The 121,896-nt window shown below is 45.0% G+C and overlaps 2 protein-coding genes across 9 annotated transcripts; one reads left to right on the top strand and one right to left on the bottom strand.

The window, feature by feature from the left end:
* Positions 1-8,375: 8,375 nt before the first annotated feature.
* SPOP (speckle type BTB/POZ protein) lies at positions 8,376-69,785 on the top strand. Of its 7 annotated transcripts, XM_070560643.1 has the most exons (13): positions 8,433-8,609; positions 15,635-16,030; positions 40,053-40,103; positions 40,245-40,278; positions 50,004-50,147; positions 50,795-50,916; positions 52,864-53,015; positions 53,145-53,272; positions 59,524-59,701; positions 62,408-62,463; positions 63,407-63,529; positions 67,092-67,234; positions 68,519-69,785. In XM_070560643.1, the coding sequence occupies exons 5-13, from the start codon at positions 50,070-50,072 to the stop codon at positions 68,661-68,663; spliced, it is 1,125 nt and encodes a 374-aa protein (XP_070416744.1). In that variant the 5' UTR covers positions 8,433-8,609; positions 15,635-16,030; positions 40,053-40,103; positions 40,245-40,278; positions 50,004-50,069; the 3' UTR covers positions 68,664-69,785. The 7 variants fall into 7 exon arrangements, with proteins under 7 accessions (XP_008518583.1, XP_008518582.1, XP_008518585.1 ...); XM_008520360.2 differs by lacking the exon at positions 15,635-16,030 and having other exon boundaries at positions 8,378-8,609; XM_070560641.1 differs by lacking the exon at positions 40,245-40,278.
* Positions 69,786-85,436: 15,651 nt separating this feature from the next.
* NXPH3 (neurexophilin 3) lies at positions 85,437-91,664 on the bottom strand. Of its 2 annotated transcripts, none has more exons than XM_070560639.1 (2): positions 90,881-91,664; positions 85,437-87,230 (listed from the first exon to the last, which is right to left on the bottom strand). In XM_070560639.1, exons 1-2 carry the CDS (start codon positions 91,004-91,006, stop codon positions 86,526-86,528), a joined length of 831 nt encoding a protein of 276 aa, XP_070416740.1. In that variant the 5' UTR covers positions 91,007-91,664; the 3' UTR covers positions 85,437-86,525. The 2 variants fall into 2 exon arrangements, with proteins under 2 accessions (XP_070416740.1, XP_070416741.1); XM_070560640.1 differs by lacking the exon at positions 90,881-91,664 and adding an exon at positions 89,595-90,073.
* Between the last annotated feature and the right edge of the window lie 30,232 nt (positions 91,665-121,896).

Below are 121,896 nucleotides of genomic sequence, written 5' to 3'. Positions count from 1 at the left end.
AGATGCTTGGCAACCCATTCTGTGTTCGGCTCTGAGAACCCCAGTAGAGTTAAGAGAATCTTAGGGAAGAGGACACCATTTCATAGACAATTAAGGACTGCAGGATCTAGTTTTAACAAACATGGGATCAAAAGCTTTTTAGAGTCAGCCAGTCCTTAAAAACAAGGGCCCAGGGATGGGAAGGAACAGAAGCCCTTGCCACAGAAAACAAACCTGTGACTCAAAGGCATCACGTAGATGCTTCCTTGCTCATCCACGTTCCTGAGTTTAATGTCTTTGGCTTGGGAATTAACTTTGAGACTTTTCCAACAAAGATAAAAATAGAGCTCATAAATGCCATCACAGGCACTTTCCGATAAGGTGGCCTTTTAAGGGAAGGCTGGGCTCCCAGAAAAGAGTGTGAGTCAAGGAGCAGTGTTCAGGGTTCTCACAGGCTGCTGACCAGCCTGTGGCCAAACAGTGGATGCAGGAAGAGAAGCTGCTGGAAGCTTCTGTGCCTGAAACTACAGGAACCACATCCCTGAGAGGAATGTTTATTTCACTCATTCATTCATTTATGCATCACACAAGCATTAATCTGAATGCCTATTATATACTAGGAATGCTGGTTGGTGCTGGAAACATGATAGAAAGAAAAAGGGAATCCCTGCCCCTAAGGAGCTTACAGACCCAGAGAGGGAATCAGGCAACCATGAGACTGGGGGATAGTGCAGTGGAAGGAGAATATGGGAGACGTAGCTCAGGGTTAGGCAACACACACAGCTTCCTGGAGGAACAGATGGATAAATGGAAGCCTACAGAATCAGCAGAGAATTAACCAGGGGAAGATGGGGGTGGGGGTGGGGAAAGGTGTGGAGAAGACTGTTCTGGGAAGAGGTAACAGCAGGCACAAAAAGAGAGAACTTGGTTTATTCAGGGAATTGAAAGTAGTTCTGCCTGTGACTGGAACCATATTGCTCAGTGGAATGAGAAGCATAAAAGAGCCCCAGAGACAAAGGCACAGGTCACTGGTAAAGAGCATTTTACCCCTATTAAGGAGCATGGGCTTTATCTTGAGGGCAATGAGGAGCCATTGAAGGGTTCTATACAAAGAAGTGACTTGATCAGATTGACATTTGGGAAAGTTCACTCTGGCTGCAGAGTGGAGAAGGAACTGGAAGAGGGAAGACCAGAGGCTGGAGACCAGTGAGGAGGCTGCTGTGATCCAGGGAAGAATTGGGGAAGTGTCAGTGAAGATGGAAGGAAGTAGGCAGAACTGGGAGAAAACTGAAGTTGGAATTGTCAGAACTTGGTGTTGAATTAGATATGGGCTTGAGGAGTCCAGGATACTTCCCAGTTGTCAGCTTGAGCTAATTGGTGAGACAGAGAACACCGGAGAAGAAGCAAGTTTTAAATCTGCTGGTGCCTATGGGACATTCAACCAAAGATATCAGGTTGGTAGTTGGGTATTTAAATCTGGAGCTCAAGAGAAAGACCTGGCTCAAGATAGATTTGGAATATTCTTTAGCAGATGGATGGCAGTGGAGCCGTGAGAGTGAATGAGCCATCTCAAGGCAAGTGAGGACAGTGTGAAGAGGAGAGGAACTGAACAAAATCCAAGGAAAGGCGATATTCAAAGGATGGCTAAAGGAAGAGCCCATACAGGAGACTGAGAAGGAGCAGCCAGAGTGGTAGAAGGAAAGCCAGGAGTAGGGGTCTTCTGTTGTTGGCCTCAAGCATTTGTTTCTCCCTTCTCCTGCCAAGAGCGCACTGAGTTTCCTTCGGGGAATTCGCTCCTCCCCTGTTCTCAATCTTTTGGTTTTGATCCTAGGGGGGAGATGCTGGCTGGCTCTGCCTAACCCTCCTGACCCACCTCCCACAGCTCTCCCACTTGCTCTCTGGACTCCAGCCACATTAATTTTCCTTGAGTGTCTCAAAAACTCCATGCTCTCTCTGGCCTTAGGATCTTTATCTTACTGGAATGCTTTCTTCCCTCATTCCCCTTCTCCACAGCCTTTTGCCTACTAACCTTCTAACTATGCTTCCAACCTCTGCTTAAGCCTTCTCTTACATTCCAGACAAGACCAGGGCTTTCCGTTTTACATTCATTCATTCATTCATTCATTCATTTATGCAGTATGTTCTAAGCACCTTCTGTCCATGTGTCAGCTCTGTGCTGAATGCTGGGACATTATGGAGAGCAAAACAGACAGGTCCCTTTGAAGCTGACAATTGAGTAGAGGAGACCAACAATAAACAAGTAAATATTCAAAACAATTACAAATTGGGGCTGGCCCCGTGGCCGAGTGGTTAAGTTCGCGTGCTCTGCTGCAGGCGGCCCAGTGTTTCGTTAGTTCGAATCCTGGGTGCGGACATGGCACTGCTCATCAAACCACGCTGAGGCAGCGTCCCACATGCCACAACTAGAAGGACCCACAACGAAGAATACACAACTATGTACCGGGGGGCTTTGGGGAGAAAAAGGAAAAAATAAAATCTTTAAAAAAAAAAAAAACAATTACAAATTGTTGTTAGCGTTGTAAACGAAGTAAACAGAGTACCATGATACCAAGAAGTTCCTTATTTTGGATAGGGTGGGTGGTCAGAGAAGGTTCTTTGAGGATGTGAAAATTAAAGTGAGCCCTGAAAGAAGAGGCAGAACCAGCCATGTGAAGAGCTCATAGGTGGCCAGTGTGGCTGAAGCGAAGACAGAAAAACAACGCCACATGAGATGCCGTTGAATGCGAGACTTTTCCAGGCAGTTGCACAAAGTTTGCATTTTATTCTTGGTACAATGGGACACCATTCAAAGGTTTTAAGCAGGGTTGCAGCATGATCTGACTTAAATTTTAACTAGATTGCCCTGGTTTCTGAGTGAAGAATGAATTAAGGGCCAAGCAAAGAATTAGGAAGACTAATTAGGACCCTCTGGCCATGGTGCAAGCAAAAGAGGATGTTGGCTAGAACTTCAATGGGACTGAGGAGATGGAGAGAAGTGGACAAATTCAAGGGATACTGTGAAACTGGAACATACAGGAATTCTTGATGGATTAGATATGAGGTATCAGGGGAAAAAGAGTCAAGGATGATGCCTAATTTCTGGCCCGAAAGGGTGGAAAGAGAACCATGCTGGCTTGGCTTGGCCTGCCCCAGCGGAATTTGCTACCCCCCCCCCATCCTTTCCTTGGAGCCCCGGGGGGCCCGGGAATCTTCAGAAGCCCAGAGCTTGCAAAGCAAGCATCATTTGAAAACCACTGGGTTGGAGAATCTTTACGGTCCCTTCCAGTTTTGAAATTCTTTTGTTCTAAACTGAAAACTCTTTGTGAATAGGGACAATATTTCTATGTATTTTGACTTCTCCTGGAGTTACCTTGGTCAAGCTCTGTATCTGGGGAGCGTTCAGTAAGTGCTAGTTGACTGTTCACTTTGGCACACACCTTCCATAATTGAATTTTAGATTAAATTTCTTTTTTAAAATAGGATTCTAACGTAGAGTAAACTTTCGATTGAAATCAGTTCACCTTGATAAAGTAGAGCCACGGATAGGATAATCTAAAATTGTAATATCTGAAGTAATTTCTATTTGAGTCGAGGTAGAGAAAAATGTGTTTTTGCTAAACCAATTATCTACGTTTAGGTAAATATTATTTTAGGGTAAATACCAACAGGTGGTGGATCAATCTCATTCAGAATAGGACCAAAAAGCCACTGAAAGTAATTCATAATAGTGAATATAATCTATATTTGGTAACACACTCTTCATTGAAAACAAATATTAACTCTCTCAAACTTCTTTTGAAGCAATGACTTCTGGCAATTTTTAGACCCGTTTTAAAGATGAATGAGATGAAGATGGAGTTGTGTGGCCAGTCCAAGACAAAAATCAAAATAAAGCTAGCACTCAAACTTGCCATTTCCTCTCCTCTCTTTTCCACCGCTGCTTCTTTCCCTGGCACTGCACCCTTCAGATATCGTGTTTCCCAGCCCTCTTTCCAGGTTAAAAACTCAGAACTTCAATACCTATAAGCACATCGATCAAAGCCTCAGATAAGTACACCATTCCAAGCCTTTGGTTTTATTAAAGAGGGAAGTAAAGTAACAGAATGCCTTTTATGTGCCAAGCACTTTAGAACAAATACCATGTCGTTCCATGCTGCTTATTACTCTATGATGAATACCCCATTTCATGGATGAGACAGGAGGGTTGGCCTTCCAGCATCTGATCTGCTTCCTGTTTGGGATGAGTCCCCTGCTGTGGATGGCGTCAGTGAGAAGGAGTGCCGAACATTACACTGTGGACATCATGGCAGTCAGACCTTTCTTCATTGCCCCCCAATCGTGGTCCGGGCCCAGGATACGGCCTAGGATTGGCCAACAGGGTGCTGCTATTTGGGCTTTGGGTTTGCAGCATGAGGCACAAAAATGGAAGGAAGGTTAGACATCCTTTGCAGTGACAGCAGTAGTGGCCGTGTGTCTGGTGGTGTCACTTTGTGGCACTACCCAGCAACTGGACCTCCTGGCCAGAATGTCTTGCTAAAGAAGGTTGGTCTTCCTCCACTGACCCTTGGTTTCCAGTCAGATTTCCAAGTCTGATTCTTCAGCTCTTTGTCAGTTCTGAGAGCCAGAGATATTTCTTCAGTAAATTCCAATTTGGGTTGATATAGCCAGAGTTGGTGTAGTTCCTGCAACCAGAAACCCTGAGTGATCTGAAGAAACAGATTCTGAGGTCAGTGAGCTTGTTCAAGAGCAGTGTTCTGGCTGAGAAGCCTGTGCTGTTTCCTTGATTCCATACTTCCCGAAGAATTCTAAAGGGCATAGAGAAAAGGAGCATGGAACGCAGTTCAGAGTGGGGCTTGAAGACCGCTAGGCATATGAACACTTACTCCAAAAATCTACCTTCAGTAACACATCTGTAAACAAGTAGGTTCTACTCTATGCTGGGGACTGTGCTATGTTCAAATATTATTTCAGTTATTCTCACAACAATATGATATGGTGGGCATTATTTTCTCCATCATTTGGATGGAAAAACAGGCTCAGAGAGATTTGTCCAAGTTTAGTGTTAGTGCCGGGTTTGAACTTGAATCTCCAGACAAGGAGGCTGGTGCTCTTTCATTAAGCCACAGCTGCTTCACTATGAAATTTAATCAGTCAAAAAAAAATTTCTCCACTGCCAATTTTCTATTAACCCCATTGTGGCCCCAGTACAACCTCATCAATGTGTTCTTGTTGGCATGCTTCGTGTATATCGTCTTACATCTGGGTCCCAGGGTGTGTCATCTGTCTCTCTTCCTTTAACTGCTGCGCCATTTTTTTTTTTTTTTTTGAGGAAGATTAACCCTGAGCTAACATCCGCCACCAATCCTCCTCTTTTTGCTGAGGAAGACTGGCCCTGAGCTAACATCCATGCCCATCTTCCTCTACTTTATATGTGGGACGCCTACCACAGCATGGCGTGCCAAGCGGTGCCATGTCTGCACCTGGGATCTGAACCAGCAAACCCCAGGCCGCTGAAGCAGAACGTGTGCACTCAACCACTGCGCCACTAGGCCAGTCCCTCTCTCTTCCTTTAGACTGAGGACGTCCAGAGCACAAGACCATGCCCCCACTAAGGATCTTCCTTTCCTGCATATCCATCTCCCATGTTCACACAAGGCTCTACCATGGCAGGCCACTGGGCCAGGGGGTTTTACAGGCCACCTGAGTAACTACAGAGGGGAGAGAAGGACTTCATTTTTATACAATGCTAACAACCAAAATTGGAGCTTATACTTATCTTCTATTCATTCATTCCTGCCTGCTTCCACCTCCCATACAGCTTCAAGGGGAACCATGCGTTTGCTCACTGGACTGTAAAATGGAGCCGAAGATCCTTGTTAGCAGAAGAAATAGTAGATGTCTTGAGGTCTTTTGGGACAGAGCCCTTGCCCAGACCTGGCTCATGATGGCCAATGAACACTTTGTTGTTTGTGTTTCAGATTAAGAAAATGAGTTGTGCATGTTTCCTACCATCACAAGGAGCAGTGAATTGAATTGGTGCCATTGTAAACTTGATTGTTGTCACAGAGATAAAAGCCTCATTAAGTCCCTCAGGAAGAGAGAATTTTACTTTGAGCATAGAGGACTGAGGGGGGCTTCTTGCTTGTCGTGGTTACAACAAGAAAACAGTAAATGGAAGAAATAATTAAATAATTGCACTTCCCCCACCCCCAAACCTCGTCAAGAGGCTGGGTGAGTTTTTAATTAGTGGTGCATTTTCAATAAATCCGTATTTGTACGTGATGCCGATTCTTTCCTGGATAAGGGATAGATAATAATGAGAATCCTATTTTTCAGTCCCACACTAAAGGGATGCCTAGTATATTTAATCATGCTGTAGAAATCCTGGCAGCTTTCTCTGAGCCCAGCCTCTGCTCTAATTACATTTCTAGATTTTAGTAAATTGAAAGGGAAAATGTAGGAACAAAATAATTAAAACCGAAGAGGAAGTGCATATTAAAAAGGAGAAGCTGTTTAAAATTCTTCCACGCAGTGCTTCCAAGGACATCTCCAGTTGTTTAATCAGATCCACACCAAATCAAAGTCCTTTGTACAGAGGCTGGTGGCATCCCATCTCAGGTGGGCAGTATGGTCCCCACAGCAGAGTGGGAGCCTCATCGTGCTAGGCTACAGATGGAGATAGGACGCTTATATCCTTCCAGATCTCTGGGGATTCAGGGCCAGCCTGGACAAGCAGCTGGCACAGACTCACTAGCCCCGAGGAGTCCCCTCCCAGGTCCCAGGTGGAATCTGACTAAACTGTAACGATTAGCTCCAATTGTGAGGTAGCTAAATTATGTTGTCCAAGCCTGCAGTTTCCTCTTTCTGCACCCCTTCCCCACCACCATGCTCCTCCCTGCAAGGACTATCCTTTTTCTCTCTTCCCTGCTGTCCTGTGAAATCTGACGTCAAGAGAACAGGAAGTGAACAGTCTCAGTGACACCAGGAGTCAGTTACTTGTAACTGGGTTTACCTGTGGGGCACTCCGAATTTTCACAAGGACTGAAAACCTTGCTGGCTTCAGCCAAAAGAATGAATGTTTGTTAATGATGATGATGAGTGAAAACTAATTGGAAAGTTTCAAGCATCCATCTACCAGGTGACAAAAGCTCTTTTTAAGTGGGGCAGGCACAGTAACCACATCATTGTGGCATTTAAGATCTCCGTTTCTTGATCATTTGGGCTGAAATTTGGGTTGGGCAAACTAGGAGTTTAGAGTGTTTTGTCTGTGATTCCTAGGACATTTTAAGCTGTAGGATTGTAGGGTCTGCTTGTGTATTTGAAAGTGGAAGACAGCCTGGCACTGTCAGGGGTTTCTTTCCAAACTCCTGTGGCTTTGTTCATGGGCTCCCAGTCTTCCCTGCTGAACAGACTCACCAGCTACCTGCCGCCAGGACACATGTGGCAAGAGACAGTGAGCACCGTCTCCTGGAGACAGTCCCACGGCAGCAGGACTTTGGGAAGCTGTTCCCAAGGCAAGGCGCACACTTTGTCACCCCATGACCCACAGGTTCATCTGGTTGTTCTTTTGGGTCCAATGCCTCCTCAGGCATTTGTGTGTGTACGCCTGCATAATGATACTATCTCAGTATGGCAAAGAGACAATGCTGCTCCAGATTATTTGCCTTGATTCAGTAAGAATAATTTTTTAAAGTTTAAGCTAAAAGAATCGTAGCAATAATAAGTATCCCAACAGTGACATTATCGCTCCAACGTGGAGATGACTCTTTTCTCCCAGGGCCAACATGCTCTGAGACTTTTCTTTTTCTCAACTCAGGAATCACTGATGGCCCTTGGAAGCTAGGATGTGAGGCTGACTGGGGACCCAGGTGTCCAAGACAACAAATTGTTACTGAATCAGCTTCCTTTCAGTTAAGCTACCTACTTGCCCGCCTTCCCCCCAAGGAATGGTCCTTCTTATTTTTGTTTCCAAACGCTAAATTTTAAAAGTTATCTAAGAGTCTCTAGCATTATCATAAAGTCCAGAAAATATTTTACTGTCAGAAAAAAAGCAGGTAATGCACTTAAAAGTCGTTGGTAACCCATAAACTGCTTGCAAATATAAGGTACAACTGCTAAATGCCTTTATTGTTATGCTGCCCACCCGGACTCCAACTTGGTGCGTCTCTTTTTGGTCCTCGCACCTCGGCGCAGCCCGCCGCGCCCTGCACGCGACCCCCACCTCCCTCCGAGTTCCCGCCTCTTTCTCCTCAGGCCCCGCCTCCCCTCAAATTTTCGGACCCTGCTGAGACCCTGGGACGCAGGCGCACTAGGGGTGGTGGGTGGTGTCTTGAGGAAGAGGGAGGAGAGGCAGGAGAACCCAGGGAGGGGAGGGGAGGAAAGGGGAGGGGAGGGGCGCGGAGGGGGCGGAGGCCGCGCGGGGTGGGGCCCGGCGGGTACGCGCTCGCTGCGTCGACGTGCTGACGCCATGACGCCCCGGCCGGTGTGTGTCGGTGTGTGTGTGTGTGAGTGTGCGCACTGCGAGTGTGTGTGTATTTGTGTATCGGCGGTCTCGCAGGTCCCGGATGTTGCGGACAGTATGAGGCGAGCGCAGGGGGACGGGGACCAGCAGCTGTCGCCACCGCTCTCAGGTGAGTGGGGGGAGGAGAGTCGAGGGAGAGGGTTGTCCTGTCGGAGTGTGGGGGGCGCCTCCCCTAAGAGGTGACTGACCCCCACACCCCCCGCCCCCCCCCGCCACACATGTACTCTTCTCTGTCCCATTTCCTACATCCCGGGTTACGTGGCCTGTGACTGCCAGAGCCTAATCACCCGTTCCTTCTCCCAATCCCAAGCATTCAGGAGACACAAACGCGCCCCCTGCCTTCAGCCCCCCCCATCATTTTCCCAGCCCCATCCCCCTTGCCAAATAGTGAGCTGTCGCCTGCGGCGAGATGGGTGACTGCGCATGCGCGAGTGTGAACGCGCTAGGGGTGCTTGTTCGCTGCCCTGGGGGCGCATGCGCATCGCTGTGTTGCAGGGACCTGCGGGATAAAGAGCCCCTTGACCACGCGCCCGCCTTCTTCCCAGGCAGTGGGCTACACTTGCTGCCGGATAGTGACCCTCTGTAGCTCCGATCCAAAAGGGAGAATTTAAATTATTTGAGGGGTTTATTGATAAAGCACTGCTGGCGTCTGGTGTTGCCTTAGAGACTCCCAGGCTACAAACGCCTCCCACAGCCAGCGTGCCCCAAGCTGACCTTTCTTTTGAAACTGTCACTGCAACTTCTAGTTCTCGCAATACTTTTCTTCCCTATACTCCCATCGTCATGCTGTACCTTTAACGCAAACCTCCCCTAAATTTAGGAGTAGGTGCCCCAACCCATTCATTTATTCTGGCAGGGGATTTTGGTATCCTTTCTGAAGAGGACTAAGGGTCATAAAAAAGAAAGTAGGGGGGGTTTCCTTTTAGTAAAATTATCTTCGCGGAACTAGATAAGGTGGAGATCAGGAGCACACAGTATAGGCGTTAGAGTACTAACTAAATCAAGACATCGAGATTCTCATCTCTAGCCCTCCTACTTGGTGTGACCTATTTGCCTCTTTTTTTGAAAAAGATCTTTCTTAGCGCTTTCGTTTTAGCTGTACATTATTGATGCTCTGTCAACATCACCTGAAAACAAAAGCAATCTGAAACCACTGGTGGACGATAACTTACCCCGTGGAGGTTTTAACTTTGAGTAATGAAGTGAAGTTTCTTTCACATTTACCAGTAACAGAGAGCGATTTGAAATAAGGAACTTTAAAAGTACGGTAATATTTCAGTGATCTAGGACCTGAGTTCTCAGTTGGCAGGTTATACATGGTCCTTTAATTTGCTCCTGTATTATCATTCTTTTGGAAACTTTGAGGCTGCTTAGCTCTGCCATCAGAACAGGATGAGGAGATGATAAGCTTACAAACAGAAGGTTTGCTGAATAGCATTGAAATGAATAGCTAAATTGGCGGGGTGGGGGGTGGGCGGTGGGGGAAGCGTTTTCTGTGTTTTTCAGTTGTCTTTGCCAACGCTGTCTCCTATCTGGATATCTGGGAATGGGATATATTAGTAAGCCTTATTTTTTATTCTCTTTCCATTGTATTCTTTCTTTGCTGTTCTCTCAAGGCTTTTTTGGCTGCCGTTCTTAATTGTAGGACCTTATGTTCTTGGACCTTAAAGTATGTATATGTTTTTCACTTCCCCATTTAATCCTGGCCTTTGCATGGTTCAGCTGTCTTTTGTGCTATTTTCTGTTGCCATGGTTACAGTTGGAGCCAAGAGATGACACAGGAAGCACAGGAGTTTGGGGGGCATATATCATCCTGTGTCCTGGGAAAGAGCTGGAGACTCATCTTTTTTTTCCCTTGCGTGAAGACTAAGGAGTATGTTATTGCGACAACCTCCCATCTAGGGTGGGGGTGGTTGGTGTCCATTTGGTACTTCGGTGACTTCTTTTAGAGCTCTTCACAGTGGTTAGTTTGGTACTTGGAAATGTTTAATGTTGCCTGTGTCCAGACTTCCATCAGGTTTTGGTAAAATCTTGAGGTAAAACTATTGAGGTAGTGTCCATTTCTCTTCTCAGTAGGCTTCTGTTATCCAGGACGATTTGTTTTGATCTGGACACATTTCATCTGGTTGAATTTATTGAAGGCTCATTTAAAATTTTTATGGTATGAAGGCATGAAATGCTTTTAGGATTAAGATGAGTATCATTAAATAATTCGTATTGGTGCAGAGCCATGCTAAAAAAACTCTTTAAAATGGGTAACACATGTACATACATATGAAACAAAATTCGAAAGATACGCAGGGAGAGTGAAGAATCTTTCTTCTAATGTCCTCCTTTCATCCATCTGTTTACCTCCCCAAAGGAGACTGTTGTTCCCTGTATCTTGTTTACCCTTCTAGAGACAGTCAATTCTTTTACAAGCATATACAACTATATGTTCTTCGGTGTTTAGTTTTTATTTTACAGAAATGGTAAGACACTATACCCATTCTGCACTTTGCTTTTTTCACTTGATGTATCTTGGCCATTATTCCATACAGTGTGTAAAGTACCTCTTCCTTTTTGAAAGATGACAAATATTCCATTGTGTAGATGTACCATCATTCAGCCAGCTCTTATTATTGGATACTTAAGTTGTTTGCAGTGCTACAATCAATTCCTTGTGTGTGTCTTTTATGTACCTGGGTGTCTGTTGGATAAATTCCTAGTGGAAGTGCTGGATCAGAGGATATATGCATTTTTGATGTTGTTAGATATTGCTAAATTGCTTTCCATCAAGGTTCTACAAATTTATATTCTTGCCCGCAGTGTATGAGTCTGCCTCTTTCCTCACCGACACTGTGTTATCAAATTTTTCATCTTTGTGCAGTCTTTTATCTAGGATTTTAAAGTTTATAGTGTAGCTTGTTAAGCTTCATTACACCCAGGAGTTGTGGATAAATACCGTTGCTGTTTTGCAGATGGGGATGGTGGTGGAAGATATTGTTTGACTGGAGAATAATGTCCTGAGAATAAAGTCGTATGCCTGGATAATACAGCCAATCCATGACAATGTTAGGAAGACCTGTAAAACCTATATTCTGATTTCTTCCTTTAACTCTTAGTTGCTAGTTTCTCTCTGTGAAATTCTGTAAGCCCATAAGTGATGTTTTATGATCTCCTTTTGAGAGCTGTGACTCAAAATTGTTTATACATGTAAACTGCCATTCTCTTGAGGAATCGAAAAGCTAACCCAGTTAAGGTGCATTACTGAGTGTCTACACAGAATACTGCTACTAGTGCTTTTTAAAAGTCTGCTGATTGCAGTATACTTCACTATGAACTGTGAGGAAATAGAAAAGAATTAAAAGATATCCATGCCTGAAGGAGCTTACAATCTTTTTGGAAAACCAAATCTACTGAATATATGAAATAATAAGAGTACAGTTAGGAAACAGAACCTGGGGATGATGCACCACAAGACAACATTTTGGCCAACGATGGACCGAGTATATGACAGTGGTCTCACAGGATTAGTACCATATAGCCTAGGTGTGTAGTAGGCTAGACCATTTAAGTTTGTGTTAAGTATACTCTGTGATGTTCACACGACGACAAAATTGTCTAGTGGTACATTTCTCAGAGCATATCTCTGTTGTTAAATGACACATGAGTGTATTTGCTCCATCTAAATATGTGCATATGTGTTTATATATATAATATATAAATGTTTATGTTGCAGACGTCATGGCACCTATTAAGGTGCATCTTCTTAATATAAAAACGTTTTGCTTAATTGTTCTTACAATACATTGTCACAGTTGAGGCAATTAACATTAATTTCCTAATACCATCTAATACCCAGTTCATATTCAGATTTTCCCAGTTGTCTTGAAAATGACACTTTTTAGCTATTGGCACTTTTTTCTTCAAACATGTCTTTTAGTCCCTTTTTAAATCTAGAACGCTTTATTTAGAAGCCACACAGTATTACCTTTTGAAGAGACCAGGTTGTTTGTCTTGTAGAATATATCACTTCTGGAATTTTCTGCTTGTTTTCTCACAATTTCATTTAATTTGTTGCTTTATCCCTGTATTTCCTATAAACTAACACTGCAGTCTCAAGGCTTGATTAGATTCAGGTTAAAGATTTTTGGTAAGAATACTTCTTAAGTGTTGCTCTGTACCTCGTATTGCATCACCGTGAGAGAAACAATGACGTATGATGTCCCACTATTAATGATGCTGAGTTTAAGATAAATACCAGATCTCTCCACTGTAAAAGCGTTTTTTTCTCTTCGTAATTAGTAAGTAATCTGTAGAGTGGTGACACTTGGGCATCGTACTCTTAGCCTTCTCCAGCAGCCTTTCACCTAGTGCTGATGATCCTTGTCTGGATCAGTTATTTCTTTGGGTGTTGCAAAATGGCTATTTTCTAATTTTCCCATTCCTTTTTCATTGATTAACTTTCACTCTTCTGTAAAGATTTCTCTCCTCAGTCAGGAATAAGTTATAAGTTCTACCAAAAAGTTCAGGTAAATTCTTAATTTTCCCTTTAATAATTTTCTGAATAAAGAGAGAGTATAATAATTGCCTCTAGCAAATGAATGGTTTCTTTTTGTCACTGTTTTAGTATCATTATAAGCTCATGAATTTTAGTTAATTCTGTGTTTTACCAATAATTATAGACATTTTTTTTGATGCTCAAAATGTTCCATATTTGGCCTCTGGGAGCCCTTTAAGCTTGGTATGTGAGTGCTTCCTTGCCCTCTCGCACAAGAAGTTCCTGGCTCACTTTGTATTTTTCCTGTCCTAGATGTGGAACCCTCACCTCTGTATGTTTAAGTATGTGTGATATATATATCTATCACATTTTCTTCCCTTTTCATAAATTATGTTCATCTCCCTGTGGAGCTTCTGGAACCAAATTCTAAAAAACTAAAGATGCCTTTATTTTAACACAACACTAGGGTTTGACTCACTTCTGTGCCACTGGCGTTGCTGGATGCTAGACCTCACAGATTGCTTGTCTTGAATACTCTTTGTGAAAGACAGGTGGTACTCTGAAGAGAGCGTTGCTTCCCCCCACTTCCTTAATATAAGGTTAGCTGTAGAGGAGACTGGGGAATGTCTTCTCTCATAAGCAACCTTGGTTTTTTTCTGAGATGAAAGTTACACAAAATGAAATTTAGAGACTGCAATTGTGTTTATAAGCTTTCTTGGAGATGTGAGGTTTTGACGGTTATATAAAAACATCTTTGTGTGTATACGCACAAGGATGTGTTTGTCTTGTCTCCCCTTTCCTCATTTACATGCGTTTCTCCACACAGTTGGAGTGTTATGTAAGATTATGCTGTAATAGCATATTTTTTTCATTATTACTAGATTTTCATCATAAAAAAGGAGTGAGCCAAATTTGTTCTTAATTAGGGAAAAATTTCAGATAGGCCATGAACTCGTCTATCTAGCTGTTTTAACACAGGGTCTGAAACAGTGCTGAATCTTGTGGATTTTTATCGTGTCCTGTAGACTCAGGAGAACTGTTGCTGCATCCACAGTGTTTTCTCAAAATCCACCACACTAATGAAGGTTAATGCAAATGAAAGATACGGTGGAACTGCATTCTAAAGCTGGTTTTAGGGGCTGGAGTAATTCCTGCCTTAGCAGAAAACGTTTTGTTAGACTCGTCATGTAGTGGTATTTTGAGTAATCTTACTGATTTCAAGTTACTCAAAACTTGACGATAAAGATATTCTGATGTTTATCTGAAATTTTTTTTTTATCATCTTGTCGTATTTACTTCGGACTTTATAAGGTTATTTTCACCCTGGTTTCATAACAATACTGGCCCCATGTTAAATTCTGGTGGTGTATTCAGGGAAGCACACCTGTTTCTTGTAAACGTTTTCAGGCATGGTGAATCACTCCGAAAGGCTGTCCTGACACATTTGCTACGAGATCTGGTAGCTTCTTTTACTTTTGTTTTTGACCAGTTCTCATTATAGGAAAGAAGATTCTAAAGTATGGCCTCTTTAGAGACGCTTGGGCCGTCAGTCTTACAGCTCTGGTCACGTCTAATAGAACTGGCAGGAGTTGCCCAGCTGCTCTGTGTGGCAGAGCTGGTCGTGCGGCTTTGGGAGAACTGGTGCAAACTTCAGAATGGGAGCCTTTCCTTGACCATGAAGTCGTGTGTTCTTGACTGTTTCTTTCTAAGAAGCCAATGGCATAAATCATCTTGCTGTGGCACCAGCTACGTCAAAGAAGGGCTTGCAGTAGTTCTCCGAAAGCCTCTAATTCCGCCTGTCTATTTATTTGTAAGAAAAAATGTATATGTAATCATTTATCTCCTTAATTTGAGATTTACATAATCCTTTTCTTGGTATTTAGAAACAGGTAGTACTTTCTGTTTCTGTGATTTTTTGACTACTTTAGATACTTGGTCTGAGTGGAATTATGTGGTACAGACACTCCTCAACTTAAGATGGTTCAACTTAATTTTTCAACTAGACAGTGGTGCGACAGTGATCTGCATTCAGTAGAAACCATACTTTGAATTTTGAATTTTAGTCTTTTCCGGGCCAGCAGTATGATAGTCTCTCGGGATGCCGGGCAATGGCAGCAAGCTGAAGCTCCCAGTCAGCCACTGGGTCACCAGGGTAAACAACCGGTACACTTAGAACTGTTCTGTACCCGTACCGCCCTTCTGCTTTTCACTTTCAGTAGAGTGTTCAATAAATTACATGAGATAGTATCTTAAATAATAATTTATTATTAGATATTATTTATTATAAAATAGTCTTTGTGTTAGATGATTTTGCCCAATGGTAGGCTAACATACATGTCGTGAGCATGTGTAAGGTAGGCTAAGCTAAGCTGTCTTGGGTAGGGTGGGTGTATTAAATGTATTTTTGATTTACCATGTTTTCAACTTACAATGGGTTTATCGGGATGTAACCCCATTGTTAGTCAAGGAAGATCTGTATTTGTCCTTTTGTATCTGGCTTATTTCACTTAGCATGATATCCTCAAGGTTCATCCATGTTGTAGCATGTGTCAGACTTTCCTTCCTTTTTAATATTTTTTTTTTAAAGATTTTATTTTTTTTCTTTTTCTCCCCAAAGCCCCCGGTACATAGTTGTATACTCTTCGTTGCAGGTCCCTCTAGCTGTGGCATGTGGGACACTGCCTCAGCGTGGCCTGATGAGCAGTGCCATGTCCGCGCCCAGGATTCGAACCAACGAAACACTGGGCCGCCTGCAGCGGAGCACGCGAACTTAACCACTCGGCCACGGGGCCAGCCCCTTTCCTTCCTTTTTAAGGCTGAATAATAGTCCATTGTATGTATATAGTAGTCCTCCCTTGTCCGTGGTTCTGGTTTCCCGCTTTCAGTTACCCACGGTCAACCGCGGTCCGGAAGCAGATGCTCCTCCTCCTGATGTATCGTCAGGAGGTCAGTGGTAGCCAGTGCTGCGTCACGATGCCTATGTCGTTCACCTCAGTTCATCTCATCCCGTAGGCTTTTTGTTATCTCACATCATTACGAGAAGAAAGGTGAGTACTGTACAATAAGACATTTTGAGAGAGACCAGTCACATAACTTTTATTACAGAATATTGTTATAATTGTTCTGTTTTATTGTTAGTTGTTATTGTTAATTTCTTACTGTGCCTAATTTATAAATTAAACTTTATCACAGGTATGTGTGTATATGAAAAAATATATAATATATATAGGATTTGGTGCTATCCACGGTTTCAGGCATCCACTGGGGGTCTTGGAACATACCCCTTACAGATAAGGAGGGAACTGCTGTATACCACGTTTTGTTTATACAATCATCTGTTGATGGACACTTGGGTAGCTTCCACCTTCTGGCTATTGTGAATAATGCTACTGTGAACATGGGTGTACAAATAGCTGTTTGAGATCCTGCTTTCAGTTCTTTTGGATATATACGCAGAAGTGGAATTGCTGAATCACATGGTAATTCTATTTTTAATTTTTTTGAGGAACTGCCATACTGTTTAATATAGTGGCCGCACCAGTTTACATTCCTACCAATAGTGCACAAGGGTTCTAATTTCTCTACATCCTTGCCAACAGTTGTTATTTTCTGGGTTTTTTTTTTATAGTGGCCATCTTAATGGATGTGTTTTAATTTTTTTTAACTTTATTTTATCTTTTATTGAAACTAAGTTTTAAACTTTGAGTCAGATTTATTATGGTTTTCCTTTATGGTATGTGTTTTTTGTGTCCCCTATATTGAGGTAATAGTTAGATCCTATATTCTAAAAATTTTAAAGTTTTGCTTTTCACTTTTAGGTCTCTAATCCACCTAGAACTTATTTTGATGTTTGGTGTGAAGTAGGGATCTAATTTTTTTTCCATAAGGATAATCCTGAAGTAGGGATTTAATTTTCTTTCCATAAGGATAACCCAGCATCATTGAATAGTCATGTCTGCTACTTTATAATACCACTTTTATGTTTCCAAATATATGAGGGTTTATATCTGTATTCTCTATTTCATACCATTGGTCTGTTTGTATATCTTGTGCTGGTACTACACTGCCTTAATTATCATAGCTTTGTAGTAATTGTTCATATCTGGTAGGGCAAGCTCACTACCTAGTTCTTTTTCTGTTCATCAACCTCCCTGAAAAACCCTGTCAGATTGGTATATTTTAATGAAGCCGTTTGCTGCCTAGAGTATATTGGCATGGTATATAGAGGCCTTTTCTAAAAAAGAAAAAAAATCAAGCCTCGCTTATCTAGTAGCTGATCGTTAAGTGTGTCTCTTTTTCTGAATGAGCCTACAATTTCCATTCAATTTTTAGTTTTGTTGGAGTGATTTTCATTTTTATATAGGTATATGATCTTCAAATGGAGGGGAACCTTGTTATAATTTGGTGTCTCAGATAAGGACACCAAGTAAAACACTTTAAGTAAAGGCATTGAGATTCTATGGCATTTTCTTCATCATAAGAAAAAGAAACGTGTTTAAAACTAGCTCATATAAAAGGAGATTTGTCAAAGGAAATAGCTGTCATAGAATCCAAGGAAAAGCTGAACAGTCAGGCCTCAGAAAGGGCTGGAACCAGAACAGTTCCAAGGACTTCAGCAATAAGAGTTAATGGACTCTAGTGTTCTGCCATAAATGGACCTCAGTGTCCACGAGGTTCAGTTCAGATCCCTGAGCGAGATCTGATTGGTCAGTCCAAGGCTTGACTTCCTCTGGGCCAGATATCTGCCCCAGGTCCAGCTCTGGTGAGGATAGGGGAGAGGAGATTTGGTACAAACAGAGCAGTTTTGGGGGTGGCTGGAATCAGAGGCAGATTCTCTTAGAGCAGTGGTTCTCATACTTTTTGGTCTCAGGGCTCTCTACACTCCTAAAAATTATTGAGGACCCCAAAGAGCTTTTGTTTATATGGTTTATTGATATTTACCAAATCAGAAATTAAAACAAATACTTTTCTAAGTATTAATTATTAGAAAAATAAACCTATCATGTTAACATAAATAATATATCTTTATGAAAAGGAACTTTTCAAAAAATTAGAACAGTGACAATGTTTACATGTTTGGAAGTCTCTTAAATATCTGGCTTTTTAAATAAAAGACAGCTAGATTCTCATATCAGCCTCTATGTTCAATCTGATATGATAAATTGTTTTAGTTAAAGTATATAAAGAAAATATGGCCTCAAAGGACATGTAGTTAGAAAAGGGAGGAGTATTCTCAAGTAATTGTGCTGCTACACCAAAACTTGCTAATTGGTAGTTTCTTACAAGTTAAGTTACAGTGTGGAATCTGAAATCATATTGATATTTCTGTTCCATTAAAATCCAATGGCTGTCTTGCGCTTTGAATGGATCTTTTACCCATACATGATTTTATAATGTCATTCGTTGGTTGGTTGGGAAATACTGGTTCATTGAGTTAGGCAAGTCTTCCAAATGATACATTTCATACTGCAATATCAAAAAAAGTACATTAGTTCATATCACCACCCATCTCATCAGAAGATCTCTAAGTACTGGGAATCTGTCAAGCAGCTATAAGATTTCCAAAATTCTAATTTTTGATTAAAAGCTTGGGCGTCCAGCCCTGTGGTGTAGTGATTGAGTTTGGTATGCTCCACTTTGGTAGGCCAGATTTGCATCTCAGGTGCGGACCTACACCATTCATCAGCCAGTGCTATGGCAGCGACCCACATACAAAATGGAGGAAGGTTGGCACAGATGTTAGCTCAAGGCTGATCTTCCTCAAGGAAAATAAAAAGGAGGATTGGCAACAGTGTTAGCTGCTCAGGGCTAATCTTCCTCAGCAGAAAAAAAAAAGCTTGGATTTTATCTTTAGCGACAAATAGTGTCAGTTGTTTTCCTTGGAGTGATAGATTCACTTCATTTTCAAGAAAATGTATACTAAATATTCATGTCTCAATAACCAGTTTGTCCTTTGTTCCAAGTAAAAGTAGTGTTTGATGAAATAAACAGTTCAGCTCACAACTCAAATAGTCACAAGTGGTTTTCCTGGAGACAGCTATTGTACTTGAGAATCCTGCAGAAGTGCTTTTTGCATACTTCTCATTTCATCACACAGAATGTTTGAAAGACCTGTACTCAAGGGTTCAGATTGAATAAAATCAACGATTTTTATTGCCTCATCAAGAACATTAAGTGAAACTTTTTTTTTACTCACCAATACATGATGGTGAAAGACGCATGATTTCTAGTACAGTTTGATCCCATTACCTTGACTTAGGCTAAGACAGCAACAGTTTTACCCATTATTTCTTTCATACCACCATGCAAACGTCAACCAAATGAAAAAGGCAAACAATTTCTTAGTATTATAAAAATAGTTTCAACTTCACAGAGCGCTTGAAAGGGACCTCCAGGGATCCGTGGACTACACTTTGGGAACCACAGCGTTGTGAGAGGGTGTGGGTAGGGAAACCAAGGCCTGTTACTTGAGGTACAACAGCTGTTTCACGGTGGAGTTTCACTGGATTGCCGGTGCTGTTTCCTAACGTCACTTACTAGGATGTAGAAATGAATGGGACATTTTAAAGATCATAAAAAGTTTCAGATTTCTTGTTGAACAGAAATGTTTCCCTAGTAATTATTGTTTTCAAACAGCAGAGTTTAAGGTATTCAGATTTTCAGCCAGATATTCCTTCAAGTATGTGATAATCCTAGGGTAACACATTTTAATATAGCTTATGGAATTTATGTCATCATAGTAGCACATACAGTTTAACATTTTTTTCAAGCAGTTGAATACATTAAAAAATTTGAGCTCTAAAAATTGTATTTGGGAACATCTTGCCTTTTCAGAAGAGGAAAAGAAGGGAAGGTAAAGGCTGGGAATATTTGATCATTAAAGGGTTTTGCTAGAGAGAGCCTGCCCCCCAAATGTAAATATGTTTTATGACAAAGTGGTATTAACTAACTTCAACAAATATCTATTGACTATAAACAAAGGTTTTGTAAAAGGTGAAGGAGGGGTATGTTCTGAAATGAGTGAGAAATTAAACCAATATTATATATTTTGGTGTTTAGAAGAGGAAGAGATCATTCATTTGGGGAAGTTGGGGGGGGAATCAGGCCTGTCTTCATGAAAATTACATTTAAACTTGGTGTTGAAGGTGTTTTGAAGGCTAGAATTTTGACTGGCAGAGATGGAAAGGGAATTCAGGCAGAAGGAATGTCAGGACCAAAAATGTGGAGGTGGGGAAACACAGTGTTTGTTAGTATAGGGTGTGTACTGGAAATAATGAACAGTGTAGTGTAGCTGAAGCAAAAGACTCATGGGATAGTGGGAGATAAGACAGGAAAGTAAATTGGCCCAGAACGTGGAAGGTCTTCTACCAAGGCCAGGCGGTTGGGGTTTAATGTGCTAAGTGACGGAGAGACTTTGAAAGTTTTTGATTGAAAAAAATAACATGATCAGAGTGTGTTTTCAGAAAATACATTTGACCTCTTTCATTTGTTAATTCATTTATCAACTATTTTTTAATTAGTTACTCTGCTACTTAAGCATGAGGAACAGTATACAGTGGTGAACCAAACAAAATCCCTATTCTCATGGAATTTATAGTCTAGGAAAGGAGCTTCAGCAAATAAACACAAATATAACTACAACTTAGTGTAAATGTTATGAAGGAAAGGAATGTTACTATTAGGGGAATTATGGGGAAGTTAAATTTAGTTAGAGGAAGCTGGGAAGGCCTTGGTGAGGAGTTAAATATTAATTGACTACCCACGTTGTGCTCGGTGCTGTTCTCAGTGCTGGGTCAGAAGCCCTGCTCTCATGAGGTGCATATTCAGGCAGTGAACAAGATAGGTGTATGGTATGTGAGAAGGTGGGAAGTCCCAAGGAGAAAAATAAAGCTGGAGAAAGAGAGAGGGAGTATTGGGGTGGGGGCAGGTGTTGCAATTTTAGATAGAATGGCTGGGAAACGGCTCACTAAATCACTACAAAGGTGATAGTTGAGTAAATACCTGCATAAGGTGAAGGAGTGAGCCAGAACTCCAGAGAGAGGGAATAGCAAGGACAAAAGCCATGAGGAATATTTGTGTCTGGCATGTTTAAGGAACCAGGCCAGTGTGGCTGGATTTAAGTGAGCAAGGGAGAAAGTAGCAATGAGGTCAGAGAGATTGGTGGGCGGCCAGACCCTGCAGAGCAGCGGTTCTCACCCTTAGCTGCGTGTTCGAGTCCCCTGGGGAGCTTTTAAAACTCCCCATGCCTGGGCTGCACCTCACACCACTTAAGTAAGAGTCCTTGCAGGTGGGACTCAGTGGTAGAGGCGATAGAGAGAAGTAGATGGATTTGAGAAGTATGTTAAAGAATCCACTTAATTATAGATGGAATGTGGGGGTTGAGGGAAAAGAAAGTGTCAAGGCTGACTCCCAGGTTTCTGGCTGAAGCAATTGGATGGATAGAGGTGCCACTTACTGAGATGGGAGTGGGGGAGAGAGAGGAATGGGAGGAGTAGGTGTGGAATTTGGAGGGAAGATCAGAAATCAGGAGTTCAGTTTTAGACATGTTAAATTTGAGATGGGAGTGAGGCTAAGTATAAATATGTTAAGTAGGCAGATATAGGAGTGGAGCTTGAAGTGAAGTCAGAACTTGAGGTAATAAATTTATGCATCAGCTGCTTATTGGTTGTCTTAAAAGTATCTAGATGACATATAGGATAAATTTGATGGGGAAAGAACTGGAGGTGTGGAAACTGGTTAGCCTGTTCCACTAATGTGAACAAGAACTGGTGCTAGAGTGAAATAGGATAGTGGCAGTGGGAGTAGAAAAGAAAGAGTAGGTTGGAGATTTGAGGACCTTTGGAGCCCGTGTGTAGTAGGGGTGGACAATAGGCAAGGAATGAAAGACAGCTTTGCCATATCAAGCCTGGGTGAATGATCCGTCTGTTAGCAGATATAAAATGGTCAGGAGGAGCTGGTTTGGGAAAAAAAGATAGTGTTTGGCTTTGCATGTGTTGACATTTAGGAGAGGCTGCCCAGCGGGCAGGCAGTCGAATCTCTTGCACTGGGTTTTAAAAGAGCAGATGAGGTTTGAAACATAAATTTATGTTTCATTTATGTAAAACTGATTCACAATGGGAGCGGCAACATTTCTGAAAATAACAACGTGCAGAGTCTTCATCGTGCCTGTTCGGCCCTCTGTGATATGGTCCCTGCCTGTTTCTTGTACAGTCTTTTCCTTTGTGTCTCATGTTCAAGCTGCACTGGCTTGCTTTCTATTCTTCCAGTATACCCAGCTAGGTCCTCCTTCAGAGCTTTCGTACTTTTGTTTTCTCATCTTAACTCTTTCCTTCCTCTTGGTAGAGGGAATAGGAGTTCAGAGAGAAAAACTTAGAAGTCGATATCTGAGAAGTAGAGAAAATTCCAAAAGATCCTTGCTAAGGTATGAGAGTATGGATGAGCACCTGAAATGGAATGGCTCTGGGAGCCATTGAAGTTGAAATCCCGTCAACACAAAGACAGAGTTCCATGTTAGCCTTAGCTACTTCAGTACTCAAATCTGTTGATTGGAGTTGCTAAATCAGTGGTAGTTCCCCTTCAGTCGGTAATCTGATGATGGGGCGCGGTGGGTAATGGTGATGGTTGACCTTTGGAATATAACTTGACTCAATTCATTGCTGTCCTGTCAGCACCTAAGGAAACGTCCTCTGCATAGGTAAGAAACTTCCTTCAGTGTAAGTTATTGGTAAATTATCTCAGAAACTTCTGGCTTGAAGAAACAACATAAATACAGCAGGGAAGTTAATTATGCCTCGACTTGGATACATTGTTAGGGACTTCTCTTTATGAGCTAGTGTGTCACTCCTTTAGGGGTGGTGATAGTAGTAAATGTGAGTAATGCACTGTATGCACATATCCTTAAAAAGGCTTGTGTGTAATTTCAAAATCTATGCTGTATTTTTTCAGAATAAAAAGATTTTCTGATTATAAAATAATGGAAAAATAGAAACATAGAAAAAATAAAAACCTAAAAAATTTCATGTCACTAAAAAATAATCTTTTAAAGTAACTACATAGAATTCTGTTGTATGGATGTATCATATTTTATTTGGCCGATTCCTTACTAATGAGCTTCCTTTTTCTTCAGTGTCTGCTTGTAAATTATGTTGTGATGAACACTCTTGTACATGAATGTTTTATACACTGATCAGATTGATTCCTTAGCATGGGTTCCTAAAGTGGAAGTGGCAGTGGAATTGCTGTGCTGAGGGATAGGCAGTGTTCCATTTTTCTAATTATTCTTTAAATATTTTTATAGTTGAAAAGATATTTAAACAGCATTAAAGGACATTTTAATAATGGAAAAAATCAATTTTATTCTTGTACCAGCTGTTTTCCTCTTCCCATCTGATAAGTTATTTTGTTTTGTTTTTAAGTACCTATTCCGTTTCACTAGACTTACCGAAAGAGAATTTGGAGGTAGGGAAAGACACATACACATTGCAGTTCTGGGCATCCGCTGTTAGTTATGAGGTAAGGGATTCTAAGTAACGTTTGTTAACTGCCAAGAAAGTGACAATAAGTGTGATAGGAATCCAGAGTGAACTGGGGTGTTTAGGAAATGCTTCAAGGCAAGGTGGAACTTGACCTGGATCCAGAAGGGTAATATTCAGGTAGGAGGTAGGAGAGCATTCCTGGCTTTCAGAAGGATGTGAACAGATTTGAGGAAGGCACATGATTGTGTGAGCTGACAAATGGGCTAGAGTCTAGCCGCTAGACTGACTGGAGAGAAAGGCTCGTGTTGTGGTGCAGTGGGACTTCACTTATGGGAGTTAAGTTATATCCCAGGGGACCAATTTTACTTTTAGTAAATCTGAAATTGGACAGTATGGAACTATAAGATAAAGCAGATATATAGGGGCTGGCCCCGTGGCCAAGTGGTTAAGTTCGCGCCCTTTGCTTCGGTGGCCCAGGGTTTTGCCAGTTTGGGTCCTGAGCTTGGACATGGCACCACTCTTTAGGCCATGCTGAGGCGGCGTCCCACATAGCACAACCAGAGGCACTCACAACTAGAATATACAACTATGTACGGGGGCTTTGGGGAGAAGAATTTAAAAAAAAAAAAAGAAGAAGATTGGCAACAGTTGTTAGCTCAGGTGCCAATCTTTAAAAAAAAAAAGCAGATATATAGATGCGGCCCAATTTAAGCAAACTGAATACATTAAAGTCTCTTTCTACAAGAAATATAGAAGAAATTCATTTATATAAGTGAATTACTTAAATAATGAACTTCCTGTCTATCTTAAAAGCTCTCATCACAGAAAAAATTTTTTTTGTAACTGTGTGGTGATGTTAACTAAACTTATTGTGGTAATCATTTTGCAGTGTATACGTATATCAAATCATTATGTTGTACACCTAAAACGAATACAATGTTACATGTCAATTGAAAATATTTTTTGAAAAATGAACTTCCCAATACTTAGATGTTTATTTTATCTTGTAGTTTGACAGACATGTTGCAGTTTTTGTGGATCTCAGTTTCTTCTATAAAATCAAAGGGTTTAGACAAGCTGGTTGCTCAAGTCCTTTCTGGCACTGAGATTGTTACATAACTTTTCAGGAATACCTTGATTTTGTAGAATAAATTGACCTGCTTTAGGCTGATACCACTTCTAGCTCCTCAGGCACAGTAATGCACCCCCACGTCTGTGGGAGCAAAAATCCACAATTGGATGATTCTTTCATGGCTTCCAGGTCTAGATTGATTCACCTTTGGAAACTCAGTTGTTCTCATCTTTTAGTTCTAAATGATATTTGGAGATGTTCATTTGAAAGAATTTTATGGCTAAGATTGAGCTTCAAGAGGATGCTGTGAGGTTGAGAGGAATTATATATTAATAGTCAGTTTTAAATTATCCTTGTGTAAATTATCCATAGGAATTTATCTCATGCTGGCATCCTTCTTTTGTTTGGAATTCACTCCCATGATGTCGGTAATGTATGACCAGGCTATGTAAATATGTTTTATTATTAGTTCAGCCCAGATAAAATTTTGGGTATAAATCTGTAGGAAAAATTACATAATACATTCCAAAGTAAAATGTTAAGTATATCTTTTTTACTATCTCTTTTGAATTATTTATACCACTTTTTACCTCCTTTATTATGAATAATCGAGAACTGACTAGTACTTTTTTAAACTCAGAGACTTTCTCTTTAAAATATACAATCATGTTCAAAGCTAATTAGCGGCATTCTTTAAGTCTCTCCCTCCTAGCATCACATTCTTTTCACTAAATTGTACTATCTTTGACCAAAATGTTGCCTTTTAGAGAGAACCAAGGTGAGGTGTCATAAGGTGACCGACTAGCTCTTCTGACAAGCCCTCTCAGGATGCTGTTAACTTGATGGAATCTTTAAGATTCAGGAAGCATTCCTCAATTTTGCGTGTAAACTCTGTTTCTTCAGTGTCACCAGAGTTGTTGCTTGGTTTTAGGGAAAAAATGGCTAACCAAACTCAAAAGGGGCTGACAGATAAGCTAGAATGCCATTTTATTAATGAATATTGAGGGGTAGTCTTTCCCATGAGCTACCCAGCATGTGTCTTCTCAGTCCATTCCCCTCCTCGTGTTAGGATATTATTAAAAAACTGATAATAGTGACTCCTGATTGCTGAGCACATAGTATGTGTGTGTCAGGCACTGCTCTAAGCATTTTTCATGTGTTCAACTCACTAAGTCTTCACGATAACCTTACAAGGGAGATGTTCTTGTCTGTATTTTATAGTTGAGGAGCCCATGGCACAGAGAGGTTTTTTTAGTAACTTGCCTGGAAATCATACAACTAGTAACGACTGTGTTGTGCTGGCAAAAGATGACTTGGTAAGTATAGAATCTTCATAAAGGGAAGTAAAAATCCTTGAGGCCATTTAATTTGGATCATGATATATTCACTCATTCCTTTTTCAAACATGTATTAAGCACCTAGTATTTGCTGGGCACTGCCTAGACACCAGGCTTACCAAGGTGGATATAACCCTCAGTTAAGTGCCCTCCTGGGATTCTCAGTCTAGTGGGAAAGACAAATAATTACAACAGCAAGAGATCTACATATAGAGGAGGAGGAAGCATTTAATTCTACTTGGAGAGATTAGAGTAGATGTTTACAAAGATGAAGGAAAGGCATTCTGGGTGGAGAAAACATATGCAAAGATGCCTTGACAAAAAACCAGCTTATTCTGCAGGAATGAAACAAGAAAGTATTGCATTAATTAAGGTGATACTGTAGTTTATTAATGTCCTGCACTAATTAAGTTGGGTTTTGGTTGTGGGGATCAGGAGAAAAAGACATATAATACCAAATATAATACCAAATACCATACTATAATACCAAAACTTCATTTTAACGAATTTCTCTAAACTTTCTCACCAATTCTTTGACCAGGCTCACACATAAGAAAATGGGTGGTTTTAAATTTATCCATTCTCCTCCTACTTGATTATCACTGCTGGAAGAAAGAGGGACAAGAATCAGGATCTGAAAAGTCTACAAATTGGATAGTGACCACTGTACTGAATTCAGTCTTTTTTCCTCAGTAAATTGTGAATGATTTCACTATAGATATCTACAGTGCTTTTAAGAATTTAAAAAAGTTTTTCTTTCATCTGTTTCAAGTATGGTAGAAATTGAAATAAAGGTCATAATTTTATTCTAGAATAAAGAATGAGTATAACTATCATCTTTATTACTAACTATAATATAAAGATATTTTGAATTAGCTAAATTTATATCAGTTGTGAAAGTCAAAGTTTATTGACATGAGATATTTATAGAAGTGATTGGGTTAATTATAAATTATATAGAAGTCTCAAAGACGTTGGACAATGGTTTTTGGTAATTTGTTATGCAGCAATGGAAAACTAAGACACCTCCCTTCCTCTGTTAGGCTGTGTCTTGACTACTGTGCCTTGTATAGAGTACATGCTCATTAAAAACAGATACAATGGAAAAAAAACCTACTTAATTTTGGAAGTTATTTGTATTACATGATCTGATTGGATAAACTTTTGTGGCAAGTATGGGCAGTAACTGTCTACAGCCAATCGTGAGCCATTATCTTCTTTTATGTCATAATAGTTTGCCATTTAACATAAGAACCCAACCAAATATGGCTTTAGTCTGTTTTTAACAGTATTTGCAAGCTCAGTGTTAAATCGAATGTCTTTAGATTTGATTTTTGATTTAGTTTCCAGTATTTATTTTTTTCTCCTTGATCCGTTGCCACTTAATACCAATCTCAAGTCCAAGAAACAAATTCTTGTGTATCTTGGAAACAGTAGATTGTATTGAAGGAGGTGATTATTTCATTCCAGTCTGAGGCCTGCCTCTTTAATAATGTGATTGTAGTATTTGTTTTTCTTTGGTTTATAGTTTTTATTTGAAAACTCTTAACCTAAAATTTTTGTCTACTAATCTGCGGAATTCAGTTTGGTAGATGGGACGTTGAACTCCATAAGGTAGTGTTTGCCAGCACCTAGAAGACTTTAATTTTTCTTGAGCTGCAGCCAATCTTAAAGGATCTACCCAATTCATAGGCCTACAGGTAAGGGTTTCTTTGTTAGTGGTAGAATTTGGGGACCTCCCACATGATTTTTTGATAATATCATGGGCAGGACCTTTGCCAAGTAACTCTTATCTTTGACTTTGTGTCCCGTTTAGTTCAGCTCCCCCTTCCTTTCCCAGCTGGTGCCTTGTTGGGTACCTGGAACTGTCTGCTCTGAGTCCAGTGTCTGGAGTTGGGCCCCATTGATCATTTGCGGTTGAGTTAGAGCGAGGGCTGAGAAGACCATCATCATTTTGAAGAGATGCTCAGCGTAGGACTTGCTGTGCTTGGTTAGTTTCATGTGTGGGTGTATATAAGGTTGGCCTTGATTCTGAGTGCTTCTGATTGATGCTTAAAATTGTGGGTTTTTTAGTGATCCTTTGATAATAGAAGAAACTGGGGGCAATTTTCTTGAGAGATTTAGTGTTGAGTGTGGTTGGTTTACTTGGGTGAGGAGAGAAAAGAATGTATTGGGAATAATCTCATAGTGGTTGTTCCCAAATTGTGTTTTCCTACTTTTCTTATAAAATTAGAGGGAGCTTCTGCTGAAGACAAACATAACGTTAGATGTATTGCATTTCCCTGATTCTAAAATTAAAAAATTTTTTTTCACATTTCATTGTAAGACTAAGGTATGGTTTTTTCTTTTTCCCCCCAAAATGTGATAGCATACTGCTACTGATGTAATGAATACTTATAATAAGAAATTATTGACAGTAAAATGAGAACTTTTGTATGTATTTATTTTGTTTTAGAAACTCGTGTGCTCCTCCCTACACACACGTGTGCGCACACACACTCCTAGAGTTGCCTGATATTTACGTGGTCCTTTGCAAGTACTTCCTATTAAACCATGATAATTTTCCAAGTGGATGATGTGATTAACTTAATGAACAGCCGCTTATTGAGTATCGGCTACATGCTAGACATTATACCAATTATTTAATAAAAAACACTTTTAAAATACACCAAGTGTTACCTTTTATGTGCTTTATTAACAATTTTATACCTCTGGAATCACGTACCATCCCATTTAATTTGGGGATAAACGGCTCAATTAATAGGGATTCTTTGCCAGTGGTAAAGCTAAGGAACTAGATTGACTCTCACTGTGCTGATAACCATCTCTGGGTGAAAGTGGCAAAATTATATGTGAAGGAATTTAGCCATATGTGTTATTAAATGCACATTGTGATCTAAGACAAAACTGGGTCTCCTTGGAATTCATAGAATCTGCCATACAAGTAGCTCACCTACTCTCCTTGTGTGTGGTCCCCCCTACGCAATTTATTTTCTGTCACTATCTTACAAACACCTCAAGGAAACAGCAACGCTTAAATCTTGTAAACAAACAGGTACCACACATCGTGTCTGCTGTATTTTTGGCAGGAGTTTGTCCACTTAATTCATAAAAGACATTTCTGGCCTTTTTTTTTGGTATGAGTCTCACTGGCTCTCATGCTTAAAAATTTGTTTATGTCTCTCTGTCTCTGGCCATCCTGGATGAATAGTGTATCAGGAGAGTGGATGCTCAAAGGTGCGGAGAATCAGGCAGTCATGCAGGGAGTATATATTGATACAACATTTTTTAGGGCAGTTGACAATATCTGTCACAACAATGCACAGGCTCTTGGGCTTGCTTGCACTTATCTTCAGATAGACCTATTTGCTACAATTTTTGCAGTAGCAAAAACTTGGAAACCACGCATCAGGGTACAGTGGAGTTCTTTGCACCTTTGGAATGAATGAGTTATATGTGTGCTTCTGGGGAATAGGAGAGTGTGTGTGTGTGTGTGTGTGTGTGTGTGTGTGTGTGTCTCTGTCTGTCTGTATGCTTGTATGTACATGCCCTTTTTTGGCTTTGTGAGTTTTTTTGTCTGTTTCTGAGGATACCGAAGAAAACAGTGATTGGCTTTAGCCTTTAGAAGATGGATTTGCGTGTCTGGAAGGAAACTTGTACTTTCCTTTGTATTATAGCTTTCTATAACTTTTGAATTATTTATGATGTGTATGTATTACTTTTAGTTTTCAAAAAGCATACGTGAAAGGAGGCAGAAATAATTTTAACAATATTTCCAAAGGGGCATAGAACTTTACCTTTGGAAGGGACCTTAGAGATTCTTGGACAGTCACTCCCAACTTAAAGATGAGAAAACTCAGATTTAGGAAAGTATCTACAAAGCCTGCAGTAGGATTCAGGTCCCAAGGACAGCAAAGGCTTATGAATATACTGACTCATTCTATTCTTATTCTAACTGTTTGTTTAACTGATGTCCGTTTCTCATTGTGAAGGATTGATTTTGGAAGACCCAATAAAATGTTGACCTTTGTAAGACAGTTCTTAGAGTAACTATCTCTGGCAATAAGGATAAAGTGCTAGTGGTAACTCTTATCCGCATTTTGTAACTTTGGAGACCCAGTCCTTTAAAAGTGAATTTACTTATGAGTTCTGCAAGTATTTAATATTTGAAGTAAGTTTGTGTCTAGAGTCCAAAGCTTCTCTTTTGGATTTGAATACCTAGCTGACTATTCTAGATTTTAAAATTGCTTTTAATGAGTTTTTGTTCCATCTAGAGTTTTGTTCCATCTAGTTTTTGTTCTATCCAGTGAAGAGATGGAGAAGTAATTTTTGTGACTTCTAAGTGGCTTACTATTTAAAGGCAAAGTGTACTGTAAAAGATGGTAGAAAAATTGTTTAATGGAATAAAATTTATATTTTGAGGAAGAGTTCCCAGTTCTCGAAAATGTGAGCATTTCTTCTTTTAACTGTATGTTGAGTGTTTTCCTGACTCCTCGAGGCCAGAAACATTTTCTTTTTATTCAAACCAAGCAAGGAAATTGGTATTGGTGAGGCTGCTGGTTCAACATGGGACTGGACATCCAAACTGCATTCAATGAATATTTTTTATAGTTGATTCACTTTAGGGCTCAAGCAATAGAAACACATTTATCAATGTTAAGATTTTGTTGGACTTAGGATAAAAATCTGTCTTTGCTTGTAACTCTGCTGCTTGTATAGGTGGGGAAAACTTACTCTCCCAAAATGTAAATAATCCATGGGCAACTCTCAAAATGGGCACTCCAGTAAGTTTGATTAAGCTGATCAGATGAATCTTTGCTTCATGGGAAGGGGTTTTCAGGAAATAGGGTAAAGGAGCCTTTTCACATCTTGAGGATCAGAGTCAAATCATGTCTGTCCAGTTTTAATCAGTAAAGGTTTGGTTGAATTGAAAGGGAGAAAAGGTTATAGAGGGCCAAGAACAAATAGAGTTGCAAATTTATCTTTGTAACCCTACCTCCTTAGGGAGGAATCCAGTTTGTATAGCCACTTTAATTCTGTTGTGAATGTAGACTGAGCAGTGGAATTGGGTTGTCTGACAGTTGACTTAATTTGAACAGTTGCATTAGGTAAGACTGGACAGCTAGGTTGGGGGATGTCAATGTTGCATGTGTTTTCTGGTTTGTTTCCAGTATGCTTTCTGATAATGAAGAGAATTTGGTTGGTCTACATAAGGGGTAACTATAGTGCTTCACCAAGGTCTTTTTTGCTTGAAATCACAATTGAACAGTTAATTACAGTTTGATTGTTTTTCACCAATACGTTATCTTTCATTTACCCACATTGAAACTCTTGAGCCCAACACCAGCTTTTTCCAACATAACTATGGGGAGATAGTATAATAGCCTGGGCTCTGGTCTCAGCTCTGCTCCTAGTGTCCTGTGTGTAATATATCACATTAGGCAAGCCACTAAGCTGCTTTAGGGTTCAGTTTCCTGATCTGTAAAACAGAATCATTTGAGTGGATGTTCATTAAGTCCTTTATATCTCCAGAATTATTTTACTAATTCCTTTATTCACCTGACGTTTATGAAGCAGCTTCTGTGTGCCAGGCACAATACAGGCTGCTCTGGGTGCAAGCCCCTTGCCCTCGAAGAATATTCAGGCTAGTAAAAGAACTTTCTTTACTATTTTTTTTCTTCTTCTTCTTCCCCACAAAGCCCCCCAGTACATAGTTGTATATTCCAGTTGTAGGTCCTTCTAGTTGTGCCATGTGGGACGCTGCCGCAGGGTGGCACAACGAGCAGTGCCATGTCTGCACCCAGGATCCGAACCAGTGAAACCCTGGACCGTTGAGTGGAGCGTGCAAACCCAACCACCCAGCCATGGGGCCGGCCCCAGAACTTTCTTCACTTTATCCAGATCTTTTACTCTCGAAGAATTAAGCAGTGTTAGCAAGTTTTCTCACTTTTACTGTCACTCTATAAGGCATTTGTTAAAATTGTTGGTATTATTTATATCTCTGTCTCTCAAAATGCTGTTATTTCTACCTTTTATTTTTCTATTTGTAAGCCAATTTACCATTTTGGAAAACAGATCCCAGATCCCCAGTCCCTATTATGAAAAACTAGTGATTTCTTTAAAACAAAAAATATAGAGTCTAGAGCTTGCTATTATAATTTTTAAAAAGACAAGCCTAAATCGATATAATAGGAACATTTTCAAAGGTTAATGATGGCTTTGTTTAAACATTTTACACCCAAAAGAAAAAAGAACATTTAATAAAGTTTCTTTTGGATGCTAAAAAGAAAAAGACCAGGGGGCTGCTTCTGACTGCGAACTGGGCATTATCTTAGCAGAGCCCCCTCTGTCTGGGTTCTGGTTTTAGCTTTACAGGACCAGAATGGCAGTATTGTAGGTGCACTCAGAAGATGATCAGGCTATAGACCACAGACAGTGTAAGGGATTAATTCACATAAATCAAATTTATAGAAGGTAGGGGTGGGCCTGCTACTTTTGACTGTGGTCAGAGAAGGCCTTTTATTAAAGAGGTGACTTTTGAGCTAAACCCAAATAACGAGCAAGCGAGTAATGTGAATATCTAGAAGGGTCTTCCAGGCTGAGGGACAACAATGCAAAGGCCCTGTGGTGGAAACAGACTTGGGTTATCTGTAAAAAGAAGGCCAGTGTGTTTGCAGAGAAATTAGTAATGCAGGAGAGGGGTAGGTGATGAATTTGATGTAATGGGCCAGCTCTTATGGAACCCTATAGGGTCAGATAAAGAGATCGAATTGTATTCCAAGTGTGGTTAAATGGAAGAGTGACATGTTCTCATTTACTTTTTTCAAGTTTATCGTGGCTACTATGTGGAGAATAGATTGTGCTTCAGAGGAAGCTAGGAGAGCAGTAAGAATCCAGTTAACTCTGGTTCAGGGGAGAGAAAGCTGCACAGAAATGGATAAAATTAGACAGAACTGGGTAAATGTGGGATACATTAGGAAGCAGGACAGCTGACAGGACTTGCTGATAGATGGGATAGGAAAAGATAGGGGTTTGGGCCCGAGCAACTGGGTAGAAGATGGTCATGTTAGACATCTCAAATGAATATAATTAAGGAATGATAGAAATTGTGCTTTTTAGTTCTGTAATCTTGTGGCAAAGGAGAGAGAGAGCTCTCCAGAGGAAAGACACTGGTTTCTCAGAAACTCAGACTAGAAAATTACTCTGGCGTGTTAGAACCGTAGACATTTTATTTTTTAAAAATTAATGATGATTAGGTACTAAAGCATAGAAAGTCATTCTAAAAGTATTAGGACATACGATTTGTTCCCCGGGGGCAGTTGTGAAAGTAGGCATGAGCCTATCAGTAATTTTCCCAGGTCCCCATTAGTAATTGTGCTCAGAATTCGTAAGAACAAAAGAGCATACTTTTCAAAAGAGTTGCCACTTGAAAATGAAATTGGAGTTGAAAGCTGGGATATAGCAATGTGTCTTCTATCAGATATTTTTCCAGTTTTTACAAGTTCAGTGAAAGACCATGCCTGGTCTAAGAATCACCTAGTCACAGGAATTATAAAGTATAGGATTAGAAGTTGAAAGACTTGAGCTCTGAACTCAAACCTGCTGATAGCCATGTGACCAAGACAGACTGTAACCTCTGAGCTTTTGTTTCCTTATTTGTAAAATACTTGCCCTGCATGCTTCACAGAGCTGTTAAAAATTTCAAATAAGATCATGAATGTCAAAGTACTTTGAAGACTGTGGAGCACTGAATACCACTTGTGAGGGAATATGGCTTAAAGTATTGAACACAAAAGATCTTTGGAAGACCGTTTAAAGAAGACCAGGAGGATGGGGGTGGAAGTGCACGGGTTGTCCCTCTACTGTGACTCTTGATGCTCTGGTTTCCGCTAGGCTATGGTACTCAACTGTATAGACCTGTTGTAAGTTGCCTTATGATCCTTAGCCAGAGTGACTTGTGAAACAGAGGACTCCAGATCAATTTAAATGCTGTAGAGATGATAAAATGTACAAGCAAGTTTGATTTTGCCGTCTTATTTGGTAGTTAGAACTTTATTCCTAGTGGTAATGCCAAAATGAAAGGCAGCAAAATTTTTTTAGTTTGTAGTATTTTTTAGCTTTAGTTTTTTTCCCTTATTTGACCTTTGGGCTGTGGAGTGGGAATTTGTTCAGTTTACTTGGGAGTATCTTTTCCTTAAGAAGTGAAAAATATAAACATGCTCGAGGCTTGCTAGCAGTTGAAAGCAACTGTTGGTCAGCAGGAGAGTGGAAGGGAAAAAACCAGGCTGGGGGTGGAAAAAGTAAAGAGGGAAGAAAAACATATTTGAAAGAGGAGGAAAAGCTTAAATCATTTCAAAAAGTCTCTTTTTAAAAAAATCTGTCTTTGAGTACAGGTACTAAAATTTGAGGCGTTTAAAGAAGGGAGAGATGGTCCTTCAAGGGGAATGAGTAAAATGAGGGCAAGGTGGAGGACAAGTCTTCAGGTCAGAAGGTAGAATGGTGGACAGGAAAGAGAAGGTGTTCTGTGGAAACATGGTTCCTTAAGAGGATTCAGTCTCTCTGAAGACATGCTGGCTTACTATGAGTATTATTTTTTATTTAAAATGTGCTTTCTTACTGAAGTATATGAAGTCAGTCTCTCTGGTCCCTCTGCTTAAGTAACCCCAGTAATTCCCATCAACTGGGGAAAATATTTTACCAAGAAGAGCTAGATTTTTAATTATTGAGAAGATCTGTACTGAAGTTGTTGGCTTTTTTAGTTTGATTCAGACTACATTATTGTCTATTTAAAATATTGCTCTGACGTTGATTTTCTTTAAAGCTTTTCTAATTTAGTTTTCCTTCTGAATTCATTGTTTTTGAAAAGTTAAAAAAAATAAAGTCAAACAAGAAGTAGAGAGACTGTGACAGACACCTTCAGCTGAAGTCCTCTTTATTCACTTTCTCAGTGCCTTTGCCTCCCTCCCTCCCCTGGGACGACCTAGTCCCTGAATTTAGTGTGCATCCTTCCAGTGCAGAGAGAGAGAGTGTGCATATGAATATCTAAACAGATTCCATGGCAGTCATCGTTTTCAGTTCTTCCTCTTTTTCAACATCTGTTCATCTGGGTACACATAGATCTAGGTCCCACATTTTAGCTGTTTCATTTCTGTTTCATGGTCTGAGTATTTCAATTTTCCAAACCCCTTTGACAGATACTTAAATTGTTTCTGTTTTTTACCATTACAGACAAAACTCCAGTGAACAACAACCTCCTACATACCTTTTATGGTTTTCTTCTCCTCCTTCCTCCTTTTTTTGTTTTGTTGTTGTTGTTGTTTTTGTTGTTTTGGTGGTTTGATTCTCCCACTTGGTCCACCAGTTTGGTATTCACAATCATTGTTTGAGGGAGAGTGGAGGATGAGGAGCATCTTCCATTACTTGGAATGCCAGTCTTCTTTTACTAGGGCCAGAGGCTCTGAAATTTTCTTTTCCTATGGATTCTTTTTGGAGTCTGATAAATTTCTCAACCTTTGCATTTTAATATTGTGTATTTTTATTGTGTCATATTTAATTGCTGTTTTTCATAAATGTTAATTATTCACCTTTTCTCCTTCTCCCTTCTTTTTTTTTTCTGCTTTATCTCCCCAACCCCCCCCCCCCCCCCCACCCCAGTGCACAGTTGTATATCTTAGTTGCAGGTCCTTCTAGTTGTGGGATCCTTCTCCCTTCTAAGTTTTTTTTTTTAACCTACTTTTTAACTCCTAGAATACTTCTCACCTAGTAGATGTTGAACTATTTAGTGATCTCCAATACAGTTTATGCAGTTCGGGTGTTACCTTGTAAGTTCAGCATGACCCAAACATAGCTGGTATTTATGAAAGAGTGTCTTGGAGCATTCTTAGCCAAATTAAACATTTTAAAAATGTCAGCCTTCAGATTAGATTAAAATTATTTAGATTTAGATTAGAATTGTTACAGATAAGCTTTGTTCAGGGACCATATATTTCAATGACCAGTGGTTCTCATTTATAATTTTTTTTCGTGGAGTTTTTAATCTCCTATGCTTTATTCCTTATTGTGGGGTTGAATATATTTTAAATTTTTATGTTCCATGTTTTCTCCTCCTTTAAATGTGCATCTTGTTCAGAGCTTTGAGCACTTGGAATGCTGAAGTGTTACAAATGAAAACTGTTACTCTTCTCTAATGATACACTGCCTGCTGCGTGTGTTTGAGTAGGACTTCCTTTCTTAACTAGTTTGGGCAGCCGCCTCATCTATGAATATGTATTCACTTCATGAATATATCAACTATCTTTAAAAATTTGAGAAGGATTTATTTGCTGAGTATTTTTTAAAAACAATTGATAAGACCTTAAGATGGAAATCTTAGTAATAAATATAACTGTGGAATATCAGATGCCTGGGCATTTGCTCTCTGATTTATCATGTCTTGGGATATGGTTCAGGTCACAAGTATTATGGTTAGACAGTAACCTGTGGACTTAGGCTTGCTCTGACTTTAACTTGGGTGGAGTGTAAGCTCTCTGTGTGCTCAGGAGTATTGGTCATGTCACCCAGGAGGCAGTTTTGTGTAGTGATTTATCTTCCTTATGCTGTTGTAATCACTAAGTTTGAGTGGAATTTGTTCCCTGCGCTTTGTCACTTCAATCTCACATTTTATGCTGCAAAGAAATGTTCCTATTTTAAGTCTTTCTTTAGAATAAAATTATGTTCTTATATGGAACACTAACACCACGGAGTTTTGTTTTCCCTTCCATTCTGAAAACTCTGCTATAAAATTTTTAGTTCCTAAGTAAAAAGCAATTTTTTTTCCAACTGTAGTCACCTTCTTGGGTTATTTCATCTGATACATAACAGAAGCCTTTGTTGTTTCTGTGGGAGTCAAAATACAAAGAATTTTCTTCGTGAAATTGTATTTTGTTTGTGTAATTCTTTCTTTAAAATACGTTTTGTTTTCTTTTTACTACAAAAGTAAAACATGCTCATTTTTTTAAAAACGAAAAGTATAGCTAAAGGAGGCAATCACTCAGTCTTCGTGGTGGCTATCAGGTAGTTCCCATAGTGGGTATGCCAGTACACACCCGCACCCCCAGTACAGGAGAGGCCTTGTCTCCCTGGGCTCTCCCAGCATTGTTATCATGAAAATGGGCACCACACATTTGTTAGGGGAAAATACAATTTAGTTTGTATCAACTTTACGTACATCTTACCTGTAACTCATTAATGTTAACAAGAGCATAAACCTGAAACATGTTAGCGAAACAAACTTTGTTAATGAATTTGACATACAGAGAGGGGAAACATTCTGTTTGTTGAATGTATAGAGTTACTGTCTAATCTTTGCAAAAGAGAAGGAGATTCATTCAATCATTTATTAAAGAAGTATTTTTTCTCGCTTTCCATGTGCTAGACACTGTCTGGGTGCAGCAATAAAACAGACAAGCATCTGCCTTCTTAATTCCAGATGTACTATGGTAGAAAGACTTTATATGCTATAGAAAAAAATTAAGGAATGAAGGAGGAATAGGATTGTGGCTGTGAGGGGAGGTTTGCATTTTGAAGGGTATCGGGGAAGGCGTCACAGAGATGGTGACTGTTACAGAAAGACGCAGCGGTGGGGAGGGAGTGTGCCAGGAGAAGATCTAGGGGGAGAGTTATCCAGGGAGAGAAAAGGGCGAGCACATGGCCTGAGGCAGGGATGAGCCCATTCTGTCTGAGGAACATAACAGCAAAGAAGGGCAGTGTGGCCAGAACACTGTGAGCTCAGGAGAATGTATGTGGCCGCAGAGGTGATAAGGTCCAGACTGTGCAGGGCCTTTCTGGCCATTGTAAGGACTTCGGCTTTTACTGGGAGTGAGACGGGAAGTCACTGGAGGTTCTATCAGGGGCCACGATTAAACTAAAAAGGTAAAGCCAAAAAGTACTGGTATTCTGACTTTCCTTTTTCAACAGCTTTGTTTATTTCTTGCAAATAATTTTGGTATTAACTAATGGCTACTGGTGAGTAGTCATACATAGATTTAAACATTTGTGTCAGTACTGAAAATTTCCCTGAAAAACAGATCTTAGGTATTTGCATTTAAATTCAAAGAAAGGAAGTACAGTAGGAAAGCCTGTCTATAGGTGTCCATTCCTGGGGGGCCCTGCTTCATTACTGAGTTCTCCGTCCTGAATTGTCTTGGGGAAAAAAAATCAGGGGTATATTCTGTGCAAGACATTGTATTCACCCTTAGACATGGGAGGATACACACACACACACACACACAGCTACTCTACTGGATTATTTTAATTTGTTTTGAACCTTTTTATTATGAAACATAGAAAAATACACAAAACGTAACTGTATAGTTTAAAGATTAATTATAAAAAGTACCTACATAACCACCAATTAGACCTAGAAATATACCACTGCCAGCACCCAGAAGAATCGTGCTCTGTGTCTCTTCTACATCGTAACCCAAACCATGGCTCAGAGGTATCACTAGTCTGACGTGTTTGATAATCATGTCTTTACTTTTCCTTGTGATTTTTACCACCTAGGATTCATTGCAAACCAATATAGTTTACTTTTGTCTGTTTTTGAACTTTATATAAGTGGAATGATACTATGTGTGGTTTTTTGTGTCTTCTTTCAGAACCTAACACTATGTTTTTAACTTTCATCTATGTTGTTATTGTAGAACTGTAATTTAATTTCGTTGCCATATAGCATCCTGTTATATGACCGTACCACAATTTATATATTCATTCTACTATGGATGCTGTTTTTGGCTGTTATGAACAGTGTTGCTGTGAACATTCTTATTTATGTATGCTGACAGACATGTGCTGGGCCTTCTCTGGTCCATATTTTGGGAGTGGAATTGCTGGATCTTTAGTTTTATTAGATAATAATAAACTTTCTCCAAAGTGGGTATGCTAATTTGTCCTCCTACTAACAGTGTGAGAGTGTCCCTGTTCCTCCTATTTTTTACCAGTGTTTTCAGACTCTTTAAAAATGTTACCAATTCTTTAGGACTAAAAATGTTCATTCTAGCGAATTAACTGAGAAGCCAAAGCCTTAAACTTAAAAAAAAAAATTAGAGTAAAAGATTAAAGGTACTGGTTTCTACTTTAAGAATCACAGATATTCAGAGCATTTTCATTTGTTATAGTTGATATCTTCTGCCAGAGTAGTTGCTTATAAAGTTTTAAAGGCATTTATCTGTCTACCCTCAGAGGGTTAGGGACCTTGTCTGTCTTTTTTTACTACCGTGTCTCAAAGAATGTGTTGCCCACTTGGTGTTCAGTAAATATGTGTTAAATGAATTTGACCGGACTCTTACTACTGCTGAATCTTCTGCAAGACTGTCTTGTTTTAGTGTCAGTAGTTTAGGACAGTTTTTGGTGAGGGCTCATTCCATTACTGATAGTAACCAGACTTGGTTTACCAAAATAAGAGCAGCTCATTTGTACCAGTTAAAAATAGTGTTTAAATTTTTCAGGAAAAGATTCTGTTTTTAAAGAATCACCCACGGTGTATGCAGTACTAAAAGAGAAGATAGGGCCAGAATTTTCTGCCCAGGTGAGGCTCCTGGAAGCCTTGCAACCACATTTATCCCTCTTTTTGTTTTGAGTCACTTTGTAGGGTATGGTAGACCATTAGGGCGGTGGTGGTAGTGGTGGTTACCCAAGGTATTTCCCCAGTCTTCAACAAGAACTTCAGTGTGACAGCTGTTTATTGAAACCATAGGATACATGGCTTTGTTTAAATGTATCTTGCTTTGGTGTAACTGACCAACAGAGCACTTGATAATTACAAAGGGGTATTTTCCATAAAAACTTAGTAGTTCTTTCAACATTTTGTGAAGTAGCTGGCAAAAGTGATCACTCCCCTCTTTTAAATGTTCACATGAGCAAGCCACTTATTTCATTTTCTTTGTACTAACAAATTAGGCCAATTTATTAGAAAAATTAGTTTGGATTTTTCTGACTAATTTCAAAGTATAATCTTTTTGAGAGATGACTAATAAATAGAGCACTCAGAACTAGTGTTGAGATATAAGAATGGTAATTTTGACTAGTAAATGCTAACAAATGTATCACCTGCTTTTGTAAGAGTTCCACTTTTCAGAATAGCCAAAGTAAAGATTTATGAGATTGAGAATCTAGTTGTCTGATTCATCATCTTTATTTCCAACAGTGATTTCCTGTTAGACAAGACAAATTAGAGTCTTCCTACTGACTTAACTTGGTGAGTTTTTACATAGTTTTATTTTAAACATAGTTTAAGATCATGAGGCAAAAAGCGGAATGAAATGTGTAGAAATATTTACTATGACTTTAAAAAATGCAAATCTTCACATCTTGAGTGCAATCTACTATTTCATTTCAGTGCAAGTGGCATGTAAAGTTAGCAGTCATATAAGGTAAGCATCTAAGTGTTGTCTTTTTTTTTTTTTTTAATAATGAGCCTTACAAACAGTGTTAAACATATTTCATAAGTGGCTTCAAAAGAATATTTATTCTAAATATTCTTTCCTGGCATAAAGCAGAGCTATTTATTCAGGTCTCCTCTGGTGACTGCTGTGCATAGGATGACTTTACACCAATGGTGGAGGGGAGAAAAGATGTTTGGATTTAAATTTTTAATCAATGGTTGATAATACATGATATGGAGACCTTAGAGTAAGATTATTTTTCTCCCTAGAAAAGATCTTCAGGGAAATTAGAATTACAGTTTATAGAAGGAGATGCCTTAAAGCAATTCATGGGCTTCATTTTACTCTGGAAAAGGAGTTTGATTCTGAGCCGACTGCCTTTGTGTTATGTACCTTAGAGCTCATCTTTCTATGAGTAACTTAAAAAAATCTTTCTACCATTCCGGCTGGCATCTGAAAATTTTTGCTTTGTGGCATGAGACTCTTGCCTCAAATGCTTATATATGTTTTTACAGAGTTTTATTGGGTAAAATAGGTGTTACCGCATTTTAATCTTTTAAATTCTGACACAAATCATCAGGAGCCAAGAAATTCTAAGACAGACATTCTGTCTGATTTTCCCCTGTTTTGTCTGTCTGTATGGTCTTACTTTTTCCTTGCGTCATGAATTTTGGAATGAACATTTCAAACTGAGAACTTTCTGCCAGTCCTTTGTTCCATTTAGTTTCATTAGAACCTTAACATTAACATAGAAATTGGCTTATTTTTAATAACTTCAGGAGGAGAGAGAATTTATTTCTTGCAGATGGTTTCTAGGTGAGGAGCACGGGTCCATGTAAACAGTCGTCAGGTTACTTCAGTTAAGACCATAGTTAGAGGAGATTAAAGCATACATTTACTCCCATCTCCCATTCGTAGTTGGAGGGAGGTCTAGGTGTCTCTCATAAAGAAAAGTGTCTTGAGAGAATACTCATTTCTGTACTGCTAGATAGTAGTAGTTAGTGCTGAAGAGAATTGGTTGCCCTTGTGTTATTACCAAATCCTCTGGAGCAGGTGGGCCTTTTCAGCTTCTAAGTTAATGAATTTATTTCAATTGCATACCCTAAGACTAATTTAGAATTTGTTCTTTGGTATGCATTCCTTGGGCCCGTTCTGGAGCCGAATTGTGTTAGCAAGAAATCTTTTTAAATGGCTTGACTAAAGTATAGATGGCTAAAGAGAATTGCATGTTGAATTTGGCTTCTATAAAGACCAGAGGACCCTGCAGGGTTATGCAACCTCTGCCTATTTGTTCCATGAAATGACTCTTCTGTTTTTGAATTCCTTGCAGATTGGACACGCTTAAGTTGCATTAGGACCAAGCCTTTCCTCTGTTTACTATGTGGATTTTATAAGGTTCATCATAGTTGCAGTTGAAGGGAGAGGGTGAAAAACTGTAACCTCTCAAATTTTCAAACTGCTTTGGGAATATAATTATGTAATAAATAGAATCTTCTTAGCCATAAGATTTTTTCCCTCTTCTTCCTTCTCCTCCTCTTTAAAAATTCTGTCCCAGCTCTTGATTAAGAATAAGTCTTCTCAACCTAGAGGAGAAATCTTTGATAACACGTGGGATGTGTTAAAATCTTCATCTTTCTTAAGTTTGCTCTTTGTGGCCCTGGAGATTTTTGCCCAAGCCAGTCAGTGGAATCAACACCTTATTATAGTTTGTGGTGAGAGAGCAGTTGTTGTTTGTTTGGTTCTGCCTGTCTAACTTCATTTCTAAAGGGGCTTTCCTTTGGAACTGAGATCCACTTTGAAGTGAAATAGCCCCTTTATAATCAGGTTTGTGTGCTGATTTGGATTCATGTTGTTCCATCTCCAACCTCTCCCAAATGATGATTTTGAAAGTGATATATGGAAAAGTCTAATCTGATGAACCGTGTCTACCTTTTCTTAAAAAGCAGTTGGAGGAGTTGTTTTTTCCCCCTGCAGGGGTTCAGTAATTAACAACAGCAGCACATCACCTGATGGCATTAGTGCAGACCTTGTGAAACCTGTGGTTGTTGCAGCCGTGGTTTATTCCGCTGGATCCTCCATCCAAGTAAAGAATTTTTTTCCTCCAATGTTGTTATGTAGATTTATTTAGCTCAATAGTCATTTGGCCCTAAATTAAAAAGAAAACAAAAACTCAGAAGTCTTTTTAGGGTCTAAGGAGATGCAGTCTTACAAGGCTATTAAGTGGCATCTGCCCCTTTCCAGGACAGACCTCTGCATTTAGAGCAGAACATGCATTGCATTCTCCCTGGACATATTTTTGGGGTAGGGAATTATGCTAACATGTCTGTTTCAACAGCTCTTACATAATGGATAGTTTTTAGGGGAGGGAGTGATTCCGTGGCCCTTAAATTGGCAATAAATTTTTCTGCTCTTTGATTTTTTTTCTTAACTGGAAAAGTTGCTTCCAAGGTGAGAATTATTCCATATTTTAACCTTTGAGCTGGCTGCTAAGGTCTCCTTGGGGACAAGGACACTTTGTAGTTATTTATAACCTGTAGAGAAGGGCAGTAAGGCTGTAAACAGCTGGCACACATTGAGGTTTGGCAGTCAGTGGGAGTGTTCTGTTGGTTATCCCACGGCTTTCCCTGCCTTGTGATTCTTTCATGTACCTCCTTGTTCATCTTTAGCTTGACTTTGTCTGGATGAGCCTTACCAGCCAGGCTGTTTCTATAAAACTCTCTCTTATAACACTTAGATTGAGGAGAAGAGGGAAAGATAGGCTTTTTATGTATGAAAACGTATCTAATCCTCAGAATTATTTCAGAGTCTATACTTGCCTAAGAGATATCTGTAGACTGGGAAAATCTTAAAGGTACTGACATTACATATGTAATACTATACTGGTTTCTGAGTTTTCCTTATATACAACTGTTGCAAGAACAATTCAATTCTTAATTAGATAAATATTTGGGTATGGCAAAAAATATGTTCCCCATGTTAGCCTGGTATAGAAAAAACTTAGTTGTATATCTAGACATGTTATAAACATCTCTCTCTCTCTCTCCATACATATATATATGTAAATATATATACAAGTTTACACATGTATATATTTAATATCTTTTCTCTACATGTCATTTTTAAGGGAATCAAACCCTGTGCAGATAGGAAAATTATGGGTCAAATCTAAGAAAATGCTAAAGATCTGCCTCAATTTTATGTATTGGAATTTTATTGTATAGATTTAATTTGAAATAACATAGTGGTCTAGCCTGAGTTCCTGACGGCTGCTGTAATGGTACTTTGTATAACCAGGATCGACTTGTTCTGGAAAATGTGCTTATATTACTGTGGTCTTGTAGGTTCAGGAACTTCCATTTAACCTTACAGGCTTCCCTTTTCTCCCAAGTTTTCTTGGAATTTTTTTTAATCAAAGAAGAGTGTAGTGTTGGAAATGTATTGAATGAATTCTTTAAAATTGGAGTGAGATGAACTGATAGTTTTCTTTTTTGTTTAATTTTTTAAAAAAGTATGCCTAGATTCCTATGGCTGTTATTCATTCAGCCGCTCTCAAAATTTAACCTTTTAACTAGAGCTCGTTAAGGAAAAATATGATCCCAAAAGACAGTGAGTTTAGTTATTCAACAATAGTTTCATTGAACAAATATTTGTTGAGTGCCAGTTATGATACCATTTTAGGCACAGAGGGATGCTCTTCTCGCATTGAGCTTATTAACTTCTAGTGGGGAAGACAATAGATAAGTGAAAAAATAAAAGCAAGATAGTTTCAGACAGTGGTAATAAAGAAGAAAATAAAATAGGGTAATGTGATGAGAGGGGCAGGCTAGACGTGGGCTACTTCAGATCAGGGGGTCGGGAAAGACCTCTCTGAGGATATTACATTTGACAGGCTTCCTAAATCACAAGAAGGAGCCAGCTGTGAAAAGATCTGGGGAAGGAAGGGCTCTCCAGGCTGAGGAAAGAGCCCGATGTGTTTACCAAATAGAGTTAAAGGCCTGAATGACTAAAGCATGGTGCCTGAGAAGGGTAAAGGCTGCTAATTCCTTTCTAAATTTTTAATTTATTATTTGAAAGGTAATATATTCACATGGTTCACGATTCATAAAGTACAAAAGGGAATACAATGGAAATTCTCCTTCCCACCCAAGTACCCAATTTCCTTCCTTGGAAGTAACTAGTATCCCCAGAGTCTTGTGTAGTTTTACCAGAGATGTTATATGTATTAAAACAAAGAAATATTTTTGCCTATTTAAATGGAAAGAGCTTCCCCATTCCTTTTTTTTTTTTTTGCAGATACTGTTATTACACTGTGTATCAGAATTTATTTAATCAATTCCTTGTTGATGGATTTTTAGGTTATTTCCATTCTTTCATGATTACAAATAATGCGACAGTGAAAAACCTTTTGTTTGTCATATTAAATATATCGGCAGGGTAAATTTCTAGAGATGGAATTACTGGATCAAAGGGGATATGCATTTCTTATGCATTCTGATATACGTTTCCCTTCATGGAGATTGTAGCAATTTATACTCTAACCAGAAATGTTCTCCTTACCCTGGACAAGTGTTATCAAACATTTTGATATTTGCCAATTCGCTGGGTGAATCCATGTGCAATTTAATTGCATTTCTCTTATTATGAATGAGAGAGAATTGAACATGTTTTCACATAGTTAAGAACCATTGCTTATTTACATTTCTGGAAACCATTGAGTGTTCTTTGCCCATTTTTCTGTTAGGCTTTTGATGACTTCTTGATCTTTAGATTCACCTAATACTAAATCCCTCTGTTAAAGAATTAAACAAAAACAAATACAATGTTATGTGTCAGTTATATCTCAATAATAAAAAAAGCAGTCATCTTTAACTTGTGAATTTTACAAAGCATGAACCTGATAAGAGACATTAAAAAAAAATCCCAATCTTTCCTTTGCTGATTGAGGTCTCTCTTGATTGCCCTTAGTTTCATTTTAAGAAGTGTCTCTAAATTTAAAAAAATAAAAGTGCATTTAGTATTTTGTCAGACTAGATTGAACTGCAGAAGTTTACCCATAACAAATATCAAAAGTCGTTCATACCTTGCAACAGAAAACATCAGTATGACCTGTAATAATCTGTCCTTGGGGTAATGAAAAAGAAGTTATTACCTCCTGCGCTGTATATGATTGCAGACGCTGGAACAGAAGAAACACAAATGTCTCTTTGAGGTCACATCAGTTTCTCAAAAAGAGTATACTCAAGTCTTGCTATAGTTGTTTTTTTTTTTTTTTTTTTTTGGTCAACAATCTTTTTGGCTTCTTCTGTTTTTGAAAATGCAGACGTCTCTCAGGTTTAAAATAGTTATGACATTGGGATTTTTTCCTTACTTGGAAACTGTACAAGGCTTTAAACCAAAAGAAAAAAAGTGAAAAGTCCCTAACCATTTTTTGGCAAGAAGCTATGTTCCCAGCCATCTAGCTTGTTCATGTTTGTGTTATGTTGAACCACATGAAATTGGCGATATTCGACTATTTTTGGCCTACAAAGCAATTTCATGATTCAATCTAATAGCACCACAATCTTATTTCTGTATTTTAAGACTGATAGATATAAGGCTAACTCATGGATATCATGCATGTGATATACCTGTGTTAGTTGATTTTTTTTTTAATTCTCTGGGTGACTGGATTAGGTTGAAAATTGAGGAATGCTTACAGGGAATAAGAGAAAGATAAAAAATAACTGCACAAGCTGTCTATGTAACACTTTTCAGAGAGTGTTCTAGCCCAGCTCTGCATATGTTTCAGGTTAAACTATGGAGACATTTCCCTCTATTGTACAGGGAATTCATCTTCTATTCTGAAAGAATCCTGATTACGTAAGAGTTTAGTTCGAATTACTGATTTCTGTTTTCAAAATAAATGAAATTATAACAAGCCTTTCTCCTTTTGTAGAATGAAGATATATTTGATACTGGATGAAAAAGTTACTTTTACCAGGGCTGATAACTTGAGGTGCCAGGCTGGGAGTTTTTGGCTTTGTGTGTAACTCATCCAAAAGAAGAAATTAATGATTCTCATTGCATTGCAAATCTAATATACTCAGCATTATTGGAAGGATTCTTTTATAAATATGTTAAAGAAACAAGCAGAAAAGTTAATGAACTTGAACGCAACTGGATAAATGTTTCAGTCATCAAAGTATTTGTGCTGAATGCCTTGTTGCAGGCAGGCTGTGCTAGGTGATAAGGGGATACAGAGAAGAATAGTTGCGAGTTCCTTTGAAGGAGTTTTAAGTCTACTGGAGGCAACAGAAGTGTTCATAAGTGTAAAAGAAGGCAGCAAAGAGTGCTCTGTGTAGGTTCCATTGAAAGCATTATCTGTGTATCATGACAGTATTAATACGTTTTTGATTTTTTTTTAGAAAGATTAGCCCTGAGGCTAACATTTGCCAATCTTCCTCTTTTTGCTGAGGAAGACTGGCCCTGAGCTAACATCCGTACCCATCTTCCTCTACTTTACATGTGGGACGCCTACCACAGCATGGCTTGCCAAGCGGTGCCATGTCTGCACCCGGGATCCGAACTGGCAAACCCTGGGCCACCAAAGCAGAACGTGCGCACTTAACCGCTGCGCTACCAGGCCGGCCCCTACATTTTCTTTTTTACTTCTGTCTACTCTCCAAAGTTTAATGTTTTAGTTAGAAATCATGTATATTGATTGACTTTAATCTCTTGTCAAAAATGATTAACAACTTCGTGGTCTCATAATACCTGCTAGGAAGCATTCTGTTAGAGATTGCTGCTACTTGCTATTGATACTACCTTCCATGGAATTTGAGCAGTAGCAGAGTTGACAGAGATATTTAAAAGTATATTTCTTGGTGTAGCCTCACAGGTTAGGACTTAGTAGAGTGTACAGGAAAATAAATGGTGGTATATAACAGATGCGTTCAACGTCAGGACTGTCGGCATACTGGGGAATTGCTAAGCTTTGAAAAATAAATTTCTCATTGGAGAACTTGGACGGTCTTGTGTTAACCTGTTTGCAGCCAGGAACAGTATATTTTGGTGCTAGTTGTCTCCTACAAAGGTTCTTAAACCATGACCCTCAAATGGGCCTCCTCTTTTCTAAAATTGTTTTTCTGCTAGGCATCTATGGCAGTTGGCACGAAGTGCTGGAGAGTTCATGTGACACCAGGCTACTTTGCTGCTGAGCACTTTGCCCATGGTGCCTGCCATGAGTGAAATTAATTAGACTTGTGCTCTCCTGGTCAATTTCCCTCTCAGCAGGTTGTGTGGTTAGAGCTCCTCAGAGTCTAAGGCTGATTCTCCAGTTCTACTAGCTGCTGGGTTGGACATTTTTTAAAAATGGGAAGAGAGGTGATACTGTTTAAAAAAAAATGACTTGGCTACAAAATAAGTGAAAAGCTAAAAAAGAAGAAAAAATGGCCAAGACCAAAGTTCTTTTGTTTTTTTGTTTTTTTTTCTGGTGGTTATAATGGACCATGGTTCAGTAGTAACAAGCCATTAAAATAAACTCGTTTTAAATTTGTCCTTTTCTTAGGTTTAGAGAATTCTTAAATTGTTAATTGTTAGACAAATTTGAAGTATTTTTTTAAACTTCAAAATAAACTCAAGTTAGTGTTTTATGATCACTCAGTGTAGAGCTGAGCCTGTACCCCACACCTCCAGAGCCAACTTTTATGCTTTTAACTAACGTGTAAAATTCACATGTTCATTGTCAACCCGCCCAAAAAGATAGTTTTAAGTAAGAATTTTGAGATTTCATTCGGGCTCCTCCTGGCATTAATGGTAACTAGGGTTTGTAAAACTGCCTTAGACGTATTTACTCGTTACTAGACAAACTGTTCTGTAAGAATGTGTTTTCCATCAGATGCAAGCCTACCTTGATCACAGGTGATCAATTATAGCATCTGGTCTGTTTTCTTGGTGTTACCCTGGAGTCATGAAGTGCACGAACCATGGAGGCCTGAATGCCACTGCCATGCTTCGTTTGCTAGCTTAAGTGAAATAGCACATCATGTGTATAAGATTGTTAACTCCATCTGTGATTACATGGAATACTTCAGTTGTAAATGCCTTTAGGATGGTATTTAAACCTAATGAGGACTCTGGTAATGCCAATGGAATTACGAAGTGAGGGTGTGACTATATCTTATTAATCCCCCTCCATGCTTATTACTTAAGTGGCCAGAATGTGTGAGTTGAGTGGTTTTTTTTTGTTATTCATTTATACTTCTTTCTACAAAGGGTTTGAGGCAATTTCCAGAAATACTTAACATTTAAAAGAGTAAAATAAACAGTTGAGGGAATTAGAGCAAAGTGAATAACATTAAGAAAATAGTAAAACTATTATAGAATGAACATATGATCTTATATAGAATATAGCATATAGAACAAGCCTATCAACCTATGCTTTCAAGAGGTGGGTCACAAATTTGTCTCAGGGCTTCCTAGTAGCCAAGCAAAGAGGGCAACATGATCATGCTGAAAACAAACCAGGTGTTCAGGAAAGAATTTTCTCCCTTGGGTAGTTTATAGTCTCACCAGCAGTATATGAGAGTTCCCATATCCCCATATGTGGTATGGTTGATTTTTTTTCTTGCTGGTCTGATAGGTGTAAAATGTTTGAGCCATCTTATTTCTGTGAACAATATTTTTATAAGGTAGTTGGCTTTTTTCTTACTGATTTTGTAGAAATATTTTATCAATTCATGTATTAATAAAATAATCCCTTTGTCATGGGTTGCCAACTTTTTTTTTTCAGTTTTGTTTATGGTACTTAAAAATTGTAACCAAATTCACTAATTTTTTAATGGCTTTTGGGTTTAGAAAGGCCCGGGAGGGGAGAATTTGGAGTTGGATTTTGATTTGCTACTGGGACACCCTGTTGAGATGTATAGTAGTTATTTGAAGTGGTCTGAGGCTTATGAGAGAGGTCATGGTTAGAGAGATTTGGGAAACATTTGTATGAAGGTAGAAATTTGACAATGTTGGGGGGGATAAAATTGCCATGAAAGAGAATGTAGATTGGAAAAATGATTGAGGATGAAACCATGGGAACAATAGAGGAGGAAGAGAATCCAATAAAAGAGACTGAGGAATGAGCATGAAACAGAGAGCAGGAAGCATCTGGAAAATCGCATAGTGACAGAGTGTAAGTGGGGAGAGATCTCTAGTGCTGCAGAGAAAGGAACACATCTGGGAAAGGGGTAAATGTTCCCCTGGAGGAGAGCAGCTAGCAATGGGTTGAGGAATAGAAGACTGCCCTGAAGTCTGCAGTGAAGCGTAGGAGAAGATGAGACAGCAGTTAGAGAGGTAATAGGTCATTTCCTTTGGAGTAGAGTGTTTGTACCACAAGGGAAGGAGCCAGTCGCAAAGTTGTGTTGGTGTTCACTGTGCTTTCTCCTCTTTATGCAGCCTTTTTAAGGATGTACTTTATGTGTCTTTTGAGTAAATTCATTTGGTAAGATAGTGTTAAGTATTATGCAGAAGATTAAAATAGGGTGATTTAATTGTGACTAAGAGACTACTTTAGATTAGATAATCTTCTCTGAGGTTAACATTTCATGCTAAGGAGCCATTTGAATGATAAGGGGAGAGCTTTCTAGGCAGGAGACAAAGTTTCCAGTCTCTGGAAGGTCTGACAGATAGTAGGATAGTAGACCATTAATCTAATAACATGCTCTTGCTTCTTGGGTGGGTTTTAGGGTGAAGAGAGCAGAGAAATCTTTGTCCCCTGACTTTGGAAATCTTGTTTAACCTTCAAACTGGCGATGTCAAGAGTTCCAAGTCCTCCACCTCCGGCAGAAATGTCGAGTGGCCCTGTAGCTGAGAGCTGGTGCTACACACAGGTAAGTTCATGTTTTCACCCTGGAAATCTTGCATCTTGGGAGGATTTGGGGGGATGAAAGGAATAAGATTTCTTTTCTACGTTGAGTTTCCTGCTTTCTCTGGGACATAACTGCCATAGCAGATAAAGTACTTGTCAGCTTTCCATTCCTTGTTTTCCCTCTTGGAATCTGAATGTCCTAGGCCAGTGTCTTTCACTGGAGGATAAAAGGGGACTCTTTGAAACTAGATCCACTTACATCCCCCTTGATGGAAATGTGTTCCTCTGTGTGCAGCTCAGGGGGAAACCAGGCTTGAGATTTGCAACCCCAGGCAGTGGCATCAACATCTAATTGTCCGATGTTGCTCTGAGCAGAGGCTGATTTTAGGTATGGCTTTATCATCTGCTTTCCCAACCCTGTCTGTGTTTTTCTCACTCATCCAGTGTTTCTCAGAAGCTGAGAAAAGTTATGAAAGCAGTTGGTCACTGTGCGATTTCTTAAAATGTGGATGAGGGATGGAAAAAGCTGAGGCGCCCTTTTGGCCACACACTGCTATCTTCCTATGGAGATCATGCAGAGGGAGGGAGGGGAAACAACGATCCGATCGTCAGCCTGTTTGTCAGTTTGCCCACTTCCTATTTAATTGCTTTCTGGTTTTCTATCAACAGATCAAAGTAGTGAAATTCTCCTACATGTGGACCATCAATAACTTTAGCTTTTGCCGGGAGGAAATGGGTGAAGTCATTAAAAGTTCAACCTTTTCATCAGGAGCCAATGATAAACTGAAATGGTGAGGAATATATGTAGCTGTAAAAATTTTTCTGAAAGTTGCCTGCTTTGCTTGGTTTTATGGGAGACTGACTAGAATGTAAGATCTTTGAAGGCTGGGAATTTGTTGTGAATGTATTCCCCAGTGCCTGGCACATAACAGATGCTCACTGATATTTGTTGAATTAATTCAGTGAGTGTATCAGGGATCAGCAAACTCAAACGGCTGTAGGGTAATGTAAAAGACTGAAGAGGGCCAGTGTTTGCAAGTGATATCCATCCACGGTATGAGTGTTGACCACTTGGCAAACGAGTGAGTGTCCTTCTAAAAGGGATGGTGGCTGCTCAGCTCCAGCTGACTATAGCTATGTGTGAATAAGGGCTACCAAATTTTCTGAGTTTTCAAGAAAAGCAAAAAAATCTAGATTTTAACACAATATCTGCTGACTTTTAAATTGCCTGCTTTTAAACAATCAAGGAGGTTTATTTGCTTATGTAACTGGAGTGCCCAGGGTGTCGGATGGGTTCAAAAGTAGTTTGATCCAGCAGCCCACTGGTTAGATTAAGGACTCCATTTCTCTCTGCTGTGCTCTTCACACTGTTGGACATCTCAGGTCTCCCTTCCCTTATGGTTGAAGGATGACTGGCAGTAGCAATGGGCATAACCCACCACCATCCAACAGAAGTCTTTGAACTTTCGGTGAACTAACTGTGGCCAAGAATACGTCATACAGGCACTGATTGGTTTAAATCTGGGTTCTCTCGGTTAGTCCTGTGGCAAAGGGAATAGGATCTGGGAGTGGGGGTCAGTCCCATCTAAACCGTGTGTCCTCTTGACCAGGAGCAGGCAGTTAAGGATACAACCGAGTGCTTACTGCAAAGACCAGAACACATGTCTGTGAACCACCACTTTTGACCTCTGATAACCCTCTGAGGAGTTAAACAAGTCTCCATCATTTAGTATTTTTTAGCTATGTACGTTAAGCAGTGTACTCCTAGGTGCAGAGAGAATACTATTCTTAGGCATTATGTTTAAATCTACATCTTTAGCACAATGTATAGTGATGTATGTGGCATATGCACTCCCTAGAGAGGCACTGGATTGGGCCACCTGTCTGAGAGAGGTGCCATAACATTGGCAAGGCCTAAGGATACATATGGCCTATGTATTATATGCGGTAGAAGCAGTGTCTGAACCACATGCCCTTCAGCTAATGACATTTGCAACTTAACTCAGTCGAACGGTTAAATTCTGTCTATATTTTGTTTTGATTCATTGGTAACAGATTGGCATCTTTGACACTATGGAGAAGCCTAGCTTGGAACTCTACCCTGGGTAATAGGAGTTTCCTTTTGTGCTTCCTTCGTACTGCCTCCTTTATTTTAATCTTAGAATATTATTGCCAGATTGATAAAGTATCTGTAAAGGATTATGTACTATTCACGTATTTCTCTAGAATACTTTTTCTCTCTCAAGGTGATATTAAAGGACTCATTGACATTTATTTTCATGGTTTTGCCAAAGTCCTGACAAAATAAGGGGCCGCCTTTCCTGAAATTGAGCGTAAGAATAGAGTGAGACTAGGCTGAGTTTTAAAATATTTTAGGGGGAGAAAAGAGTGATTTGGGAGATTATGAGGAAAAGGCAGGATGTGTTGTCAGATTCTAGGGTGCCCCTTTATTTTTCAAAAGTTCTTTATTTTATTATGGTGTGCATCATTCATTAAAGAATGCCCCTTTATTTTGATTGTTTCCTTTTTAAAAGGTGACTCGGGTTGCTCTAGGAAAGTGGTTCCCAAGTAGTTAGTCTACTGAATCAGAATCTCCTGGTATAGGGCCTGGGTTTTTGTTCTTGTTTTTTTAGTATCTCCCTCTCTTGATTTTGATGTTCTAGTTCCCTCCTATCACTTCACAAGCCTATAAACATGGATGCTTTCGACATTTTTTTTTTCCTATCTGTTTTGGACAGGTGTTTGCGAGTAAACCCAAAAGGGCTAGATGAAGAAAGTAAAGATTACCTGTCACTTTACCTGTTACTGGTCAGCTGTCCGAAGAGTGAAGTTCGGGCAAAATTCAAATTCTCTATCCTGAATGCCAAGGGAGAAGAAACCAAAGCTATGGGTAAACGTTCTCCTCTTTGTTCAACAGCTTATTTTCACGTACAACAACTATATACACTGACAAGTTGCGGATCTGATCGGTTTTTTATGAGTAACCCAAAATATAACTTTTTTTTTTTTTTTACCTCAGAGAGTCAACGGGCATATAGGTTTGTGCAAGGCAAAGACTGGGGATTCAAAAAATTCATCCGTAGAGATTTTCTCTTGGATGAGGCCAACGGGCTTCTCCCTGATGACAAGCTTACCCTCTTCTGTGAGGTGAGTCCTTTTACCCCACTGTGAGACTAGCAATTCCCAGACCTGGTGGGTTTGGTAGGCTTAGTTGTATTGTATCAGGGATAGAAAGTGAGAAAAATCCCCAAGTGGAGTGGCACCGCACACACGTCATTTATGTGACTGATTGAAAATTGTCATGATTTCAAGGTTGTTGGGCACCTCAGCTTTCCATTTGTTACTGTTCTTACAAACAAAGATTGTGCACTATCTTGGTATGTGTGATTTTTGAGTTGCTTAGGTCAAGATTCTGGCTTTTTCATTGCGGGTTTTTTCAGATAACATTTAGAAGGACTGTCACTTCAAGCTGAGGAGAATGGCCGGCAAACAGATATGTATATCTGTTCCTTAAACTTTCTGACTTCTCCTTGAGTATGAAGTCCACGCGTGTTTGACTACAGAGCATTTGCCTTTTCTGCTCTTTGAACTAGATGACTCACATCAGGAGTTGAGTGGCTCTGGTTTGTCTTACTGGAGTAATTGTGAAATAGGAAGGTGGGAACCATTTTTTCTAGAGTGAAGGCTGTGTAAAGCTCTCTAACTTGTTTGCCAGGAGAATTATCTCTAGTTAGCTAAGGAAATCCTTCTCTCACAAACGACCTACGAGCCTTTCTCATGTTTACAGGGAAGCCTCGAAGTACAATTCCCAAACCGAGAGTGAGTTGGAAAGTGGTTTCTTTAATGAATATATGCCAATTAGTTGTTTCATGCTGTTATCAGTACATTTATAAATACTCATAAGCTTACAGCGTAATAATTGAATAAAACCTTCAGTCAGCTGGGATGGTAGTGTTCCCTATACATTGCATGATCAAGGAACCACTCCTGAGCAGCAGCACTTGATGAGATGACCATTGTATTTTCATGGGGAGGATGCAGGCAAATTCCCCAACTGCCAGTGTGCTCTATCAAATAATAGGCTCACACTGTGAGTTAATGACAGTTCCAAAGGCATATCACCACCTGTGCGGCTGGGAAGGGTGTCCCTTAGGAATCTTGCCTTTTTGCAGAAGAGGCCTGGCCAGCAGTGGCCAGCTTTTTTTCTGAGTCACAGCTCATTGAGTATTTCCACAGAGTAGTTGCTGGTGATTAGAAAACTTTGGAGGTGTAGTTTATTAAAATACCACGCTGAATATAAAAAATACAGTTTGCTTAATAGTTACTTCCTTCTCCTTGGTAATTGCTAAGTAAAAGAAGGAAATACTAAAGTTATGCCTTCTATATATATAAGTACATAAAATGTTGTAGTTGTTTTTTTGTATGAAACTAAAATTAGAATTCCATATCACACTCAGTTGCCCAAGTGAAGAAATGAGAACAATTAGGTGATTTTGTATGAGGTTAGATGTTATATGAACAGGCTGTCATTTAATTTTTGCCTATCCTAGAGACCTATATTTCAGAAAAATGTAAAAATAATGGAAAATTCTAATTTCTGTTGGAAATGAAAGCCAACTTTGAACTGTTCTCTGAAGGAAGAGACATCGCCTCTAAATATTGCATCTGGTGTTTTAGGCAATGCCATAACCTTTATTGCAGCATTTTCAAGTCCACAGTGGGTCCAGCCTCGCTCATGTGCTTTCCTCTCCTCCTCCCCAGAAAATCCATTCCAGCTGTTCCAACCCTTGTATTGACGTTGATTTGGAAACCATTTAGCCTGCCCTCACTTGGCAGTCTCTCGTCTTGTGGTTAAGTCTAAGGCTCGCTCTCCCTTCGCTTCCGCATATGAAATTCTCTTAGGAGAAATCCTGTGGTTAAGTTTAGATTTGCCTTACTGACTTAGAAGGGAAGTGAGATGACACTTTGGAAATGAGGAGATGTTGAACAGGGAAGCGTCTGCTGGGTTCTGCTGATGCCATCGGTTTCTTACCATCGGACCAGGTGTGCCATCTGTTCCCTTCACACTTCTCTGTCAGCCACAGGTGCTGAGTGTTGCTTCTCATCCTTGGGCTTGTGCCTAGTGAGACTCGTTTCTGTTCCAAGGCTCTCTGTGGACTTAGTAGCATTCAGCATTGCAAGACGGTTGCGTGGGGGTGTGTGTTGGATGCGTGGGTTTTAAAAATGTCTGCAGCTCGTCCAAGTTCCTAGCGCTTTTCAAAGCTGGATCATCCTCTGGTGCAAATTCTGTCCCTTTGACCTGTTGCTCCCTTCTATCAATGGAATATTTATAAACAAGTTTATCTTAGGTCATGTTTATATTTTATTAATTATTGGTTAGTATTTTCATATTATTTAGAGGCTTTTATGAGGTTGATGTCCACATACAAATTTAGGTTGTGAGTACTCCACTACTCCATTCCTCACTCAGCCTTTGGCCTAGGCACTTCTGTGCTATCCTGACTCAATAAGTGCAGTCATTTCATGGATTTTTGGGGGCTCTTCCCGGAGGCCATGAGAGAGAATCCTAAGGTGAAAGACTGAGAATCATACCTTTGTATGTTTGGGCTTTATTTCAGTGGTATTTCTGTTAATGAATATTTAAATGAAATTAGATTGCAAACTCTGAAAATGCCAAATGGATGGTCTTGTTTGTAAAGTGCCGTACTGGGTTCACTTTCATTTCTCAGTGATGTGTTTGTCTGACTGTTAGGAAATGTGGCGACTCTTCCAAGTTGATATTGCTTCGTTAATGTATTTGGAGCATTTTCAAAGCATTCCCTGAATTGTGTCTTATCACAATTCTTTCAGCTAGGTTAGTTCTCTTATCTTCGTTTCCTGTTACTGGGGAGAGAAGCAGTGCCTAAGGAGGTCAGGTAATTTTTCCTAACATTGTGCAGCAAACTAGCGTCAGGGCCGGGTCAGCTCTCTGTTTTCCGTCTTTAGTCTGCTGTGCTACACTAAGCGGAGCTGAATGCCATTCACCCAAGGAAACATCAACTCTACGAAGTTTTCTTAAAAGAGAGTATTTATTTTGGTAATCAAAGAATCAGGAAAGCTGTATTACACTTTTGGTTTTCTCTTTAATAATTTGGACCACAGAAAATCTACATGAAAAATGTTTCAGTTGTGTTGACCCTTCTCTCCATTTATTTATATTGAAAACGAGTAGCTGTTAGTAATAAAGACGCATGTATTCCACCTTCACTGTCTTCACTGTATATGCTTTGACAGGTGGAAGATTCTAGTGCCTCTTTGTGTTGTTGTAATTAAAGTTGAAATATGAAATAGCTAATCAATAGTTAACTCTTAAAACATCTTTCTTTCTTTCTCAAACATAGCTTGGGAATATGTATTTTTGCCAAATTTTAAATATGTGGGTCCATTTATTTTTTTTCCTTTTTATCATTTTATCAATGGGTTGTTTGGATATATTAGTTGAACTGTATGAAAAAGCTACTATTTGATTGTTCTTGACCTACAAAAATGATGATTTAATGTGTAACAGTATAACAGGTTATAAAACATGATAATGTAAACCTACCACCCAACCCAACACCAGCAGTAACTTGGAACTAACCTGTGTGTGCTTCTCCTTTATTCCTTAGACCTGTTATCTCCCTACTCAGAGGATGATAATTAATAGCTGTTTTGAATTGTATGTTATCATTCCCTTCTTAATTATTTGTATGCCTGAACAATACTTTATTATTTAGGTTTGGTCTGGTTTTCAGCTTTATAAAAAGGTGTCAGATTGTATATAGTCATCCAGGACTTGCTTTTTTTACATTATTATTGTGGATGTAACTATAGTTCTATAGTTCATTCATTTTTAGTGCTGTTTAATAGTCTGTTGTGTGAATATACAACAGTTTAATTCATTCTCTTGTTGATGGACATTTAGATTGTTGCTAGTCTTTTGATTAGAAATAGTGCTGCTCTATAAACAATCCACGTGCAGTCTATTTTTTTCTTGATTGTTTTAATTATATAGAATTTTAAAAATATATTTCCATTGGTTTTACTTAGACTTTTTATGTTTAGGTAAAATGTACAAGAATTGGCACAATCTTTATAGTCTTTTATGGAATTTTCTTTTTTAAGAAAAGGAATAGACTCAAAGTAAGACCCTTTTACAGCTTGAAATTTAGGGGATTATACAGCCTTCCTGAGACATTTTCATGCAGTCATTTATAAGACGACATAAATGTCACAGTCACGTCATCTTCACAGCTGCAATTCTGAATGAGTCTCCATAGTCAACTTTATAGGCATTAAAAAAATCTTTAGTTTTTCTCAAAATGGTCTCATTTTAGCATCATCATTTGCAGAGGAAAACAATCCCTTTCTAAGTTAAAAGTTTGGGCTCTGAAGACTCATTTGTGAATGCCATTTAAAATTTATTTTTAATTAAGCGTATTTAATGTTGGTAAGAGGTGCCAGACATTCAGAGCTCTGGAGACTCCAGGCATCCATATATCTGCAGAACGAGTCTGGCTCAGACAGTGAAGGTACATTCTCCTTCTTGCTGTGTTCCTGTCTGTCTAGAGAGAGAAACTGCCCCAGTGAGAGGAGTCATGGTCCTTGGGCTCTACTCATTACCAAGCATACCTTTAACCGGCAAAGGGTCCACTGGTAACTGTAGTTTGAAATTCAGCTTAGCTCTTGCCAATTCATTTTACTCAGTGTAGTAAATTGCCATCAAGTGTTAATGACTTTGGGCTCCTGTCAACCTGGTTTAATTCAAGCTTAGGAACCCAGTGCCAAAAGCATTTTCCATTCCCTTCATTGGCCATCCCAAGAGATGCCTGCCATTCCCTATGAGGAAGTTGGATTTAATTGATCTTTTCCCTTTTTTTAATCAACAGTATTTTGAAGCTATAACTAGAAACAGGCAACTTCTACTTTCGGTGTTAATATTGTCAAAGAAGTGAGGGTGTTAATGTGAGAAAGTGGCTGAACCAAATTAGAGATCTTACGCAGGACAAGAGAGAATCTCTGTAGGGTGGTTTGTGCTGGGTCCTGGGTTATTAAAATAATGTTGTAATCTGACTCTGATAAATGTGCTACTAATGCTAAGCACATTCATAATTGATTAACTTGGCTCCTTCATTGCTCAAGACCATAATGGCTAGTTTTAAACAAATAAATAAATTTCTTGACCTGATAGTAAATATCTCAGTCCTGCACAGAAGGGACTATGGGTCATTTGGATGGGGCATTAACTTTGCCTCGGGGTTTATGACTGCATTTAAGGGATGACTTGCATCCCAAAGGTTAAAAGGGTCATTTAAGATGTTCCTAAGCTGTCTTTCTCATCGAGCAAGAGTGGGGAGCTGATTCTCAAGGTTTGTGGATTCTCCTTTGATTATAACATTTCTAACCTAATGTGACGTAGGAGATGAAGCGCAGCAATGGTTGTTAGGCAGAAGACTCATCTGCTAGGTCTTATCTTCAGTGTGGTAGCTTACTCTTATTATATAATGTTATATGATTTATAAATCCTTGTATCTGGTGTCCTAACAGATTTTTCTGAGTTTCACTGATCCATCTAGAAGTTACCTGGGTTTTTATCTAAGCTGAATAGTTCAGTAAATTCAGCTGGTTAAAACATGCTGCTGCTGAAGCCACAGTGGCATGTTGGATCCCTCTATAAACCTGTTGCCGTCATTCTGTTCCAAAATTCTAAATGCATGTCTAGCTAGAGCTGGCCATCTTGTATGTCGTTGTCACAAATGACTAAGTAAGAGTATAAATGGTGTGGGATATTCACCCAGTTATCATGACCAGAAGGATCTTCCAAGCCCAGTTCTGTTCATTAAACTAACATTTGTGCGGAGGTGCCAATTATTTCCCAGGCCCTGTAGAAGCTGTATTTTATTTTCATGTTCCAGACTAAAATAACTGAAGTGCTTTAGGCTTATTAGATTCTTTTCTCTAGAGAGTTTAACTTAAATGGTAGTTTCTATAGGAGTTCTTTGTATTTAACCTTTTGCTTAAGACAGGATAAAGTAAATACTTGAGGTTTATCATTTGTTTCTGTACATCTTTTTCCTCTGGTGGCTTTGCCCGGCTTTTCAGGGCAGGAGAGGCAGAGCTTATTAGAAGTTGGAGGAGAAGGAGATTTGTGGGGCCCTCTCCGCGTTGTCCTGAGATGGTGTGGAATGAGTATGATTGTCATAGATTGGACGTTACTTGATCCAGAGGATAAAGCCTTGATTTGTGCAGCTGGTTTTAAGGGAGCATGACTAACGTTAGTATCGAGTATACTATAGCATTAAGGTAAAAGTCATCTCTCCTGCTGGGAAAAAAATTCTTGGTAACAGAAGCTTTGGACTGTGTTTCCTTGTCTTTTACAGGTGAGTGTGGTGCAAGATTCTGTCAACATTTCTGGCCAGAATACCATGAATATGGTGAAGGTTCCTGAGTGCCGGTTGGCAGATGAGTTAGGAGGACTGTGGGAGAACTCCCGGTTCACAGACTGTTGTTTGTGTGTTGCTGGCCAGGAGTTCCAGGCTCACAAAGCTATCTTAGCAGGTTGGTATTTATTCATGGGGAAATTTAGTTTTGGTGAAACAAGGAAAAACAGTGGCTGCGTAATTGCCTTTTGAGTAACTCGAACTTTTTGAACTAGTGTAAAAAAGGTGCAACTAAATAATATTTTTATATTGTGGCAACATGAGTTGTCATAACCAAAAAGGCTGCTCTGTAAAAATGGTATTTCTGTTTTTCCTGTCTGTAGTGGACTTAGGCCATGATTTTCAAGGAGTGGATGATGATGTGTATTGAATGCCTTTGCACCTAGAGAGTAGATGTCCAAACAGTGGTTAAGAGCAGGTGTCAGCCTCTAAACAGGGGCTTAGGATGTAATGGAGAGGATTCTGGACTCAGGACCAAACCGCCATCTAGCTCCGTACCCAGTCCTGGAGGTCTTGGCCCTCTCTTTGGTGCTAGAGGAACGAGAATGCTGCCCGTGACATGGAGGATCCGCTGGCTCCAGTTATAGGCCCTTGGTCTCTAAGACCAGAGATGCCGACGCAAGAGGAACTGATAAGCCAGGACTGAATTCACCTCACGTGAAAGTATAGCAGTCAGACACAAACTTCTTTTCAGACCATAGAGCCTGTAAGAGGAAATCGCAGGAAGCTTCAGGCAACAGATGTATTACCAAGACCCTCAGCTCTGTCATTCTAAAATATGCACCTAGCAAAACGTCAGCCTGGCTCAATGTGGCCCTCTTCCCGCCCCCTCTCGCAACTAGGTGTTACTGTGTATTGCTATAGGAAGTCGCTAAGTCCTCGGTTAGTGTCTCCACGCTCAGCTGGGCCCTCAGCCCTGCCAGGACTCTTTCTACAGAAACGTAGTCCACTCCCTTTCGTTTTCTCAGTAATAGGTACTTCAGACCTTTACCACTCTCCTTTAATCTCCAACTACTGGAAGATGACCCTGCTACTTCTTCCACGAGAAGATTGAGGTCCTTCTCCCTTAGCTCTTGCTTCTCACCTTAACGGCATTTTCCCTGCGTTCTCAGTGGAGGAGCTGTTCTTCCTCATGTCCAAAGCAGACTGTGTTTTCTACTTCTGCTTCATACCCCCTGCTGCCTTCTCAGAAGCTGTGCTCTGCCAGTTATACCTTGTTGTCTGGTGTCTTCCCCATCTCTCTCTCCTATTGCCTGTTTACCGTCAGCCTGGAAACAGGCTCAGGCCTCTCCCTCTAGTTCTTCTCTCTCTCTCTCTTTTTCTTTTTTTTCCAGAGCTAAGTTTCTTGAGTTAGCACATTCACTGTCTCTCCTCCTTTCCTCCCACTTATCCTCAGTTTACCTCCATGCTGTGAAAGCAGTTTTCTAACGTTATATGACCTGCTAGTTCCTAAATTTGAGGGACTCTTTAATTCATATATTATTTGACTCCTTTCTCTGGTTTTCTCCTGGTTCTCTGGCTACTTCTAATAGTAATAGCCTCACTCTTCTTCGCCCATCCCTTCAAACATTGGTGTTCCCTGAGGGTCTGCCTCAGTTCCCTTTTCACTCTCCTTATTTCCCCAGGTGATTTTGTTTGTTCTCATAGCATCAGCTTCTGTCTATCTGCTGAAGGCCCTCTCAGCGTATCGCTGCTTTGGATCCTTCTCTCTTTATTAAAAGCACCAGCACTTTAGTATTCAACTGCTGTAAGGTATTTATTTAGTACCTTATACTCTATAACCCTTCTGAGATAAGAACAGTGAGAATTAATATCCTTTTGGGATAGATTAAAATATTGAGGCTCAGAGGGTTAAGTGATTTGCCCAAGATTATGTGGTTAGAAAATGGCAGATCTAAAACTAGTCCTTTCTGATATAAACTATAGATCAAAGTCCTACTATGTATTCCATCTGTTCCTCCTCTCTTAGGTAGAGATTGGTAGTCTCAACTTTCACCAAAACCCTTGATTTATTGGACAACATGATAAAATTTGAGTTCTTAGCCATTTTATTACTTTCGTGGTTGAAATTAGGCTTACTTATTTTTCATAGTCTCTATTAGACTAGAATGGGCATGGATTAGAATGCTGTATCTCAACCTGTTCTTATTATCCCCACCCCTAAGGGAAAAAATTAAATTATACCTAATGAGAGACATTAAATACTAAGGATTGAGATTTTTTGAGGTAGGATTGAGCTTTGAAGGGCTGCCAGCGATTGTGATAGCTAAGATTTTTTCGCCTCTTTGGGTCTCTCATCTCTGTTGAGAACGCCTGGCTTGGAGGAACAGACAACCAGCTGAAAACAATCACGCGCTCCCTCTAGTTAGTGGATGCCACTGAGCCCTGTTCTTGACCTCGTTGCTGTGTGGTCCCTGGAGATGGAGAAAGTAGGTGTCGTTGTTCCAGGCAAAAGTCCAGCTGTTAAGACACCCTGCTTACACCATGAAGGGCTTTCCGTTTGAACCCCCATATCTACCCAGAGGATATCATTGTCATCCAACATAGGCAATTTGAGTAATTTCCTTGAAATATAAATGGTTGGGATGGAGCTAATAAGAAATTATTTTGAAAGTAGTGATTTTTTTCCCCTATGTGTTGTAATTATTCAGATTTTGATGTATTATAAGAAGAAAAGAATTTTATAATTCTGGTGTAATTTGAGGCTAAGACCCTTTCCTGTAGCAACAGGACAGAAGGAGAATGCTCTCTTCTTCATAACAGAAGAACCAGGAGATTTCAGTGTGATAACCGTATCTGCCTCTGTTTCCCTCTCACTTTGTAGCTCGTTCTCCAGTTTTTAGTGCCATGTTTGAGCATGAAATGGAGGAGAGCAAAAAGGTATGTAACAGGAGGGAGATATGTCTTTTTAGCTAGATGGCTAGATTCAGATGATTTCCTAGTTTGGCAGCAGGTTTATTTTCCTAATGATTTTTTTCTTATGTGTTGTTAAAATGGAGTATGATTCCCTGAACAGACACTTTCTGAGAGCAGAGAGGTGGTCCATTCTAGATATCTATCTATCTAGATATCTAGGAAGCATTCTAGATAAAGCAGTCTCACTCTGTCCCAGGCACAGAGCTTTGGGTGAGAGTATTAGATATGTGTTTCTACTCAGGGCAGGAAAAGTGACAAGGACCAGCCCTGGAGGCCTAGTGGTTAAGTTTGGCATGCTTCTGCTTCAGCAGCCAGGGTTCAGTTCCCAGGCACAGACCTACACCACTCTTCTGTCAGTGGCTGTGCTGTGGTGGCAGCTCACATACAAAAAGAGGACGATTGGCAATGGATGTTAGCTCAGGCGAATCCTCCTCAGGAGAAAAACAAAAAAAGGTGACAAATCAAAAACATAGTTGTCTTATTGTTGTATATAAGAAAACAAAGGTGGTATGTATGATGGGAGAAAAGGCTGTTATAATCAAACAGGGCAAAGAGAAATTTTCCATTCGTGTTAGATTTTAACATTTCTTTTTTCTTTCTTTTTTTTTGGTGAGGAATATTGTCCCTGAACATCTCTGCCAGTCTTCCTCTATTTTGTATGTGGGATGCCACCACAGCATGGCTTGATGACCAGTGTATAGGTCTGTGCCCAGGATTCAAACCTGCGAACCCTAGGCCACCAAAGTGGAACACACGAACTTCACCACCACGCTACCAGGCTGGCCCCCATTCGTGTTAGATTTTAAATGATATCAGCTTTTCTCCTCACCAGAGCTTAAAATCATGAAAATTGTTTAGGGATTTTGTTCTGTTGGAACGTTTCTCATTTTCAGTTTTTCTGGCATAGAATCGGGTTGAAATCAATGATGTGGAGCCTGAAGTTTTTAAGGAAATGATGTGCTTCATTTACACGGGGAAGGCTCCGAACCTCGACAAAATGGCTGATGATTTACTGGCAGCTGCTGATAAGGTGAGATAAGAACAGAAAAATAGCCCAAGATGAGGAGTTTCTGTGACTTCTTGAGTGTCATGATGGGGCTTCTGTGTTGCTTTGTGGGTAAGAGGAGCCGCGTCTTAATCTGGCCAGGATGGTCCTGGTTACACTTGTTCTCCAGCACAAGTATTGATAGCACCCTTTTGATTTCAGAAGTGTCTTGCTTTGAATGGTAAATTATATGGTCACGCAAACTATGGAAAAGAAGGATAAGTTTGATGTTTTTCTCTCTTTACTTCCCCATCTCAAACTTAACCACAGTGATATTAAAGATTCAGATAATACTCACATTTGGAGTTATAGTTTATAATTTGGCTTTATAATTTTAAAAATGTTCTTGAGTTCATTAGCTTTTATGTAAACTTTGTCAATAAGAGAATAATCTTTTATCCAGTGTCATGGTTATCATTTTCAACTTTTACCTAAGTAGTTATTGAAATATACCATATTGAAAATTATAAGGTGATTAATAGCTCTTTGGGGAAAAAAGAGATACTGCTATAGTAAATGTATACTTTGATTGTAAGACACGTTTTGGTTTGAGAGATGTTAAAGTGTGAAAATAAAAATGTGGATCTTAGAGTCAAGAAAATATTGGGGATTACCTAAAACAACAGGCCAGTGCTTCCCAAAATAAGGTGGGGATGGGGGGAAGGTTAATGAAACACTGCTTTTAACCGAGTCCAATCAGGGAGTTGTGTGTCTCTGTTTCACTGCAGGATTTCTCAGATCCTTTACTATACTCGTGTGCCCTATGAGTTTCCTGTAAGGGAATGTGATGGTCAGCATTTCTTCAGTTTAGTTAACTCTGGAATCCTTTTCCTCAAGGACTGCCTCTGGGGATTAGTGCTCCCCAAAACAAACTTTGGGAAACTGACTTTCATTGTGTAGATATAGCAGAGAGAGCCCTGTGGTCTGAGGAAACACAACTGGGTGGGGGTGAAAGGATTGCTGTCTGTCCTGCGGGAGCTTTTCTTGTGTTGAGGGTGGTTGAGGCAAGGGCGTTAAAAGGGCTTAAACCCAGCCAGCAACAGAGCCAGTGGGAAAGATGGTTCTCTTCCTGCCGTGCCGCTGCAGCACCCCTCTCGGGGCAGCGCGGGCTCTGACCGAGGGCGCTAGAGCCTTCCCGGGCTGCTGTGGGAGTGGGCCCCTTCTACCTCCCTCTGCACCCGAGGACAGCGGGAAGGGCCTGTGTTTATAGTGCAGGCTTGATCTTTATGATCAGCTTTTTGGAGTGTTTGTAGGGAGTGAGGCATGTAAACCCCATCAATGCTGCTGATGAAAAGGATTGAATAATAGCTGTATTCTTAGCACCTTTCAAGACTTTATTAGTACAGTTAAGCAAAGTGAACATTCCATACCCTTCCATTCTGGCTTAGTCCTTACCGGAGGAATGTTGCTTTCAGTGGAGACAGTAGGAAGATTCACTGTGAGCTCTGGGGAGGTAGAAGACACAGCCCAATGCCTGCTTTTTGTAAACTTGAGTTTATAGTGATTGTACCTCATCTCTCTGATTTTTCAGCGGTCTCTTGTGCTTAGGCACACCAGATGTTTATTATCCCCCTCATCCTCCTACTCCCATAAGGATGAGTAGTAACACAGGGCCCACTTTTTAGACAGAAATACTGAGGCTCAGAGTGGTATATCCCCAGAGCCAGGGGTAGACATCTGTGTTCCCTGGGTTTTCCTTCCTGCTCTTCAGCCAGAGAACTACTAGGATCCTCCAGTAAGTGCACAGAACTTGGGATCAGCCTGAATTGACATTCCAAGAATGGTATTTTCAGTACAATGTGTTAACTTACATTTTGAAAAGATAAAGCAGTTGAATCACGGCAGTGCTTCAACTTTATGAATGAGAAGTAACTGAAGGGTGTGTTTCCAAATTCCATTCAGAATTTCCAGTTAGACAGTCTTTGCTCCAATCTTATATGGAAACATTTTTACCTTTACCCCTTTTTTGGAGCTTAAGGAAAGCAGAATAAGAAATCTTTCATGGAAGGTTCTAAACATCTAGAATTTACCCAAGAGGTTGAAACAGCTTCTTCTGAGCTTTTCCAGTCTCCTGGGGACATGTGTAATTAGACCAAAAACAAAACAAAACACATCGGCCAGGCCTAGGAGACACAATTTCAATCTCTCGGGTAAATACTGCCATTAGGCAGGTTTTTCAGAAGCATAATTAAGGGAAAAAAAACTTTGTCCCCCAAGGGACAAGAATGGCTACTTTTGTCTAATTATGCAGTAGGGATCGGAGCTATTCACAGAAAAAAATCCTTTTAAAAGAATATATTGAGAAAGGATAAGAGGATTGTTCCGTGCAGAACTGTATAAAGACTGAACATTTACTCAACCTTTCCCAGCCTTTTAAAACAAAACCGGCAACCTGATGTCTTGCTTGCCTAGTGTCATTCCTGTTTTCCATGGAAACTGTTTTCCAGTTACTCAAATGTAAAAAATTAAAGCTGCACCAAAACCAATAAAACTCTCTTTTTGCTGCAGGAGATCACAATGCCAGTAGATATGCCTCCCCAGAATTCATAAATAAAATTGTCCTGGTTTGATTGCCATGATTCAGCCTGGAGGGGTCTTATGTCATTGAGTTCTGAGGCCCCCAAGATGGGACCTATTCGGAGACTGTGGATACCCTCCAAGCAAACCATTCTCCTGTGAACTAATTAATGACATTTTATGTTGTGCCTCCTTTTATCCGTTCCTCCTCCTTATCCCTCAAGTTCCTTACTAAGTCCATAATCTCATATTTGAGAACAAGTAATATAGTTGCATCAAAACAAATGAGCTAGATCAGATGTGCCCAATATTAACCTTCATTTCCAAAATGTTTATACCCTTTAGTTGGAAAATAGGAAGTTTTTAGACAGAAACTAGATCCAGGGTCTCTGTTGCTTTGTTCTTCTGTTCTGAGCATCTTAACCTCAACCCCAATAAAATAGGACTCCTTTTATCCTTTTCTATTTAAAAGGAGACCTTTGGTTGACCCTCATTCAGGAACAACTAGTGGCAGAGATGCTGGTGAAAGTCACCACAGGGCTCCTTTTCACAGCCTGATGGGCCAGTTGGGATACCCTGCCGGGCTGGTGACAATGCTTAAGTAGAAAGAACTGTGCTTCACCCTGGGCTGGCTGTAAATAAAAGGATTGTAGAAATTCGAAATGTAATGCCCCTGTTGACTTGAAGCACAGTAATGCCTCATTGTAAGGATGGGTGGTGATGGTTTAAGACACACTCTAATCACAGCTGGGGCAGGGTAAACTTGAGAATGTGCATCTACTTCATAATTGCTACTTTTCTAACAGGTAGAGTTTAGAGCTTGAATGGCAGCTGTGCAATTTATTTAGCTGTCTTCATTTAGCCTCGGGAGTATGGTTATGTTTTATCCTTGCAGTAGTACCCTTCTCATGGCCTGTGCAGTTCCATTCAGGTATCCGGTTACATGGTGTACAGCTGAAGAAAACCACTTAAGCAGCAGTCCGCCCGGAGCTGTCCCTGCTCTGACGACAGCAGTGCTTGTGTTTTACAGTACGCCCTGGAGCGCTTAAAGGTCATGTGCGAGGATGCCCTCTGCAGTAACCTCTCCGTGGAGAACGCCGCAGAAATTCTCATCCTGGCTGACCTTCACAGCGCAGATCAGTTGAAAACTCAGGCAGTGGATTTCATCAACTAGTGAGTTGGCATCTTCAAAGTTCTTCTTTCAGGATGGTTGGGACAGCTAGAGAAGTGAGAAAGACTTTGAATTAGTGAATAAAATAGACAAGTAGCTTCATTAACCTTTTAGTAGGAAGTAGAGAGTTTTCATTTTTCCTTCAGCTTGACAGTATGGAAGATGATGTTGCTTTCATGGGTCTAACCCTATTGGTGAATGAGGTGTTTTACTTCCTTGTAGTAATCGGAATTGATGAAAATGATAACTGGCTGGCCTGAAAAAGCTGTGTGCCCCAGATGATAGTATCTTTACTTCACACTCACTGGCTTAATAAGGACATGGAGATCTCTGGGAGAACAGAAGTATGCTTTTTGGGAGTTAGTAAAATGTGTCTAATGGCTGATTGTGGAGTGGGGAAAAGAGAAGGGGTGAGCGCTAGATGAGATTAAGTACTGTTTTGAGGAAGACGTTCTCTCCAGTAGAGCTGTCCCTTCATCCTAATGACCTGGCCGTATTACTTTTGAAATAACTCTCAGGGCACGTTCTACTCCCTTGCCTCATGGGGAGCAAAAGTTAGAAAAAACCCAAGGGAGAGAAGCGGGCCTTATGAAGCCCACACAGCAGCAGTTCCGCGGGGGTGGGTCTAAGAGGTCACCAGGTAGACGAGTGAACGTTATTCAACACAGAATGTGCCTGAAGACAGGAAACAACGGCCCCTAAATCTGTTTGTAAGATTATTTCAAAGTTACCAGTTGAGGCAAAAGAGGGAGGGAAGAGAGCACTAAATGTGCATTCTGATGAGTGCTCACTCTGTGCTGGACACTTGTTTGGTGCTTTTAGATGTAACCATTTCACGAAGTGTGGTTATTACCCACTCCTTTTCCGTAATCAGATAGGCCCCAGGCTAGAATCTGCTCTGTGGATACGGGACTAGTAAATGACAAAGCCAGATGGAAGCTCAGAGCTGTCTGACCAAGAGAACCTGTGCTCTTTCTCTTTATTAGCATCTTCAGTAAGTACAGAGAGCATTGACAATGTAGAGAAGGGCCTGAGCAACATTTCACCTTTTGTTTTTGAGAATATAGTGGCTCAAAGTCCTGGTTTTCAGAGTTACAACAGCCACAACCTAGTCAGCTGTCTCCACATTGTCTAACAAGCAAATCCTCATGCATATTAAGGGTTCTGTCTGTTTCTTACATTGACACCGTTTACAGCAAACTCTGGGAAATTAGGCCATCTAGGTGGCTGTTGAGTCCATCCTTCGCTCGCTCCTTTGGTAACCCGTCTCTCCACATTTCTCCTAGTCATGCTTCAGATGTCTTGGAGACCTCCGGGTGGAAGTCAATGGTGGTGTCACATCCCCACTTGGTGGCCGAGGCATACCGCTCTCTGGCTTCAGCACAGTGCCCTTTTCTGGGACCCCCACGCAAGCGCCTGAAGCAATCCTAAGATCCTGCCTGTTGTAAGACTCCGTTTATTTTCCAGAAGCAGCAGCCACTGTTGCTGCCACTGACCACCAGGTAGACAGCGCAATCTGTGGAGTTTTTACTCTGTTGTGGGGGGAAGAGACTGCATTGTGGCCCCAGACTTTTAAAACAGCACTAAATCAACTGGGGGAAAACGGGGGGGAGGGAAGGGCCCGGGACTCGGGGCTGTTCAACCTAATGAAAACCCTGTTGCTGCGTCACTGTGTTCCCCTTGGTCTGGCCAAGTTTGGTACTGTGGGGACAGAGTTTAGGCGCTGGCCCTGAGGACATCCCAGCGGTGGTACTTCGGAGAAACCTGTCTGCATCTGACTGAGCAGAACAAATCGTCAGGTGCCTGGAGCAAAAAGGAGAAAAAAAGGACATTTAGTTTTAAAAGAAGGGAAAAGGAAAGGAAAGAAAAAAGGATTTTTGCAGAATTTCTCAAAAATCAGTTTGTGAATTCCAAGTGGTATTTATGTTGAGAGAAATTTTAGCCCATCCAGCTGTGCTAAAACTTTGATATTTGTGAAAACTCCTCACCACCGTACAAGCACCAGAAGAGCTCTCTTGTTGTTAGCACTTATTGTTTGCAAGAACAGAATACATCCTTTTGTCCGTTTATGAAAAATGACAAGTTGAAGGAGAAGGAGGTATCGGATCTGGAAGATGAGTGTTCTGATGTGGTGACTTTTGCAAAAAATCTTCATTGGTGTTGAAAACTGGAAAAAATAATTCATCCAGAATTCATACTGTCTTGACGAGAACTAAGGTTCCCTGTTTTTAGATATTGTGGAAAATGTTTTTTGGCATTTTTCTCTGATTTTATTTCTCCTTCCTCCCCCATCCCTTTTCTAAAAAAAACCAAAAAAGCAAAAAAACACAACACAAAACAAAAAGAGAACTAAAAAGAAGAGAAAGAAAAGGAAATTTTATTATTGCTGTGTGAAAAAAAATCCCAACCCAGATTGCTCAGCTGTTCGTACCAGACTTGCCGCCTGCATAGGAGCCAGTCCCATTCCTTCCAATTTGCCCCTCTTCCTACAGGGGAGAACTTCCAAATGTTAATTTTTTTCTTTTTGAAAATATAAATAATTACTATTTTGTACTGTGTGGTATCTCTGGTCTTTTGTTTCACTCACCTGGCTTGTCTTTGAGTCTGAGTTCCTTAAGGGATTTTGAAGGCCTAGTTTGATCCTTCAGCTTACAGAGATGATGTTTGAAATGTCTAAGCAGTAGGGACTTACTGCATCTCCCTAATCTCGAGTTTCCTTTATGAACTACCAGCATCTGCCAGTCTCTTGTCCTTGAGTATCTCACCGTCCACATCCTAATGAGGGATCGGGCTCCTACCTCTGCCAAGGCAAGTAACGGAAGTGTGGTTTTCTGTACCCTATGTGTTTTAAGACCTAACTCCCAATCTCCCTTCTCCTAGCTAAATATACAAAGATCAAGGGGACATGAATGTGGAGACTGATTAAATAAAGGGAAATTATTATCTCTGACTGCTTCTGTCACTGACTTTATATGTTTGCAGAAAAGTTAATCTCTGAATTCCCAGTGAGTTCACAAGAATGCTCTGGGGTGTTCTGCCTTTCTCATAGCAGTGCTGGACAGGACAGGACAATGGGACACACTGGAAAATGTGCTGGCCATCTGGCCAAGGTGTGTATTATCTGACCTTAGATGGAGGCTATATTCCACCTTCCATTTCCCTTCAAAGATCTTAGGCTTTGCAAATTTTCCAGTTTTCATTTATATTGCTATCCCTGGAATGGAGTGGATATGATCTGTTAGCAGTATAATCAAAGGATTTACTTATTAGAAACCACTCCATTCACTTTCAGTTTCCTCCTAAATGGCACCGTGTGAGGAAGTGCCCAGTTCTCCGTGTTCTGGCTGCTGTCCTGTGCCACCTCAGTCCTTGCTTCCAGCTCAGCACACAGATCCAGGGATCAGGGCATACACAGTCTCCTCTACCCATCTTGTCTCTCAGGTCACTGCATTTGCTCAGCAGTTCGCGCTTTTCAGCGAACATTCCGTATACAGTATCTCATTTGAACCTGCCAACAACTTGATGAGTTTGGTAGGACAAGTGATAGATAGCATCTTCCGATTTTATAGATGAGAGAGGTTAAAACCCAGAGAAGTCAAGTGACATGACCAAGACCACGCAACTGTTGAGTGACAGGTCTTCTGATGTAGTACCTGGAAAGACGTAAGTTACTGGAAGAAGTTCCTTTTCCGAAATGTTTAGGTATGAAATCTGAGGTAAAGCTTTCTTCCTGTGGGAATAGCAGAAGCAAAGCTCTGGAAAGGTACCTCTGCTGGCCTCTTCTTCAGAGGTTCCTGGAGGATAAACCAGGCTTCAGATTTGCTTTCTTCCTCATTCACAGAAAGCTGTGCATTGGGGGCTGGTGATTTCAGGGAATATGTCCTCAGGAGGGTAGCTGTCCTGGCACCACGCTTCTGGCAGGATGAAGGTCTCTTCTGGGATTTTCCAGTATTTATGGAGTTTCCAATGTGGGCTTTACTGTGGGTACAAAGCTGTTAGGATTTCAGGTACAGGTAAAGCTGTTCGATGCTTCTCCTGTCATTATTATATTATTTCTGGACGTGTTTGTTTTTGTTTAAATGATACAGTTGAAGCCATCTGGTTATGACAACATCAGAGCCCCAGCATACTGTTCATAAACCTCCCACTGCCACCTCCCCCTCCCTTAGCTCCCCCACATCTGAAATTTAATTCAAGTTAACTCCACAATCTGGGGCATGTGCTGTCACTGCAGAGATGTCCGTGCCAGTGGAACAGTTGGAGATTTCAATTCCACAAGGATATGGCTTATTTATCAAAACAGTATTTCAGGCAAGTAGTTTCATAGAACCTTTGGAGTTGTAGTTTCTGGTCCAAATAGAGTATCTGGCATCATTCCCCAGCTCCCCTCCTTCCCTATTGTCAGCCCCCCTATATCTGGCCATCCATGGAAAATTTTCCCATTCCCTATGTAGAGTTAAACCTCTCTGTGTTGTTAATAGACATTAGGTGTTATTGGAACACCTTTACAGATTTTAACAATTTAGGTAAGAGATTCCCCTCTTTTCCTTATCACTGGTAAGTCTGCTGGCCTTTTAGGTGTTTGACTCCTCTTCTTTTTTTTAATTGTAGCCGGGCGTATCAAGATCCTCTCTTAGGCCAAAAGATCTCCTGCTTGACCACCACTCTGTGCGTTCATTTATAAATCTGGCTTAAACCTATTGTTGCTTCTCCATGTTGTGTGAGTCTGTGCAGATGCAAAGAAACAGCTTGTATGTTTATGTGAACAGAACAATAAACAGAGGGGGAGTTGAGCTGTACTTTGAAACTGACTTGCTTTGTTCTGGCTCTTCAACTCCTATAAAAGAAGAGCAACTAAATCCCTCCAGCGTGGTGGAATTGGATCCTTTGGTTTATCTTTGTCAAAGATGTTCTTGGTTAGAGCCCAACCTTATTTTCCACAACTAATTATCTTTTTAATCAGCCTGGGCCCCGTGTGTTTCCTTTGTCTCATGACTTTTCACTGAACTCTGCCCTACATCATTTAGATTCATTTCTAAAGGCTTGCTGACTAATCTCACATTCAGGTGAGTATCATTGGACTGCTCTTTATGTATGTGTATGCACGAGGTGGATGTGTTTTCCCCCTTTTAATTTCAGAGGTGACCACACCACATTGGGGCCTTTGACCCAATAGGTGGACACCTCACGGAGACATTGCACAAGAAAGCAAATGTAGGATGATCAGTATTTGGGATAATGAGCTGGGGGAACCAGAAGCTTTGACCTCCAGATGAGAGCGGAAACCTGAACGTGTTGACTGATGGGATCTTTTTGCCTCTAAGCCATTAGCAAGATGATCGCTCCCCCTCTGTAAATCCTGTAATGCTGGAGCGGAAAGTGGCATCTGGACTACTGTTTGGTTCTGATTCCTGCAGCTCTAGGAAAAAAGAATTTTAGAGTTGTGGGAATTCAAGCAACAGAAATGATTAAGGAGTTGAAGGGGATCACCTCTAGGGGAAAACATGATGAAGATAAAATATGCGTAACTCAAGTATGGGAATACAGCACCGGGACCTGTAGTTTACAGACCTCACAGGAGTTCTGCACGCTTCTGGCTTGGCTTGTACAGCTCCCATTCATCCCAATTATATAGCTGGGGAAGGTGATAATGTAACTTCCTCAAGGTCATGCAACCTGGTTCTGAGCCAAGAAGCAACAGAAGGCAAAGGAATAGCTTTGGGGCTTAGGCCCAGGGACCAAAGAGAAAGTAAAAATCCAGGAGTTTGCCTGGCTGGCAGTAAAGTAGACGCACCGTCTCATAACACTCAGTTGAAATGGAGAGAGCTTTAGCCCTCTCAAGACCCTTGAAGGTGAGCTCTTAACCAATGGAAGGAAAACGGGGTCCCTCACATATTTCACCTTCTTTTCACGTCTGAGAAAACAGACATCCAGGGAAGTGAGATGACATGCTCAAGGTCACAGATTAAGACTCAGGCCACTGATTGAGCGAGCAATGCTGAGCATCTAGACAGTGCCAGACATTGTGCCAGGCTAGGATTGGGGTGGAGGGTAGGATTTCTGCTTTGCTAATTCAGTCCAATAGAGGAGGCAGGGGAATGCCCCACAGTAACAAAGCAGAGAGGCCGTGCCTTTGAGGACTGAAAAGAAGCTATTGAATTTAGCAATCAGGAGGTCAGTGGGTACCTTAGAGCAGTTTCTGTCAAATGGTGGAGGAAAAAGGCAAGACTGATGAGAAGGTAAGCAGACATAGACTGCGTGTATGCTACTCTTTCCAGAAGTTTGGCAGGGAGAGACGAAGGGAATCTCTCCCACCCACTCTTAAGAACTTACATCTCAATCTAGTCAACACATTTTATGTCTAGAATGATGTACAGGTTGTTCCATAAAATTACACTTTAGTAACTGATAATTGTAGTAAAAGTCATGTTTGTAGAATAATTATAGCTCTAAGTTGAGAAAGAAAACAATCACCTTCAATGTTTAACGCAATTTTGAGAATGATTTTCTAAAGACAGGCACGTGTTTCTCTACTTCCTCAACCTATCCATCTTCCAAGTGAAAGTTTGCTTCACACTTGCTAGAGACCCTTCAAATGTTCTCATGGGCCAGCGCTTTGGTTCAGTGGTGTGCTATTACAGGTGTAACATGCAGTTTCCAAAAATGTAGGCCCTGAGTGGTAGCATTTGCTAGTTTCCACGGTGTAAGTACTCCCACCGTGGCCCATTTCACACTTCCACGGTGACGTTACTAAGTGGAAAGGGGTGTGCAGCTCGTCATGTATTTCCACCATACAGAAACAATAGATGCAAATAACCTCAGGAGCACAGATAACAGTAAAATGTAAAACAGGAAGAGATGAATTGAGTTTTTATTACCTTTGCTCTTAATTATACGTTAATATAATTTAATTTTTAACTGGCCATTGAAGAGCCAGCTCTCAAAATTCCTGAAAATTTAACACTTCACTCTAGAGAGCCAGTGTGAAACAATTCCATCACACCACTGATGTGGTTTCAAATTTCTCCTCCAACATCTGTGTTACTGATTACTTCCTGTTAGCCCACAGCACTTTAAAATGCAGTTACCTAGTTTAGTGGTAAAATGAAGTACCGCCTTTTTAGAAATCTGTAGATACATTGATTCATAATCAATAGTCATATTACACATTTGAATCTCTCTGGGTAGATAAAACATTTTTATTTCTATCTCTTACCAGTATTGGAAGTGTGTATTGTATTCAAACACTAATGAAAAACAGGCATATCCCCTGACATGTTATCCAATATAATCTTCAGTCATTCCAGGGGGGTGTGGTTTCCGTAGGGTATAACTTCCTGCCCCCATCACCTCTGAACAAACATTGAAAAGGGCATCTGAGAGTGGTCAGCGTGCCAGTGGGTGGTCCCCAGGGTCTTCTACACTCATCAACGTTTAAGAACCTCTGCCTTGGTTTGGCCTTTTCAGAATGAATTTTTAGAGCCCCTTCTGTTTTCTTTGCTAATCATTCGTTTACACGTTGGATATACAGTGTGCCAGGGCCTGCGCTAGTTTCTAGGGATAAGCAACGAGTAGGACTAACTGCTCCCTGCCCTCATTAGGGTTTAGAATCTAATGGGGAGAGAGTGTCCTTAATAATCCCACGAATACATATGTCAACCATGGTGAGTGCTCTGAAAGAAACGTATAGGGCACCGTGAGAGCCTGGCAGGGGATTTAATCTCAGCTGGGGGATCCAGAAAGGCTTCCCTAAGAAAGCAGCTTTTGAAGAGAGAGCTGAGGGATGAAGAGCTGTCAGCTTGGTAAAGTAGGAGAGGCTCATTCCACACAGAAGAAATCGCATACGTAAAGCCCTGAGTCAAGAGGGAACTCGGTGTGTCCCAGGAGCCCAGAGAAGGCTGGGTAGCTGGAGTGTGGAAAGGCATCCCAGCAAGTTAGGAGCCAGATGTGGCAGGACCTTCATAGGTCATATGAGAACTTAAATACTTATACTAAGAACTGTGGGAAAACCATTGAAGAGCTGTAAGCAGGAGAGGTGACAAGATTTTCATTTTATAAGCTCTCTGACTAGAGTATAGGAAAGTTAACGTCGGGAGTAGGGATGGAGGAAAGCAAGAGATGATAGAATTTGAACTAGGGAGGTGGCAGAGCTGGAGAAGAGTAAATATATTTGAGAGAGGTTTAGGGGGCAAATTTGGCAGAACTTGAGGATGGATTGGATAGAGTAAGGACAGAGAGGTGACTAAGACGGATTCACCAAAATAGAGACCACTGGGAAGATAAATAGGCTGGAGGGAAATTAGATCATTAATTTTGTTTTACTTGTTGATTATGAGATGCCTTGAGAAATCCAAAGGGAGGTATCACATGGGCTGTTGAATTTCTGAGCCTGGAACTCAGAGGAGAGATCAGGACAGGAGAGAAGGTTCGGGAGATAGTGGTTTATAGGTGTAATTGAAGCCCTGGGGTGTATTGGGTCACCGAGGAGGAATACAGAGTAGGGAGAGAAGGGCGCCCAGGACTAAACCTGAAGGAATTCGTATTTAAAGGCTGGTAAAGGAAGACAAGCCACAAAGGAGGAGGAGAAGTGACCAGAGATAGACAGGAATACAATACACTCAAGAGAACCAATACAAAACTGTTAAAAGTGTCAAGTTCCGTCAAATAAGAGAAAGAATTAAAAAATGTCCATTGGAGCTAGCAAAATGGAAATCACTGGTGACCTTAGCCAGGGCCATTTCAGGGAAGGGACCGCCATCCGGGTAAGGTGAGTGGGTGGGAGCCAAGGGGGTACAGGCACGGCTTTGAAGTATGGCTGTGAAGGGAAGGAAAAGTTTGGGCAGTGTCTGGAGGAGGGAAATGAGTAGAGGAGGGTGTTTTATTTTTTTCCCACAGGATTGAAAGAGACATGAGCATGTTTAAAGCTGATGGGAAGGATCCAGTGGCTAGGAAGCGGTTAAAGCTCCAGGGCCCAGTAGAGGAGGGGATAACCTGTGCATGGGGGAGAGGGGAGGTTAGGAAGAGGCAGGCAGCGCTCTGTCTGGGAATTAGGAGAGTCCTGCAGAAAGAAGTGGGTTTGTCTGCTACTGGGAAGTTGAGCAAGTTTATATCTGGTGACCTTCATGTTTTTCAGTGTTAAGAAGAAAATAAGGTCAGTGGCTGAGAATTCCTGGGAAAGGGTGGGGGGTTGGAGGCGTGATCTGAACTAGCTGTTGGGGAGGGGTTGGTAAGAGCACAGGCAGCACTGAGGGTCCAGCCAAGGGTGGTGTTTGGAGAGCACGGCAACCACAGTCCAGGAGCCTGGCTCTGATCCCACGCCATCTGCCGAAAGAGCTTGCCTATGCACGCCTTAGTTTTCTCATCTGTAAAATGAGTGTATCTCATAGAGTTCTCTGGGAAATTAATGCGAAAATACACGTCAAGTCCTTAAGACAGTTCCTGCCATTGAACAAGACCTCCAGAAAGGGAAACTGCTGTTAATGTTGCTGTTACTGCTACATAGTTCTCGTTGGTTCGAACCTAAGCTGGATGTAGCCTTTTGAGTCCACTTCCTTTTAGGGTTTCTTGGAATGGAATATAAATCTGCAGTGAAACACTGAGTTGGGCACCTTTGGGAGTTTGGGGACCTTGTGAAGCAGGGTTACCCTGGAGAGAGGATCCCCAGCAGACGGCTGGCCCCAGGGTCCTGCGAGCTCTGAGGGGCTCACCTGCCGTCATGTGCGGAGGGGCATCCACAGAGGTCCCAGGAAGGGTCAGCCTGCCCCGAGCCCGTCAGTCACTGCAATAGCTCTTTCATTCTTCATGTATGATCACCACTGTCATCACTGTTCAAATGGCCGAAAGCTAGGAGTGCTTGTCATGAGGCATCCCAGAGAGGAGGGTCAGAGAGGAGGTTAGGCTGGTAGGTGTGAAATAGGGCTTGGGGAGAGGACGGAGGGCACTTGAGACCCAGGAGCCCTGTTTCCTGGGCTGTTGCTGCATCCGAGGGGCCCGGAAGGTGGACAATGTGAACCCATCTTTTCCACACAGTTCTTGTTTTGCTTCTCTTTTTTCCTTCCTCTTCTGCTCCCTGCCCCTCCCTCCTCCTTGGAGCATGGAAGCTTCCATTTATTTCTCTCTCGTTTTCCTAGACATTTCTCTCCCCCGTCTCCAGTCCTGCTCACTAGAGTGACATCCTGAGCCTGATCCTGTCGCATTAAAAAAAAAAAAAAACTCTGCCTACAACCAACCCTCCAGTGCTGATCTCCGCTGAGATGTGGCAGATGGCAGAGCCTGACTGAGCAGCAGCAGCTCCCTCCTAGCCTGGGAGCTGCCAAGACTGGTAAATGGGGCATTTATATACCTTTCCACACTCTTGTATACCCCACCTGCCCCCTATCCCTCCAAACCAGTGTCGTTCTCGTTCATTGCAGATGCCACCCGTGAGGGTTTAGCTGCCTCTTGACCTGTGTCTACTCCCTTCTCCTCCTCCCTGTCCCTGTGAAAGACTCCCACGACAGAAATTGAATTCAGAGTCGATCCGTGAGTCAATAAGATTTACTGGCTGGGCCCTGTGTGCATCCCATGCACTTGGTCCTTCTCAAAGTGTGGAAGAAATGGATCATGCGAGGCCCAGTCCTCAGGGACTGACTCACCCTTAGGAGTACAGTCCCAGCCAGGCACATTTCACACACCCGGTTCCCGGGGGTACCAGCAAGGGACCATGGGCCATCCAGACTGATGAGAAACTGATCCGTCGTCAGGTGGAGGTGATGAAGACGGGATGGGGAGAGAGATCAGTGCAGAGGGTCAGGGGTGGAGGGTGAGGCCAGGACTCAGGGAAAGGAAAGGCAGGAGGGGCTCTGGGCAGACCACCTCCCCCTGGGGAGTACGCTTGGCTGACTGCTCTGGGTGTTTAAGTCTGTGCTTCTAAATAAAGCCCCTTTAGCCACCTGCATTCTCTGAGCCTTGTGTTATGTTTATGCGTAAGGGTCCCAGGAGGCAGTACACAGATGAACCCCCCCAGTGCATCACAGGGACTTGTGGGATGCAGAAGTGGGATTCTGGGCCCAAGGAATAGTAGGAATGCAACCAAGGGCCCCATTTCTTGGCTAGAATCAAGGAAAACAAAAGTAGACTCCTTTGTATAAGTGTCATCTTTCGTAGACATGACAGACGTCTGACCTCCTCTGTGAGGTTCTTCCCTGCACATTCTTCCTGCAGCGAGCAGTGAGAGTGCCCATGGCCCATCTTCTCCCTCCTCCCACAGGGCTTGGCCAGGATCGGCGGACAGGGGGTGGGGGCGCTGTAGTGTGGGACTCCCAGAGCTGCCCGCCTCAAGCACTGTCTCTGCACCAAACACAGTTCCAACTGCCTTACACGTGCCAACTCCCAACAGCCCTCTGACAGGGAAAGATCATCCCCATTTTACAGATGGGAAAGTTGAGACACAAAGATGTCAGTGACTTGCCCGAGGTCTACTATTAGGAAGTGGCAGAGCAAGGAGATGAATCCAGGCAACCCAGCTCCAGAGTCTGTGCTCTCAACCACCGCACGACGCAGCCTTCCAGGGAAAGAGAGACCAACCCTCTCCCCACCCGTGAGGCTCTGGGAGGCCCAGGAGCCCAGGGGGATGGGAGCAGGATGGCCATCGCCCAGAGCCCACAGAGCCAGCTCATTCCTCTCAGTAACCAAGTGAGCAGGTCAGGGAGCACTGCCCTCCAAGGCCCAGGAGGCGAGGTGAGTGGACCGAGATCACGTGGCAACTGACACGTGAACCCAGCTCCCTCCACACCCATCGGAGCCGGGCATGGCCCTACTCTCACCAAAGGTCAGGGAGCCCAGGCTCCCTGGGACTGAGCAGGCCAGTCCTTCCCAGGTGGGGCCCCGGCAAGCCGTGAAGGGGATCTGGACAAGGAAGCCCACTATAATAGAGAGCGGTTGCTGGGTTAGGAGCCAGAAGGCCCTGGCTTTCCTGTGACTCTCAGTGCCCAGGAGCTAACCTGGGTCTCCGAAGACCTTTCTAGAAGAGACAGCATGCAATATCAGGGAGAGGTGGGAGGAGGGGTGCCAATAGCAACATGCCGCCATCCTCCTCTCCTGCCGCCACGCTTCCTGCCCACCCTCTCCAACCAGGAGGACCTGGGCGTGTTGGAGTGCAAACGGTGTAGCAGTTGGTCCTCCTGTGGTCACTTCCTCTCCCAAGCTGGCAGAGCGAAGGCTGTGCTCACGCCTCAGCGCACCGTCCACCGAGGCCTGTCACAGATGACGCCCCCGTGGAGAGTTTAGTGTGGGACACCTGGGTTCAGGTAGCTCTTTAGATACACCTCAGACAAAGTGCGTCCTGCCACTGGGGAGTCTCCAGGCCAGCTGGACAGGAGTGCCTAGCCCCCACCCTCATGGAGTCTCCAAGCTGATGGGAAGAAGCTCCTGTGTCCGGGCATTAGTTGGTCTGGGGGGACATCCACGTTTCCTGCTGTGAGAGCCCCCAAGTTGGCAGGTACACAGCATTCCAGACTCAACCTGAGTCAGAGAGGAGCAGGCTCTTTAGAGATGCTGTGGATGTTGGAGGATAACAAGGGAAGTGAGATGGAGTAGGGAATTGAGTCTGGATGCTGGAAGAGAGGACAGAGTGGGAAGGGTGGGAGCAACAAGGCCTCAGTTCAGGAGAGCGTGTTGCACTGAGTAAACTGCAGAGCCTCAGGCTCCAGCTTTGGAAGAACTTGGAGTGTGGAGTGGTGGGCCTACTGGCTGCCACTCTTCCCCCTTGAGTTTCTCCTTCCTCTTGGGGTTTCTTGATTCAATTCCAGCCACTGACATCAAATTGACCCCAATAGAACATTTCCTTTAAGGCTGTGTCTCAAGTGTGAACCAAGACCTCTTCCCTGGATCTCCAGGCACCATGGGGAGCAGCTGGAACTTCCAGAGGCTTTATTAAGCAATATTTGTTGAATGAATAAGTACTAAGGGAGAACAGAAGGGTATTAACGTATGATGTCCACAAGGCTTAAAAATAGCCCAGCTCAGAGTCTGGATTTCTGAGTCTGCCCCCGCCAGGGCTTGGCAGGCTCTGGCCTGGCCTGAGAGCCAGAGGGCTCCTTCCTTCTGCCTTCACAGGGAGGAGCCAGTTGAGGCCCAGCACCACGGGAGGGGTCCTTACTCATCCCTCAGAACCACATGGTCCTTCTGCAGCTCACCTACGTTACTCCATTTCATCCCCGCTCCCCAGGTGGGTGACATCTTCAGGAAAGACCTTGTTTGCGGGCATGGCTTTCCCTTGGAGGATGCAGAGGTCCCTCTGTTTCCTAAACCAGGCCAATTCGGAAGGAATTAGAATCATGCCTGCTCCTACCCAGAGTGTCCCGCGCAGGCCGGGGTCTCGGGAGGGCTCGGACCTGAGCTTAAACAGTCTCAGTGTATGCACAAAACCAACAGCGACAACTTCAGATTCAAGAGCCTGGTCCTCTGCTCCCAAGAGCCTGGTTTGCCCCCCTCCCCTGCCTGGCTGTCGACCGAGCCAGAAGCGTGGGCGGAACTGGTTGTTCCACGCAGCTTGTGCCCACCTGGGTGGGAGAAACGCCTTGCGACCCTGGGTTCCCTGAGTGATGAAAGGGCAGACACTACTCTGCCCTGTCAACCATTCCCCTCCCATCACAGGCCCCTTCTGCCTGGACTTCCAAAGCTGTGTTGTTGCAGGTAATTAAAGGGTTTTAATTAAATTAGGATCCCATCTGGCTGGGATCAGTCAGGCCCTTAACGAGGATTGTGTGTCACCAACATCAGAATGTGGATGGGGACTCAGACGTGTGGGGGCTGATTTGGGGACTGGAGGCCTTTCAGACAGGGGTAGAGAATCCTTCTTGGCCTCTCAGGGGCTCCCTGCAATGCAGAAGCAACTTGTTCCACCTCCAAAAATGGAGGCCGTGTGCCTTGATGCCAGAGGAGGGGAGGAAGACTGGAGCTTTCCCAAGTTCGTTCTTGTCTGTGAGTCTATAAAACCTCTCTGAAGTGTAACGAGATATGTGAGCATTATCTCATTTCTACAAATGAGGAAACTGAGGCCCATAGAAGTGAAGTGCTCAAACTCATCTATGGAATCAGGTAGAGCCAGATGTAACTGAAAGAAACGGAGGTTGAATGAAATAGAAATTGGATGGAAATAAGATAGAAATTTGATTTTTCTCTCACATAAAAGTCTGGAGGTTGGCAGCCTAGGGCTGGTATGATATTTCTATTCCACAAAATTTTCAGGGACTGAGACTTCTTCCAACTTGTTGCTTTGTTACTTCTATGGTGTAGCTCTCATCCCTCATGGTCTAAGATGGCAGCTAGAGCTCCAGCAATCACATACATATTCCAGGCAGCAGGATGGCGGTTGGAACGAAGAAGAAGAGGCAAAGAATGTATATTAACTGTTTTAACATTTCTGGAAGTTGACAAATATCCCTTTGTTTTACATGTCACTGGCTAGATCTTAGATGCAGGGAGGCAGAGAAATGTAGGGTTTACTTCAGGCAGCCATGTGCCCAGCTAAAAACTGAGAATTCCATTACAATGGAGAAAGGGGAAATGGAGATTATGGGACTATTAGCGGTCTCTGCCACATGCATTATGGGGCAGAACCAAGACAGGAACCCAGGTCTCCTTCCTCCAGCCTGCGGCCCTTTCATCTCTCCGCACCAGGAGCAAGGCTGAAGTCAACACACCCATCTCCAGAAACAAGGAGGAGGAAGTAACATTCGTGGCTCAACTCATTTGATTTTCCTAACAATGCTCCAAGGGAGGCAGATCCTTAGTTTTTCACATAAGGAGGCTCTGGGAGATCGTGTCACTTGTCCAAGGCCCCCAGCTAATAAATTACAGACCAGGACTGGGACCCAGAACTACCTTCCTGTAACATTCACGCTGCCAGCTCACTGGCAGTCTCTGTGGTTCAGGAGGCGCCAGCTTGTTCCTGGGACCGTCTGGCCAGGTGGCCCTGAGATGATGGACTGGCAGACTTTGAACTGGGCATCCTTCACTTGGATTATCACCAGATCGGCCTTTGAGCTTGGCAGACCAACAGGAAACAGGGTCCCCGGTGGAACCAGAATCCAGCTCCCAGCTACTGAGTGCCAGGTTTCCTTTGGCATTTGTGTCTTGGTGATGGGGGCAGCTGCCACTCCAGGACTTTGGCATAATCGGCAGGTGCCACCCCACTCGATCTTGCCTCCACCTGGTGGGGCTGGTGGTGCCTCTCCTCGCCCCTCATCCCAGCCCCCGGTTCTCCTGGCTATACCCCAGGACTCAAAGTCTTCAGAAGTAACATTTCTCTTTCCCACTCCCAGCCATGACATTGGATCACTTCTGCCACAGGTCAACTGGTTCTTTGTATCTCCTACAACCCCCTACACATACCCACTGGATAATTCAGGTCCCTGGTCACCCTATGACCTTCAGCTGTCTCCACCCCATCCACACCCTTCCCCCAGCTTCCCTACCCACCCACCACCTCGTGCATCTCTGAGCAATGGGCCTCGCCACGGGAGTCTGCCACATGCAAGGTCATCAGCATTCCTGCCAAGGATGGGGAAGGGGGTGACTCAGTTCCCGATTGCTCATCCCAGGGAAGAAGTATGAGGGAGGAGGGAGGAGGGACCCAGACACCCATTTGCTTTTGCCTTAAGCTTCATCAAGAGGAAGACTCAGCCTTGTTGACCTAACATGTGTGCCCTCTTATTAGCTTCACAGACTGCTGGGGAGATTCCCCCCATTAGACATGGGAATGCTGAGGTCCAGATAGCACCTGTGCACAAAGCTGAAGGGCAGAGGCAGCTGTTCCGATGCTTAGAAAAGAACAAGCTTTCCCGGTGTCATAGTGCAGTTCTTGGCCTCAGGGAGACTCCAGTCTGATGAGGGAGATACAGACCCTGGCCCAGGGGATCTCCAGTCTGATGGAGAGATACCAGACTGTGTCCTTAAAGAGCCCCCAGTCTGCTAGGCTTGTCCCAGAGGCTCCACTTGCATGGAGAGGACAAGGCCCCTGCCCCAGGGCAGCTCCCCAGCAGGGCTGAGCTGACAGGGGAGGAGGACCATGGGCCAGCACCACTGAGGGGCAGTGGTGGGGGAGGCCAAAGGGTGGGGCGAGGGTGGACCTAGAGCTTCTCTCTGGGAGAGGAGACAGGCTCCTTCCCGAGGAATCTGCTCTCCTGGGAGTGTTCAGATGGCAAGAGTGGGAGGTCCGAGCACTTGGCAGTGACTGGGGGTCCATCCCCCGGGGGATGCCCTAGACGTTGCTCACCAAGGGGGAAGAGGTCAGTCGATAGCCAGAGGCAGTTGATAGACCCCTTACACTTGTGAGGAGCAAGGGGCACAGGAAGTATCTGTGCAAGAGGAGTAGGGCCCAGAGGGCTATTCCAGAAGAATTATGATTTGGGAGGAAATCTGTTAGCAAGATCCTAGCTGCAAAGGGCAGCCAGGTTACTGGGCAAGACAGAAGAGGAGGGTTGAGGCAGCGGAGTGTGCACGTGGGCGAGATGAAGTTATTAAAATGAACCCACCCCCTGCGCAGGCAGAACTGCATGCCAGGCAGGCCAGCCCTCCAGCTGTCGGCAGCATCTGGCTCTCCACAGGAGGAGAGGAGCCAGAGGCGGTGGGTCGGAGTGCCCCCAAGTCTGCTGATAGTTCCGCCAGGCCAGACGGAGGAGGGGCCCAGAGCCACCACCAGCCCCCTCTTCCTCCAGCGCCCACAGGGCTGTGGGAGGTGCTCCTGGTTGGTGTCCAGTGGGTGTCTGCAGGTGGGACAATGCACCAGATTCCAGCAACCCCAGTCCCATGGCAGGTCCCAAGCCCCTGGCTATCTCCAAACTAAGCACTCGTCCCCAGAGTGGGAAGGGAGAGAGTGGCAGGGAGGAGTGTTGGCATGGGGGCGGGGGTCTCAAATCTCTGCTCAGGAGAGGTGGCCCCAGGAAGCACAGTGCAGGGGACAGAAGCTGGAATAGCAGTGTGAGCTGAAGTCACATGCCCTTTCTGGGTCACTTCATACAACGTGGGCCTGCACCGAGTGGCTTCTAAGGCCTGGCCCAGCTCTGCTTTGCACTGTGAGGGGCACTGGTCCGTGCCGAGTCCTGGGGGCAGGGGAGACAGGCTGGGGGGGCAGACCATCTTCTCCTCATGCTAGGACTCTCTTCACTGTGGCTACATGGCCAAAGGGGACCCAGGGACCTGAGTGCTGCCCTCTCAGAGCAGACCTGGAATGACCTCCAGAGAGGGCGCTGTGGTCTTAGTAGTGGGGCCCCAACCTTCCCCTCATGAGCCCTGAAGGGCCCAACAACTCCCAGACGAGGTGCCACCAGCAGCCAACTGTTCTGAGGCCCTCCTATTGGCTGGGGCAGGGAATGGCTACTTTCAACCCCACTTCTGTCCCCACCCCACCCTCGCCTGTTCCCCCACTAGCATGTCATCAGATTGAAAACTCGACACCCCTGATTGTCTGCTGGGACCCTTCCCAGGAGACCTCCCCAGGAGAAGCAGATGGAAATCAGGATCGGGAGAGAGCATCAGAGGGGTCTCCTCATCCCGGGGAGCCAGAGCCAGAGACTAACTTAGAGGTCATTTGAGCAGTCCCCAAAGTGTGGTCCCTGGCTCAGGACCATCAGCGTCTACCTGGGCATGTGCTAGAAAGACAAATTCTTTAGGCCTCACCCCAAACCTACTGAGTTAGAAACTATGGGGTGGGACCCAGAAATCTGTGTGTCAATGAACCCTGTTGGTAATTCAGATGCCCACTCACATTTGAGAACCTCTGGGCTGGGTGAGCTCCTCGTTTTATACAGAAAAAGGAACAGAAAGAGACCCAGAGAGGAGAATGGACTTGCCCAAGACCACAGAGCAAAATACTGACAGAGCTAGGACCCCCGCTAGGCCCACCCAGATGGCAATCCAGGGAGGCAACAAGGAACACCCTTATGTGACCCATCCCACCTACCAGCTCTTCCTCCTGAGCTGCTTTGCAGATGCCAGCCCCACCTCCTGCCAGCACCAAGTGCTGTGTTCATTCAGCTTTCCCCATAGCTTGGAAAGGGGGCCGGAGACGGAAGCCCTGAAGCCTTTGGTGAGCACCAGCTCCGACAGCTGCTGGAGCCCTGCAGCTCTGGTCTCCAGGAAATGTCTTGTCGCCATCTGAGAAATGCTGGCTGGACCATGGGGTACCCGGGGCCGTTCCCCCCTGGACAACTCGGAATCCAATGCCTCAGGAAAGCTTTATTTCCTGCTCCAGGAACAAGATTCCGCATACAGAAGTTGACAATCAGGTGATTTCACAAGACTTCCCTCCCCTCCCCCCCATGGACAGACACTATGGAACAGGTCCAGCACACGCTCCACAGTCCAGCCCCAAGCTGCTGATGGCCCCATGGGCCAAGAGGGGAGGTACCATCTCCATCTGGGTGAGCCCCAGTCTGACAGGCAAGGCTGGCTATTGAAGGATTGCTCGCTGGACAAGGACACTCCCAAGGAGCCAGCAGGGGTGGGGTGGAGGAGGGACACACAGTGCACGGGTGGGCTTCCACCTGTGGCCTTGGTGCTGGGAGAACCACGATCGCCCTCTGTCTCAGGTTAAGGATGGGCGTCCCGTCAGCACGAGGGTGGGTAGGGGTGGGGAGCAATGGAAGGAGAGGGGATTTTGGAAAGGGGTGGCCTGGCTGGGGGCAGATGGTCTATTTGTCAAGACATCAGACTCCAAAGGTCACCACTTCAGCCTCAAGCCGAGCTCAGTCACAGTCCAGGACAAGGGGCTTAGGGCTGCCCACTGGATGGGGCTGGAGAGTTCCTCCTGCCCCGGCCCCCCAGGGCTGGCTCCTAGGAAGCCCCATCTCAGCCATTCTTCATTGCCTACTTGGTGGCCACGCTGATGAAATACCCCTCTCCTTGTTGCTGTCCTTCCTCAGGATGGCAGGGAGGGAGCCAAGGTTTTAGGACCCTCTCCATGACTTTATTGGGGCCCCACTGGTTTGCCTGCCCCAGGGGCATCCTGGACCCAACATCCGCCTGTTGCTCGGTGGGGAACCCTGTGAGGCTGCGCTGAGAACTCACTCCTCCCCTCCTCCACTTCTCCTGTGTCCTAGCAGCTCAACAACCTCAGGTTGGGGCCAGCATGTGGGACCCCTTCCCCGCCACTTGAGACTTGGCCCTGGCACCACGTGGCATCTCCTCCTCTCCACCCCCATCCCTGCCTGAGGCTCATCCCCTTCCCTGCCCAGTGTCCAGACAGATGGCCTCCTTCGTGGGCAGACCTGTCCTTCCAGCCCTGGCCTGGCCTCTGTGGCCTTCCCAGGGTCACCCAGAGGGGTAGTAGGGGGTATCACTGTGGTAGTTGTAATCTGGGCACACCTTCTGGACCAGCCTATAGTCTGTGCTGTAGAAGGCGATGTAGACACAGACAACTTTGAAGGGCTGAGAGCAGCTCCAGGTGGCTGAGCTCTGAGCGTGGTCTCGGGAGCAGGTCTTGGCTGGGTCGTGGGTGCAGAGCGAGGTCCGGCGGCCCCGTTCCACCTTCTCCCACTCCATGCGGCAGTTGAAGATTTTGGAGGCCTTGGCTTCGATGTAGATCTGCTGCTCCTGGTGGAACTCTACAGCTTTACTGGGGGGCACGAGGCTGATGGAGATGTTGCCCTGGCCCGTGGCATTGTGCCGGAAGTGGACACTGAAGGTTCCGTTGCCGTGGTCCACGATCTTCCCTGTGACGAGCAGGTTCAGCGCCACCGTCTTGATGTTGGAGTAGAAGTCGCCCCAGCCAAAGATTTTCTTCACCTTGGCCGAGGGTGGGGGGCTGTGGTTTGGGCGGTTGAGGGGCTGCCCAAGGACCCCCCATGCCTCCCCAGGGGGAGCCAGCAGCCCTAGGAGAGTGGAGTTGGCCATGGGGCGGGACCTAGGTGAGATATGGCCCCGCTTCCGAGGCATCCGGGGCCGGGGCTGGCTCTCATGGTCATCATGCTCAGGGTCCTCTGAGCCCGGGGGACCATCATCCTGGCCACAGATGACCTGTGGAGGGAGTTGGGAGGAGAGTGAGAGCCCTGTCCCCAGGGCACCCAGGAGCTCTGGTTCCCCACTTCTCACCACCCACATTGTTTCTCTGCCTGTCCCTTTCACTGACTTCAGACTGAGGGGCCCCTGCACATTGCCCACTTACAGCTGGGAGGCAGATGTGCAATCTGGCTTGTGTTGTGGTCCCATCTCGTGTTTTGACACTCAGGTCACCCCTACTTCTCTCCCCACTGTCCTGCCTCTTGCCAGTATGCAAAGTCTGGAAGGCTGGTTGAGAATTCTCTCTACTGGACCGTGGCACCAGAGATACATGGCCCCTACCCCTAAGGAGTTGTCAGCCTGATCTTGGGAAGGTCCCCATCTGACGGCAGAAAAGCATATCCCTGTGCTGACAGAGCTCCCATCTTACAGGAGAGGTAGAGTCCCTGCCTCTGGGAAAGTCCCAGGCTGATGGGGGAGGCCTGGTCTCTGCCCTCGAAGATCCCCAAGTCAGATAGAAAAGCTCCATCCGTAGGCTGGGAGAGCCCCAGTTTGACAGGAGAGGGACAGCCCCTGCTTTATGGGATTTCCTAGTCTGATGAGTGAGACACCATCCTACTCTAGGATAGTTTCTATTTTCAGAGGCAAAACCAACAGACAATGGAATAAGAAAACGGAACCCAGTGAAATTCTCTCTCCAGCACAAATACAGTTTAGATTTTGGCAGGAGGACGCGGGCGAGACCTGGAGTGAAGGCCAGAGTGTGGGGAGCCAAAGCCTCCCCTGGGAACCATGGATGATGACATGCCAGGACATCACTTGCTCTAGGAGGTAGGAGTTCTGATCATTCCCATTTCACAGATGAGGACACCAGGACTCAAGCTTACATTGCCACAAGGCCAAGTCACACAGGGTCAGCCCTCCCACTCCACCACACATGCCCAGCCTCACAGACCAGAGGTGTCCTTTTCTAGGGGTTTTATCCAAGCCCCAACCCCACCCGGAATCTCCTGGAAAGCTCTGCCGAGGCTCTTGGCCAGCCTTGGCGAGATCAGCTCCGGTGACAGGCGACACCTTGGGAGGCTTCCTGGAGTTGCTGTGAGGAGGGCCAGAGGGACAGGCTGACAGAGCTCAAACACAGGACAGCTCTGGAGGGCATCGGGAGTGGACAAGGTTTCCTGAGGGCAGCTGGCTGGCGTGCGTTTGCTCAGTCTTTGAAGAGAGTACTCAGCCTATGCGTCTGTGTTACCAGCACCAGGGGCACCAGCTCACAGCTGGGCAGCATCTGGATTTGCTGGTGACCCTGGGGTGAAGGTGGAGGATACCTGGGATCTAGAGAGTTCCAAAGAGGTTTGGGGTTTTCATGCCCCCTGTTCTGGCCCTGGCCATGCCCATGGATACATGCAGTGGCCCCGCCTGCCAGGCCCCAAGGGGTAGGGTAGAGGGACAGCCAGGAGGGGAGGCTCCTGGGGGTTTGGTTCAAGGCTGCAGACCTGTGTGTATTTGGTCCTGGGGGTCACAACTGAATGGCTGGAGGATGGGGAGAAGGGCTGCAAGTGGAGAGGCGAGAAGGGAGGGGTTCGTCCATACAGTGGCAAAGGGGATTATTGTTTTGAGGAAAGGGGCAAATCCAGATGTGGGGCTGAGGCTTCTCCTCGACAGGATTGCGGGGGCGGGGCGGGCGCTAGGTCGGAGGGGAATTGAGCCCTGGGCTGGGGTCTGGGGTGGATTCCTGGGCAGCCGGGAAGCCGCGAGCGAGCGCACGGGGAGCGGGCTCTCGGCGCTCCGCTCAGCCGCCGAGCGCCCGGGGCGGGAGCCGCCTGCCCAGGTCCTGTGGGGCTCGGGCTGCGCGCAGTCGGGAGAGGAGAGGAAAACAACAGGCGAGGAGGGAGGGAGCGGGAGGGCCGGCGGGAGCGAGGGACGCAGGGGCCGCCCCCCGCCTGCACCGGCTCCGCGCGCTGGGGGCCCCAGAGCCCGGGGCCCTCCGGGTCTCCGAGGTCAGGGAAAAGCCCACGCCCCTTGACCTGGCAGGTCGTCTGCTCCACAACCCACCCCACTCCCCTTCTGCGCGTCTCGGGGCGCCGGGAAGGGGTCGAATAACCCTTGGCGACCCAGCTGCCGGCCTTTTCCCTAGTGCTGGTCGCACCTCCCGCCACTCCAGCCGAGTGGGTGGGCCAGCCAAGCACCCTCTCCCCGCCCCTATTAACCCTTTCTGTACAGTCTCCGGCCTCGGACCCGCCCTCTCCCCAAGCCTCCAGGCTTCCCCTCCATCCTGGCGATGTGGGGGGGGAAGGGAGAAAGTTTCCGGGCTCGGAAGCTTCCCGCGCTCTCCCGCAATCCTCGGGGCCCCCGCCCCTCCGCGCAGCTCCCCAGACCACTCACCAGATAGAGGCTGCCCTGCACTAGGAACACGAAGCAGCAGCGGGTCAGTTGCATCTTCCTCCTTTGCTCTTGGGCCCCTTTCTCTCCTCTTTTCCTTGTGGGGTCCCAGGCCCCTTCCTCACCCCTGCTCTTTCAGGCGCGCCGTCCCATGCTCCGGTCCCCGGCGACTCGCGGCCCTCCCCTCTGCCAGCCGCCCAGGACCGACCCCGCCCCCTTCGGTCCAGCTGTGCAGCCGCCGCCCCCTCCCCCGGTCCAGCTGCGCGCGGCGCGACCCCCTCTCGAGGTCCCAGATGTGCGCCCCGAGCGCCTCGATGGGCCCCAGCTGCGCGGCGGCTTTGCCGCTCCGCCGATCTGCGCTCGGCGCCCCCCTCGGTTCCAGCGGCGCCGCTCTCGCCCAGATGTGCTGGGGACCCGCGCGCGCGCTCGTCCCTGGTGCTAATTCCCCACACCAGACGGCCCCTCCCGCCCCGTCGCGGCGCGCCCCCTGGCGGACGCCCCTGGCCGCGCCGAGCCCCGGCCGCCGCTCCCCGCGCAGCACCCCGCCAGACTGGAGCGCTTCTGGCGCCCAGGCGGCTCCCGCTTCCTCGTCCCTCCCACCCGCGGCGGCGGCGGCGGCGGCGGCAGGTACAGTGAGCCCAGCCGGTACCTCCGGAGTTAACTCCTCCCCTGCCGGCCCGCAGCCGGGGGACCCAGGACGAAGGGGCAGGTTGCGGGGGCGGAGTAACTCTTGGCGAGGAAGGGAGCCGGTGGTGGCCCGGGGATGGGGACACCACCTTTTCTAACCCCTCTGGCGGGGGGCCTGTTTCCCCGTAGCGGGCATCCGCAGCCTTGCCCTCAACCCCAGGAGACCTGGAATTTGTAAGATCATTTTTTCCAAACCTATTCCAACAGCCAAAAAAGAACGTCAATAATGTAGCCTGTCTCCACAGCCCAAAGTCCACTTTGTCTCTGCAAGATTTGCTTCTGTGCTGAGGGAAGTTCTTCTAGGTGTCTAGCCTGTACTCCTTTTGTTGTAATGTCAGTTCTTCTCTTCTACTTTACTCAGAGGGGCTGGGACAACTCCCCCCAGCCCCACCCCCGAATCCAACCACTGTGACAAGAAACTTGACTGGAGCCCTGGGCTGAAAAGGCAGCTAGAGGCCAGGGTGGATTCTGGGTCTGGGGTCGGGGGTGAGCCTCCTGAGAAGCTGGGGAGTGAGGTGGGCAAGCCCTCCCTGCAGCTACACCTCCATCCTTCACTGCTTACCCTCCCTGTGACCCCGGGAGTCACTGAACTGGATTCCTACCCCAGCCGGGTCCCTGGTTCTCTCTGGTCTCTGCAGACCTCCCAGGCAAGGAGGACGAACAAGACTCTGATCTGAGATTCTGAAAGGTGGGGACCCATCCTCCATCCCCTCCACTCGCATCCACATTTCCTTCCTGGAAGGTCGGGGCTCCTTTAGTCCTTAGGAGAAGCAAAGGTCAGGTCCGAACAGCCCTTGGAGGCTGTGAGGGTGAGGAGGCACCCCAGCATTCAGAGTAGCCCCAGCCTGGGCTGGGCCTATGGGGCACGATGGGTGGGCACTCTGCTCTGTGGCCCTTGAGGCCCAGCTCGGTCTCTGGCTGCAGCCCCCAGCACGCACCCAGCCTCCTCCCCCACCATCTGCCAGGCGGGTGCACGGGGAATGCAGATGAATCTTAATATCAGCCTGGGCCAAGTGCGATGAGGGAGACAGATTCTGCAGAACCCAGACAGCATCACAGAACCCCCTGCGTTCCCCAGGCACCCTGGGCGGTACCAGGATACAACAGCCCTTCCCTAGTGGTTGGGGCCGGGGGGAGCATGGGCATGCATGTCTTGTCAAAGACCCCCAAAGCCAGGGAAGGAAGAAACAGATAAATCCTTGTCTGGCCTCTGAGCCTCTGGTCCGGCTGGGAGGAAGAAGCTGTCGGCCTGAGCGTGGGCAGCTGGTTCCAGTGCTCAGCTCGGCAGAAGCGTAGCTGGGCCCACTCCTTGTCCATCTCGAGAAGGTCCTGACCCCAGGAGAGCAGTGTGGCCCAGCAGAAAGACCACAGGTTTTCAAATCAGACAGTCGTGGATTCCACTCCAGGCCTGTGACCTTGGGCAGGTTGCTTTGGTTCTCTGATGCCAGTTTCCTGATCTGTTGTTTCAAGAACTCAATGAGACAAAATGTGCTAACAGCGCAGGCACGATGGCTGCGGGCAGCCGTGGGAGTGCCATAAAGGGAAGTTCTCGAGTTTCTGCTTCCCACACAGTGGCTCTGGCTGCACCTCCTGCCAGGCTTGCCCTCACTGCCCTCGCGGCCATTCTTGGCTCTCACTTCCTTCAAGCTTCCCCTCCGCATTCATCCGTGAACCACTGGCTGAGCCTGTCCTTGGTGCCAGGCACTGGGCCATGGGCTGGGCTACAGAGATGAATAGGACACCGTCCCTGCCCTCAAGCATCTCACTGGCTAGTGTGGAACTGAGACATGGAAATCGATGATTTCCTTTCAGTGTGGTGAGTGGAATAACAGATCCCTGTTATGGATGCACCGAGGACCCTGGGGGCAGGGAGAGTCAGGGATGGCTTACTGGAGGAGGTGATGCTGAAGTTGTGAGGAGGAGTCAGCCAGGCAAGGGCTGTTCCTGGCAGGGGGCACTGACTGGTCCAAGGTCTGGAGGCTGGAACGGAAGCTGCTTGCTGTTCCTGGAGCACAGAGGAGAGGAGAGGAAGCCGGCGGAGGCTGGGACCAGCTGATGGAGGGTCTTAGGTGTCGGTGAAGGGGCTAAGACTTGAGAATTCTTTGAAGGGTACTAGTGATTGTAGTCAGATTTGCATTTTAGAATTCTTTTGGAGAATTCACTGGAAAGAGGAGAGACTAGAGGGAGGAAACCAGTTAGGAGATAAATGCAATAGTCTTGGGGGAGAGAGACAGGGAGACGAAAGACATCTTTAGGAGGCAAAATAATCCAGATTTGATTATTCCTGAGATGAGGGAGGAAGGGAAGGGAGACAGGGAGTCAAGTATGATCCTGAGTTTCTGGCTTGGACAAGGCGGGATGCTCACCGAGGTGGGTGCCACAGGTCAGGGAGGAAGGTGGGTTTTGGGGAGAGGGTGGTGGAGTCAGCTTTGGTCATGTCAAGTCTGGGTGCCATTGGCCACCCAAGGGCAGAAGAAAGTCTGGCTTTGGGTGCTGGAGGTGTGAGTGTGCAAGAGGAGCAAGAGGCTTGGACAGGGGAGCCCTGGGCACCCTGGTATTTAAGGGTTGCAGAGGCAGAGCAGCCCCCAAGGGGTCCCGGCAGGCCCCAGCAGCCAGGGCCAAGGAGGCAGGCAGGCTGATCCTGGAAGCGCGGGAGCAGTGGGGCTCGCGCCCTCGAGCGAGCCGAGCACAGCAGCGTACTGTGCACAGGCTGTTTGAAGGTCCCACCCCAGGGAGGCTTAGTCGGTAGATGGGAGCCCAGGACCACACATTTTTGCCCCCATCCCAGGTGATGCTGACGGAAGTGGCCTCTGGATCTCTCTTTGATAAACTCTGATGTGTGAGGAGCATCAGGAAAGAGGGATGAGCAGCCGCTCAAAGGAGCAGAGCGGCCTGGCCAAGTAGAGACTGAACAGTGATCCTTGGCTTTAGCCAAGATTCCTCCAGCAACTGTACCCAACCTTGGTCCCTTGAACTGCTTGCAGGGTGGGAGACAGACCACAGACTCGGTGAACTCTGCACAGCTGTGCTGGAGGCAATCCCAGGCTGCCTGCCGTTCAGGCTCTCCATGTCCCCCCGCCCCCTCCCCGACACCCCCCCCCCCACCCCGCACAGGCAGATGCTCAATGAAGGGGATAAACCTCAACGCACTAGTCCCCCCCGCCAGCCCCCAGCCTCCTTGGCGCCCACTCGTGCCCTGGCTGTGGGCTGGCTGGGCGTTTGCTCAGCACCTCTGATCCTCTCACCTGCTTCAGTCTCACCCTTGGAAGGATCCCGCCTGTATCCCTTCCCTCCTCTCTGCCTCCCCGGGGCTGCAGGAAAGAAAACAACGCAGTGGGCACCTGATCAGTGCTTATCGGATGAATGGGAAATGGGGTTCCTGATGGTTTGAAAGACAGAAAGCAGATGCCCTTGAGCCAGCTGGAGTGGAGAGGTCCAGGAGGAGAGGCGGGAGAAGATCATTACTGTTAATAATCTGTCATGTTTACCTGGCAAGTGGCAGTTTTAAAGTGTTATAGAGTGCTGTGTCGAGGGGACTAGGGAAGCCCAGAGGGAAACCCTAATTCAAATGAGGGGACCGAGGGCAAATCCCAGAGAAATTAGTCTTGTGATATGTGGATCAGCCCAGGTGGGAGGGGAAGGAGAGAACCTTCCAGGCGGAGGAAGCAACTCATGCAAAGGCCAGAGATGAAAGCAAGCCTGGAAATGGGGTTCTGAGGAGGACGAGATGAAAGAATCATTTGTTCCACAAATCGTTATTGAGTGAACACTTTTATGTCGGGTCCTGGGCTGGGTGTGGGGGTACAGCTGTGATCAGGAGACGGCGGTCTTTGTGGCACAGAGAATTTGGGCAATGAGGGAGACAGATTAAATAGGTGAGCACACGGAAACACAGCTCTGAGATGTTGGCAAGTGGTGTGAAGGGAGAACAGTGAGTTCCAAGCCCGAGAAACTAAGGAGGGTGCCCCTTGACCCGGAAGGGGCCAGGGAAAACTGAGATGGGACAATTTGGCTGGCATCTGAGGGGTGAGGAGGCCTTGGCCAGCCCCAGTGCTCCGGGAGGGCCCTTCTGGGCAGAGGGAACAGTGCATGCTAAGACTCTGAGAGAGGAAGAGGTTAGTGCTTTGGAGGAGCTGAAGGAATTGAGTGTAGTGAAGGAGGCGAGGGAGAGAGAGCCAGAGAGGTGGGCCCGGGCTAGATGGCCCAGGGCTTTACGGGTTTAGTTAAAGGTTTTGGGTTTCATCCTGTGATTAGGATGTTTTTGTTTTTTAATGACACGTTTTAAGCAGGGGTCAGATTTGCACTTTAGACGGATCACTAGGAGCACACTCTGACAGCAGTGTGGAGGGTAGATTTGAGAGGGTGGGTGAAACCGGAGGCTGGGAGGTGATGGTGGCCTGAATTAGGGCAGAAACCACAGGATGGGCCTTGAAAGACGTTTAAAGGGTAGAATCGAGTGGAGTTAGACTGCAGGACATGGGGTTGAGGACAAAAGATGACCCCCAGCTTTCTGGCCTGGGGACACAGGACAAAGAGCAGTTTGCAGGAGGAAATGCAGAGCCCTGTCCTGGATGGGAGAGTGTGGGTGCTTCAGGGTGTCAGGCTCAGCGAACAGCTGGGTACAGAGTGGAGGTCCGACTAGAGGGACAAGCCTGGGAGGTGTGTGAGCCTCGAGAATCATCAGAGGTGAGGGTGTGAGGAGCTTGGAAAGAACAGAGCACAGGAGGGTGCAAAATGGGGCTGCCAGGGCCAGTCCTGCAGGAAGGAATGAAGGAAGAGAGGGGGCAGGAGGCAGGGGAGGTGGAGGGGAGCCAGGCAAGCAGCTGGGAGCCCCCCGGCCCCCAAGGCCCTGAGGGAAGCTGCCCATTAACATCCCAAATGGTGCATGCTCTGGGCTTTGAGAGGTCCATCTGTCGATCCCCTAAGCCTCAGTGGACCCCACCAGTCAGGAGGGTCCTTCTCCTGCCTGTAAAGGCTACTGCATGTGCTCTTGTAGCATGGAGAAGGGAAGAGCGTGGGGTCCAGCAGCCCTGGGTTAAAGGTCTGGCTCTGAGATCTGTTGTCTGGGTGATCTTGGACGAATCTCTCATCTTCTTTGGGCTTCAGTTTCCCAGTGTGTAGAGGGGGATCATACTGCCCATGTCATGGGGTGAGGACTCGGTGAGCATGAGAGCTTCTAGCTCTCTCTTGGGCGCAGAGTGACCCCTGGTTTGTTGTCTGAACTGAACGGATGGAAAGTGCTGTGTGAACAGTGAATCACCGAACAAACGGGATCTGGCCACGCTCCTTCCTGCTGCATCTCAGTATCTTCGCGGGTGAGAAGCAAAGGGGAGAAAACAGGGCCTGAACTCAGCAGCTGGACTGCAGGGCACCTGGCGGGGAGCCCACACCTGGCACCAGGTCACCTGTCCGCCACCTGTCGGCTGGACCCTGGTCGCTGTGGTCAACGCCAACTCCCGCAGGGGGCGATAGAGAGACCGCGCGGGCGTGTCGCGTCGGAGGCGAGTGGGGTCAGCGCGCCGCCTGGTGGGCACTTGCGGCACCTCCTGTGGGCGCTGGGCCCGGGGCGAGGAAGGCGAACCCGCCCGCCCGGCGGTACCCGGACCCGCTCCTCGCCAGCGCTTCCTAAAGATGCCTGAAAACCACGACCGGCGTGGGCTGCGCAGAGGCTTTGTTACGCCCCGAGTTCTGGGCCAGATCGCCTGCGTCCCAATCCTGGATTTGCCGCCGTGGCTTGGGCAAATCACTTCACCTCTCTGCCTCAGTTTCTTCTTGGGGATAATAGTCTCCGTGTAAAGGGTGTGGAGAACAGCGTCTGGCACATAGAAAGTGCTCAATAAATGCTGGCTTCTGCTATGTTCGCATTCAGTTACTCATTCAACCGCAGGTTTTCAAATGTCGCTGTCGTGCTAGGATTTTGTGTGGGGGGTGGGGGGCAGCTCTGTAGTAGAAACAGCCTGGACTGGGGGCGGAAGGGGGAGGGAACCTCGCGTAACTTGGGGCGTGGAAACGGAGCGTCGGGTGCGCGTGGAGGCAGGGGCCGCACGCCTTCTCGCCCTCCGGGCCCTCGTGAGTCCTGGCCACAGCGGCCCGAATTCAGGGGCGCGCGCCCTCTGGACCCCCGATGGACACTGGGGCCAGAGCAGGTCCCGAGGTCCAGGCTGCGCTCCCGGAGGGGCCCCGCCCGCCTGCACACAGCTGCCTAGGCGCTTCAGCCCCTCGCCGCCGACTGTCGCCCGGGCGTGCAGACCGGCCTGGCTGCGCCTTCTATTTCCAGGTCGGTGGTGCCACCTGGCGGCGGAGGGAAGGACAACAGCGACCTCTATGCCACAAGGAAACCCTCCTGAGAAGCTCTTCTCAGCCGGGACCGCTGGGCACCGCTGGGGAGGGGTGGGGAGCAGACACTGTCAGCTCAGGCATCCCGGAGGTAGAAGGGCTTCCCATAGCAGCCTTGACCAGGGCTTCTGTGGAGGAGATGGAATCTCGAGTCTTCTGATTCCAATTCAGATCAGAGGTGGGGCAGGGGGAGTCAGGGGCCCTGAGGAAGGGGCAGGGCAGGGTGGCAGCCAGATGGGCCACCAGGGAGTTCAAGAGGACTTCCCTCGTTTTCTCTCTCCAGCGATTTGGGGGGTCATCATTGTTCCCCTTTGGTGTCCCAGCCCGTCTGAGGTTTCAATGGGACGATGTAGGGCAGTACACGGGAGAAGCGAGCCTGAAAGGGGCCTCAATCTGGTGGCTCCCGGGAGGGGCCAGCTGCAGCCAGGGAGGCCTAAGACCAGCAGAAGACTTGGAGAGGCCGCAGAACGGTTGCCACCTGGAAATGCTTGTCTGACCCCTGTTGTGCCCCAGACCATCAGGGGAATGTGGCTACCCATCCCCACTTCATGCAAACTCAGCACTGGCCTGCTCCGGGGCCTTGCAGGGGGCTGGGGGCCTGACCTCAGCCCAAGGGCATAACTGACTCACTCCTGAAGGCCAGACCTTAAGTCAGCCACCTCTGGACCTGGGATTCCACGAACTCGGCCACCTTGAGATGTATGAAATCATACTAATTACATTCTGACCCACAACCCTGGAGCCGCTTGTGTTCTCCACTGAACGAGGGACCCAACCTCATCAGAATCTCCATGCCAGCCTTGCCTCGGGCCTCTCTGCCAAATACCCCATTGCATCTCCTCCATCCCACAGCAGGCTTCAGGACCCCATCACTGCTCACTGGGACCATGGCAGCCCCGGACTGGTCTCTCCCAGCCTTTCCTTGCCCACCCTGCTGCCAGAGGGAGATTGATTTCTATGATGCAAACTAGACCGTGTCACTCTCCCTGTTTCAAATCCTTCAAAGACTTCCCATGGCCCCAAACTAGCTAAGGTGTAGTGAGAGCGCCCACCAAGCATTACCCAAATTCTCTCATTTAATCACACAACCCAATGAGTAGGTCCTTTTCTTGCCACATTTTACGGGTGATAAAACTGAGGCTTGGAGGGATAAGGCCACTTCCCCAGGGACCAACAGCTAGTACTCTTCAGAGCCAGGATTTGAACCCAGGAGCCCAGGCTGCCAGAGCCCACCCTTTTACCCCCCGCCCCAGTGTGTCCTGAAGCGAGTTATTCATTGTGTTGTCTGAGAGATTCTTTTTTAAAAATAGTACAGATGAACAACTAAAACAACTTAAATTTTCATAGAAATATGTTTCTTTTAGGGATTTTCTTCTATTTATAGCAAGGGATACTGGTTTCCCATTGATGGAAGGAATACAAAGTGTCCCTTTAAAATGAGTTACTTTAGGAAAAAAAGTAGAGATTTAAAAGAAAAGTACTAGGTATATGATAGCACAGGTGGAATGTGGATACCCAGAAATGAATGCTGGCAGACTTGTTGCAACATGCTGCTTCTCAGGAGAAAGTTCAAAGTCGCTCTGGCCCTGCTTACCTCGCCAGCCTGTCTCTCGCTTTCCCTTCCCTCCTCGCCCTCGCCTGCTGTGGCCTCTCAACCATTTGCAGCTCCCCAAACTCACCAGGCTTTGCCTTGCCCCTGCCTTTGAACATGCGTAGCCTCCACCCGACCTCCCCTTCCTTCTGGGCTGTCTGGCAAACATCTGCTTGCCAGTGGAGGCTTCACCCAGCTCAGCCATCATTTCCTTCTTGACGCTTTTCTGAGCTTGACCTCTCCCACCCTTGGACCCCCAGCGTCCCCTGGCCTCACAGCATTACTGCACTTTGTTCTTCCCCCATCCCTCCCCAGAAGACAGGGACTGTCTTCTCTGGTCCAGCGCCTGACACCCAGGAGGAGCTCAATACACGTGTGTGCAATGAAGGCATTCCATGTGGAGAAAAGGCTGGTCCAGCTGGGAGGAATGGGCGGGTGGTTATAGCGTTCGAGGAGAAGGTGGGTGTGGACTTCTGAGCTGGATGCTGATGACAGCGTGGAGAACTGGGAAAGATGGTCTCCCGGAAGCAGATCCAAGGATCTGTACTGGAACTTATCTGTCAAGGGGAAATGTCAATTTAGGAGGAAAGTCGATTTATTTAATAAACGATGCTGCCATGTTGGTGATCCATCTGGAAGAAAATAGAACCAAATCCTTCCTTCCCGCCTGACACCACCTACAGAGCCGACCCCGGATGGATTAAAGATGTAAAGTGAAAAATAAACACAGAAATACTAGAAGAAAATTTAGAAGACTAATTCTTTAACCTTGAAGGGACAGGAAACCCAGCAGCAATAAAAGAGAAGGAAAGATTTGGTGATGGAAAAAAAGTATTTCTGAGTGACGCAAGGTTCCCTAAGCAAAATAAGAAGGCCAACAATAGACTGAAAAAATATTTGCAACACATATAACAAAGGGTTAATATCCTTACTAGGAAGAAATTTCTATAAACCAAAAAGAAAAAGACAAAAAAATAAAGAATGTGCAGAAGTATAAAAAACAGTTGACAGAACATATATGTTAAAAGAGACTCAGCCTCAATAAAAGTCAGGAAAACACAGATTAAAATAACAATGAGATGTGTATTTTTTTAAATCGATAGACTTTATTTTTTTATAACGGTCTTAGACTTACAGAAAAAATGGAGCAGATAGTACAGAGAGTTCCCACAGACAGTGTCCCCATACAGTTTCTCCTATTATTAACAACTAATATTAGCATGGTGTGTTTGTTACAACTGAAGAACCAATATTGATATGTTATTATTCACTAAAGTCCATAGTTTATTCAGATTTTCTTAGCTTTTCCCTAACGTCCTTTTTCTGTCCCAGGATCCCAGACAGGATACCCCATTATGTTTAGTCTCTTCTGGCTCCTCTTGGCTGTGACTTTGCTAGTTTTTGATGACCTTGACAAGTTGAGCATCACTGCTGAGGTATTTTATCAAATACCCCTCTTCTGGAATTTGCCTGATGTCTTTCTCATAGACTGGGGCTATGGGTTTGGGGGAGGACAGCCCCAGAGATAAAATTTCATTTTCACCACATCATATCAACATGATTTGTGACTCTTGATGTTGACCTTGGTCACCTGGCTGCAGCTGTGTTTGTCAGGCTTCTTGGCTGTAAAACTATCCCCCACCCCACAGCCCACCTCTTTCCATACTGGACTCTTAGAAAGAAGTCACTATGTGCATCCCACGGTTAAGGAGTGCGGGTTATGTGCGCCCACTTTTAGGATTAAGTATCTCCATTATTTGTTTGGAATTCTTCTGCATGGGAGGTTCATCTCTTCTCCCTCCATTTATTAATATTTTAAAATATTTATTTAAATGAGTATTGCCACATGGAGATTATTTTATCCATGGGTTATAATCCAATACTACTTATTTACTTTGTTCCTCAAACTGTGGTGATGTATTCTTTACCTGTCAGATTGGAACAATCAAAAGATCGTGGGGCCAGGCCGGTGTCATAGTGGTTGAGTTCACCCTCTCCACTTCGGCAGCCCGTGGTTCACAGGTTCGGATCCCAGGGGCAGACCTAGCGCTGCTCAGCAAGCCACACTGTGGTCCATCTCACATAAAATAGAGCAAGATTGGCAGAGATCTTCCTCAAGCAAAAGGAAGATTGGCAACATATGTCAGCTCAGGGCCAATCTTCCTCACATACACACAAAAATAAGAACAAATAAACAAACAAACATAAATAAAAGATTGGCTAAGAGCCAGGGCTGCGGCAGCTGTGGGTGCCGGCTGCCCAGGAGGGGACCTGCTGCCCTCTGGGATTGGAGCTGCACATTCTCACCTGGAAGGGAAAAACAGAGCAGTGTGTGTTGTCTGAGCCCTTTTTATATAAAAAGAAGGAATATTTAAAAGGAGTGTCTATCTATCTATCCATCTATCTACCTGCCTCCAGTTGTGTCCCGGCAGCCATGCTACATGCAATCCGTTCTCCACCCAATGGACACCCCAGGGGTCCTAGTGCAAGGGCTCCCCGCTCTCAGCGGCTTTCTGGTGCCTTTAGAATAACATTCAGACCCCTCACAGTGGCCTGCAGTGCCCTCTATTGGGCCTTGACGCAAACGGCCCTCCTCAGAGAGCTCTCTTCTGGCCGTTCCATCTGAAGCAGCCTGGTCCCTGCCCCAGGCCCCATCACTCCGGCCCGTCACCCACCATTTTTCCCCCAGAGGATTCATGACTATTTGAAATATTCTTACTTACTCCCTATTGCCTCCTCTCCTTCCGCTAGGATGTAAGCCCCATGAGGGGAGTGGGCATCGTGGCTGTTCTCATTTACCCCGATAGTCCAGGCTTAGCACAGGGCCTGATGTGTAGACAGTCTCGATACTTCCTACTTGTTGAGTGAATGGGCTTAGAGAAACATAAGGAAAGATGACACTCCTGCCACGTTAGTGACCTCAGGGGTGTGGGGCTGGAAGGGGAGAGAGGAGTCATCACCTTTTCTTTAGCTATCTCTGGTTTGTTTAAGCTGTTACAAAGAACATGTCATACTATGGTTTGTAATTAAAAAGGAAAATCCAATAAAGTTAATAAAAAAAAAGAAAAGAAATAAATTAAACTTTTCATTTCCTGGGGAAAATATAAGAAAAAAACAGAAGGCTTCACATGGGGAATTGTTTGGTTTGTCGGGGGCACAGGCAGTCTCAGGAAGCTGGGGGGTTGGGGGCAGGCTGAAGAGGACTGGGGGGTATGGCGGCAGAGGAGGGGCTGGGTGGGGAGCCAGGGAGTTTCTAGAATTGTTATAGGAGGTGTCCGGGTGGTAGGGGTGAGCAGAGGTGGGGCTGGGAGACCAGTCTGGAGTCGGCTGCCTGTGGGTTGATTTGGGGTGGCTGGTAGCAGCATGGCTGGAGGTGGGGTGTGTGTATGACTAGGGAATCCGGGCCATCCCAGGGCGCCATCCCTGTGACTTAGCCCCAGAGCCCAGTACCTGGTCCCAGCCCCTTTTGGGGCTAGTCATCTCCCCTCTCTTGGCTTCAGTCTTCCCAGCAATAAAACAGGGACTGACACAGGAGTCTCCAGGGTTCTCCCAGCTTGGATGACCGCCTCAATGGGACTGACTCCTGGGACCCTAGGGACCTTGCCTTCCGGCACAGTTCTGCAGGCTGTCCCGGTCCCCCACCTGTTACAGAGCCCCGAGCAGGCAGCCTCCGCCTCCGGCCAACAGAGGGCGCTGCGCCGCCGCCGCACCCGGCCGGGCTCCGCGCGTCCCGGAGCCGTTCGCTGCAGATGAGGTCCCGGGGGAGCCCCCGCGTCCTCCGCCTCCCGGTCCACCGGTCCTTCTCTCTACAGCCCTGGTCACGCCAGAGTGTCCACAGGACTCAGGTGTCCGCTCCTCTGGACCTGCGAAGGTCCAGAGAAGAAGGGAGGCTGGATCTGGAGCCTGAAGGGGCTCAAGAAGTCATTCCTTCCATGCTCCTGCGTCTAATCTCCGCCTCCCCTCTCCCTCCGTGCCCCCCACCCCAAGCCCAGAGCCGCCTGGGCCCAGCCGGGGACTTCTGTGGGCAGGATCGGCTCCGAGCTGCGGGCCTCTCACTGCCGTGTCTCGCTTCATCTTGTCCCAAGGAAGTTCCTCCTTCCCTGTTTCATGCCTCGTTGGCTCTGCCGGTCCAGGCCTGGCAGGCTCCTGGGCGGGCATTTGGTCCCAGCATCAGAGGAAGCGCCGCTGCCTCTCAGATGGCTAGTTTGTCCCTTCTGGAATACTGGCCATCCGGGTTACCCTCCTTGGGGCTGACTGGGCACACAGCTGTCAGCAGGCCCCCAGCAGAATATAGAGGACTCGGGCTGCCTATTGGCCAGGCCCCCAGCAGGGAGAGGGAAAGGGGGCTCCCCCTGATTCGGGAGCTGGGCGGGCCCAGATTGTCTGTGTGATGTGGAGGAATCACTCTCTGGCCTGGCTGTTGCTCAGCTGCCGCAGGGCCTCGCTGGCCCTCTGCTGCCCCCAGGGTGCTCCCCAGCAGCGCTGAGGCCCTCCATTAGGCTCTTCGCTGGGTCTGTAGTTGGGGGGGGGGGGCGGGGGTGTGTGTGAATGAAGGCTGCCACAGGGAAACACATTCCAGAGCGAGCTTCCCAGGAGGAGTGTCCTGGCACTCATGGCTCTCACCATACGAAGTGTGGAGTGGAGCGTGCCTCCTCCCAGGTGCTCCGGGCTGGGATGCTAAATGGGTATGTGGGGAGGGGTGAATGACCCTCACCCTGGGCCAGTGTGGACAAAGATCCCTCACCCCCCGTCCGCACCCTGTCTCCCCCTCCCGTTGTGGAATCCTGTTCTCGGGGTGGCACTGATGAACCTCAGTTGGCTGTGAGGATCAGGCCAATAGGCAGCTCCTTTTCAGGATGTCCTATGCTGTCATTAGTTGCTGAGTCCAGATGGAGACAGGCCTAGGAACACAATGAGGGGTGTGGACACACGCAAATAAGCTGTCCCAGGAAGTCCCAGGCCGGACATTAGATCAGTTTGCCCAGAACTGTCACATCTTGACCCCTGACTGGGCGGCAGGAGGGCAGAGTGGTTAAGACAGCCAAATCCAGGTTCAAATCTGATGCTCGATCACTGTGGGACCTTGGCAAGGAGGCCCCCAAGGTTCTGAGTCTTGCTTTCCCCACCCATAAAGTGGGATAACAACATGTCCAACAACACAAGGTTGCTGAGAGGATTAAACGATAGAGTGTGTAGGATGACTATAACAGCAAAGCCGGAGTGATGCTGGGCTCTTCTAAGCGCATCACATGGATTGACTCATTGAATCCTCACTCTAAGCACATGGGGTCTGTCCCATTATGAGCCTCACTTTAGTAGACAGAGACATAGCCCTTGTTCCCAAGGAACTTCCAGTCCAGTGGAGAGACAGAGACATTAGCAAAAATCCTTTGAGCCAAATTAGTCTGTACTGTTCGATGAAATGAGAGTTCAGGCCATAAATGTTCAAGCTCTAATTGGGTCTTCATAGGCCCTCTTGGTGAGCCCACATTACAGACAAGGAAGTGAGGCTTTGAGAGGTTGAGACACTTGCCCAAAGGCACACAGCAGAAAGGGTGGGAGCAGCATTGTCTGATTCTGGTGCCCATGCTCTTTCCCCCAAAATAAACATAGAATATAATTTAAACAAAAGTGCTTGCCATATAACTGCAGTTTTCAGAAGAGTCCCCCGGCCCCTCCTTACAGGTGGAGGATTGTGGCCCCAACCCCTAGACATCCCCTATACAGATATTCAGAGCCAGCTCTGCCTTTCCACCCCCTGCTCTGCTCTGGATGTGCGGAGTGAGGAGCAGTTACTTCTGCCTGGCAAGACTAGAGAAGGATTCACCCAGGAGGTTACATCTGAGGTGGGACTTGAAGGATCCATAGGAGTGTGCCAGCTGGATAGGAGGGAAGCCCATCCAGGAAGAGGGAACAGCATGAGCAAAGGCAAAGAGGTGTGAGTGTTTATGGTGGAGGAAGGCAGGGAGGTGTTCTTGGTGGGGAGCAAGGTGAGTAAAGTCAGAAGTCAGGGCGACTGAAGAAAGCTGTGTTTGGGAATAATAAGGGCAGGGGCACCGGGAGGGGGGCACCAGAGATGAGACAGAAAATGCAGGTTTGAGCCTTATTTCCGAGAGACAGAGCTCTGACTGAAGGACTGCTACTCCGACCGTGGTCGCCCAGAGACCCACTGGGGGTAAAGCCACTAAAACAGCCACAGGATCAGCACTGTCTCCTCCCAGCGAGTCACACATGGGCACCCCTGCCAGTCCTGCCCATTTGGGGGTCTGGCAGGGTCTGCTGCTTAGGGCACTTCACTGGCAGCCCGCCCTGGCACATGGACCAGGTGCAGGCCCAGGGCCCGGATGTGAAGCTGAGTTGTGAGTGCAAGTGCACCAATCCACATGTGTAAAATGCGCTGGGGCTCTGGGGGCGTGTGTATACAAGTGTAGACAAATGTGTGTGAATTTTGAGTGTGTGTGAAGATGCAGAACCACAGGCACCCGTGCAATTGCACGTGTGAGTGTATCCCCAGTGCATATCCCACGGGGTTGGGAGGAGAGTGCACAGGGGAGGACCCAGGACTCTCTTTTTGCACGTAGGTGGAAGCTGGTGGACTCTTGTGCATGTTCCTAAGTGCAGGTGTTTGTAGGGATGGGACTGTGTGTGTGTGTGTGTGTGTGTGTGTGTGTGTGTGTGTGTGACTGTCCCTTAGGAGGCAACTGGGTCAAGCCTGGGATGAAGAGAAGCTGGGCGTAGAAAAGCCTCAGCATCCTGGAAGATCAGAATTCCAGGGTTGCTTAGAAATGACCAACCAGGAGGTACATGCAAATCAGATGTAAGTGGTATGCAAATGAGCAGGCTTCTCTTTCCTGTTCTGGGCTGGGGCCCCAGGACACCTCCTAGAGCTCAGGGGGCAAGGGCAGTGGAAAGTGGGGCTCTGGAGGTGCTGGGAGCAGAGCTCCTTGTCAGCTTGGTCCCTTCCCCAGCTCATGGGTTAAGGTTCAAAACCCCACAAGACCCCATGACCACAGGAGGCTTCTAGGTGCCACCAACCTAATTCACAGCTGTGGATGCAGTGGGGAGGGAGACGGGTGAGAGCCCTGGGGGAGCTGGTGCGCACTCCCAGACCACTGCGGAGAATGGATGTCACAGTGACAGCTGGCCCGCCTGCATTCACTGGTCTGGTGCAGTTGTTCAGGCGCCAGGGCAAGGGCTCAAGGGCAGACAGAAGGCCTAGAAGTGGGTGTGCAGGGCCCCTGGGGCTCTCCCTGGGGCTCAGTGCACAGACCCATGGTGCTGGGGAAGCCTCACACAGCCCTTCGACCTCCTCCCTGTCTGCAGGGGACCTGAGGTCCAGGGAGGACACGCAGATCACCCAGCATGATTTCATGGGGCTGAGACCAGGCCCAGGCTCCCCACTCCACTGGGGTCCACATCCTGATTCGTGCACACGTACTGCAGCTACAGTGCACACGCCTGCACCTCACGCCCCTGCAGTCCCTCTGCACAGCCTCTGCATGCAGTGAGCTGGCCAGCACCGAGGACCGCGCGCCAGGGTACACGCATCCCCCAGGCCTGAGCACAGACGTGCACACAGCCTCCAGCAGGGCCTTCACCCCCACCCCTCTTCCCTCACGCCCATGCACATGTCTACAGACGGGTGGGGGCAGGGGTGCACGGTTTCCTCGCCCCCACGAACTCCCCAACATACTACACTCGCTGCTGGGCGTGCTGCCATCTCTGGGTCCTGATCCTGTTTCAGATTCACACGCAGTTGGGGGTCCAGCTGCCTCCAGAGGGGTTTGGGGGGTTGGTGTTTGCCTGACTCCTGGGTCATTTCTCCATGTGACAGGTGTCATCCCCGAGGCAGAGATTGGGAGTCCTTGCTTCCATGGTGCCCCTGAAGGTGGGCGCTGTGTCTGCCCCATGGGAGAGACTGCCAGCCCCTCTCAGAGCCAGCACTGGGCTCCACACAATTCTAACGGTGGAGGGTGAGTGGACAGACAAATAGCCTTGCCCCATGACTAAGCCAAAGATCAAAGGTCAAACCTCATGAATGCCAGGAAGAGAAATCCAGCCTGACCAGGACAAATTCCTGCCACCCCGGTCACAAGGGAGGAGGTATCCCCAATGCTGCCTTGACCACAGGTCCCTCCTGCCACCCAGCCAGATGGAGCCCTGGAAAGCACTGACACAGGGCCTGACCAGGGGTCATACGTCTTCCTTCCAGGAAGTCCTTCTTCATGTCTGCCTCAAATCTCTCATGCTGTGGTATTTCCTCTCTTTTGGCTTCAGGAACTCTCACATGAGGTGACTCCTGACCTTTCCATTTTCCAAGATGTATTATCCCTGTTGAAATTTAAAAAAAAAAGTGAGGGCCAGAAGGGACTGCCCTGACCATCCCAGGCCCACTGTCTCATGGGAAAACAGGCCAATAGAACGGAAGGGGCTCACTCAAGGCCCTCAGGAATTGAGGGCAGAGGCTGGGGGCTGTGTCTCCTGGCTCTTCCTAGGCCCTCTTTGTTCTAGTGACCTCTCCTGTGTCTTCTTCCAACCCTGGTCCTGCCCTCAGGCCCCTCCTGAGGGTGAGTGTGGACCTTTGGCCGCTGCCCAGCGTCCCTCTACCCCATTCAGCACTTACCTCTGACATCAGCAGCGGGGTCAGTCTACAGCTGGGGAAGCAGGTGGTTAAGGCTGGAGCTGGGGGAGGGCAGCGAGCAGCAGGGCCTGAGCCCCAGCGAGACCCTCCGTGGGGAGTTGATTTTCCACAGGTCCAGCCTCATCCCTGAGACGTGCTTCTGAGCTAGAGCCCAGGGAGCAGAGGGCTCAGTTCAGGAAATGGTGGGTGGCTGGCAAGTGTTTCAGGATGACACGACCCGCTCCCCTCTGTTCCTGGCCCCTCGAGAGGTGTGGGGAGCAGGCAGGCGCCTGGTGGGGACCACAGCCCCAGCATGGGCAGGAGCCTCCAGCCTTGTGGAGGAAAACTTGTCTTGACCTCAGGTGTCTCCCATGTGAGGGGGAGACATGGCCCCTCCTCAGGGAGCTCAGGTCTAAAGCAGACAGCCCTTCCCGCTTTCCTTTATTCATTCGTAAGCCACCCCTCCCAGTGCGGTTTGTGTAACATGTTCTCCCACAAGCTGGGGCCTCTGTGCGACTGCTATCTGGCTTTTTCGTGGCTGACTCTTGCTCCTAGCGCCACGCCTGGCCCCCAGCAGGTGCTCATGGAGATGTGCTGAATCGAACGGTGGGGGGAGAGTCACAGTCCAGCTCCCAGAGACAACCCGGTTCTTGTCTCCTCTGCAGTCCCGTCAGCTGCCAGGGGCTCCTGATTTTCCTCCTAAACGCAGACTTGGCCCTGCCTGGGCTCCCTGCCTTCCTGCAGGCCCACCCTTCCGATCTCTTCCCCACACTGCAGCCAGAGCAGTCCTTCCAAAACCTGCATCTGAGCAGTCACTTCCGGGCCTCAAACCTTCCATGGCTCCCCATTGCCCGCGGAGAGTGTCCCAGCTCCTTGTCTGGCATTCAGAGCCTTTCACGCCTGGCCTCCCAGGGCTCCCCCGCTCATCAAACCTCCGGTGTTCTCTCCAACAGCCTGAGCCTCCCTCCTCCCTCTGCCTGCCGGGATTGAAGGACGCCTGCTCTGTGTGCCTGGAGTGCTGTGTCCCTGTGAGCGGGGTCAGCACCGCACCTGGAGCCATCATAGCATCAGCAGAGACCGCAGTAACCTGTCCAGGGACATGCGCTGTTAGTGGGTGGGGGGTTGCGATGGGAGCCCAGGCTTCACCCACCTCACTGTGCTGCTTCCAGAGCAAGGCAACACCCTTGGGACACTCCTAAACCCACTTCCTGTTTCTCCGCTTGGAGGCTGAGGAAACCTGGAGATCACAGGGTGGCAGTCAGTGGGTTCCATAGCAGATGGATGGCAGTGACCCAGCCAGAGAGTGGGAGCAAGGTCAGACAACAGAAGGAACTTCCAGGTCTTCATTCCTTAGGGACAAGAGCTGTGTCTTATTTCTGTAAAAAGGAATGAATGAATGAACCTGTTCCTGGGAAGCAAGGAAGGACTCTCCTTGTCCAGCCAGAAGAGTCTGCTAGGATGGTGAAGGGGTGGGGACATCTGGCTGGGGGCAGGGGAATGGCAGAGATGAGTGCAGAGGGGCTCCCTGCAGCCATGCTGGGAGAGAGACAGTTAAGCCCACCCCCTGGCCAGCCGGCCTGCTCAGGCCTCTGACCGGTGTATGCTTTGGCTCAGAGAGCCAGCTCTGTTTGTCTGAGGTGTCCCCTATTTGCCCTCCTTCCCAGGGCTATTGGCAGGCCCACTGTCCCACAGGCCAGCCGGCCAGCTGTGCAGCTGTCTGGGGCTATGTCTGGGGCGACGGGGCGTGAGAACATCTGGGCCTGGGGAGTGCAGAGCAGTGAGGCAGTGGGGCTGGGCCCCCTGGGCCTGTTGTGGTCACACAGAGGGGCTCCCACAGCCTGGAGACACAGACTTGTGCCCCCCAGGCTGGCTGTGGTCTCTGTGCCGTGTAAGAGGGTCGGCACACGAGCTTTCCCTTCACACAGCATGGGAGGCAGAGGGAGTGTGCTGGCCCAGAGCTGGCCTCCCGGGAGGACGTGTTGGTGGCCTCTGCTGTGAGAATGAGAATCAGGGAAGTGAGGCTGCTTTCCGACTGCACATGCGTGTGAGAGCAGGCGAGGTGCCCTCCTGTGCCTTCACTTTTCTCCGTTGGTGTCACCCTCACCCCACCCCGGGCGAACGTGGACTCACCAGACTAGGTGAGGGCCCAGGTCTTCACTCTTCCAATACCCCGTTCTTCCCTCCTCGCCCATATCCCGGATGTAGTCGAAGATTTGGTTAACGTTGGTGTCCCGGACTTGTCTCTGAGACCCCTGGGGTCCCCACTCTGCTGGTTCAATGTTGCCTTCACGGCACCAGACTCAGCGTCTGGCTCGGAGCGGGGGCTCCATATAGAGAGGGAGACGAGGCTCTCAGGAGGTGTCTGTGACAAGATGTCATCATGTCCTTCCCCTGCTCACAGAAGTCCATGTTCACGGCTCCCCGTTGCCTCCTCAGCCTCCTGTTCTCAGCCCTCCCTTGCCTGCTTTCTAGTCTGATCTCTTAATTGAAAGCCCTGTGGTCAACAGACACATGGTTCCCCAGATTCACTTCCGTCAAGTTGCCCCTTAGCCGGAATAGCCCTTCTCCCACCACCCGCTCCCAACCTTGGTTGCCTTTGAAATCCTCCCACAGCCAGCTCAGAGTGTTCCTCCTCTCAGGAGCTTTCCTGGACTCCCTGAAAGGTCTAAAGTGACTTCTTTATGTGGGGTTGGCCTCTCCCTTGAGGGTGGAGGTCCCAGTGGCCAGGGTCACAGCTCACCATCCTGCACACCCCCAGCATGCTTTGTGTACATTCAACAGCCCTTTGTTGAGTAGAAGTTGCAAACAGGGCCCACACCTGGCCCCCTGCCCGGGCTATGGGCACACTCGCAGTCACATGGCTCAGAGATGGCAGGGGTCTGCACAGCGGTGTGACAAAGACCCTCAGCGGATGGTGTGGCAGAGGCAAGGCTATGGTGATGCCCAACAATCCACATCCTCATATAATACCCTCCCCTTGAGCGTGGACAGAAACTGTGACTTGCTTCTAGCCAACAGAATATGACAAAGGTGAAGGGGTTTGCAGATGTAATTAAGGTTCCTAATCAGTTGCTTTTTGGTTATCAAAAGGGAGTTGATCCTGGGTGGGCCTGGCTTAATCAGGTGAAACCTCTTAAAAGGCGGAGTAAGGCCCTCCCTGAGGTCAGAGAGATCCTCTTCTTCGCCTTGAAGAAGTAACCTGCCCTCTAGTGAGAGGGCCTGGGAGAGGGCCACGTGGCAAGGAACCGTGGGCAGCGTTCAGGAGCTGAGAGCAGCCTCCCATTGGCAGCCAGCAAGAAAACCAGACCCTCAGTCCTCTAGCCTCAGGAACTAAACTCTTCCAATAACCATAGAGGACCCTGAACTCAGGAAGGAGTGCAGCCCAGCCAACACCTTGAGTGCAGGCTTGTGAGACCTGAGTAGAGCACTCAGTTAAGCTGGACCCAGACCCTGACCCATGGAAACTGTGAGATAATAGACGTGTGTTATTTTAAACTGCTGAATTTGTGCTGATTTGTTACCACAAATTTGTAACTAGTTTGTTACTAATTTGTAACTTACTTGTAATTTGTTACTCAGCAACCAATCAGGTGGGCTTGAGAATAGCCAGCCTCTGAGAGCACTGCTGGGGGTCAGGTCATGGGGTGCGGGAGAACCTGGAGAGAGGAGGCTGAATTCCCGCCTTCATTGCCCACCTACTGCTGGGCTTCCCCTGCCCCAGCCCCTGCCCATCTCCACCTCCAGACCTGGCTTGGCCGTACTGGCTGCTGGGTCCCATGAGTCTATGTGGAATTCATTTGGTCTCAGTAGGGGACTTGGCGGGTACATGGTTTGGCGGTCCTGGTCTCTGGGTCTCCTTGAATTCAAGCCAAAGTTGGAATAAGGCTAACTGTGTCCCAAACACCCTCCCCCAACCCTAACACCAACTGTGAGACCCCAAATTACCATAGAGACAGGTGAAACACGGATCCCCCTGCTTGCCGCCCCCTTACAGAGCCCCGGCGCCCGCCTGTGGCCCAGACAGCCCCTGCAGACAGCTGCTGCTCCCCTCGGCTCTCCTCCTGTTGTTGGGACCAGGCAGGCTTCGGCGAAGAGTTCACAGCCTCCATTGTGGGTTGGCAGCTGGGGCTCCAGATGTGGGGGAACCCAGAGCCTGGGGATACTGTTACACCCCAGTGGCTGCTCTGCTTTCCCAGGAGGGATGGGGAGGTCGGGGGTGGCTGGGATTAGAGAATCTGGGAGGGGCTACTTCCTAGCCCACTTCCTCCCCCAGCTCTGCTCCTAGGCTCCCTCCCGGGTGTGGGTGACTTAGAGTCAGCTAAAAGCAGGGCTTGGTGAGTGCACCTGGGTGCCCAACCAATAGGGGTGCAAACTGCCACCCCCTTTGGGTCTTTTCTGCCCCTGAAGAGAACCTGACCCAGATGGCCCGAGACCTTGCCGGAAGCCTCCAGCTGCAGCAGCTGGTGAGAGGAGCCTGTCCCCTCTCCAAGCCCTTCCTTTTGTCCACAGTGAATACACCAGGATTTGGTTTCTCTATTCACATCCCCCTCCCCAGCCCCTGGCCCAGGACTCCCCGCCGTCCTGTCTCAGGCTGGGCCTCTCCAGGATGTGGACAAAGAAGGCATCTCAGGTTCCTTTGTCGGGGTGTCTGCCCTTTGATCTGCCCCCTCCTCTGGCCCCGGGGGGTCCTGAGGTGCCCCGGAGGAAGCTCCATCCAGGGACAGGCACCCAGAGATAAGATCTGGGACAGGAGGGAGCCCAGGGCACAAAGGAAATTAAAGTGGTGCTGACAGCCCCCCACAAGCTCACCTCTGCCTGCCCACCTGGGCTCCTTCCCTCCACGTCGGCCAGTGTTCTCCGCAGGCCTTGACTCCACATCGGGCCGCTGACCGGAGATTCTCAGAGCACGGAGACGGCTGGGCCTGCCACCTTCTTGGCAACCCTTTGGGTGAAAGATGTCCATTGCATGGAGCAGTACCTCTCAGAATAGAACCCCAGACCACCTGCTGCACCAGAATCGCCTGGGCTCAGAGGCCCAGCCCCACTGAACCCAAATCTTCAGGGGACACCTGGGCATCTGCACATTCAGCAAGTTGCCAGGTTGACACTATAGGGCCACACAGCTCCCCACTCCCAGAATCTTCAGGGGCCCAATAACGTATCTACCGTGAGCAGCCCCCTGCCCCCCAGCCCTCAGCACCATGTGGGGCATTGGGTCGGAGCTCTGGACTCCTGTGAGACCTCCAGGGCTGAGCCTTGCACACAACAGGGGCTGTCCCTCAGCCTCCTGGAGGGAAGCGGCCCCTCTTGGCCCACAGAAACCCAGTTCTGCCCTCCCTTTCTGCTCCTCTTGGGGTCTGCAAACCTCAGGCAGGGTCCCTTGGCCTGCGCCGCATGGAAGCCCGTCTCTTCCTCCTTTATCTTTCTTGCCAGACTCTCAGAGCAGGCAGGGTTGCAAGCAGTTCAGGGTTTGAGCTCCTGGGTCAGACAGAGCCGGGTTCAGCCCTGGCTTCACCACACACATCAGCTTGTGCCCTGGGGTGATTCCCTGGGCCTCCCTTGGCCTCTGTGGATCGCCTGTCCTCAGCTCCTCCCTGGGTCCCATACCTCTTCCATCTGCTCTTCTCCCTCTAGCCATGTGACTTTCTCTCCTTCGAGTTCACTTACTTTTCTCTTCTATTTCTGACTCTCGAGTCCCCCAAAACACCCTGCCCTGCAGTCGCCACTCCATGCTCTGTGCATCTCACTCTGCCTGACACGTTCTTGCTTTCCTGCACCCTGGCAGGGTCACCTTGGACTTAGCAAGGAGATGTGTGTGGAGAAGGAAGATCAGCCAGAAGTCTTAATTAATTGCAAGATTTAAAGCTGGAAGAAACTTTAAAATCCTTTAGCTTCTGCCCAGGAGGGAGTAACAGGGATTGTATTTGCCTTCCCTCTCAAAACAAACCAAACAACCAGCCAGGATTCTGAAACGGGTATCAAGGCACTGGACTTCAGGCAACGAAGGACAGTAATTCCCGAGAGAGAGCAAACAAGGAGCTGGACCCCAAGATTCCCCAGCTTCCTGCCCAGAGAGGGTTTTCAGGCTGTGTCTTGGGGAGAAAGACTGAGGCAGAGCCTGGGGGGCTCCCAGAGGGGAGGAGTGGAGATGAGGGTTCAGGGAGACAAAGGCATCTGGAGTTAGCAGGAGAGACCTGCACAGAGGGCATCCCCAGATCTGAAGAGGGGCCCCCTGGAGTGTTAGGCACACTAGTGGTCAGCACATGTGGGTGAGGAACCACCCCCTCTAAGGCCAGGAAAGATGACCTGAAAGGATTAGAGAAAAATTCCCACCTGGGAATGGTGCCTGTTCTCACTAGCCAGACTGGAAAAACTCAGACTCACGCAGCGTTGGGTCGATACTCAGGAAGGTCTTACTCGAGTAATGAGAAATAATTAGCCCTGGACTGATTTCTGCTCTGGACTTGCTTCTTAAAAAGCAGAACAAATCTGGACAGCGGACACTACCTGATTTCAAGACTCATTATAACACTACAGTAATCTAGACAATATGATATTGGTGTAAAGATAGACAAACAGATCAATGGAATGGAATACAGTCCAGAAATAACCCACATGTAGATGAGCAATTGATTCTTGACAAAAATACAGAGGCAACTCAGTGGAGAAAGGAGAGTCTTCTCAACAAATTGTGCTGGAACAACTGGGTATGTGTATGCAAAAAACAAAAAACCAAAAAACCAATGTTTGACCTATATATCACATCATATGCAAAAATAAACTCAAAATTTGTCATAGACCTAAATGCAAAGCTTAAAAGGATAAAACTTCTAGAAGAAAATAGAAGAGAAAATATCTTTAATTTTATTAATAAAATATTGATTATTAATATTAATAAAATGTTATTTATTTTATAACTTTGGGTTAGACAAAGATTTCTTAGATGTGACGCCAAAACCAAGGTCTATAAAAGAACAAGTCAATAAACTGGACTTCATCAAAATAAAAATCTTCTTTTCAAAAGACGCTGTTAAGAGAATGAAAAGACAAACCACAGATTGGGAAAAAGTATTTGCAAAATACGTTTCTGAAAAAGGACTGTATCCAAAATATACAAAGAACCCTTAAAATTCAACAGTAAGAAAACAAACATACTAATTAAAAAATGGGCAAAAGATCTGGACAGACACCGCCCTAAAGAAAAATACAGATGGCAAATAAGCATATGAAAAGATACTCAACATCATTTGCCATAGGGAATTACAAATTCAAAACAAAAATGAGATGCCTCATTTTTGGCTAAAATTTAAAACAAAAACCCTGACAACACCAACTGCCGGCAAGGGTACAGAGCAACAGGAACTCTTATTCATTGCTGGTGGGACTGCAAAGTGGGACAGCCACTTTGGAAGACAATTTGGCAGTTTCCCGCAGACCTAAATAGTATGTGATCCAGCACCCACACTCTTAAGTATTTACCCAATTGAGGTGAAAACTTTATGCCTACACAAAGACCTACGTGCAGATGTTTTTAGCAGCGTTATTTATAATTGCCAAATACTGGAAGTGATTAAGATGCTTCAATGGGTGAATGGATAAACAAACTGTGTAGATCTACCCAGTGGAATATTATTCATCGATAAAAGAAAAGACATGGATGAATTTTAAATGCATATTTCTAAGTCAAAGAAGCCAGTCTGAAAAGGCTACATACGGTGTGATTCCAATTATGTGATTCTGGAAAAGCCAAAATTATAGAGATGGTAAAAAAAAGTCAGTGTTGGTCAGAAGGTTGTGGGGAGAAGGAAAGACTGACTAGATGAAGCAGAGGGGATTTTGGTTTAGGATGATGGAACTATTCCGTATGCTAATGTGATGGTGGACTCATGACACTGCATTTGTCAAACCCATAGAACTTTACAGCACAGACTGAATCATAATGTAGGCAAATTTTAACAATCATTTAGGAGGTTGGGAGATCTCAGGAAAGAATGCAGAACGTGACAAAATAATACAACGATCACAAATGTATGAAACAACCTCACTAAAGGAGATGGGGAGAAAAGGTGCTGTTCTAAGTAACTGGTAATAAGTAGCATCTGTAAAACTAAAGGCAAAACAAACTGTACATCAGCACTGTACTCTAGTTGATAAAGTTATTTCTTGCAGAGGTACAGGTTAACAATTCTGATACTGGTATATACATATCCTGGAACTGAACAGCTAAGTAAATGGACTGTAGGAGCCAGGTTTCTCACTGTGTAGTGATCTAGGTAAGCAAGGAGAAGAGGCTAGAATGATAGAATGATTTATGAATTCGAGTTGGAGACATTAGTACAAACTCATGTTTAGCTTAACACAGATGCAGATGGTTACATATAGAAATACTTATAGATATACCTGTAGACCTGGGCTAGTAAACATATAATTCCTTGCTCCGTCAACTGAGAGAGCCTAGAAGCAACCACATCCCATTAGAAATGAGCACACTTAGCGCCCAGATCTTGGTTTCTAATACCATTCTCCAACAAAAGGAACCAGGAATTCTTGGAAAAATGGCTGATTTTAGGACCTGGGCAGGAAATACACAAGCTTAGCCTGGAGAATCTTGTAGTGCCAGAGGTAAGAAGGTGCTTAAATGAAACAAACCAAATAAATAAACAAAAAACCCTATAATCATGGAGATATGTCAAAGAACACAGGACCTAATGGAAAGAGCTCCCAATGGCCAAAGCTGGAATAATTTAAGCAAGAAAATAAATAAAGTAGTATTGGATTATAACTCAAAGTATAAAATGAATATCCGTGAATCTATACTGATATAAATAAATTATTGAGTAAGTAAATAAACAAGTGAGCAGGGACACATCTCCGTTGTAGAAGAAGTCCAAACAATTTATGCAGATACCCCACTCCTGAGGTGGAGCATAGCTTCCCATTCCTTGAGTGTGGGCCCCTTCCAAGGAGCACAGTATGGAAAGTGGGGGGAAGGAGGCATTTTACAGTGGGAACATCTGACAAACGTGACCTCAGCTGGGTGATCAGGGTAACATCAACAGTGATAAGTAATGTTAATACTATGTACCATTGATATGATGTGATAAAAATGGCACTTCCTCCCCCAAATGCATAACCCCAGTCTAATCATGAGGAAAACATCAGACAAATCACAACGGAGGGACATTCTACAAAATACTTGAGCAATACTCCTCAAGACTGTCAAGGTCATCAATACAAGAAAAGTCTGAGAAATTGTTACCACCCCAGGAGCCTAAGGAGACATGGCTGCTAGATGTGGGGTCCTGGACGGGATCTTGGGATAGAAAAGGGATGTTAGGAAAAACTAAGGAAATCTGAATAAAGTCTGGTCTTTAATTAATATTAATGTTTGCATATTGATTTATTAATTGTAACAAATGTACCATCCTAATGTAAGATGTTAATAATAGGGGAAACCAGGTGTGGAATATGTGGGAACTCTCTGTACTATTGTTCTGTAAATCCAACACTATTCTAAAATAAGAAGCTTATTTTAAAAAAAGCCAAGAAAAACTATTTATAAAGAATATATCATAAAAGACTTGTATCCAGAAATATGCTAAGAACTCAAACATCAACAACAAGAAAACAAACAACCCAATAAAATGTGGGCAAAAGATTTGAAGAGACATTTTGCTAGGAAGATATATGGATGGCAAATAAGTACATGAAAAGATGCTCAACACCATTAGTCATCAGGGAAATGCAAATTAAAACTACAATGAGATACCACTACACACCTATTAATAGCTAAAATTAAAAAAAAAAAGCAACTGATTTTACTAACTGTTGGCAAGGGTGTGGAGGGATTAAAATTCTCATACACTGTTTAAGGGAATGTAAAATGGTATGATCACTTTGGAAAACAGTGACAGTTTCTTTAAAGTTAAACATATACCTACCATATGATCTAGGCATTCATCTAGTCATTCTAATCATATTTCTCTAAGAGAAAAGCAAACACACACACATATACATAATCTGGAGACAACACAAATGTTTCATTCATCACAAGTGAATGGATAAACCGTGGCAGATCCATAAAATGGAATACTATGCAGGAATAAAAAGGAATAAACTATTGATACTGACAACACCATGGGTGAATCTCAAAACCATTATGCTGAGTGAAAGAATCCAGACCAAAAAAAGAAAAAGAAAAAAAAAAAAAGAATTACATGCTACATGATTCCATTTATATAAAACTCTAGAAAATAGAAGCTAACCTCTAGCAACAGAAAGCAGGTCAGTGGTTGCACTGGGAGTGAGGATGAGAGGCAAGGGGAAGGAGGGATTACAAAAGACAAGGAAGCTCTTATCCTGGTTGTGGCGAGAGCTTCCTAGATGTATACAGATGTCACAGCTATCAAACTTGACACTTTAAATATGTGCAGTTTATTACATGTCAATTACACCTCTATAAAGAAAAAAGTCTTAAAAGGAAACTAAAAGAGTCCTTCAGTTGAAATTTCTAATTAAAATAATTTATTTAAACATTTTAATTTTAACTAAATAGTATTTGCGTATAGTTAAAAAATTAAATAGCACAGAAGGCATTAAAGTGGAGAGCAACTACTCTCTGTTCTGTCTGGGGTCCTGCTCCCCAGGGAAAATTTTTAACCTTCTTTATTTTTTAGATATTCTAGTGATGGTCTCCTTATCTCTACTTTTTATACTGTTATTTTAAAGATTTTGTTTACTTCTCTTCATTTACTTGACAACTTTAGACAGTAATGATTGATTGCCTTTTAGGATAGAGGAGAATTTGGCTCTCAACCTCCCAGTTCCTCTTGTCATCCCAAATGTGGGTGCACGCCACTGTTCTCAGGCCCTCCACTCCTCACCCCTGCAACATCAAACATCACACATCAGGACCTCCATTTCTTGTTCAGCCCGCTGTAGATGGCATGACTTGATTCTCCACTTTGAAGGTGAGGACATTGAGCCCCATCTCTCTTCTCTCCTTTCCACCTCCCAGCCACTGTGAGCTATTCTTCTGACCTCAAATCATTAACGTTTATCTTTTAGGCTGTAACCTTAGACAAGTCTTCTGTGATTTGCCTAAAAGTTGATCCTTGTTTAAAAAAAAAAAAGCACGGAACCAAAAAAACAGCATTTGACCATGTAAATATTGTTGACTGCAGAACTGAGTGGTGTGTTATGATACAATGTGACTGTGACAGTCAACACTCATCATTCGACAATTCTACAGATGGGAAAATTGAGATCAGAGAGTTCACAGTCTTGTGGAAGGTCACAGAGCTTATGAGTCGTAGCGTTGGAACAATGCTTTTAGTCTCCTGGAACCCAGCTTCCAAACCCTTGGTTAGTCTGGAGGGAGGGAGACCTGAACCAAAGTAGTTGCCATTTGGTTTGCAGTTAGAAATTGGAGTGAGATAGACAACCTACGCGGGTAGAAGTATCATTAATTAAGAACAGAGCACTAACAGACAATCTGAATAGGCCTGTATCCATTGAATAAATTGAATCAATAATTAATAATCTTTCAAAACAGAAAGCACCAGGCCCAGAGGGGTTCACTGGTGAACTGGTGAATTTTACCAAATATTTAAGGAAGAAATTATACCAATTCTCTATAATCTCTTCCAGAAGACAGGAGATGAGGGAATACTTTTTAACTCATTCTATGAGACCAGCATTATCCAAATACTGAAACCCGAAAAAGACATTACAAGAAAAGAAAACTACAGACTAATATTTCTCACGAACATAGATGCAAAAATCCTCAACAAAATATTAGCAAATCAAATCCAACAATGTATAAAAAGAGTTGCACACCATAACCAAGTGGGGTTTATCTCAGGTATGCAAGGCTGGTTAGATTGAAAATCAATTAATGTAATCCATCACATCAATAGGCTAAAGAAGAAAAATCACATGATTGCATCAACAGGTACAGAAAATTCAACACCCATTCATGATAAAAACTCTCAGTAAATTAGGAATAGAGGAGAACTTCCTCAACTTGATATAGAATATCAATGAGAAACCTATAGCTAACCTCATACATAATGAGGAGAAACTTGAAGCTTTCCCGCCAAGATCAGGAATAAGGCAAGGATGCCCCTCTCGCCACTGCTTTTCAACATTGCACTGGAAGTTCTAGCTAATGCAGTAAGACAAGAGAAGGAAATAAAAGGTATCGAGGAGGAAGAAATCAAGCTGTCTTTGTTCATAGATGACATGATTTTCTATAAGGAAAATCTGAAAGAATCCACAAAACCTCCTAGAACTAAGTAATTATAGCAAGGTTGCAGGATACAAGGCTAATATCCAAAAGGCAATTCCTTTCCTATATACCAGCAATGAACAAGTGGAATTTGAAATTAAAACACATTATCATCCCCCAAAATGAAATACTTAGATATAAATCTAACAAAATATGTACAAGTTCTATATGAGGAAAATTACAAAACTCTGATGAAAGATATCAAAGAAGAACTAAACATATGGAGAGATATTCCATGTTCATGGATAGGAAGACAATTTCGTCAAGTTCTCAATTCTTCCCAACTTCATCTATAGATTCAATGAAATCCTAATCAATATACCAGCAAATTGCTTTGTGGATATCAACAAACTGATTATAAAATTTATATGGAGAGGCAAAAGACCCAAAATAGCCAACTCAATATTGAAGAAGAAAAAGAAAGTCAGAAGACTGATAATACCCAACGTCAAGACTTACTATAAGGTTACAGTAATCAAAACAGTGTGGTATGGATGAGAGAACAGACAAACAGATCAAAGCACAGATAGAGAGCCCAGAAACAGACCCACATAAATTCAGTCAATTGACCTTTCACAAAGGAGCAAAGGCAATACCATGGAGAAAAGATAGTTTTTTCAACAAATGGTGTTGGAACAACTGGGCATCCACACGCAAAAATATGAATCTAGGCAGACTTTACACTCTTCACAAAAAATTAACTTAAAATGGATCATAGACTTAAAAGTAAAATGCAAAACTATAAAACTCCCAGAAGATAACAAGAGAAAACCTAACTGACCTTGGGTATGGCAATGACTTTTTAGATGTAACAGCAAAGTCACAATCTGAGAAAGAAATCATTGATAAGCTGGACTCCATTAAAATTAAAAACTTCTGCTCTGTAAAAAGGAAACGTCAAGAGATTCAGAAGACAAGTCACTGACTGGGAGAAAATATTGGCAAAAGACATATCTGAGAAAGGACTGTTACCCAAAATATACAAAAACCTCTTAAAACTCAACAATAAGAAAACTAACAACCTGATTAAAAAATGGGCAAAAGACCTGAACAGACACCTCACCAAAGAAGACATACAGATGGTAAGTAAGCATAGGAAAAGATGTTCAACATCATATGTCATGAGGGAATTGTAAGTGAAAACAACAGCGAGATACCACTACATACCTATTAGAATGGCCAAAATCCAAAACACTGATACATCAGTTGGTGGCAAGGACGTGGAGCAAGGGGAACTCTCATTCATTGCTGGTGGGAATGCAAAATGGTACAGTCACGTTGGAAGACAGTTTGGCAGTTTCTTACAAAGCTAACCATACTCTTATCATACGATCCAGCAACTGTGCTCTCTGGTATTTATCCAAATGAATTGAAAACTTATATCCGCACAAAAACCTGCACATGGATGTTACAGCAGCTTTGATCATAATTGTCAAAAACTTGGAAACAACCAAGATGTCCTTCAATAGGTGAACTGACAAACTGTGGTACATCCAGACAATGGAGTGTCACTCAGCACAAAAAAGAAATGGGCTGTCAAGCCATGAAAAGATGTGGAGGAAACTTAAATGCAGATTACCAAGTGAAAGAAGCCAATCTGAAAAGGCTACATTCTGTATGATTCCAATTATATGACATTCTGGAAAAGGCAAAATTATACAGACAGGAGAAGGATGAGTGGTTGCCTGGGGTTGGGGGAAGGAGGGGTCAACAGGAGGAGCACAGAGGATTTTTAGGGCACAGAAATGGTTCTGTATGATGCTACAATGATGGATACAGGTCATCACACATTTGCCCAAAACCATAGTGTGTACAATGTTAAAAATGAACTCTCCTGTAACGATGGACCTCAGGTGATAATCATGTGTCAGTGTGGTTCATCAGCTGTAGCAAATGTACCCCTGTGGTGAGGGGTGCAGGCGGTGGGGGAGGACATGCGCTGGGGAGACAGAGGGTATATGGGAACTCTCAGTCCTTTCCACTCAATTTTTCTGTGGACCTAAAACTGCTCTAAAAAAATAGTTTATAAATTAAAAAAAAAAAACAGCACTGAGGGAGGAACTTTTGTTATTATTGTTTTGTTTCTGAAAGGGCAGTGCAGACGAAGAGCCAATTCTTGTTGCATTTTGAGCATTTTGTGGCATTTGTTGAATGTGAGGTGTTGGTAGAACACATAAAAGACAGTATTTACAGGCATGGGGCCTAGGAGAGAGGTGGTGCTGAGGTAACAACAGACGTGGGAGCCATTTAGAGTGGGGATGGGGGCCACAGTGTGGCAGTCGGCCCGTGAGCCAGGAAGACGGTATGGCCATGGCCAAGAGAGAGGAAAAGGCCAAGAAGGGGACTCAGAAGGTCTGGCCTCGGGGCACTAGGCAGAGGAGCCAGAGGAGAAATAGCGGCGTCCTCATGGCTCAGGGAGCAACGATGAGGCCTTCAGGGCAGGCGCCGGGAGGCTGGGAGGGTGAGGGTGGGGGGCCACCACGGCATCCCACAAGGAGGGAGGCCAGCGGGGGTGGGAGAGGGGTGAGGGGCTGGAGGAGTGCAAGGAGCTGTTGGTTGAGGGTGGGAGGGAGGAGGCAGTGAGCTTCTTTCTCTCAGAATCCGGACTTAGACAGGGATGGTGAGAGGACAGAGGTTTGAGAGGGTGGCCGGGCTCAGAGAAGGTGTTTATAGGATGAGGGGAGTGGCAGCGTGTTTATAGACTGAGGGGACAGAGTTCCTCCAAGGGAATCCAGAGCACAGGTGGAGGAGTAAGGGACTTTTTCATGGCTTGTTTCCATTT

The sequence above is a fragment of the Equus przewalskii genome, chromosome 10 (genome assembly GCF_037783145.1).
Source record: "Equus przewalskii isolate Varuska chromosome 10, EquPr2, whole genome shotgun sequence".
Taxonomy (NCBI): domain Eukaryota; kingdom Metazoa; phylum Chordata; class Mammalia; order Perissodactyla; family Equidae; genus Equus; species Equus przewalskii.
This window is presented reverse-complemented; position numbering and strand designations above follow the sequence as displayed.

Coding starts and splice junctions, on each gene's coding strand:
- SPOP (XM_008520361.2), top strand. CDS start 50,070: ATGTCAAGAGTTCCAAGTCCTCCACCTCCGGCAGAAATGTCGAGTGGC. Junction 53,273..59,523: donor AGCTTACCCTCTTCTGTGAG/GTGAGTCCTTTT, acceptor TGTCTTTTACAG/GTGAGTGTGGTGCAAGATTC. Junction 63,530..67,091: donor TACTGGCAGCTGCTGATAAG/GTGAGATAAGAA, acceptor TGTGTTTTACAG/TACGCCCTGGAGCGCTTAAA.
- NXPH3 (XM_070560639.1), bottom strand. CDS start 91,006: ATGTGGATGCGAGTGGAGGGGATGGAGGATGGGTCCCCACCTTTCAGA. Junction 87,231..90,880: donor GAACCAGGGACCCGGCTGGG/GTAGGAATCCAG, acceptor CTCCCTCCACAG/GTCATCTGTGGCCAGGATGA.